Raw genomic sequence first — 127,821 nt, 5'->3', positions numbered from 1 at the left:
GGATCTGTGCCTGCGCCTGCTGTAAGCAGACTACTGAGTTACCATCAAACTTGGACAACTTTCTAAATTGTACCTAGCTTTTCTCGCAACCCCATAAAGAGCAACCTGTCCAATGCCAGCCATGGCATCATCATCCTGATTTATATTCAAAACATCAGAGATTGCTACAAGAACTCATTTGTACCGAAAACAATCCGTGACAGGAACTCTTAAGTTTGTTTAGCTTATATAAGGCGAAAAAATAGGAATCAAAACAGTTCACAGTGTTTTCAAAACACTGTGTATTGATATAGAATTGCTTGTTGCGCATTGCGTAATGTGTGACTAGCAGACGCTTAAATGTGAATTTACGTGAGCATTGAGTAGGGGACTTCATTGACGCATGCAGTAAAAAAAGCTGAATAATTTTTGCCTTATATAAACCAAATAAACGTTACCACCATATTTTAATCAACATTCACGAAACCAGACTGCTTCAAAGCAGCAGTAACTAAGTAATCAAGACTATCAAGAAACCATAGCAAAGGTCACAAAATCTGCCCATTTGACTCCATATTGGAGAGTTGGACAGTATACAACTCACGAGCAGCATAGTACCGTATTCATTCCAATAAGCGCCCATGCCCCAATAAGCGCCCACCCAGGGTATTTTCAATTTGCTAAAGGGTACGTACCATCAATGTTGAAGTGACGGATAGACATCGAAACAGTGAAATAGCTGGAGGACTAGAAATCATGTGTAAACTTGCAATACATTTTATAACATACATAAATTTGTCTTTAATAAACGCCCCTTTTGAAAAAATTAGGTAAACCAGCCGACCAGGTAAAAAATAAGCGCCCACCCAAAATGACTTTGTTAAGCGCCCTGGGTGCTTATTACATGTAGAATGAATATGGTACTCATACAAGATAAAGAGTTTTTGGAGCACATAATTATTATGTACATCTGTCCATCTGTGACTCCTTTCCATTTACTCAAAAATCAAAACAAATGTGTGTAAATATTTCTGAAGAATACAAATATTGCACATATAGTCCAGTGTGCTGTAGTGATTCTTGGTATTGTCTAACAGTATTTCATTTATCTTGTAAACCTAGGAAAATTGTTGAATTTTTGCAAAATTTTCATTATGTAAATACTACTTCTCACTTTAAGTTGTAATTGTTCAAACAAAATCAAAATGCAAGCCACAACCTGACACAAGTAACATACTCCAAAAACTCTCTACTTTGTTCACAAATCTGTCTTGTTGGAATTGAATAGGTCTGCATCAGCTGCGGCACAATATTGACTTTCATATTACCAATACTTAACAACATTATGTTAGAATGTTTTACAAGTTTTCTGAAATGTTATCCAAAAGGTTATTAAAATGTTTTATAGCCTGTGTTTTATACCCTTTATATAAAACTGACATTTAAACGTTTTCTGGGAATGCACTTCAGGATATCTCAAAAAAATAAACTGAGCTCAAAAAGAAACTTATCACTTTTCACAAGGTCACATCCTAAATCCTGTCCATAAAAATGAACCAAAATTACGCACAGGATTACTCTACTCTAAACACCGGTCAGTAGCCAAGCAGTTGTCAACCGACACAACAGCAAAATGCACTGACACGGAACAGCTTCCTGGACCACATTCACAGGCAAATAATTGGCACCCAGCAAAAGAAATCTGTGAGAATGCGTACAAGATCCTTACATTAGAGTAAGTGGAATAGTGTGGAATGGGCTGCTTCTGCTTTTCACACACTTTCTTCAAGAAACAGGTCTAGTTCCACACTATTCCACTTACTCACAGATTTCTTGTGTTGGGTGCCAATTATTGGGCTGTGAATGTGGTCCAGGAAGCTGTTCCATGTCAGTGCATTTTGCTGTTGTGTCAGTTGGACAACTGTTTGGTAACTGACTAGTGTTTAGAGTAGAGTATTGAAGTAATCCTATGTGCAATTTTGGTTCATTTTATGGACAGGATTTTAAGATATGACCTTTTTTTTTTTTAATTTTGAACCCAGTTAATGTGCATTCTGCATTGTCATAGGTCTCATGTGAGTGTTCCCCACAGTGATTGAGTTCCTGCTTGTTGAACTTGTCATAATTACAGTTGCAATGAAGGGAAAGCACAACTTACAGTGAGCAACTAAACTGTAGCAATTTGGTAGTTCAAAGTATCTTGCGATTGGTAGTGAGCTTTGGCAATAAATTGCATTGATCGTTTCATAGCAAGTGTGTAGAAGAAGTCAAATATCACAGATATACTTTTTAGGTCCTGTGGTTCTTGAGTTATGTTGTAAAGAGGGCTGAAACAACAACACTTTTGTAAAATCTACATAACTCCTTAACAATAAATCAAGCAAGTTTTCAAAGTATATGATTTGTAGAATAAATTTTTGCAAAACATCAAAGTGTTATTTTTCAATATTGATTTACATGTAGAAAATGAAAATCATTTTTTTTTTTGCTTTGACCAACAATACCTCGTCTACCCTTAAGGGATCTGATATTAGCGTTTAGCGACATTTTCATGAGAGTACATCAGACATATCGAATTGCATTCTGAATACGAGGGATCGTGAATTTAAAAAAAATCAAAATTATTTGATATCAGAAGGACATTCTTCGTATTCAGAATGCAATTCGATATGTCTGATGTGCTCTCATTCCCACAAAAAATACTGTGAATACCCCACCCCTTAAGAAAACAGAAAACATTCAATCTACAAGTAAATGTATAAAATTTATTCAACATCATTTGTAACATGTTATACCCATTTAAGTACACAATATTTCATACAGAATATAATGTCTATTTAGGTAATATAAACAATGCGACTTTATATAACAAAACATGGGATGGGTAAAAAAATACATTTTACTCTATTCACATACACCATTTTTATAGAGGCATAATGCTACCAATCAAGGCACAGCTACATGTTTGCTACATTAATAATCAGGTTTAAAACTGGTAACGTAGTATACAAATACTATATGGTTATAGAGGGAAATAGACAACTTTTCCCCCAGGTACTGCCTATGGGCCTATTAAGGGGGTACTACACCCCTGCCCAAATTTGTACCTATTTTTGCATTTTTCTTTAAAATTATAGCGCATTGGGGACAAGTAAGATATGTATATTATAGGGGCAAGGACTACAACTACTGCACTGTAAATTTTATTTCAGCACAGACCACAGTTGTGGGGTTACAGTCAAAAATGAGGGAAAACCAATATTTGATAAATAAATCAAGAACTACTTGCTTTGCTTGCTTTGAGTTGCTGAATTTTCAGTACAGTAGTTGTAGTCCTTGCCCCTATAATATACATATCTTACTTGTCACCATGTGCTATAATTTTGAGAAAAATGCAAAAATTGGCATAAAATTGGCCAGGGGTGTAGTACCCCCTTAAGCCAAACCCAGATGTTGTGGGGTGATAGGCCTGTAGTCAGGACCGAGGAAAAAATAGTTGCCTATTTCCCTGATATAAACATGTAGTATTTGTTTTATTACACCAAACTTTGGCTATGGGGATGAGGTTGTCATGTAGATAGGGAAAACTATCACACAGTGAAATGGATCGTGAAATGCGATTGACCAATAAACTGGCATGATTTGCTCATGAATATTTATGAGGTGTAATAATTAAGGTTACATCATCAAAATCATCTTTTGTTTAAGATAAAAGCAGACGACATACTCATGTGGGCCAGGATATGAAATGCTACAAGTAAATACACAGAATTAAATTTATTTGTGCGATGACAAATGTTAGCCTCATCACATTTCAACCATTTAAAATAAATCTGTAACAAAAATATCCTGTTTTGCCAAATGAAACATAGCTAAATAAGTATTTTCTGATCCTAGCATCCTTTTTTGTGACATTTTTCAGTAGATATCCACGAAAAAAGTTTTATTCCCAAAATTTCAGTTGATTCAGATTTTGCATTTGCCAGTTATGCATGATTATGTGTATTACACACATATAGGCCACTGTGTTGAAATTTCGTTCTAGTGTACCAGAATGTAATTCAAATTTGACGATATTATTGCTAAACAAATTAATCTGCAAAAATTATGTACATAATCATTATGTAATCAGAGGTTTCCAGTGGTATAAAAATCTCAATTTTTGAGAAAAGTGGAGGATGAGGCTGTGGATCATGAAATGCCCCTTTAATTATTTACTTAGTTCTAACTGGCAAAAAAAAGTCAAATTTTAATAGTTTTGCAATTTGAGGGAAAATGGGCCAAAAACATGCAGTTTTGCATGATTTCTTACCATTGCAGTCATAAAATTCAAAGACTTGGCACAAGTTTGAACATTCAGATAGAGCTAGCTAAAGGATTAGGATTTAGCTGTGTTTTATTTGGCAAAACAGAATAAATTTTTTAAATCCCAAGAAATTCTGTATTTTTCTGGAATTGGGAATAATTCAGGAAACAATAAACGCTTCTTCAGATTTCCAGCCTCGCTTCCTCTTTTTTACCTTGCTGTCAGCTATTTGAATTCAATATAGTTTCAAACATATAATATACTTAGAAACAATCCAGTTGAATATATTCAATATATTTAAAACAAATTATACTATGATGTACATGTAGCGAAACTTGACACTTGACAGTAATGAAATAATACTTAACAAAGAACTTTGATATACTCTTATAATGGTACAAATGTTTGATCTTTATGCAAAATAAACAATATGAACTAAACTTCAATGAAACATCTATTAACCTTCTAAGACGTGGACTATAAGAGCCTTTGCTTACAGGGCTAACAGAACATCAAACTTCCTGCTCACAACACATAAATGAGGCAATGGCACCATGGTGACCACATTGGATAAGTGAGTGAGGGAAAAATCATAAACATTTCAAATGATCATTCCTCATTAATCATAAACAGGTTTTAAATTCACCTTTACTGCACATCCAAGATGGAAGCTCATGCCATGGTGGCCACCTTGGATGTACAGGGAAGGGAATATTATACAAATATTGACTGCTATAAGGGGCATGGTTAAAATAATAGGCCCGCTGTGATCTCAAAACCATGACTATGCCCGAGGCATAGCTGAGGGGCATAGTCATGGTTTTGAGATCACAGCGGGCCTATTATTTTAACCATGCCCCGAATAAAAAGCAGTCAATATTTGTATTATATACCAAATCTAAAGATTCTTGTCATCTGTTTGGTTAAAAGCATCGATTTTGGGAAGAAAAATTTCAATGCAAACGGCACAGATTACAATCCGAGATTTCCGCATAATTATAGTGCGCAAAAACATTAACGTGTGCGTAATATCATTTTTACGCTGGGAACAAAGCACAAGCAGAACTATTCCCGGGGAATAATTACTTTTGCGGGCATAGTCAAAACTATGCCCGCGCTTTTAACCAATCAGATGGCGGGAATCTTTAGATGAGGTATTATATAATCCCATATATGTGGTGTGATCAAACAAAAATTAGTCTGAACATCGGACATATTCAATTTTCAGTTTCTTACAAGATTGTAAACAACATTTGCAAAGCTACATTTTGCAGAAAAACCCAACTGAATTTGAATTTGGACAACCAGTTCAAAAGATGTGAGGAGTTTCCAAAACAAAATAACAAGAGGAAATACTTCCTTTATTTGGCTATATCTCAAAATCAATATTTCCGACTTCCGACTGATTTTGCTTGATCACATCACATATGGGTTGTGTACAGGATGTGCTAAAGACTTTACAGGAAAGGATCTTTAACAAAGATAAAAAATGTGCAAAATTAATATTCATGTTTTAAGCAAGACAAATCAAAATCACAATAAACATACTGACCATTAACTGTAATGTCCAAGATTACCAACTGGTGCTATTTTCCAATCATCCCGTTAAACATTGAGAAGACAATATAATAACTTATTAAATGGTTTATCAGAATTCATTTTACCACAGGTATGCAAGGGCTGTCAGGCCATCTTACCCGTCTTGCCCACTATCGACAGGTTGTGCATACACTTATCTGGTAATAGGAATCTTGGCAAACTTAATAACATCTATTTTGTATGAAATGAAAAAAGGGGAGCTAAGATAAGCTGGCTGAAGCTGTATTCGAACCAGCAACCTCTGGATTGTGTTGCAAGTACTCTACCATCTGAGCTATCCAGCCTTATGATGGACTGCGATCCCAATTACCAATATCTTTGCTTGTGGGCTGGTCAGAACCATGAAAACATGCTGTTGTGTGGTCAAGGATCATGCCCACAATACAACACAGAAAGCGACAGTATGGGCCGCTATTAAATACTTTTCTTAGCTCCTCTTCTTCATTTAATATTGTACCCGATCACTTCTCTATATCTTTTTATTAAACTAAACTGAATTCCCAGTCAATGTGAAAACAATTTTAGAGAATCTTCTATATTACCACCTGACAATTAATATACAGACAATTCTAAAAACTTTACATTTTGCATATTGTATGTTTACCTAGAGGACCAGCCTCTGACTGACATTAATTTATATGCTAATTTTTACTCCACAATAAAAACTTACTTAACAAAGTTCTTGGTGTACCTTCAGGGACAAATTTTACCAAAAAATCTGTAACCCATCTCAAGTAAGTCCTAGACTACATCATGATTGTATGATGGGTTTGAATACAAGCAGTATATGTGACCAGCTCCAATAAAACCGGGAACAAGTCGCCAGGCATGTTTTCGAGTTATAGGCCTTTAAAGATGACATTTTGGAATTCTAAATTTCATGGTATTTGACTGTGGGACTAAGTGGACTTTAAAATCCTTGAAATTACTTATTAAAAAGAGGTTTATTTAATCAATAAATAACAGTTGAACTATGGTAATCCCTATTCAATCCTGTGTAAGGCAGGACACCAATTGCCCATTACTCAGAATAGCAATTTGGCAAAAATATCAAGGTATCATTTACAAAATTATCCATATCTTGAAAAGTATTGATGCTATTTATATAATGTTGGTATCATTTTAAAGCTTATTTTCTAGTGCTTACATTTTTATTGAAATCATGAAACATCAAAAATGTTCCTGGTTTTGTTAGAGCGGATCACAATCACATTATGATGTTCCTTGTATATGCTACTATGCTACCATAGTGATGGCCAATATTGGTAGAGATTATTACATGTATTTTACACAACTCTATTGTGAAAATTAAATTGATAGTATACTGTTAGCATCTCATGAAGATATGAGTTATGGGAGACATGAGTTGTCTTGAAAAACTGCAGCATAAGTTTCATCCCTTCTTGTTTAAATTACACATACAACTCTAGAAATTAGAGAATTACTGGCCCAAAGGGCTAGTGTCTAAAACATTAAGATACCAACCACCCCCACACACACGCACATAAATCATGTTCTATTCATTACTCACAGAATCCATGTAGCAAATTTTAAGCCGATACATGGATTAATGTTGTACACCTAATCAGCTGAAGGTACACAAAGTGGTCATCTTTAACGTTGGAAAAAGTCAGTTATTGCCAATACATACAGGACATATATTTGATGACACTAAGCTAATCATATAAAATTGTATATATAAACAATTATACACACAACATAATAATACTGTAACATTCACTGCAAGTCAAAGAAATACAAGATGTCCTTAGGGATCACTATTTACACCCAAGGGGGGGGGGCAGAGGATTTATATATTTTCGCACAAAAATTTCGCATCCCCCTCATATCAAAGGAAAAATTTCATGTCCCCCTTGATTCCTCTATTCCTTGTATATAATTTCATGTCCTCCAATATTAAGGTCAAAATTTCATGTCCCCCTCAAATCAATCAAAACAATTTGCATCCCCCTAAAATCCCCCACCCCCAGTGTAAATAGTGATTGCTCCATTAGTTACTTGTATAATCCATTCAAATGAGAAGTGTAGAAAGACAATGAATGTGAATTTGTACTCAATGCTGAACCATTATTATGTAGGCGCGTGAAAAGTCGATTCCAAGTTTATCGTCCCCCGCCCGAATCACTATTTGGACACCAAAAACAACTGCGTCAAATTTTCAAAAATGCCAAAATAATTCATTATTTTCAAAGTATCAGTGTTTTCACCAGTTTTAGCAATTGGAAACATATATTTTTGTTTGTAAAACATATAAATTCATAACTTGGAAGCAAAACCAGGCTCTTTTCTAGTCCCTACCTTTCGTGAAAATTTCTTTGTCGTATTTATTTCCATTTTGCTTTAAATCAACACGCACTTTAGGTCAATAATGAAATCTGATGAAATAATGAAAAATGAAAAAGTCCGCCTCACCAACCTGGAAAAAAAAAGTGATGATAAACTCGGAATTGACTTTCATGGGCCTACATGGTAGACATTGATTGTTTGCCCCTTTGCACATCCCTTGGAATGGATATAGAGTAACAAAGTCACTTTGTAATGAAATTAAATATATATGGAACGACTTGAAAATAAATTTAAACTCTCAATTCACAGACTAAGTAGTAAATGTCCTGGTTAAATCCATACAAAATCAGCTGCCTTTCCTACATACTTCAAAACATTTTCTTCATTATTTACTTGTACATCTTGTATCAAGTATTAATTACCTACTTATCACATTTGATATACTATAAAAATGAACACTTTACATCTTTGTGCTTGACGTCATTTTTTGTTTTGTTCTTTCATTTATATAATTGATATTTTATTCTGAAACCGAAAGAATGGGCTATTCCATTTAAAATCCAAACTCCCCCTGTGGAAGATTTTGGAAATATCTTCCACAGAGGGAGTATGTTTTTCAAATGAAATGAACACATTAGGCAGCTCCATTTCAATTTCATTCACCCTGAATCTTCCACTGAGGGATGGGTGAGTTTCAAATGGAGCTGCTAATGTGTTCATTCCCTTTGAAAATCATACTCCCCCTGTGGAAGATATTTCCAAAATCTTCCACAGGGGGAGTTTGGATTTTAAATGGAATAGCCCAATGTTGGGATTTTTAATGCTGAACTTCACTACTCAAAAAATGATAAGGATCAGACACTGAAAATGCTCATTTCATTTTGTGCTCGTCATGCTAACCAAAATGGTTTTTTTCAGAATCACAGGACTTATACTAGAAATTTCAATATCATGAACACAGCTTTCATCAGCTTTCAACAGCTATACATGATCCGACCGCGATTGTATATCACATATTGCAAACAACAACGCGAACGCACAACCTTGTATACAATACTAACCAATCACAAGTGCGTTGGCATGGTTGACAGTCAGAAGCACATAAGGGGGAAATAATTGTTGGCTGCTTTGACAGAAGTATTTCGGTACTTTTTTTATCACAGTAGCAATTGAATACCTGAGTGGAAGAAGGGCCCAACTCCAATTTTTTACAAAAATGAGTTAGACCCAGCATTTTATTGCCAGCAGACTGTTCTTCCTTGTGTGTGAAAGATGAGCCAAAATCCACTCTCTAAATAATCTTCCACATACACTTAATCATTGTTTTTATGGAAGAAAGGCCCAACTCCACGGAGTTGGGCCCTTCTTCCACAAATAGAAGAATTTTGTTCATCCATGAAATCTGCTTTCAACTACAATAAACTTTCTTGCTAACATATTACATGCTTCTACTTGTACAATTAATGGATAATTTCCAAATTTCTGTAGCTATTTATAACACACCTGCCTACGGAACTGGCACTTGAAGTATATTACTGGAAGAAGGGCCCAACTCCAGCTCGTATTAAGACCTGTACCGTTGCCATGGAAACATCAAATATAATTTCAAATGTATGTAATATTGTATGTTCATGTAGTAAAGATCCCCTGAAGATGAAAACATTCTGTCTATAAAACTTTTCCAAATATATAGTTTTTTCTTTAATATCTCAAAAACAGTTTTGATGGAGTTGGGCCCTTCTTCCACTCAGGTATTCAATTGCACTGCCTTAATTTGGAGGTGGTTCCTGATTGGCTAATTGGATCACATCATGAAATTTCAGCACCTCATTTGCTGATCAAGCCATGTAAAATGTTTGAAATTTGAAATTCGAGTATAGTCCCACCCCCAATTTTGAAAAATGTTGACCTAAAAATGGGGTGGGACTATACTCGAGTCAGTACGGTAATAATATATCATTAAAACTACCCAAAATCAGGATTTTTTTATAGCAACATTGTCAACCAGTGCTCATTTTAAGGGAAAAATTATTCTTTCCAAATATATTTTGATATTGAGATGGTCTGACTGATGAGGCTAACACAAAAGTTTTCTTTGATTTTGCCTAATAATAAGGAAACGCTAAAAAGATCATTAGAATGCTAATGACCCTATGTACATATGAAGCCAATATATTAAATCTAAAAACTGTATTCTTGTGTGTTCTTCAGCCCTTAAGAGTTACTACTGCACATTGCCCTTGTGATAACCATACTGACGTGTCATGTCGTGTCTAATCGTATCGTACGTAGTTTATGCCTATCAGCCAGAATGCATGCTGCTTCATTTGAACCACCGCAGTAATGAGATGATGAGAACACTGTCAGTAACTGACCTTTCTGTTGTACCTGTAAAGATAATGGGAAAAGTAGAGAAAAGAAAATAATGAGATCATTGTTGATAATTTAATGTGTACTTCAAATGGCACTAATAACAGCAATTATTCCAAGTTACTCAAGAACCCATTCTCTGTAATGTGTACTAATTCCTGGCTTGTAAGCATGTCTGTGTTATGTTTTCCACCTGTGTAAATTTATAAGTTTCTGATATGATATTCATTCTTGTTTTTATGATCCATGTCTCTTGAAGCTCTGCATTACACCCACATTAAGCATGTAGGGCAGGTGTACCTTAATCTACTGTTTACAGATATGATACAAGTAATGTCATATAAAAAACATTGCTGGCATTTTCATTATATTTCATACTATGTGTTGAATGCTTGACATGTGTGTGGCTCAATCATAAAGCAGTATTCAGACTTTTTATTGTACATAAAATATTGTATGTAACATATCTACGTTGTTTAATCTATTGCCATTCTATTTCCAGTAATGTTTAAGTTCTAATGAATGTTTGATGACGTAAAATCGATAATATATTTCTACTAGATATTATATGTAACATATTATCGATTTTTAGGTCATCAAACATTCGTTAGAACAAACATTACTGGAAATAGAATGGCAATAGATTAAATAACGAGATATGTTACACACAATATTGTACGTCTAATACTCGGAGTCTGTGGAGCGCTTAATGCACATCTCGAGCTATCTAATGCTCAATATACATCTGTGTTGTGCATGTGCACTGATTTTGGTCACATATTTGCCATAATTATAAGTCAATGAACTCTGAACATTTCATGAAGTACCTCCGCAATACACATGGTTAGAATCTGGCGAATGACATCAAGTTCTCACTAGAACTTCATGAAAGCACAACAGCAAGTGGACCAACCAAGCCAATATTTTCACACAGCTATGATCATCAATATTTTCATCTCACCTGAAAGCCAGCTTGTTGAACTTCATGTGCTCGTACAACATGCGACAAATTGTGGTCTTTGAGAAACCTTTCCAATGCATCACAGCTGAACATGTGAGCTGTGCCTCTCCTCGTGTTGAAGATATAGCCACCATTGTCTATTAATTCTTCTTCTTGTTCTATCGTCAATAAGTCTGATCTGAAGTATAAAACAAGGTGGATGTTTGTTTATTAACTTGGAACTTGATCAATTATACTTTTTTATATCTCTCATACACCAATTCCAGTCAGTTCATTAGTTGATTGCCATTTATCATTTTCATTATCAGCCTCTCCATGTGATAGTTTTTGCCATCACAGTGCTGCACCATAGTATGCTTGCACCAGGTCATCGCTGACCTTTATAGACGCACCAATTTAGTTATAGGGTGGACCCCAAAATGTTGTGTGTGTCACGGCAAAACAAGGTAATATGTTGATGATATATTGATGTCCATTAACCCTCCCACACAACGAATGTTAAGTTTCCCAGCTTTAAGCTGGTACCAATTCACAATTTAGTTCATAATTATATGTCACCTGGGTTAAGTAAACAGGATTAAGTGCCTTGCCCAAGAACAAAACACATTGGCTGTGATGTGCCTTGAACCCTTAACCTTGTGATCATGAGTCTCATCAATTAACCACAAGATATAAGGACCTGATGAGTTTTGTTCTCAGGACCTCTCACGCCCCAAGCAAGTGCTTCCAGCAACCAGCCACTTGGGCGCAGACTAATACACTAGTTTTCAACTGGAAATGAGTACATTTTTGTGCCTTTTTTCATAATCAGACCTCTCTCAGTTATATTAGACTAGATTTCGCGGTTCTCGGGTTAGGTGGTTCTCGTAATAGGCCTAATTACCAAACTACCCGTTACCCATATACCTGCCCTGACCTTTTAAACTACTATGACATAGGCCTACGTCTCTCAGTGATCAAGACACAACATGACATGCACAACTCTATTTTGTAACTGTGACGCTTACTTCGGTACCCATATAAATATGGAAACTCATCGTTCGCCAATTCCAAGCCCCAAGCCCCTACATTGGAGGACCCTGAAAAGGCCGTTACTAAAGTAATGAAATCAATCGGGAGAAATGCGAACGCAATAAGGACTAATATAACGGGTTATAGGCCTTACCATAATGATTATTTTTGTGTTAACCATTCTGGAGGACCCCGGAAATAGTCATGTTCTGCTGCAGTAGGTCTATGCACACGTTCCGTATTTAAATATGTGTTGAAAACAGGCCTATTGGTCCAATGAGATGCACCTGTTACGTCACATGCACACTGTAATGCTTTCCAATGCGCGCACTTCACTGTCGGTACTACGCGCACACGCCCGTTAATATGCCGCAATGGCGCTCTGCGAGCACGCGATAGCTCCACGCACACGCGGACAGACACTCTGCAAATAGTATTATGATAAAACTAAAGTTAACTTATCGAGAAAGTACAAATTTAAACAAAGTTCTCACAACTTAAATTGTGGAGGTTGGTGGCCTGTGATCAGCATCCACTGGTCTTCAATGACGACTGATGTTGGCACTTATATGTTAACTTATTGATAATATCGTACGAAGCTTACTCACTTGACAGGATCACTCCACATTAGCTGCCAGGCTAGTGGACTCTGAGTCTCTGGATCTGTCAATGGTACTGGAATTTTATTGATATCTCTTAGAGTTGTACATCCTGTTTTGGGGTTTGGTATACCTCCATGTGTACAGAATATCTGAAACATAACAAACACATACAGATTTGCTTGGTCACAATAATTGCAACTTCTTGATCTATAACTACATTTTACTATTCAAGTTAAAGATTGCTAATGTGTTCATTCAAAGGGATTATACACAGCAGCATGTAGTTTATATATAACATGGATTTTATGTCTTGTATCTGTAAAGGGCTCTCAGGTATAGGTTGCTATATCAAGGGCTTATTTATTATTACTATTATTGTTTACAACACATTAAGACATATGCACACACACCCCTACATGCGTTTATAGGCATACCGGTACACTGTACAGGGCCGGGAAAACAGAGTCACATTTTTTCTGATTTTCTGCACCCAATCAGGGATGTTGATCCTGTTTTACAAATTATACACAATTTTGTTGGATTTTAACCTATCAAGTGGGGACTGATTTTAATATCAACAATAGAGAACTCACTATCAAATGCATTTTAGGATGTTTGCAGTCAATTGCACATCTTGACCTAACAGGGAAGGTCCCTGGTTGATGTAACGATCATGGTTGAAATGTCAATTTTCATAAACACGTCTGTGTTTGACGGCACACCCACACCCCATGTACAAACACCAACAACTGTGGACTGTGATACACCACTTGCAGTTTCACTATCCAACTGCGGACACAAACATTTAAAATTTCATATACCATACCATGGACTCTTGAAGTTTTCACTATTCAAGTGCTGACTGACCCTGTACTGCCAACTGCCATAGCAGTTTATAATGCACGTCTATGCTGTTTCCAATCTATAGTAGCACTGTCCAGTAAACATAAATGTGTGTTCACTTTACACAGATATTTCTTATGTATTAGTTATCGTTTGCAGGTGTTTATAAACCCACACACATACTTTTCAGGTGCAAATCATGGATGATACATTTTTATGGCATTTCTAGAAAAACGAACATGGACAGCATGTGGTTGGATGGGTCAACAGTTGCTTGTTTTGAAAACATACTTTAGTTCTCTGTGGTGTGCACTCCTAAGCTGCTAAGTCCCTGAGTTATTGTTTAATTGTTTATGGACTGATGTGGGGCCATAGTAATCAGCGACAACCTGTAAAGTGTGCTGAGGCTTGTGGATCAACATCTAGGCATTGTGCCTGTGCGCAGTGCACTAGAAATCAGTGCCTTTTTTTTCTTTCGCTTGGGGTGATTATGCAATATGCATGCACAAACAGACACACACCTCATACATTACATTGTATTGCACTGCATTACATTACATTACATTGCATTGTATTGCATTACATTGCATTGCACTACATTACATTTACCTACCTTGTTATCTACTACTGCAGCTAATGGCATCACATCAAAGCAACTGTTCACAGCCTCCCAAATCTGATGACCTATTGTCTTGCCAAACTTCTTCAAGCATTCACTGGAAAAAAAAGATACAACATCATCGTTACACTAACATTTCAACATCATATAAGAAATATTACACCAAATTATATATGGCCTAACCACACAATGGCACTACTTTCTGACAATATTAGTCATGTCACGGCATACCTCTGTAATACTATTCAGGTTGAGTTTTCCATGTGTTGCACTATGCAGGGTACTATTCATATGGTTATTAATGTAAATTAACAAGATTGCATGCTAGACAAAAACAAAGGGTCCATTTCACTTAACCTGTAACCCTTCGTATCTCAAGTAACCATTCTCAAGGTATGAATACCCTTTTACTAGGCTTAACTTTACAAAGGTCCCTGTAGTAAATCCCCATTACTTATGAAGGGTACCGATCATAAGTCATGTTAGTGAAATGGATTTTATGATGTGTCGTAAGTTACAATTGATTTTCAGACTTACTGAGCTTCATATTAAAAGATGAGTGAAATGGATCATAATTTCATTGTCTAGCACACATTTTGCTATACTTTACATCATGGTTTGGGAACCTTCTGAAGAGTACTCTAAATAGAGCTGCACACCGAAAAATTAACATATAAATATAGTGTGATTTTTATTGCATAAATGAGCAAACTTAAAGCTGAATACTAGAGGTTATATTTCCAACTGAACTTCACACCTTGTAAATAAAAATGTTTTTGCAACAGCTATGCAAATTCCTAGAATAAAAGAACAGCAAAAATAAACATGAAATATAAGACACTCACGCTTCAAAGTGGAACATCTTCTGGACGGAGCGTAACTCATGATTACCACGAATCAGGAAGAATTTCTCTGGAGCTAACAACTTCTGTGACAATAAATAGGCTACAACCTGAAAAAAGACATGATTCATTAGATTGTTGAGTACCTATTAATTTCAATTAAATCACTGTACATTTTTGCGTCTTTCATTTATAATATTTCATTTAATTTCTTTCTTTCTGTTTTTTTTTATCACATTACAAACACATACATTAACATTTTTCTCTTATTACATGTAACAGGTGCAAGCCTGTACATTATGAATTAATGTGTAGTATAATCATGCTTTGGTTATTAACCGAAATCAGTTTCTCAGCTACATATTTGAACATACCGCATAAGTATTACATGAACAGTGGGTACACATTTTTATTAAAAGGTATAGTAACTAAAGCCTCATAATCAACTCCTAGTTGCTGCTGATTAAATTAACTTTGATGTATTGCCTCGCATCATTTCATGTTTTTCCTTTTTTATAAATTTGGATTACTAGAACTGACATAATTATAGGAATGATTAAAAGGTACTAAATAGATTTATTAACATAATGAATGCATTGACAGTAAATTGTTGAAAACCTTTGTCGAGATCTTACTTTACAGCGTACATTGCATATACACTTTATTAAACACACTTGTCTCTTATTAGCTGCTGATGCAATCTGCTGTTGTCGTGTCCCTGATTTACATGTCATACTTGGGTTTTTCCACCTTTTCAGCATCACAAAAGTATGATCTCGTCAAAGGTTTACAGCATTTACTATAAAACCATAGCCACCTCTTCACACATTTCCTTGAAAGTTTTTACTTACCTCTACACCATATTCTCCTCTGTCTACATAATCACCTAGAAACAAAAATGAACATGGTGTGAGTAATGGACCCATCCTCCATAGAGCCTTCTCAAAACACACTAAGTCGCGAAAGTTGCCATGAAGATCACCTGAAATTGAAATATATACAAAAACGGCTATTTTAGAGCACCATACAATGAGCAGTTTAAGAATGCCATTATACTATCGATCATATGAGCCTACTCGGTACGCACAGATATTTGCATAGCGTGTGCAATGTAATGACTATAAGCTGTAGACTTGGACTAAATGTGACAGAGTGTTTGAGAACTGACCAATCACAGTCTTTGAATACAGCTGCTACTAGGCTAGGTCAATGGTAGGTTGAGAATGTGTTATTAAAGTGTGCTTGATAGCTACGATGATCAAGAATTGACTATTTTGATTAAAGACCATTGTAATGCTGTGTGGTCATGTGTTGTCAGCAATCACTCTCATCTCACCCTAGATTGCTATTGACTCCTCAATGCACTCATATGGATATCTCAAGTTCAATTAAAGACCATTGTAATGCTGTGTGGTCATGTGTTGTCAGCAATCACTCTCATCTCACCCTAGATTGCTATTGACTCCTCAATGCACTCATATGGATATCTCAAGTTCAATTAAAGACCATTGTAATGCTGTGTGGTCATGTGTTGTCAGCAATCACTCTCATCTCACCAGTGTTCGATTTACCTGGATTCGCATCGCAAAATGCGAGTCATTTTCTACAAACTGCTACTCAACTACACAGACCAGTAGCAAAAAAATGCGATCCAAAAAAATCGGGGAAAATGCCTACTTGCGACCGTGAACCACGCTGATATACCATCATTTGCAAGTTACCATTTGTCGAAGTCAAAAATGTCTCCATAAATTCCATTTCCAAGAAAATCATCCACAAAAATATGACCCAAAAGTCCCCAAATCGTGATGTTTACGCCATTAAACGAAATACAGTATCCTCCCTTATATGCAAATTTTATGCAAATGACATGTTGTGTCATGGTTGTGTTACATACTTCCATGCAACGCACTGAATGGTCTATTGTTCTATTGTGTCCGATTTGAGCGCTGACATATTGGAAAATGTTGCCAATCAATATTCATGAGAGTGTACATTCAACGTCCAATTTTCAAAATTGGGTGACTTGTGCTTGGCAGGTGTAAAATACATCTGACTGGGCGTTTTAAATACGTAACGCATAAAGGCATTGACATCATCGAATGGCTGCCTATAGTGCTGTTAGCGTTAGGCCTATGTGGGGGCTGTGTTTAGTTTCTATAATAATTATTATAATGCCTACATTTTGTCATTCCTTTTTCTTTTCTCTGTACTGATTCTTTCCTTGAAGTATCACTCCCTCTTCTTATCTCCCTTCCCTTCTCCATCCCCTCTTACATTTTGTCCCCTCTCATTCCTATCATTTTTCTTACCTTACCTTTCTATTTATTTACTTCTATTTATTTATTTCTCTTCATTTCTTCCTCTTTCTCTCTTCCTCCAAACCCCCTCTCGTTCTTCATATCCCTCTTTCACCTCTTCCTCCCTCATCCCTTCCCAAGACCTCTCACAGAAGAGCTGCCCCCCCCTTCAGTACGCCACTGTTTATGACATTCTCCTTCTTAAAATAAAATAAAATGTCAATTTGTGAAACAACTTTTATATAGGCCTATACCGGTATACTTATTATTTGTAACATGTATACGTATAGCTATTACCATTATACAGTACTATAGACATAAATGGCAGCCTTGAATGCTTGATGTGTAATCATTCAGCAAGCGCATTCAATTTATTTAAATGAAGCACCTGAAGTCAGTGGGGTGATCACGAACTGTACTCAGCGGCTAATGTGTGCTTTTTGTGCTTACGGCTACTCAATCACATCCTTGTGTGTTATTATAACAAAAGGTACTTTTTCGTTCCAGACGCCGCTTTCACGCGCTTTCGTTTGATCACTTATTGACAGTAGCCTGCTAGGTAAAGCGTTAATACACTGTCGGGTCAGCTTACCGATTTAATGGCGGAAGCCCTTTGTCCCAAAACAAAAGGTACCTTTCGATGAATAGCTTGTCAGATTTCAAATCGGCACAAGGTTTCAATGCGTTACGTAATCTATTTCTTCTCCATCTATTTAATAGCTCCATGCTTCCATGTATTACCAGATAACAAAAAACATGCATATTCATTTATGACATCATAGAAGTAGCAATGTTTATATGGGTGTATAGTTCAGTGGTGAGACGGAAATATCGTGTGTCCTTGGTGACAATCTTCCAAAACTACACAAGATTTTTAGGATTTCATAGATTCCTCACATTATTTTAATGCTTCAGCTAGTAAATAAGTGAGTTTCCTCTACTCAAAAATGTAGGACTTTTTAGGAAAATTTGCGTTTAGAAAGGGCACATGATAATCAGCTTAGGAAGTTTAGGTGCCGAATTTTGAACCACATTCGGTCTGCAATTGCAATTGCATATAACGTTGCCTGGGACGTTGCCTCTCTACTATGTTAACCGGCGCATTATATGGTAAAGTTTCACATCATCTAGTAAATTTCCTTCCAAATGACAAAATTACCCAGTAATATTAAGCTTAACAAATGTAACAGTTTTCCATGCATGGGTGTGGTATGTGTAAATTATTGTTGCAATTTCAAAACATCAGATCCATGGATGGGAAGGGCAATGATTAACTAGAATAAGGTGGATTTTCCCAGAAGGTGAGGTCTTTCTCTTTTCCAATAGGGGCCTAAAGATGGTATCCATGCAGTGCTTGATTTTTGTCTATTTTTTTAAGCATTGAGTACCGGGATTGAGTAATTTGTGAGAAGACAAGAAATACAAAAAAATCGATAAAATATGGTGAAAACAAACTGCTACTCAAAATTTTGGAATTGCTACTCAAATCTGAAAGTGAGTAGCAATTTTTGCTACACAAAAAAATAGATGAAAATCGAACACTGCATCTCACCCTAGATTGCTATTGACTCCTCAATGCACTCATATGGATATCTCAAGTTCAATTAAAGACCATTGTAATGCTGTGTGGTCATGTGTTGTCAGCAATCACTCTCATCTCACCCTAGATTGCTATTGACTCCTCAATGCACTCATATGGATATCTCAAGTTCAATTAAAGACCATTGTAATGCTGTGTGGTCATGTGTTGTCAGCAATCACTCTCATCTCACCCTAGATTGCCAATGACTCCTCAATGCACTCATATGGATATCTCAAGTTCAATTAAAGACCATTGTAATGCTGTGTGGTCATGTGTTGTCAGGGATCACTCTCATCTCACCCTAGATTGCCAATGACTCCTCAATGCACTCATATGGATATCTCAAGTTCAATTAAAGACCATTGTAATGCTGTGTGGTCATGTGTTGTCAGCAATCACTCTCATCTCACCCTAGATTGCCAATGACTCCTCAATGCACTCATATGGATATCCTAAGTTCAATTAAAGACCATTGTAATGCTGTGTGGTCATGTGTTGTCAGCAATCACTCTCATCTCACCCTAGATTACCATTGACTCCTCAATGCACTCATATGGATATCCTAAGTTCAATTAAAGACCATTGTAATGCTGTGTGGTCATGTGTTGTCAGCAATCACTCTCATCTCACCCTAGATTACCAATGACTCCTCAATGCACTCATATGGATATCCTAAGTTCAATTAAAGACCATTGTAATGCTGTGTGGTCATGTGTTGTCAGCAATCACTCTCATCTCACCCTAGATTACCAATGACTCCTCAATGCACTCATATGGATATCCTAAGTTCAATTAAAGACCATTGTAATGCTGTGTGGTCATGTGTTGTCAGCAATCACTCTCATCTCACCCTACACGGCAGATCCATTAATTAATATGGATAGCGCCCCCCTACGGCGAAGACGCGCCAGGTAAATACTGTGTCCGCACGCTGTACCGTGAGTTCGGCGAGTGCATTGACCCACGCGGTGAACCATGCAGATGCTGATTTTGACCTGCTCCAAAAACGTCTGCTCTTTACGCTCGTTTACAGTAAAACTAGCGACCAATTATTGAAAAGAAGGATATTCTACAGTGTATAAGACAATGTATGACCCCTACGCGAAGTTTGGACGAATTTTGGAACTTCGAAACGTGTGAAAATAAGCTTTTGAAAAGTGCGATTCAATGAACTTTTAATTTCGATCCGCCGTGACCCGTTCCATGCACATGGACTCAGTTACCGACGTGTCGTCTTTCAACACCAATATCTTTATTTATAAAAGTTACCAGGACATCCAGTACCAGAAAAACGTTCAAGACACTTGAATTGTTAAGCTCAAGCAAAATTCATTTGTAGGCCACTCGAATTTATGGCCGAAAAGAGACAAGAAAGTGGAGCTTCTTATCGCTTCAAAACGCCACACATGCACAACAACAACCGTGGAGATGGCCGGGGTCATATCAGTATCAGCCAGCGCAAGTCACACACACGCATAGCCAGTGAATTTGATCATGCCGCAGAACTGAAATTGACCTTTTAGGATTCTGGGAGCTTTACTACAGGAAAATACTGTGGAAATTAATCGGGAAAAAAGGTAAGAAAATATTGTTTTAAATACTGTCTTAATTTTCCATGCTAATGCAATGTTTCATGACTGAAAGCGGTTCATGAACCGAAGGTATTTTCCCCATGCATGTACCGTCTGGATGTCGCGATGTCGGCCACACAAAAATAGCGTGTTGTTTGCAATAACCCAATAATCACGTTCATTCGCCATCCTCGACACTTGATTTTTACAAGCACGTTTAGGTGAATTATATCGTGTGTTTATTGGGTTTTTGAAATTGTTAGTAACAGATTATATCTATAGGGGATTGTTGTCAATTGAGCAAGATAAAAAAAGAGGTCTTTCCTATTTTCAGAAAGTGTATTTTACACTGATAAAAAAAAAATCAAGGTTCAGTGAAAAAACAAGAAAGCTGTACATAACTTTATTTTGGCCATTCCAAATCTGTCTACGTTGATATGCTGAAAGTTTTGCTACATTGGCCACCTGAATTGTTTGCTTTGGTTGGTGTACACATGACATGTTCACTGTATGTGCATTGTGCATACATGTACAGCATTGTTTTATAGTGCAATACATTTTTGCCAACTTCTATTTTCAAAATAAGGTTCAAAGGGAATTTTACTAAAATAAAAAATATGATTACAAATTGTATACAACATTTTTAATCACATTGGAAAAAGAATTCTAAGACAGCTACTCTGTGTATTGCAATAAATTTATAATTTTTATTTAATATATTATTCAATTCAATAACAATAAATATTTTTAAAATAAATATTTTGAATTTCATATATGTGATGCGATCAAGAAAAATCAGTCGGAACTTGGAAATATAGATTTTGAGATATAGCCAAACAAAGGAAATATTCATTTTGTTTCCTCTTTGTTTTTGAAACTCTTTAATTGCTCATAAAAAAATATCGTTTGAACTGGTTGGTCAATTTCAATGCAATTTTCTAGAAAATGCAGCTTTGTAAATGTTTTTTACTATCCTGTACAAAACTGAAAATTGAATCAAGTTCCAACTGATTTTGCTTGATCGCATCATATGTACATGTACATCCATATTTAAAAAAATACCAACAAGTCAGCCTGGGGAAATGCAACCAAGCAAAACAATAAAAAAATGTACATCAGTGAAAATTGAACCAAAATGCTTAGGTTAGGCCCTAAAACAGGCCTATTTAATTGTTATCCTTGTTTTAATACATACAGTCTGTCCACATAGAAGTACAAAATAAATAGACCTCGGAAACTGGAGGTATGAGAATATTTATTTCAGTGCAATGCTTCTTTGGCGGGCCAACTGGTGCGCAATTTGTACTTGCCGAGCGCACCACACTGTTGGGTCGCGTTCATGTGTGACGCAAAGCATCGACCCACGATGCCACAGATTTGGTTTGTAATTCTATGTGGACAAACTGTAGCAAGGTTAGTTTGACAAGGTAAATCTTTTAAAGTGACACTTTGGAGTGTTTATTCAAATTTTTAATTTCATTTCGCTATCATAAAAATAATCTTAATCTGAAAGATATTCAGTGGCGGCGCTGACTGGAGGGATGGGGAAAATGCCCCCCGTCAGAACTCTCCCCCGTTGCCCCAGAAAAAACCTAAAATTATGAAGATGTCCACTTTTCGTGGTAATAATTTTGCGCAAAATTCATTGATTTTGCCCCCCTGAAATTCACTTTGCCCCCCTAATGCCCCTCAAAAAAAATCCTGGTGCCGCCTCTGAAGATATTTAAGTCAAACGATTTCACTAATCACTATGCAGTAAATTCATATTTGGACAAGCACCTTATTGAACCCGTACAAGGTTTCATATTGAGACTAACGATGAATCGGCTAAAAATGTTCAGTTAATTTTGGAATAGCGATGTGTGAAACCAATAATGAGCATTATGGGCTAGATAATAGGGTGGTCTTTAACCAAATTTATTTGGGTTGACTGGTTCAAAATCATTTTCTCCATTTTTTTGGAGGGGGAGGGTGGCACATCATGGTGGTCGACAGGTGTTTTATAGTTTATTTAGACAGGTCAGCACGGTCACCTCCCCCCCAAAAAAAAAAAAAAACAAACAAACATCAGACCATGTGTGCACCCTGCCTTCAAATTAATTATTTACCTTGGAGTGCAAGTGCTGCATTTTGAAAGTTGTGAGCAATTTGAAATGCCCTCCCAGACAATTAACACATAAAGTCACTTACAAATGTGGTATGATAGGTAGGCCCTATCATTTACTATTTTGCACCACACTTAGTTGTATCGACAGGTGAATTTTGCAAATTCCAAGTCTGCGAAAGGGCTTATGTGTGCACCAGTGCACCTCATATTCAGACTAACTCCATCTCATATTCAGACTAACTCCATGTGCCATACCAAATGCTTTTCATGTAGTGTAACACATAATACTGTTTTAAGTTATATACCGTAAAATCCCGTCTATAAGCATACATAGTGTTTTTTATTATTTAAGCTAAATTAATTTGAAGCCAGCGTAAATATACCAATACAATAGATTGGTCTTAAAATAATACTTGTTTGTATATGCTTGGATCCGTAATTTATTTGCTCATATTCCATAATGGCGCCTGGATTAATGTAGTTTTCATCAGAAGCACTCTATATGCTTGTAGACGGGGTTTTACGGTATTAAATTTAAAGGTTGACTCTAGATTTTATCATCATGGAAAGTCATGGACTTCATCAGCAATCTTGAGATAATTTGTAAATGACTTGGCTTAGGGGTGCACCATTCGATTTAGGGGGGGGGGGGGAGTTTTACTCCACCCAACTCTGTATAAAGGTATACATTTAAAAGGTTGAAAAAAAATGTAGTTGCCCAAAGGCGGTGAAAAAAAAATCTTCGGCGGTGGTAAACAAAATGCCCAAGTGCTAGACCCAAACTCCCACCCCCCCCGAGAATCTAACGGTGCTTCCCTATACAATACTCTAGTCACTCCACCTTGTGACTTGACTTGTGACATGGTCACATCATTGATACAATTTGCAATCCTATTACACAGTCTTTCACACTCATTCTTCAACATTAATTTTTCTCTTCTTTCTGTATCTCATTTTAGATTGGATATCAGGGAGAGCTGCTGTCAGCGAGTTTGTCATCACAGTCATCAGATGGCGGAGAGGCTGCTTTTTGAGGTTTGCGCTGGACTGTTCAGATTTGTTCTGCTTTGAGTGAACATTTTCGCCACCCTGCTCATTCATTTTTCCAAGACCGGCCTTCAAGCGTCTCATTTGTGGAATCGCATGATCTTCTAGAAAATGCAGCTTCAGGGAGATTTGACAGTTTGGCAGAATTCTTCGATAAGATTCCATGAACTCACGAACAGCCACTTCTGCAAGACAATTCATATCATACAATGTACATTACTTATTTCAACTTCACCTTCAGACTTCAAAAGAATTAAAGTAAAAAAGGAAATCAATAAAGACCCACACGGATATAGGCTGAAAACAAGCATAACAAACAAACAAACATACAGACAAACAAACAAACCATAAAACCAAAAATAACACAATGTGATTTGCCAAGAATATTGAAGAACATAGTAAACTACATGTAAAACAGTTATTTGACTATTTATACTATTTATACAGGACAACCTGTTTTAAGTTGTGTTATTTCAAGGCATCACATATAACACTATATCATGCATGCTTATTGCACATACAACCCCAACACACACCCCCACCCACACACCCATCAGCTGATGGTAATCATTGAAATATAATAAAAATCAGTTTATTTACACACCAGCCTCATCAATCTCCTCTTCTGTCATATGTCTTCCATGGTTTATCCTGTTGTGAACTTCAGCATACTTAGAAAATAGTTCACTGTATCTTGTTTTGATGTTTTGTGCATCTTTGGTAACAGCTAGTGGCATGTTGTCAGTGCCTAGTTGCTGTAGCATTTCTGAAGGAGTTTCCACCAGATCCATGAAAACGTCATTCTGGATTTAAGGAATAAAAGATGTACAAGTGCAATGTTCAATTATCATCTTGTGGCAGATGTAGATATGAATCATACCATATTGGAATTATACCCTTGGAAATATGTAGCAGAAATCTGTGTCATGTGCTGAAGTATCCGGGTAAAGTATAGGCCATACATGTACAAATACCCAGGAAATTATGGCTCTATGGCTGGTGATATATCCCCAACAAGCAAGCAGTGGTAAGTAGGCATGCATGTTTTTATGTGTTGTTTTGGTTTATTCTGATGACATTTATGTTAAAAAAAAAATTAAAAAAAATATATCCTTTTTGTGGGTTGGACAAAAAAAAATAATCATTAGTATTACCAAATCTGAAAAAAAAAATTTGTGCAACAAAAAATCTGTTACCTTGCAACCTTTCTTGACGTGGTTACCATTGAAAGCTTTGCCATGGTATGCCTGTCTAGAAATCCCATGTTTATCCAGGGTCCTGTCAAGTGCAGCTACAATAGGCCCACTTCTAAACCGAAATTCATTGTTCTCCAGTTGTTCTTCCTGTAATTGTAACGGGCAAAAATATGTAACATTTTGTAAATTTCTGAAAGAGAAAATGTAATTAAAAAATATAGCAAAGCAGAAAATAACAAAGCGGCCTAAAAAATTGTTTGATTGGTGTTTACAACCCAACTGACCCTAAATTTAGGCCTTTTAAAAAAAAATTGGCAAAGAAAAAAAATTGTATTTAATTAAAAAAAGTAAAAAAATTTAAAAAGCCTTTATCAAATGCAATTTGCAGCTTTACAAGTAATTTTTCTTGTTACGCCAATCAAACATTTTTTAGGCCTATAGAATACCATCAAAAAAGCAAACGTACCAGTTCATTAATCTCTTGCCTTACTGTCCCAATGGCTCCCAACATGTTTGCAACATCTTTCTTCTGTCTTTTCTTCTTGATGGAAGCTAAGGGGATATCGTCAAACATGTCCTCCACTTGTTCTTTCTTCTTTTCTATGGTCTCTTTGACACGATCCTTTTCACTGATTCTTCTCATGATGGCTTGGTCAAAATTGCTGTGTTGTTTAGTCGCTATCACATCATCATCATCATCATCATCATCATCATCTATATCCCCAACACGATGCTTATAAATCTTGGAGTCGATGTTGTTAGCGTCAACTTCCAGCATGTCATACATTTTCTTAAATACACCAAGCCCAATGTGTAAGGACGGCACATTGATCTGTCAACAAAGAAAAGGAAGAAGAAAACCATATTTTTTTTCTACAGCGACTGGAAGGGAATTTACAAAGTACCATAGTATTACGTAGTTGTAGAGAACAACAAGGCATTTATAGCCAGAAAGGTGTCCAGGTGTCATTTGGATGCCCTGTTTTCAATTTGGACACTCTAAAATTCTGATTTTAATAATGGAGTGAAAAGGAAGTGGACACCCTGATTTTGTAGAATAAGGTATTTTTGACCATTTTGGACACACCTCTCTGGTTAATGCTTTGTGGAACAATATAGGCCTATTCATGATATTTTACACAGACTCACATCTTGGGGCTCAATTGGGAACATAGGAGGTCTCACAACACTCTTGCTCACTATTTTGGACCTTTCCTTCCTACACCCATCCGCTTGGTATTGCAGATAATTCTGGTTAATACTCTCCAGGGTGCGCAGTGGTGCTGGCTCCCGGTCTTGCAATGGCGTCTGCCAACCAGTCTTGGATTCCTCACAATACGGGCATGCACATACAGCTATAAAATTTAAAAACAGATGAACAAACAAAATGTCTTACGTGACTGCAATGATTATGAAGGGGAAAAAAAGTATAATTTTAATCTATTATTAATTGAAATAGAGAACTATATACCATTTGTGTTATTTTCATTACAATTTTTTATAAAATACACACCATTACAAGAGAGAATGCCATAGACTCTGCATATGAGCTCACAGTCACCGAAAAAAGACAACTTGAATTTGTAGCCTCTGTAAGAAAAAGAAAATAAGACACAGGAAATTCATTTTAAAGCTGTTTCTGGCAAATAGCTATTTAATATAAGATAAGTTGAGAAAAAAACCCAAAAAACCTGTTTTAGGATCCAGACCAGCCCAGCTTTTGTGTCTTGGGATTTCTTTTTCAATTTGCTGAAATCATGTAAAATCAGCTGGTTATTAGGGTTTTTTTTGTCCAAGATCTATTGATTTTTGACGTAAACATATTTTTTATTTTTGCAAATATTATCTTTATTAATTTTTTTTTCAAGCTTTTTGTGATATTAAAAAAATATAAAATAATCATGACCGGCCTTCAAAAGTCTGCCTGCCCATAAAACAGTTTTTTTGTTTTTTTTAATCGCCTAATGTCAATTTCATTTTAATGCTTGTAATTTGATAAACTTTAAAAAAAAAAAAAATATTAACCATACCTCCAGATCATATTCTTCAATTGATCTATTTGTGGCAAGAATTGCTCCATTGTAATGTCCATGTTGGTCATGGAGTCGCCTCCGTTGAATGCAGCAAAGACAATCGTATTTTCCGCTGAATTGGGCTTTGGTATGTTGACTACCTGCAGGAACATTTTCATAGAAGAACCGCCTTTGTCTCCTCCAAGCTATAATGGAAAATATTGAGTTTATCTAGTTGATAGAATTCATTTAAAAATGTAAACAAAAACAAAGAAATTCAAAGTTTTCACATTCAAGTAGAACAGGGGTTCAGTGTCACATCTCACCAATTACCCAAAACACAATATTTTAAAGCTATTTTAATACAAAACATACACACACCTTTATCCATATCTCATTATCTGGGATCATTCCTCCATGAGTGGTGAGATTTCCAAGTCTGAAACAGACAAAACAAAGAATGAAAAATAAATTAAAAATATGTCTTAAAAATAAATAATCTAGTGTGTGTTACAGCAAACAAGACATTTCACAGCTTGTGCTGCTTACATGGCAATGGGTGGCCACCAAGTGTTTTTGTATGTTGTTTGTTATAACAGTTTTTTTTTCCTTGTAGCAATTATTAATTGAGAATTTGGGGATATGAGTATTTTAGTTCATGAAGACATTTGAAACTCAAAAAGGTCAGCAAAGGAAAAAAAAAAAAATTAAATTAATAAAAACAAATAATAAAAACCTAGAAAATGGGGATGGTAAGGGGGAGATTGAATAAGTAATATATGTATATGAAATGGTTTATTTATTTTTGACTATGGGTTGCATGTAAGATTTATTTTAAATTCAAAATTTTTTTTTGGTCAACTGCAGGGATCAAACTTACTTAAGGTGACGCTCTAAAAACTCAACCACAAGTTCAGGCAGGTTCTTTAAATAGACAAAGGGGGTTGGTTTGGTTATATAGCCATCTGAACCATCAGCACTGTCACACGGAAAAACTAGTGGAATCATTCTCCCTTCAATCGGATCATTTAACAACTCATCTCTCCTCCTTCTCATCTGGCGTTCTGATGCCAGATGAACGTCGATTGATTCCATGTACCTATATAAACATTGAAATATTCATGAGCGAGTAATTACATATTGTTACAATAATTATTATGATCATGATGCTGAAAAAAATAGCATTTTAATTACAATTGTATAGTAGGCTCTATAGACCATCTTGCTTTTAATTACTGCGAAATCAAAATTTTAGGATATATTGGTACGGTATAATGTGGTTTTTTTAATTTCCAGAAATCCCAGAATCTAAAATGGTCACTTTCTTTTGCTCAGTTTCATTGACTAAAACCAATACTGGCCAGCAAAAGCTATTGAAGTAATCTGTGCAACAAATTATACTTGAATTATGGCCCACGTGTCACTTGGCGTGCAAGCAGGACTTATGGGAGGAGCTATACAATGAGAGTACATGCATTTGTTTTGATTAGCACTAGTGCATGGTTGGTGTGTCTCTGTTCTCACCATGGTAACAAGCTGAACTTCAAGCATGGGGAGGAGCTACAAAGCGCACTAAGCTAACTGCAGGATGTATTTGTTTTGACAAGCACTCATGTACACATAACACATGCATTCACATGTGCCCAGATGATTTGTTTTGACAAGATCATAATAAAGATCAGCTGATTGCAGAAAGTGAACAAGGTTTTGGTTTGGGATAGGGACTACATAAATACAGTTGGAAATGTTTTCTTCATTATTTTTTTGGTTTTTTTTTTTTTTTTTATTTTTTTTGCATACTCTAGATTCAAATTTAATAGCAAGGTGCCAGGTAATTATTTCTAGTGATAAAATATCATAACAATTTTTATTACTTTTCTTATTAAATGGTTTAAATATTTTCATTTAACAATTGCTCTACTTATTGTAGTCATTGTGTTACATTATATTTTTTTTCAGGACATTTACATGTACATCATCATTACATGTACTATTCAAATCATATGTTACAAATACCTTCTTAAAACATCCATGCCCTCCCATGTTGAATGCATTTGCCGTTGAAGGGCTAGTGTGGAGTCAACATCAAGCCTAGGTTCAAGGGTTTTGGTATCATGCAGTATATGGATTTGTCCCTGTTTTAGAGAAATTGTTTGGCGGAATTCATCAATCTGCTTGGTTCGTTGCTTTTGGTATGCTTTCGTCACTTCTGTCGATGGTTTCCTGGAGTCGGTTATCTTTTGTATTTTTGCTGGCTGAAAGGTGCATAGAAAAAAAAAATTATTTAAAAAAAATATTTAAAGAAATAGCAATTTTATGTTTTACGTTTAGTCTGTGGTGCTACAGTATATTAATTTTTGGTACCGTACCGTACTTAGTTCTTTGCGAAATTTACTTATTGTATAAAATATTATAATTTTCTACATTTTTAGTTTAAAAAAATCTAAATGTGAGTTGACGTACCCTCCCACCAGTTCTTATCATGGCAGTGTTACTTTTCGATGCTTGGATCTTTTTGTGGAGCCATTTGTCTGCCATGCGTTCAACTTCGATGGGTAGTGGCTTGCCTGCTTCATGGTGTGCTGCCATTTTGGATAGAATTGAGGTTGCTTTTTGAAGTGTAGGTGATGTTATATTTCTTTGTAGAGGTCTACTTTGTGATGGCGTTGCTTGGCGGCATTGTTGACATGGACAAACAATGGTACGTGGCTTTGGAGCACAATGATGATCTTGTAAATTTATTAGTTCGGATGTAGCTCCACATAACGAACATGTAACAGTCAGATGAGGCAGTGGTACCAATATATAGTTTGGACTTGATTTGACGTAATTAAATGGAATTTGTTGAGAACATATAGGACAAGGGACATTGATTAATTTGTGATACTGAAAATATTGACTTAGACATGACGAACAAAAATTATGATGACATGGCGATTCGACTGGTTGAGACACAATACATAAACAAAATACACAGGTGAATATTGAAGCCTCTTCACTGCTTCGGCCAATAATATCCATTGAAGGTTGGATTGTAAGTTCTTGTTGTAATGAAATATGCTTAGTAAAAATATTGTCCTCTTCCAATGAGTATGGCAATAACAGAGGCGAACTTGACGTTGGATTATTATCTGTTCTCTCTTGACATGGCCAATTTGCATTCCCCCCCTTTTGTTGTTTTATGAAGTTCCTACACACAGTGCATGTACCTGTTCTGCTGTGGGATAATGATTCCCAGTTTATATGGGGGAGTGCTTTCTGTCTGTTTAAGACTCTGCTGCCTGAGTCTTGATGTCTCAGGGACCTGGCACACCTATGGCAGATATGTGAGGGCTATTTGATGTATCTTTCCACACGTTGACACCCCATATCGCATCAATCTGTTTACGGTAGCTGTCAACTGGGACAGGCACACACTCCCTTTTGTAAGCTTCCTTAGCTTTGAGTAGCCGGCAGCCACATATCCGCACAACTTTGAGACGGCATCGATGTGAAAATCAAAAGATAACATGGTGAACCAAAAATATAAAAATCCTCAAAAAAAATACTGGGGTTTATATTTTAAAATTTAATAAAAATAAGGCTATCGGTTCAACATAAGTAGCAACCAAGACACACTGGGTGGCAGGGTGCACAGCTGCCGATACGCACGCGCGGTTCGTGCCGTGATGTCTGCTGTGCAATTTGTATAGGAAATGCTATGCTGTTTCACGGATATTGCGCGTAAAACATCGAAACTTATACATCAAAAGGGGGCAAATAAAATGACATTTTGAGGTGGCCTATACTTCAATTTGGTATTAAAAGTTGAATTAGTGTCTTTTCTACATCAAAATATCATCGGCTTGTGAGAAGGACCTTTTGGCTTGCAAAAAGTACGATTTATTCGAGGCATACTTTTGAGACCCGATAAATACGCAAAAAAGAGACACACACAGTATAATTAGGGTCGACCTTTGAATTCGTTTATTTTTTTAATCAAACCATTTTCAACTTTACTTAAAACATTATTTCATCTCTTATTCGGTATATATTTAGATTTCTTTGATGTTTATTGATATATGCATTTATTTTCTAAAAATAAAAATATGTTAGTGTCAGTACCGCAGTACGGGTGGATTACGTGCAGTGCTGCGGTTTTGTTTAATATCGCGGTAACACCGCCACCAATATGTCAGTGGAGGAAATAAAATACGCACACACGCACATTTAAACTTCATTATCGCAATTCAATGGGACTGAATCGGCCGTGCCTAGATTACCATTGACGCCTCAATGCACTCATATGGATATCTCAAGTTCAATTAAAGACCATTGTAATGCTGTGTGGTCATGTGTTGTCAGCAATCACTCTCATCTCACCCTAGATTACCAATGACTCCTCAATGCACTCATATGGATATCCTAAGTTCAATTAAAGACCATTGTAATGCTGTGTGGTCATGTGTTGTCAGCAATCACTCTCATCTCACCCTAGATTACCATTGACTCCTCAATGCACTCATATGGATATCTCAAGTTCAATTAAAGACCATTGTAATGCTGTGTGGTCATGTGTTGTCAGCAATCACTCTCATCTCACCCTAGATTACCAATGACTCCTCAATGCACTCATATGGATATCCTAAGTTCAATTAAAGACCATTGTAATGCTGTGTGGTCATGTGTTGTCAGCAATCACTCTCATCTCACCCTAGATTACCAATGACTCCTCAATGCACTCATATGGATATCTCAAGTTCAATTAAAGACCATTGTAATGCTGTGTGGTCATGTGTTGTCAGCAATCACTCTCATTTCACCCTAGATTACCATTGAGCCTCAATGCACTTATCTGGATATCCTAAGTTCAATTAAAGACCATTGTAATGCTGTGTGGTCATGTGTTGTCAGCAATCACTCTCATCTCACCCTAGATTACCATTGACGCCTCAATGCACTTATCTGGATATCCTAAGTTCAATTAAAGACCATTGTAATGCTGTGTGGTTATGTGTTGTCAGGGATCACTCTCATCTCACCCTAGATTGCTATTGACGCCTCAATGCACTTATATGGATATCTCAAGTTCAATTAAAGACCATTGTAATGCTGTGTGGTCATGTGTTGTCAGCAATCACTCTCATCTCACCCTAGATTACCATTGACGCCTCAATGCACTTATCTGGATATCCTAAGTTCAATTAAAGACCATTGTAATGCTGTGTGGTCATGTGTTGTCAGCAATCACTCTCATCTCACCCTAGATTACCATTGACGCCTCAATGCACTTATCTGGATATCCTAAGTTCAATTAAAGACCATTGTAATGCTGTGTGGTCATGTGTTGTCAGCAATCACTCTCATCTCACCCTAGATTACCAATGACTCCTCAATGCACTCATATGGATATCTCAAGTTCAATTAAAGACCATTGTAATGCTGTGTGGTTATGTGTTGTCAGGGATCACTCTCATCTCACCCTAGATTGCTATTGACGCCTCAATGCACTCATATGGATATCCTAAGTTCAATACCAGTCATTGAAACAATTGCTAGAAACTAACTGATGCTTCAACTTCATTCAGCAAGAATGTGTTTATTAAAGAAACCAACAATTAACCTTCTGTACTGTGTTTGTTTGTGTTTCCTGCCCATTAGGGATATTTTTGTGTCTTTTTTCACACCAAAATAGGGACTTCTTGACAACAGGGGTCATCAAACTGTCACAGATAACCCCACTCTCTAAATATGCCAAAGAGGATCTTTTCACAATCAGGCACAACTATGGGGTAAGGCAGAAGTCCCTGTTTATATGGTTAAAAACTTGTGTCCCTGGTTGACACACAGTGCTTTCAGGGGTGTGTAAAGGCAAGTTGCACATACCCTATTCATGAATCCCATACTGCTAAATATACTATGTGACTCTGCTTATTAAATAAATGTTAGTATTTATACAGCGCCTTTCACATGTGAACATGTACCAAAGCGCTTTACATTTATTCCGCCGTTGTTTGAATATGTCAGCTGCCATACGATGCCCAAGGCAGGCTCATGCCGTTTGGCGGAGCACGAGGGACAGTATTCATAACAGCTCCCCATTTCACACCTGGGTGGAGAGGAGTAATCGAGATAAAGTGCCTTACTCAAGGGCACAACACGATGGCGTCGCCGGGGCTCGAACCCGCAACCTTCCGATTATGAGTCGTAGCCCGTTCCGCTCGGCCACCGTGCTCTCTTATTAAGTTTTTGCTTATTGTGACATCTATACTAACTTTGTCATCAGCAATTTATTTATTACAGTGCGAGACTACAACTTATATAAAATGTCACTTTAATCAGTGAACCTGAGATTTGGTTTGTATATTCTATTCAATAGTGTCTGATACATCCCTTGAATGGTGCTTGGAGGGATTTCTGTCTTTACTTTCATTGCTGCCAGCACCTTTACAGGTTGGACTCCCATGATGGCCTCAGTCCAGCAGATCTCTGTCTAAGATTATTAGCAAGCTTTAGCCATCTTGTGGTAATTTATTCCATGGTACATGGGTTGGCAGAACATTTAATACAACTTTTGTTGGCCTACAGAAGCCTTGTAGTACAATGTCATACTGAATAACTTACCTAAAATATATGATGGAGCCATAATCCTAATAAGCCTTGGTTCCTCAGCAAGAATTCTCTTGGCTTCCCTACACAATGCCAGCATACATTTAGCTAGTGAGTGCATATCCACATTGCCCCAGCTGAAGGCATCTTTGGTATGTGTGCCAGTAGTACTTTTCAATGCTCTCTCAAAGTAGCGTAGACCCGTCAACATTTCATTTGGATGAGAACGCTGAGAGGAAAATGGGACAAATGTGCAAATTAAGAACAATTTGATTTGCAAGGAAATATATTTGAAATCATTATTTAAGTAACATCAAAATTACGATCTAAGAACAGCAAATTGTGACTCTATTCACTAAATAATTGCTGACAACACATTCTTGTTAATCCTAGATTTCCAAACGTCATTAACCTCCAAATTTTGTGAACTTGAACAACTGAACTTTTTAAAGCTAGTACTAATGTAACTTAACGATTAGAGATGCCACTCAGTTTCGCTAAAAAAACCTGAAACTGGTGAGGAAAACCTGAAAAAGCATGTGAATGCTGGCCCCCAAATGGACTGAAAATAAATAAAAATGTGGGAATTTAAGCTAGAACCTGAAAAGTGGCATCTCTGAACGAAAAGTCCATCCAAGACTGTAAGATCATGTGTCGCTCATTATGTATTCCTATATTCCTGTCATTTATAATCACACATGTAAGTGGTTCAAAGAGGGTAGCCATGAATATGCCTGGATACGCAGCACAATGACAATGGAAAAAAACCCTAAAAAAAAGTACTGTATATAAAATGTTACACAATCAACAGAATGCATGGCTTTATTGCTGAATTCATTATGCAAGCTTAGCATCTGTTCATGGTTATGTTTAGAGTTGAGAGTTAGGGATATGTTTAGGGGTAGAATTAGGATCAGGTCAAGTGGTAAAGTTAGGGGTTGAGTTTTGGGTGTGTCCTGATTAAGCAATTCTACCAAATGTTTCACCAAAATAATGTCCCTGTATAAAAAGATAAACTTCCAATTCTATTGATGATCCATATGCTTACCTGATTGAATGAATCTACCGATGAAACTCTCTGCATTCTTGTTTTATCCCCATCTAAGACACCACCAACACTTGAAGAAACAGCAGGTGTCCCTACAGGAAAAAAGTTTGAATCATCATTACTCTTACTGAAGGACAGGAAGATTTTGTTGGGTATACTTGTAGAATATAGCTTGGGTTGGGACAAGGATTAGAACACACTATTATGTACAATAATGTTAAGGGTAGACTCGGTATTGTTGGACGAAGCAGCCAAAAAATCAATTATCATTTATCTACATTAATATATTATTCAAAAATAACACTTTGATAGTTTGCAAAAGTTCATTCTACAAATCATATACTTTGAAAACTTGCTTGATTTATTGTTGTTAATGAGTTATGTATGTTTTACAAAAGTGTTGCCATTTCGGCCCTCTTTACAACTCTTTATCTTGTAGAAAGCAAAGAGTTACTTTTAAGGGTATTGTCTCTGATTCTCTTGAAATAAAAGTTGGTGTTCCGCAGGGCAGTATATTGGGCCCATTATTATTTTTGATTTTTATCAATGATATGCCAAATGTAATATCACATGGGAAAATATCTATGTACGCAGACGATACCACTCTGTCTGTCAGTGGTACTGATACTGATATTATTTCTAAAAAGCTCACTGACGATCTTTCTGCAATAAAGGCATGGTTAAATGTAAACAAATTGTTTCTTAATACTGATAAGACAAATGTTATGCTCATTGGTAGTGAGCCTAAGTTACGCAATGATAAATGCTCTGCTTTTTCAGTTTCCATTGATGATTGTCAACTTGTAAGAGTTCATAGTGCCAAATGTCTTGGTGTAAAGATAGATTCTAAATTACTTTGGCACGATCATGTTAATTCAGTCATACAGAAATTATTTTGTAAAATAGGACTCTTGAGACGTCTAAAAACATTTCTTGACGTTCGCACTCTTAATGTTTTATATAAGGCTCTTATCCAACCGCAATTCGACTATCGCAGTGTAGTTTGGTTTGGTCGCTTCAATGAAGATGTACGTAAATTATGTGTTTTACAAAAGCGATGTGCTAGAATAATATTATGCCAACTACCTTACGCCTTCTGATATAATGTTTCCTATATTAGGATGGGAATCACTTCCAAATCGTGCAATGTATTTCAAATCACTGTTAATGTTTAAATGTCTTAACGATATATCACCACAGTACCTTATCAACAGGTTTTCTTATGTACATGAAAAACATAATGTGAACACCAGACAAGCTGCGTCCAATTTATTGGCTCTACCGCCTTGCACAAATGGTTATGACACTGGGTACTTTAAATCATCTTTTTCATACAGTGGGGTTGAGGTTTGGAATAAACTGAGTAATGATGTAAGAAGTTCTATAAATGTGCAGACTTTCAAGCAAAGGTTCAAGTCTTAAAAAAAATTTGAGCATGTACTTGTTAATGATGTATTTCTTTCTACTTTGAAAATTGTATATATTTCTGTATTTTAATTTTGTATCTAATAGTTGTATATTTTATATAAATTGCATGTTGAAAATTGTTGCCTTTTAATGTTATGTAAATGTATTGCAGGGCCCCATGTAAGACCAGCTATCGGCTGAATTGGGCTACCCTGGATAAATATGAATAAAATAAAATAAATAAATAAATAAACATAACTCAAGAACCATAGGACCTATTAATTCTTCTACATACTTGCTATAAAATGACCAATGCAATTTTTTTCTTAAGCTCACTACTATTCGCAAGATACTCTGAACTACCAAATCGCAACAGTTTAAAATAGTTGCTAACCTCAATGCTTTCAGATTACACTTTGTAGCTATGTGATGATCTCTTGGACCAGAGAGGAATTGTTTGTTTGTCCTTTTACACTGATCAACCTTTAACTCGATTGGTTGATTTGGTTCTGACATCAGCTACCATTCCCCTACCTCGGTCTAGGTCTTTCAAACATACCTTGTAAGTCCCATAACGTCCTGACATCAGCCAGCATTCCACTTCTCTTCACCTTCACTGTATGTGTTGCTAACTCATACTTGGACCTTTCATCAATACCTCTGATCTCAGGAGACTTAAATAGGGCTGCAGCATCTCTGTCTGATTCATCTTCATTACTGTTTGTTGCTGTTTTATAAAATACGGAAATGTGTGTTCAATAACATATATTAACAGTTATACTATGGAAGATGATAATCAGAGACAGAATTAAAATGACCGGTTTGCATCTGACATCACCTGTCAATCAAATTCAGAAACGTTTTGTTTACGAGTTGTCGTGTTGATTGAGTTTCTGAATGCGGTGATTAGCCTTATGGTTCATTTTGCACCTTCAAACATACAAACCATCTCAAAAGTTAGGTCTTAATAATAGGAAACTTTCTTTCCTGAAGGCACCATGTCAACGATGCCTAGAAAGTTGCATTTTGCCTTGTACCAAATTTTTGCCATTTTCTGCGATTCCTTTTCTCCAATGAAGGCACCAGATGAATCAACCTCCCTTTTATGCACTACCACCAATCGAGGGTCGAGAGAGTTAAACTGACAGTGATGTCAGATGCAAATGTATTTTAATTCAGTTTCAGATTATAGATTATGACATGAGGTACGAGGTAATTATAACAAAAATACATATACTTTAAACAAAGCACATAGTTTGATTTGACTCTACCAGAAGATACATATATTTGTCGCTGTGACATAAACATATTTTTCTTTTAATCGGCATCAGAGGTTGCAACCAAACTTTAGCTCCTCTTGATTGAGGTTGAGAAAAATACTGAGTGGGAATAAGACTACCAGCAACTCCCACTGGAAAAGCAGTGGACTACTTAAATTATCTCTTCTGATCAACCCTAACAGAGAGGCGAAACCTAAAGATGTGAGTAAAAAATTGGTTTTGTCAAACATAAATGTATTCATCAGCATTCTACAAACCTAAAATGCACCATGCATCATTTTATGAACCACACCCATTGTTATCACCAGGTGGGGTTTAACCTGTCCAGACTCATGAGGAGGGCTGTGTTAAACACCACCCGCACCTACAGTGGAAGGTAACTATGACGATGGGCAGGTAAATGGTAAAAGTGTCTGCCTAACTTGCAAGTAACAATTTAATAGATAAGTCTTTTATTTGCTTGAATTTAGTTGGAATTAGTTAAGTGGGATCATGATTGCTGATGACAGATATTGCTTTGTTTTAATTTAAACAGCACTTCATTCCTGACAGTATCACATACATTTAATTTATAGCAACTTCAGCCATGTCAACATCAAATTTAATAACCGACAGACTACAATACCCTTAAAGCATACATGATACATTACACTGAGTGCTTCAATATTTAATATATTCTTGGTTTGACATTTCTGAATTTTTAATGAAAATGATGTTCATGTTACAGCAACAACTGTATTCATTTGGTATATAACAACCACATATATCATAATACATAGTCTATGTAGGTCATCATGGGACAACAGGGACATATAAAATCTATGTCCACCTTAAAGGTCTCTGCTTCATCACCATATAAACTTGTGCAACATCACTAAGTTATATTGGGTGACAATAGTAAAACTAGGAAGTAATTACAGTAAACATCTCTAAGATAACTGATGTTACCACCACTGTTAATACAACATTTTCACACACTGGAGTACTGCTTCTCAATTCACCCTTTGCACGAATCTGCCATCTTGCTACCAAACCGAGGTTCTCCCTGTAAAAGCATTTTTGTTTCTTGTGCTTTTCTAGCAACGCATCAGAAGATTTTTGCAAAGCATATATGTGGTAATAAAAGCATGTGTTTGACAGGTGTACGCACACATAGCACACACTTTGCAGGTAGAACCTCGTTTTGAGATGACCACACGATTGGCGAATACTACTATATCACAATATTTGAAGATGACATAATGGGCTATTCCAGTTGAAATCCATGCACCCCGTATGGAAGACATGAACTTAATCTACCACATAGGGAGTGTGACTTTCAAATTGAGTCACCCATTCAGGTAACCCCATTTGAAATTCACGCTCCCTATGTGGGAGATTAAGGTGATGTCTTCCATAGGTGATGTATGGATTTCAACTGGAATTGCCCATTTCACACACTGGAGTACATGTACTGCTTCTCAATACTACTAATCACAATGTTTGAAGATAACATAATTAAAGACAGCATGAAAGGAAATGTTCAGACATATAAGATGATTAAATTGGTTCCACATTTTAATCACAAAGTACATGCTCGTGCAAGGGGTGCCACAAAATGACCCTCAACTGGATCAAATATGGTTATAAGGACTTGAAGATGACAACAAGAACCATTTTTTTTACTATTTCCATGACTTTTGCACAAAGAAATTATATTTAGTACCATTTCTGTGACAGTCACCACAATTTTGCCACTCTTATAGATATATTACTAGGTATATTTTCCAATATTTACAGCAACCTTTTTGTGACTTTCAACACAATTATTTTGCTACTCTTATAAATATATTAATATGTATATTTTCCAATATTTGCTGCAAATTTGATGAACATGTGCAATGTTTATACTTTATTCCGAGCGTCCCATTTTACCACAAGTCCTGCAATACAATAGTTCTCCACAAGCACCATGTAACCTAATTTGAAGACCCCTGTTAGCAACTGTTAATGCTTGTCATAATATTAATTACAATGAATATACATGTAGGCCTACATGGTATGAATGGTTAGAAATTTTAGTAGGTTGGGAATCGTAGTATCTTTGCAGTTGCCAGATGAAGTCCAATGAGATTGGATGAAAATTCACAAAATTTGTAAGTTATTCCAGTATTTTATTCATAATTCACCTTCCGTAAGGAGTATCTTTCTTTCTTGTTATGTCTATATGTCTCTCTCATGCTCTTGTGTGTGTGGGGGTGTGGGGTGTTCATATATCTGTATCTTGAGTATATGTAGGTGTGAGCTTATGTGTGCATGGTATGTATGAATGAAACGAAGATGGAAAATTAGTGATGAAATTCTACAGTGCTATAAACATGTAAGTTGTGGCATGAAATTTTACTGAAGTACTATATTAAAATATCATTACAGAATTGAAACAAGTGAAAAGCAAAACAAATGAAGTAAAATGAGGCATTTGTAAAATTAAGATAAGATGGAAGTACTTATTTTGGTTTAAAACTCATCCCCGCAACGAGCGAGAACAGGTGCTTCAGGTAGTTTCATAAAAATTTCTGGCCACATAATTTGCAAAAAACTTTTGAACAAGTAAACTTACAATTGCAACGGATCCTTTGCATTTTATCTACAAATTGCATAAAATGTAATCACACAAGTTTTAACCATGGCAGAGAGCAAGGAAGAAGCATATTTTGTAGAAAGAAAATACTATTTGACAGTTGGTGTTTCTTTAAAGACTATATAGGATTGAGAGTAATATCATTGCCAGACTATGAGGGGAAACCCTATAGCTTGACTAAAGCTGGCCTGTCTTCTCCACAGGTAGGATTACACAGAAGTGAATTATAACACAAGTCACTAGAATAATATGTTTCTTAAACCTGTTCATAGGGTTGCTCCCATTCTGGCAAAGAGAAGTTAACGATTTGCTGGTCTAGATAGCAGATGAATCAATACCATTAACCCCTGTCCTATTGGGCCATTTTTTGTAATACTACAAAGGGGGTTGTATGCTATATTTGTCTAAATTGAACATCATAATACTTTTTTTATTTAGTATCAATGTAGTTATGGGTCTCCTCTATCCAATGATACCAAAATAAATGTAAACATTTCCCACATAATGCCGTTATGGTGTCTTAAAGTTGGGAAAATCAAGTTTTGACTAAAAATTCCACAAACATGCAATATCAACATAAAAAAAATAACCATTTTAACCTAACTACCAATATTTAAGTCTATATCCCTTAGAATAATCTCACAAGAGCAAAAAATAAAATCATCAATCACCCCGACCCCGAGTTGATTTTGATGGCCAGCCCAGTCCCAGGTAAGGTAGTGGGTTAGAATTGTTATCACTAAAAGGAGCGCAAAGGAAGGATCTACGATATTTTAGCTCAAGTCATTTGTTTGCAAACACAAGCGTTTTAGTATGCTGGCTTAAAACCTAGAGTTGACACAACCACACCTTCGTAGTACAAAGGCTAACTTTACTTTAATGAAGGCAAGCAATTCAACACAATAATTTTTTTCTCAATACTTACAATCTAAATCTCCATCAATAGATCCTAGATTAAACTGTAATGTCTTGTGAAAGTGTGATGTCTTCTTTCTCTTGATAGAATGTCTTTGTCTTTGTAATGAGTCCTCGCCAGAATCAGCTGATGATCCTGGACCATTATCATGGCCACTGGAAAAAAAAAGAATATACTGGAAACTTAAACGGTATCTTGAGAAAGTGTGATATCTTCTTATCTTACATACATACGAAATTTTTATTCAATAATGAACAAATACATTTGGGTCACCAAAGCAGCATTATAAATCATTACATGAATAAATTACATAAAACATGATAATGAACAGGAATAGTTGATTGACTTTAATGAGGCTGATGACTGAGGACTATTATCATGTCCAATGAGAAGAAATATGCTTGTCAGAAACTATCACTTTATATACTCTTAGAACCACAAAGCCAATCAGAAAAGTCGAAAGCAAAATATGCAGTTGCAGAGTGCAAAATTGTAACACTCGCATGCAGCTCTGAGTACCAAGAACTCTGTGTTTATGTCTTACAGAACCGATTATTTTTCTCGAAAGTGGGTGCATTGGTATTTGTGACAAAGACATTATATTAAAAAAAACCAGTATTTATAGTATTTTGTTTGTTATAAAAAATAGCAGAAAGTCTTTGTTGTGTATGAAATAGGATAATAAATGAAGATCCCTTGTTGCTCAACAAATTGGGACACAATAATGCACTTGTCCAATGCACTCCCCCTGTGGGCTCGTGCATCGTCCAATTTGGACGCATCAGCATCTCAGTGAGTGTGCATTACCGAGTTCAATTACTCTCTCAACAAGTGATATGCATTAATCTATAAAGAGCAGTACCTTGTGAAAATGGGTTATCTTCTTTCTCAAATGTTATCATGAATTGCCAACCAGAATTGGCAGACAATACTAGACCAATATCACTACCTGTACAAAGAAGTGAAACGGCCACCTCCCTCACAACAATTCTTTTTGAAACTGTGTGGCAAGTGGGGTTTTTAATATAATGTCTTTGTCACAAATTTTCACCAGCATCAGTAGGTGATTTTGAAGCATTAGTGCTGTCACTATAAAGGAAATCAATTTGATACCAAAGTATCACTTGGATATGAGTTCAATAATAACAATTAAAAAAACAGGTAACACAATTTGTGTGTGGTCTGGTGTTTTTTTGTTTTTTTTATGAAATAAAACTAAAATCCTAAAATCTACAGCCGGCTAATTTTTATATTTCAGGGATCGTAAGCAAGATCTGCATATCATTATCAAGACACTAATGTGACCAATTGTTTGTTTAAAAATGTAAATTGTGCACTGCTACAGAAGCTACGTAAAATTGTAGTACCACCTGCAGAAATATTTAACATTTGGGTGGTCCATTTTTCCAAAATTATTGAAAAAATAATATGTAGTATGAATACAATTTTACAAGTTTTAAGCGAACATGTCACTCTCAAATTATGTAAATAATTGATGAGCCATGAGAGTACATCCGAATATTACCATAATAATACTACAGTGTTTGAAATCTGTGCTTGTAGAGCGGAAAGAGTTCTGGCACCATTACCTTTTTTTGTAATGCTAGCATGCCCATCTTTTCCTGAACTCAATTATTTTATCTTGGTCATAGACCTATGGATACACTTACACATGGGAAAGACATACTTGAAAACATCCCTGGTGGCATTTATACATTATTGACATCTGTACAAATATAAGTAGATCTTTATTTTTTCCTATATTTTGATCAGCTCGTAATAAGCGGGAAATGTTACGCTTTTACCACTATGCCGAAAAGTAGACCCATGTTAACAGTGCTATTAGTTGACCTGTCTGGCCTATATTTGTGTGTTAAAGAAAATAGACAAAGTATAGGACTTGAATTAATAATTTGTAATGATTCTGGCGAGATGTCGCAAGAAAATTGTCAAAATAAAATATTTTGATATTAATCCGCAATGTTATAAGGCCTGCTGATTACGACCTGATCAAACTATAGACCCTTTTTGAGTCCTACATACCTCATTTCTAAGTCAGCAGCAGTTACGCTAGGTTGAGACAGTCTAAACAAGGATGATGTTCCTCTAAATTTGAGTTGGCCCACAGCATTGAGGAAATCCATTAGTGCTAAGATAGCTCTAGGTTCTGTACCAAATACTCTATAATGGAGAGAATTGAAAACGAGAATTTAAGTAATTATGGATTAAAAACAAAACAGCTCCAGGTTCTGTACCTTAATGGAGATTCCACTTCTGGAATTTATGCTATATCAGTTTACAAATGTGTCTAAGGGAAGAACCCAAAAGATCAATGATGTGCTATAATAGAACTTTCAATCTTAAGAAAAAATACTTGGAACGCTTGGCACACTCATGACATCTACAACAATGATTTACCCTTCCCTTCTCCCCATTAGTCAATGTTGGAATACATTGGGAAACCGCTGAAGACATCAGCATTTCTTAACATAGCACGGGAAGAGGGGGTGCCAGTTTTCCATTCTTTACACACATTTATTTCCAAGATTGTAGTTCCGTTAGGGAGGGAGGTGGTCAAAATGGAGCGGTTAAAAACAATACCTTTATTCTTTAATTGCAAGTCTGGAGCTAATGGTTTTTAAGGTATTTTCTAAAGCATTTTAGCCACCTTGTGAATAATACCAAAGACAGCTAGATTGTATTCTCCATCATAATATGCAATTTCAAAATCTGCTTGAGGCAGCTAGAGCAAATAAACAACCTTTTCACTCACACAACAATGTAGGACTCGCACATCAATATAGGTCTGTGACCTGATGCTGAAGTGTTCTACTTCTGGCCATAGACATGTGAAACTAAAACCTAGTTTGGCTAAACATGCTCAACAAACATGTTATTTACCTCTTAACTTCCACCTTAAAGCATCAACAAACATGTTTTATATCTACATTTTTATTGATGCTAAGAACCTAATGGCTTTCTGGCTGCTCAATGCATCTATGTAATCACACACAGTGTTTCCTTTACATTTTTAAAGACATTTTTATTATCAAATCATAAAATTCCATACGCTTTTCATTGCAGACTTCTGATGCATTCATTTCACAATGTAATGAGTTACGTAAAAAGATAATGTTTCAAATGCCAATGCTCTCTCAAATAAATAGGATTTAGTATATTTGTATGGCTCTGGGCCTAAACCTTTCCTTCTTTCTCCATGACATTCCTAGGTCTGGTGAAATTTCCAGGTTATTCCAGGTTTGCTTTGTGAACCTCAATCTCAATGGGCTATTCCATTTAAAATCCACACTACCCCTGTGGAAGATTTTGGAAATATCTTCCACAGGGGGAGTATGAATTTCAAGTTTGAATCTTTCTCATAGGATGTATGAAATTCAAATCGAGCTGTTTGTTCCATTTGAAATTCATACTCCACCTGTAGAAGCACGGTGGCCGAGCGGAACGGGCTAGGACTCATAATCGGAAGGTTGCGGGTTCGAGCCCCGGCGACGCCATCGTGTTGTGCCCTTGAGTAAGGCACTTTATCTCGATTACTCCTCTCTACCCAGGTGTGAAATGGGGAGCTGTTATGAATACTGTCCATTGAGCGCCGCCCAAAGGTATGAGCATGCCTTGGGCATTGTATGGCAGCTGACATATTCTAATGACAGCGGAATAAATGTAAAGCGCTTTGGTACATGTTCACATGTGAAAGGCGCTGTATAAATACCAACATTTTAGAAGATATTTCCAAAATCTTACACAGGGGGAATGCAGATTTTAAATCGAATAGCCCAATCCATTTTCTCACAAATTGCAATTTAGCTCAAAATTACAGCAGTGATCGCAATTCAGCAAGTGTTTCTCATACAGTAACCTATCCATGATAGTGGCGCGGCGTGAGTTCGAGCCCCAGCTCTGCCGAACTTAATTTTACTTTTTTTAAATTTCATATTATTATTAGGGAAATGTGGCTGGGAGAATTTATGTATGGCGTACAGAGGAGTGGCTCAAAATATCACTTTGAAGCAGCAAAATAATTTTTCATTTGGCTGCTTTACCAACAATGGTATTGGAAGTAAGCATTCTATGCTTTAAATCTGTAAATGTGTTTAAATTGACATATTTCTTTTGAAATGCTATTTGAAAATTACTTTAAAGGCATTCATCTTCTCCTCAAAGCATGCAGCTAATCAAGAACCCGGTAATAACAATGGCTCTGGCTGAATGCATTTCTTAAAATACTCGCAAACAAACAAAACAGTAAATTCACATTGATTTGTTTTTCCATTCCTGTTATTAAAACAGACATACAATTTTGGTTAAAATCTTAAAGGTTACAACTATATTTACCACAATTGGCATGTGTAGTTTGAAGAAATATCGGAGATTGAAAAAAAAATCAATTTATATTTAATGAGTCCTCTTTATTAAATATTAACGCTTGAAGGTGACCTGTATTTTATGAACCGTAATTACATAAAGCAAACTATGGGAGCAATATTTGATTAAAATCTCTATTCCAACTGACATGTATTAATTACTTATACAACTCACTGAATTTTTAAAGGAAAACACACAAAATGTGATAAAGCTGATAGTAAAATACTCACTTCCTTGAATTAGACTGTATTAGGCCATATTACTATTTCTTGGAAATCTATTTTAGAACATATGTTTAAGCTTTTATGTCATAAGAGTAACCTAAAGTAAATTTAAGCTTAATGTCATAAGGGCAATCATCTAAGTTTAGTGTACACTACCCAGCAAACACAAAACATTTTTAACATTATTCGCAAACTTTTAGAAAAGGTTGTCAGAAAACGTTTAAATGTCAGGTTATATAAAGGATTTTCATGACATTCAAAAACTCTTGTTGAAAACTTACTGCAAAATATTCTAACATAAGCTTATTAAAAGTATTGACAAAAATTTTGCAAAAAAATATTTCACCCTAACATTTTGACAACATTTTAAAAATGTTGCTATAGTGTTCACAACCTTCATATAACCTGACATATAACATACCAACACGAAAACCCGAAATATCACCACTTTAAAACATTTTAAAAACATTTTGCGTGTGCTGGGTACATACACAATTACCAAATCAAACAAATTTAATTAACAGTTGAAATAAGTTTCAATTTCAAGTTTCAGTTTTCCATTCTTTCAATAATTCAATGAATTCTAGCATAACAAAATGCAATTCATATCACATACTTGGCACTATCAAGAGCTTCTGATTCCACAATGTCATCTGTGATGGGTTGGTTCTTCAGCCTTCTAATGTCAGCTACCAGTGCCCTGATGGAGAAAAAAAAGTGAACGAAGATTTTAATAGAGGCAGCATAACCAAATTAGATGAAATTGCATTTCTGAGAAATGTTTGGAGATATACGCCAAATTGGTATCGGTACTGAACAAAGCCCCATGTTTAGTTCTGGAGACCTCATTTTAGGTCCAAAACTCCAGTCCAGAAAATGACATTGTTTAAATCTGGGCAGCACGTACCCCCGACAAACAAATTAGGAACAAAATATTCAGAAACAGGTAATAGGAAGAGGGGTGAGTGTACTGAAATCAGTTTTATACTTTATGCTACCAGCAATACTTGGTGAGAGCTGCTTTCATTAAATCAATTGAGAAATGTTGGGAAGTCAAGTGCATGAGCATGTAATAAACAAGTAGAGTTATAGGCTACACAATTTTAGTGCCAGCTAATTTTAGTAGCTGAGTGTTTGTAAGGAGGAAGATTAAGAGATGAATTTGTCTGCTAAGGGATATTAAGAGATGAATTCGTCCGTGGTGTAGCTGTTCTCCCACCTAATACACACAGCTACACCATGGACGAATTCATCTCTTAATCTCCCTACATGGATGAATTCATATCTTACTGTTCTCTCAGGTAAAACCACAACATCTTGGTTGTAACTTGTATCATTTTCTGTGATTTCAAAGAAATTTTGTGCCGGTCGGTAACCAATATATTTAAGTTCAGTGCCGGTCAGGAAGACTCTGTGCCGTTATCCCCGAGCAGCATGGCTAGAACACTGTAAACGAGTTTAGGTGATATATGTGCCAAATCGGCAATTTGGCATTTTGTTTTAATGCTCCGTAACGTGCAAACAATAACCAGCCAAGTTTCACAGTCAGTGTCCTGGTGTCATCTCATGATTTTTCCCATTGGACAGGTTATAATTATCTTAATAATATATAGCAGAGTAAGTGAAAATTGACAGCATACCTGTACAATAATTTTGTGCCATATAGCAATTTGTTAAGTGGTTAGAACAATGGCTGTGAAGCAGCAGAGTGAATGATCACGGACGTATCAGAGTGTGACATCCAGGTATAATGCTTGGGTAAAGTAATTAAGATCTTTAATATTTACAGGTAGCGGGATTACGTGAAAGGTCAAAAGATGAAACAAAGGGAGGATATCTAACCAGACAGTATAGTATTAACAGTAAAATACTTGCTGAGGGTAGGAAAACAACTGCATAATACTTGCCTAGGGCCCATTTTACACTAATGAAAAATACTTGCGTTGGATACTTTTTGAAAGACCTTGTATGCAGGTGATATGCAACTTGAAATACAAGCACCCCCAGGTATTTGAAGCTCATGGATTTAGAGTGATGAATTTAAGATTGATAGTTGTGTATAAGAGGGAGAGGAGAGAGAGACACACAAACACCCCCACCCCCCCCCCCCACACACACACCCACAAAGTGAGACAAAGTGAAAGAGACAGACAGAGAGAAAATGACAGACAGATAAGATCAAGATTGTGTAGAGTACGCATCCATGTGACATATGTGACCTGTGTTTTGGCAGCTTTCATGGGGGTACTTAACACAAATGACCATACGGGTATGCTCCCCCGGAAAGGCCCCCGTTTTTGGACCGTGTAGCTCCAAAAGCCCCTGAATCCCAAAAATCTAAAATTTGGGTAGGTATTCTTTTGTACAGTAAAAACTTTTTTCGAAATTTTCAAAATTTGGGTCGGTCGGGGAAAGGGAATAGAAACTTCTTTTTTTTTGGCCTCATTACAAAAAGGTTTTTGAACAATGATCATTTAAAGATCAAAAGTAACATAGAGTATAAAGAATGGCATATGCAGGTTCTGCATCAGCTCCAAAATTGAATTGATATTGAATACCATCATATCTAGGGCCAAGGCCAGCTATGACAACCAACCACAATGAAAAGAAATCTATTTAGTCTGTTTATATCTACTCCAAATGTAATTATAATTTTTTCAAATTATGTGTTTGAACATTCTACTATTATCACTGAAATAAATCTTATAATCAAGAAAAAACTATGTTGAAGAAAGCAACCAGATACCTTCTTTACAGTAACAAGAATTTTGAGATTCTTGGCTTGCAATCAAAAAATTTAAATTAAAAAAAAATGATTAAAACAGAATCACCATAGAGTTAAATGGTGAATAAGAGTGAAAACACCAGGGGACGGATCATTCAGGTAGTGACACCTTCAAAAAATGTCATCAGGTGTCGAGGAAGAGGTCCACCAGGTTTCGCTACCATACACCATGCCAGTTCCAGGAAATCATGCTCACAAGTTTTGATTTATGCAAATGCACTACAAAATTAGCATATTTTGTGACAAAAACTTGCACTCACCAGCTCAGACTGGTGGAATGAGAAATCATGCACACAAGTTTTAATTTATGCAAATGAGCTCCCAAATTAGCATATTTTGCAACGAAAACCTAATGGAATTTGAAGACCGCTAATTGCCACCCCTCCAGCAAATCACATTTTTTCCTAGCCCAATTCAAACATTCACTGGATAAAATAAGTACCTCTGTGGGAAGAGGGGTGAACTCATCAAAGTAGGCAGCAAAATTAGGCTACCATGCTTCTTTCTTGCTTCTTCATTTTCTTAATGACAATCAAATTGCTCATCAGAGCTAACATTGCACCTTGCATTGAAATTAATACCTCTCCCACCCCCACCTCCCCCCCCCTCTCTCTCTCTCTCCTGCATTACATTACAAACTCTTCTTTTGTCTACTTCATAAACTTTGTCTTTTACAGTATTATTAGGAATAGGTGAAGGTCCAACTGATGTACTAAACATAGTACCTGAAAAATCACTGTCACATATATTACTTCCAGTATCTTAACCTCCCTGTTCAAATTGCCAACAAGATTACTTGTCAATATTAAAAGAGAAGACAGAATTGAAAGGCATTCTATTCAAACATGACTGCATTCGTTTACGCATGCTTAATTCACATACATTTCATGTTTTGATTACCTTCTCTTTTAAATCATTGCAACCTCCAAACATGTCTTTTTGTTTCTTTTCATTTTCTTTTTTTAATCAGCGTAACCTTCAGAACCAAACCTCAAATACAAATTAGTTTAGTATAGATAGTCTTGTCAAACACAAGAATAATTAAATTCCTTGAAAGATCTAATGCCATTTTTTTTTGCTCATTTTGAAGTTTGTTACTTCAAGTCATGTCACATAGATTGTACAGTAATTATATCAGTCAGCGGAATCATTAATATTTTTGAGTATTAGTACAAAAATCAATTCCAATCTGAAAATTATTTTCTTTTGTTTCTTTTTGATGTTTAAAGTTAGTACATTTTGTTATTGGATAATTCAGAAGATTGTCATACTTAACGAAAAAATTGAACAGTTTTATAACTTGATGAATAGTTATGTCCCCATTGTTTAATAAATAGTTAACATCAACAATTTACTATAAAATTAAGTGTTGAATAAGAAATACAAATTCATCTCAAGTATTTTTTCACAACTTCAACACATATCATTCCTTTATGCCATCCTAGACTATTTTTGCCGACAGTTCACCCTTCATTTCACACCAACCTGTCCGATGTCCTTCACATTTCAAGATATAGCAAATACACAGCATATTGTCTTATCCCAAGTAGCCCCAGGACTCGGCCTGGTGCATCATGTTTGTTACACATCAGTTTTCACAAACAATTTGATCTATTTCCAGCAAGCCTGCAAGCCTTAAATGGATCAGTCTTACATCCAAAGAGTAGACAGAAAGGGCACATGCAAACAATGCTGACTTTAGGATATCATTCATCCAAGTGAATTTTGTCTCATTTCCCTCAAAAAGTACTTTAGTCAAGACTCGCCAACAGCATTATATCAATATCAAATGAAATTTTCAATGTTACACATGTTTGAAAAATTAAGCTGAAACAGACATTTATACAGAAAAAGAAATAGATTAGTTGAATAGATTCATCAGATTTGTTGATTCAATTCAATAGACATTTTTTGTAGTAAGTACAAATTCAATTAATTTTGTCACTCAAACAAAAATACAAAAATGTCTACAGAACTACACATGAAATACTGCAGTTAATTTCATCAAATTTAAAATGAAAGGGACAAAAACAAGCTATTTGAACAGAGAGTAATAGAGAAATGAAAGACAGAAAAAAGACAGACAAACAGATAATACTGTACAGGATGGAGACAGACAGAGAAAGACAAAGAGGAAGAGAATGCTAAGAATTTGATGTCAAAAGCAAAAGACAATGGGGAGAGAAATATGGACCCGAGGCTATTCTAAATATGAATCTCACACTTTCATCTTGCAGTCATTTGGCTAATATTACAGACAGCGCTTGTTCTGAAGACTTTCCAATACCAATCTTGCTAGAACAGATCAGAAACAAGACCACAAGACACATCACACACTAACATCATACATGGTTTCTGAATGATTGCCCTTTTCAGCAATTAGATTTCCACAATTTGCTATTTAAGGAGCGTGGCAACTTGACGTTGCTGGGCAACTAGTACAAAAGCGAATGTTTACACATTGTACTGGTTGGTAGCTCACTTATGAAACCAGGTAATTTTAATAACTGTGTATTCTATTGCATTGTCTTGTAAAATAATTTTTAAAATGGGAAAATGCTTTATTTGACCCATCCTCATAAATTTGGTACACACAAGTAAGTCTTTTTCAGTTTATTTATTCATTCACTCTCTCCTCCACATTCCATCCTCTATGACAAGCTTTTCACAATGCAAAAAAAAATCTTACAAAATATGTGCTTCCTTTCTCTCTCTTTTACCCTTTCAAATTACTCTACCATGTATATCCTCTAACATGCTTTTCACAATGCAAGTCTCTCCTTCTCTCTTTAAAATATGTGCTTCCTTTCTCTTTTGTCTCTCTTTCACCCTAACAAATTCATTTTCCATGTATTTCATTCTTCAGTTTATTTATTCATTCACTCTCTCCTCCACACTTTATTTTATCTAACATTTTTCACAATGCAAGTTTAATATGGGACTGTGAATGACAAAATAAGACCCAGAAAGTGGCACAATTTATTTGAAGCATTAGAAGTACAAATGTAGGTTAAGTTATCAGACACAAGCATGTCATCCATCATAGCTCTTCCATCTGACTTGTTGACATAAAGCTCACACTCCCATCTCCTATAGTTTGTTCTACCTCTGTCTACGACTATTACCATGTTTTCAACAAATCTCAGGTGTATCGCACTCTTTGAACTGCAAGAAATCTTCTCTTGAGTGTAAAATACATATTTTTTCCTTTCTACGTATATGACAAATATTGTATTAAATATTAATCATGTTTTCAAATAAGTGTACTGATTTTAAATTCTGAAATTTTATACAAATTACATCTTTTAAGGGCGTACTACACCCATATATTGGTTTGATTGGTCTAAATAAATATTTTTTCATTTATAGCTAGGCGATATATGCACGGATCATGTGAAATAAAAAAAATATGAAAAAAAGAAGAAAAAAGTGCTTTTAAACAATTGTAGTAAGTCATTTTAGCCCTATATATATTTTGTTTACTGTATCCTAGTTACTCAGATGCGTGTTTCATAACAAACCATGATTTATTCTATTCAGCATGTTCAAGTAGGGTACATGAATAGAATACATTAAATCCTTTGTTATACTCTCTATAGAAAATCTAGTGGTGCATGCAAAATATATAAACACTTACACAATGGATGTATAGTCATTAGTCAATAATATTATAATGTGTTGTTAGGAGAAGAAAAGGCTATTAGGTCACCGTATGTCAGGTTATACAGGGTGTATCAAAATGATTGGTACCGGGCTATGTGACATTTTCAAAAATATATCAAAAATATAAAACTCCTAATTCATATAGTTTTTGTACTATAAATAGAAAGGGGCATATGTTAACTTATTGATCTAATAATCTGAAGATGATTGGTTGATGCATCTGGGAACTATTGTCATTTAAACGAAGATCGACGTAATCATGGTTTTACTTACACAACATAAGATGAATAGGTTCACTGCTTGAACTATTTATTGCATACATGCTCTCACTTCAGTCTACATAACATAAAATTGCTTTACACATGCTTTTAGAAAGATAGTTTCTGAAGTCCCTGCCTTACGACTCTGTCAGTATGAGGTGAAGCCCTATCTTGAATGAACTTAACACCTGGGATGAATCCGTTCTGTAAACTGCCCATATCAAACTGTGAAATATTGCAAGTTATAGCATGTTTGCATGAGATACTCCTTGCGCTTGAAAACTGTCTTCTATCTTCTCTGCACTTCTCCATAGCTTCGTGTCAACCAGCGATTCTTTATTATGAATTCACGCTGAAGTGTGGAATACTGTGGAATACTTTTACCAGGTCTAGCCTAACCTACACTGTCAACAGTCTATAGCCATTCTGCCACACCATCTACTTGATAGTAATCTCAATACTACAATTTAAATTACCGCCCCGGAAGGTGTTGATTCACAAACTTATTTCACCCCACCTAAATTATTCAATAATATTACTCTCAACCAATAAATATTGATTAGAACATTTATATATATTATGAATGAAGAAATAGGCAAGGAAAAATTAAACATTTCCATGATTTTCAACATATCATTCTCACAAGGTATTTGTATAGTAAAATAGAGCTTTGAAAATGGTGCGCTACTGATCCAGCGTTACGATGAAAAGTGTAAAAACACCTACTTTCCTTTAGAATCATGTAACTTCTGAACAAAATGTGCTATCTTTATGATCTAAAATTCTTAGAAAAGATAAAACTACTATAATTACAAATATGTAAACAATTTACCCCAAACTGGTACAAAAAATAGTAAAAAAAATCGGTAAAAAATGAAAAGTTTGCTTACGGAAAACTACCCAATATGGTGGTATAGGTGACAAGAAATACAATTTTTTTCAACATTGCTGTAGTATGGTTGTGGTAACCTGTTACCTGTGGCTTAATTAAGTTTCAGTGAAATAATGTCGCAAGTTAAAAATACAAAATATAGCTCAACATTGAAAATAGAAGCATTTTAACCAGTTCCTTTTTTGATAGTTGTGGAGCACCAAGTTCATGAAGTCATAAAAGAAATCAGGAACCACTTATTCCCATTTTACATATCAACTTTATTTCCCTAACGTGTTAGCAACACATATCCATAGCGCGACAAATGAAGTGAATTTAAACCACCAGTGATGTACCACCTTGTGGCTTATACCTTTAAAAGCATGTAAGCTACGTTGATACCGATGCCACCAATAAAACGAGAAGATTTGCCCCTTCATTTTGCATACCACTTTGTCCAATTTTTTTTTGTAATTTCTTCACAAAATACAAAAAAAAAAAAAATCAATGGGTGTAGTACCCCCTTAATTAATTATTTAATTTGCTCTTGATCCGGTCTCTTTCATTGTTTTATATATCATTTCAATAATTGCTAGGAAGATGAAAAGGGTCCTGATATTAAAGATTCCCAACCAGAATGACATACGGGACAATCAGGGATTACACCCTTCATTTCTTGAAACTCATTGCAATATATGTACTGTATTACTCTCTTTACATGTGACAGGCACCCCTGGATGGAGCACATCAAAGGGGGGGGGGGGGACTTTGCAGTGTGAGCTTTATGCCAAGTCATATGGAAAAGCTATGATGGATGACATGCTTGTGTCTGATAACTTAACCTGCATTTATAAAAAAAAAACATCCCTCCAAAGGCTGGAGTGCGCTCATATGATTCTTTACAGAAATTGTCAATTTCTAGTCACACTTTCTATCTCAAAATTCACTCTCATGAGTTCTATCTTTTGCCTTCTCCTTTTCATCCTCTTCTTCTTTCTTCATCTTCTTTTGCCTTCCACTTCTCTTCTTCTTGTTTATTATCTTCTCCGTATTTCATATTTTCTTAACCAATTTTTGTCCTCCCTATCTTCATCCATATTCTATTTTCTACAAACACTTAAGTAACGTGAGCAACTGGCCTGGCACCATACTTCCCATGCATATCCAAAAGGTCTGATGCAACACTTGTAATATTGCTATCCAGCATACTTTATATTCCTTTTATAATGCGCTTGTATTATTTATTCTGAATTCAGAGATAATACAATATATCGAGAAGACTTCTTCTTTCTCTACTCTTGCCATTCACTTTGTCATACATCCTTTGTGAAACCTTTTTAACTTTATGAAATACATATGGGTATTGCAAAATTTCTCTATATTAGCAGCAACAGATGGTTTGTTGTGAGTGTCAGATGAGGACACATAATTATATATGATACAGCCAACCATGGACATCCACGGTCTGCAGACTGCAAAAGTTGAAAAATGTGTTTGAAAGTAAATCTGGTATAGGTGGAAACAAGGTCGGTATACAGTTAGCTAGGTGTGTCCTTTAGGGTCTACCTAAGTTTAGGTCCATATTTTGCTGGTATTTTTATTGTCCATGGTTGACACATCTTACCAGTGTGTGTTTGTGAGAGAGAGAAAGAGAGAGGGGAAGAGAACAAATAAGACACTAGAAGAAAATGATGACGATGAGAAAAAGTTATATTTTTCATATTGGTGTTCCCAATTTGGCAAGACTTTATGCATAAATACTTTATGCATAAGAAATAGAGCAATAAAAAACACATTAATTCAGGCGATAAGAGACAGCGAGACACCACTTTGATCAAGATAGTACTCAATAAATATGTATATGTGAATAATTAGAAGAGTAGTATGATACAACATGACATGAAATCAGATATAAACTATTCAAAGCCACAGTCAAAAATAAACCTGCACGTATTCCTGAAAATAGAGATTTCCCATTTGTAGAAAAGTTAAATCAAAATTATTTTGTTTGACATATAATCGTCAGTTGAATACGTAAGTGAATAACATAATGATAATAAACCATCTTGCATTCTATTATTGATATGATTTTATAAATCAAGATGCTAACACATTTACACTTTTCACCACAAAACATCAATAACAGATTCAGCAAAATGATTTCCAAGCCATCAGCATTCATGAAAATGAACCCTTATGAAAACAGGACTAAAATGTGACCTGCTCTGACAAATCCAGGAACAAGTCGGATGTTTGACATTTCATGATTTGAATAAAAATGTATGCACTAGAAAATAAGCTTTAAAATGATACCAAAATCATATTAATAGCATCAATACTTTTCAAGATATGGATGATTTTGTAAATGATACCTTTTTTGCCAAATTGCTATTTTGAATAAGGGGCCAAATAGTTTCATGGATTTAGGGATTATCATAGTTCAACTGATCTTTATTGATTAAATACACCTCATTTTAATAAATACTTCCAAGGATTTGAAAGTTCACTTAGTCCCACAGAATTCCAAAATTTCATTTTTTTATGGGTATGTCATCTTTAAAGGCCCATAACTTTTGTTGGAGCTGGTCACAAATATGAAATCCAACATGGTATTACTCTCACCTTGAGATGAGACACGCTATATGTGCTCATGATTATTGAACATCTCCCTAGGGCTATACTTACTTAAACTCTGTGAATTCCATAAGCCCATCATTGTTGACATCATAATACCTAAAGATATATCTACATCTCATCTCGGCTGGTATCCCTCCATGTGGAGTACACGGCTGCATAGCGGCCATACCTAGTAAGAAATCTTTGGCACTCAAGAAGCCTTGCTTTTTGGCATCAAAGGCTCTGAAAAAGAAACAAACAAATTTATGTATCTCATAATTGTTGCAAATACATATTTCAAAAGTGGGAGGAAATGTGATCACATTGATAGAGGAAGCTGGCCCACATTTTAAAATCATCGCCTCTGAATATGCCCAGGTTTTCTTGGCTTCTCCATGGTTGCCTTCAACCACAGAAAATTCAAGATTGAGCTAATATTTTAACACTAAGTATGGCTCAGACTAACAGCTGGTGAAATGTTTTTAATTACTGTCACTAAACTTAAAGTGTTGGTCACACAATTCTTCCAAATGATGCTTTGTAAATGTAGTTTGTAAATAGAGATTTTTGAGGTTAAAAAAAAGATCATAACTGAAGTGTTGATATAGGCAAAAATGGATCCGTAACTAGCGACAAAGCCAAAATGGACCCCTAAATGGCGTCAACACTATATGCTCAAAATCATACCCTTAAATGTTTTTTTATTAACAAGGATGCACAGCACGTTTATATTTGTGTGTCACCCCACCCCGAAAGCTTCTTCTTGTGCATGTTTCAAACATATCCTATCCTTATCCTATTATTTCCCACATAAAAAGAGAAAGTAATCAACTCCCAAGTGCATTTGTCTTTAAAGTGCATCAATCCTGTGGGACATTGCCAAGTGTCCCCCTCCCACTTTTTGTTAAAATTAGCCATTTTTTGTTCTTTTCAGCCACTTTCTGAACAATTAAGAGGAACTGATGCTGCTACTGAAATTGGATTCATTTTGCTCTAACTACAATGCTGGCCATAAGTGTTGGGACGGTTTGATAGGGTAATGTAAATAAGCCCCCCACTCCCCCCGATCAATGTTGAATCCGACTTTTTTGGTCACACGAGCCTTGTGGCACCCAACATTGATTGGTGGGGAAGGTGGAGGGTTGGGGTGTTAGGAAAGTGTTTAGGCTTGACACCAAAGAAACCTCCACTTTATCACGTTAATAATAACGGAAATAAGGTCATACTATAGTGTATGCGCTTTTCCATAAGTGTCCCAACACATTTTGGCCATGGTTGTATTTGAAAAGTTGAAAAAAATCATCTAATTTCAGTTTTTTGCTTATAACTCAAAAAGTAAATATGATATTGACACCAAATTTGGAGCAGTTAGAGATCTTATCATGTGGCTTTACCAAAAAAAATTTGGATGGCTACCTTTGAAATTTAGGGACTGGTCACTTAAAATGTCTTAAAGCAATATTTTGGCCCTGTCTAAGTTCACTATTCGTCACTTTAACTATCAAAAACTTGGGTTTTAAAATGGAAAATTATTGTTTCCACCAATTAAAATGTTACATTACAGCTATAGAAGAAAATAAAAGTTATCACAACATCTCGTGATCAAAAAACAAAAAAAGGAATCGAACCCATGCACACTTGTTTTCCCAATTTACCGCAGTCTACCACAAATGAAGCAACAAATGAAGCAACGGAGTAAATCAACTTGTTAGCATTAATTTCGATTACATACAATAATGGATGAAAAAGTACTGTGTGTTAGCTCAGTTGACACTCTGCTTTTATTTGTGATGTTATTTATGAAAATAAGAATCCTACATATTTTCATTTCAACAGAAAAGTGAGAAATTGGTAATTTTAATAAGAAAGCAAAAAAAAAAAAAAAAAACCCCCCAAAAAAAATTTTAATCGTTAGGAATCGAACTCAGACTTTTTGAACATAAGACAGACGCCTTATCAAGTGAGCTAATAGGTTCAAGTAACATTACGAAGTATTTTGAGCATAAAAGCTATTGCGAAGTTAATAAAAAAGTTTAAACTAACCCGCTGCTTTTAGGACATGAAAATTGTCTTATTGGCTATAGAAGAACGGTATTCCAGGCCTTTTTGAAGAAAATATATTCTAAAAGTGTAAGAAAGTCTGAAACCCACGGTATGCACTCGTAATCTAAATAAAGAGATAGTAGTGATTCTCTTTTATTATAGCCGCATACCGTGACCAAAATCACCTTCCGTGTACAAATGTCAATGATGAATCGAATTATTGAACGGTTCACTGAGGCATTGTATTATCTAAATGACCTATGCCGTGCATTAGGGTTTCAGCTTTGCGCATAATGGTATACGCGAGTTATAAATATGTTTAATAAGGAAATAAATACAATTATTAGGTATTGATGATGCTGTTGCTGTTGCTGATTGATGATGATGATGATGGTGGTGATCATCATCATCATCATCATCATCATCATCATCATCATCATCATCATCATCATCATCATCATCAATCATCATCATTGGATCCAAAAGGTGTGCCTATGCCTGTAATAGACTAGTCGAATTTCTTGGAAAGGCGCATAAGCCATCAAGGTGCATTTTTTGTTTAAAGTGGTATCTATGAAAAGTCAGTTTGGGTATGCTGAGTTCATGAATCACGGATACCAAAAATAATTTATATGCTTTGACCTGCTAATTTGCATCAAACACAAAATGACTACCAAAGTTATCAGAGTTTTAAATATTAATTTGATGATTTTGGCGGTTATTTTGTTTTTATGCAAATTATAATGTCAAAACATTACAATTGTTGATGGTATCCACGTTTGTTGGATTCAGCCTACCCCAATCATGCCAATTGACTTTAAAAAAACACAGAGACCATTTTTAACTTTAAAACAACGCACCTAAGACTTCTATTACTCAGCAGAAAGTCGACTAGTCTAATAGGATATGAAGGTGAATAGTCAATGATGTTTGCTATCTTCTGAAGATGATGAAATTCTGATTTAGAAATTATGTGTAATATTATGATAATTACTTTTTTTATGTGCTATGTTATTTTTTATACATAAGTTTCTTTGAAAGCGCTTTAATAAATTTCGGTCATAAAATGTAATTTAAGCCTACTCCTGCCGACTATGATTATATTTACACGATATACTCGCTGCAAATACCACATAATGCTTTTTGATGCAAACGATGAAAATGATTAAAGTTTGTTTGTTTTTTGTCTAAAAATTACCGTACTGACGCGAGTATAGTCCCACCCCGTTTTTGGGTGAACATTTGTCAAAATTGGGGGTGGGACTATACTCAATTTCAAAAAAAAAAAAAAAAATTTATTTTATTTTTTAATTTTTTTCGTTTTGAGTGTCCTTGGACCTAGATTGCTAGGATCATTCATGGTTGACCTAAAAAAAAATAAATAAATAAAATTTCAAGATGTTTTGTTATTTTTAATATGAAAATTGATAATTTGTATTCATGTCATACTCTATTAATGATTTCAAAATGCATTGAATTTGAATGCATTTTGAAATCATTAATAGAGTATGACATGAATACAAATTATCAATTTTCATATTAAAAATAACAAAACATCTTGAATTTTTTTTTTTTTTTTTTTTTTAGGTCAACCATGAATGATCCTAGCATTTAGGTCTAGGTCCTGGGACACTCCAAAGCCGAAAAAATAAATAACTTTAAAAAAAATTTTAAAAAAAAATCCTTTTTTTTTTAATTTCTGAAATTTTCCGAAAGTTTGGGGTGGGACTTTACTCGAAGGTGGGACTATACTCGCGTCAGTACGGTAGCTTTTTTTTTAATTTTAAGTATTTTTTTCCCAAAATCACTCTTTTAAAAGACTTCAATCAATTCCTGTCAACAAATATCATGTATTTCTGGCGATTAAATCACTACTGTTTCAAAATAAAACATCATTTTAAGCAAAATACGTAGTTGGCATAGGCTAATAATGTTCAGAACGCACTGTAAAATACATGATATTGCGTATAAAACGTGACCGTATCCCTAAATCACATTAGGAAAATGCAATATTTTTTACATAAGTGAAAAGATAAATAGTTTCTCCGTTTTCATGAGGAGATATGGGCCAAAACACACATTTTAAAATTTGATTTTTTGTACCTTAGAGACAATGCTGGCCATAAGTGTTGGGACGGTTTGATAGGGTAATGTAAATAAGCCCCCCACTCCCCCCGATCAATGTTGAATCCGACTTTTTTGGTCACACGAGCCTTGTGGCACCCAACATTGATTGGTGGGGAAGGGGAGGGTTGGTGTGTTAGGAAAGTGTTTAGGCTTGACACCAAAGAAACCTCCACTTTATCACGCTAATAATAACGGAAATAAGGTCATACTATAGTGTACGTTTTCCATAAGTGTCCCAACACATTTTGGCCATGGTTGTAGCATCATCACATATCTCTATATCATTTTATTTGTAAGCACTCAATATACTTCTCTTTCCCAATAGACATTGCATGTATGCATACTGTATGAACATACATGTATGTAATAAGATTAAATAACAGTATAATACATTATTGAAAAACATAAAAAATGACAGTATTCATATCAAAATGATTCTGCTCAATGTCACTTGGCTAAGCAATCAAGTCTCCAAGCTTGTAATAATGTACAACAATATAAATTGTGATATTTTGATATTCTACGGTAAACAATTTTACTACAGGCAAAACTTTAGATCAGGGGTGTGATTGGTGCTTTATGAAAAAAAACCCAAGGCAATGAAATTCCGAAGCGGAGCGAGCGAAGCGAGGGGAGCTCTCGCCTGTTGCGGCCGGGGGTCCAGGGGCCCGCTTAAGGGCCCCTGGTGGGGTCCAGGGGCAACGGCCCGGTGGGGGTTGAGCCAGACGGGTTTTACACACTTGAGCACCACTGGAGATGCAATTTCATGGGGTAAAATGCAAAAAATGAGAAACTGTTAAAATACTTCACTTTATAGTATAAAAACATTTATTATCTGTGAATACATACTTCCAGTATCATATCATTCACATACACATGAGAAATTGCATCACCATTTTTGGACAGTACAGTGTGTCTATAAATCATCCAGTCAGGGTTCTAAGGAATTTTCATTTTAAAATTGGAGATTTTCTCATATCTGGAAACTGAAAATTCCGGAAATGTGACATCTCTGTTAAGCATTTAGCTCTTGGTCCAGGGCCACTCCAAAAGCGACAAAAAAAAAAAAAAAAAAAGGGGAGGGGGTAAAATACTCGATTACGTTTGTACAAAAACATCGGTCTGAAGAATGTGTCATTATTATTATGTCAAAATTTTCAACATTTCATTATTAGTAGATGCAGTAATGGTTCAAATGATTGACAGTCATTTGATGAAATTTCTATTTGGTAAAAACAAGAAGACGCTTTTTATACAAAATTGCAGATTCATACGTAGTGGTAAATAAAATGAAATAAAATAAAATGAAAGTTATTAAATTAAACTTCAGGTTGGTCTTTAGCTGTTTCCAAGAAAGCTAACAACATCGGCTGATGACAAAGAAGTTCCTCGAAAGCGCTCCTGGTAAACGAAATAAACAAGTAGTGTTGAAGTTTAATTTAATAACTTTCAAGAAGATGCTTATTTGATAGGTTGTGTGGTTAGGAAACTGAAGTGGACAGGTGACAGGCAGATACTGTGGACGTAGTCCACTCATACCTATGTAGGGGATATTAGAAGTGCATGTAATAAGCAGTCTGTAATAAGGATGTAAGTAGCTCTTGAAATAAGCCAAACACTTGCTCAGGGCACAATTGTTTTGGTGGAGACGAGGATCGAGGAAAACGCAATGGGGTCATAAATCAGGGAAATCCGGGAGGGAAAATGGAAAACTTGTTCGAGATGATGGTGGTATGATGATGACATTTATCTACATTTTGTTTTTATGGGCATATCACAAATATCTTAAGGGGTACTACACCTCAATCAATTTGTGTTATTTTTGCATTTTTCTCAAAAACTAATAACACAGTGGTAATAAAAGTTATGTATATTATAGGGCAAGAATCCAATTACTACACTGGAATTTCAGTGACCCAAGACAAGTGGTTTGTTATTTATGATAAGAAATAAGGTACCGATAGGATGTACCTCGTTTCCTATGATATATACTGAACCGCTTGTCTTGAAACACTGAAATTTCAGTGTAGTAATTGGATTCCTTGCCCCAATAATATACATAACTTTTATTACCAGCGTGTTATTATTTTTTGAGAAAAATGCAAAAATAGTCACAAATTTACCACAAGGGTGTAGTACCCCTTAAAGGAGTATTTTGTGATCCTAGCATCCTCTTTTTATGACATTTTACAGTACATATCCACGAAAAAAGCATATTCCCAAAATTTCAGTTGATTTTGATTTTGCGTTTGCAAGTTATGCATGATTATGTGTATTACACTGCTCCATAGACAATACGTTGTAATTATTCAAATTTCACGATATCTTTGCTAAACGAATTAATCTGTAAGAAATATTTTGTACATAAACATTATGTAGCCAGAGGTTTCCAGTGATACAAAAGTCTCAACTTTTTTTGAGAAAAGTGGGGGGATGAGGCTGTGGATCACGAAATGCCCTTTTAAATGGACAGCTATATAGATAGATGAATGTTGTATTTGAGATTACTTTCAGTTGTAAGTAGAGCTTTAAATCTTGCCTATCAAACTGTAGCTTCATACAATCTTGATGGATATTGTGGAAGTTTTCAACATGTTCCATGTAATGTATCAGCTGTATATTGCAATGATGGTAAAAAAATTGAACATTAATTGTAAAAAATCAATCTATACCTATGTATGGATGTAAGGACAGGAAGTTCAGTAGCATTGTGGTTACACAATTATCAATTTAAAGCGCTCTCTACAAATCAAATCAAATTTGATTTTCTGATTATCAATTTATAAATTGAAATGTCAGCCTGTCAGGTGGATGACTGGATGTTGATTAATTCTCTCCATGCGGGTGTCGACTGCAGACGACAAGTTTTAAAAAAATCTAAAATTCAACAAATTCGGAATTGTACATTTTCATGACCATATTTGGAATGGGCAAATATCGCAAAACTTGGACTTCTTATGTTGAAGACTATGGCTAGCACACAGAGCATTATAGAGAGATATACTTTAAATGATATGTACATAACACTCGCATTCTCCTCCTTTCTATTTCAGGAAAACACTTAAGTTCATATGAATTGATAGGTGCTTCACGGGAAAACGTAGATATTGATCTTTTGTGAATATTAATTAAGTTTTCGAGTCCAGGTCAACAATTACCATTCTTATGGCTGTAGCATTTTAACCTTAATGTCAGGTCTCCATTTTGGATATTACTTTTATTCACTGCTCTTTTTATTATTTGCATTGACACAGACATTAAAATGAATAAAATAAGTCATTGTAAATGGAATCTTTAAAAGGCTTTATCATGACATATGTGCCAATCTTGCTGGTACCTCAACAATTCTGAATTTAATATCAGTGAGGCTCATAACCCGGGACAAATGATTTGTGCTGAAAAATAGCAATTTGTGAGGGAAAAAAATTGCGAGGAACTTTATAAAACTCTCATATAAAACAGATGAAGAAGGGAAAAAAACATGTCAAAATATGAAATTATACACCGTGTTATGTAGGATATATTTTTCAGCATGATCTATATCCCACAATTTGTGACAATTTTTGACCAGCTTCTGGCACCACCAACAGCAACAACTTCAGGAAAGAAGAAGCAAGGTTGCCAGTCTGATGAAGTGCTGTGTAGCAGCATGAAACTGTAACAAGGTATATCACCAAAAAAAAAGTGGATTTGATAGTATGAATTCCCATCAAACAGGTACATTACTTTGACACTTCAAACAACAAACAAGGCTGACATTTCAATACAGACGAACAAAAAGACTATTTTTGTTCACATGTCATAGTGAATTGCGCATAGAAAGGAAATTTTGCGGGCGTCACCGCGAAAATCGCTGGACCTTGCTCATAACATCAAAGCTTGAAACAATATAGAGGTACTCTCGCTTAAAGGGACCATTGAAAGAAAATATGATTTGGTATCAAAATAAAGCCCATAAAATATAGAATAAATATCTAAAACAATTGAAGAACTAACTATTTTAGAAATAAAAATACAAAGAAAACAACATACTCGATTTACCCCTTCCGACGCTATACATACATCGCGTCATTTATCAAAAATAGAAAATTGGCGCTTTCCGGATGACGCCATTGTGGTTACGCGTTTTGTGTTGTGTTGACATTTTTGCCGGGATAATTTGACAACAGCGATCGCGATCTAAATATCGGATGCAATAATCATGATAATACAACCACTTATATAATTATTTAAAGGTCGAGTAAAAACAAAATACCAGTTGATTGTCCACATGTTTGAAGTGGAGGGCCTTTTTATTTATCATTTATTATTTTTTTACAATGCAAATCGATCATTTATGTAGGCCTATTATTCCCGGACATTATTAGTTGTGTAACTTGTAGAGGAGGATGATAGGATCGAGGCTCTTGTTATTTGATGGTTCTCTGAGAGGATGATTAAAACAAAGCCTGTAAATTGAAATACTTATTGGACAGAAACAAATCTAATCAATTGACTATATTATTAACTTTTGAAACATTAAAGAAGAAAGACTTTTAGCAAGAAAATTTCAGACTCCCTCAAATGGAAATGCCCTACAAAAGGAAGCGGGCGGGACGATCAATTGTTTTTTAAATTTTTTTTACATCATCAAATACCGGTATGCAGCTTCTTATTTTATTTATTCATAAATTCAACCCCCGGTCAACATGACCAAGATATGATTCCGATTACTTTATGTAGGCTCTACAAAAGGCCTACATGACATGTATAAAACCATAAAACTAATTATGAGTATGATAGTGACGATGACGAGGCGAGGGAATACCGCCGAGATTTGCCGCAACACCTAAATTGCAGATGCTGTGCCAGCGCACAGCGCGAGCACCTCTCGTGCCTAGCTGGGCCCCATGGGTATTATTATAGGCCTATGTATTTTATTTTTTCGTAAGACCTACCTTAAAATATTCAAGAGATGATTATTTTCCCAAAACCTGACAATTGGTAAAAAGCCTTTCTTCCATAAGTTATTTCAAAAGTGCTTATTTTCATACCCCAACATGCCAAAGTATAGGCCCTACCGATTTTGCATATTTATTCCCCTATAGGGCCTACCATGTGTATACGGAACACTAGCCAATATTATTTGATGCAGATAAAAGTTAAGATTCCCACGTAACATCGCATGGTTTAAGTAAAGAGTAGTTTGAACAAATTGGGGGTGTTCAACAATGTTTTAATTGACATAAAATTATATTCTGACGTTTCATACAAAAAGTACTTTTGATAAAGTACTCTTCATTATTATTTGAGCCGTTGGCACTGGGGCAGTAGCTGAACGGCAGATATAGATGAAGAACATGACTTGCAAGCTCCTGAGGCTGAAATAAATTACGAGGAGCTCCTACAAACATACATAGGCCTAATAGGCCTTCAAAAAGCCTATGCTACAAAAATAAAAATAACAAACATCAAATGGGTAATATAGGCCTACACTTTTTAAATATTTTAATCCATGGGTGTTTAGGCCCGGGGTAGGCCTAGGCGGCTATGCGAAATTGATGTCAGTCATTTCTAAAAACGAACTATTCCAGCCGGGCGCGCTGTATTTTACAACATTTACCCAATCAGCATAAACTTTGGAACTGTAGGCTTTTATATATAGCAGGAGCAGGAGGAAATTGGAGATCCCGGAGAAAACCTGCGAGAGCGAGCATTGAATCGGGATAAACCAAGTTCACATGAGTCCTTGAGCCGCTGCGTGCGGGATTTGAAGTTGAACCCGGGACCTCAGTGGTGCAAGGTGAGGGAACAACTGCCAACTCGCTCTCCCGAGCCTGGCTTTTGTTTTAACCTGGTCCCATAAGTGTGTCTCTACACAGAGCGACCGTTTAAAGAAACAAACAATCACACTTTAAACATTATCGCAATTCAGCTTCCAAACTTCGGAGTCAGGATCGGCTTGCGTTTTAGGCCCGGCGGTGGTAGGCCTAAACCTAGACCGCACGCCTGGGAGGTACGCTCATTAGGCCTGAAGAAATTAAGTCGCATGGGCTAACCCGAAACATCATGGCCTTCTCTTTCCTATCCTCACCAGATATTTCAGAGGAAATAATTATAAGTAAAGAGTTGCTATAGCAGAATGCCTCAAAACAAATGATACTCTCTTGCAAAAGCCGAGCAGCTAGCACAGCTTTGACTTTGTCAATGCCTAATATTGTGTTTCCCAGTTGTTGGCCAATTTTGCAACTATAGACCTATCATAGTAGGCCTACCAGTTTAGTGTCCGTCTCATGGTCGGCATCTCGCAACAGTCATTGTAGCTTCATAATTTATATTAGGGCCTATAATATCCGTTTTAATATACTTGTTAGGTCTAAAAGGCACAGAAAAGTTCATTGCCGTAAACACGTTCACGCGTTGGTTTAGGACCAAGTGACCAAGTCTGGCCTATGCAGTCTTGCCATGCAGCGGAAAGGATAACCACTTTGACGTCACAGGGGTTGCCATGTGTCTCTGAACATATGAATTGGGCGGAACAACGCAATATTGGGCGCGTTGTCTTTATTTGCTGATTTGTGGTGTAAAATGAAGGAAAATTGCATTTTTCATTTTAGAAATGGATTCTATATGTTATTAGCTTTATTTTGATACCAAATCATATTTTCTTTCAATGGTCCCTTTAAGCATAGGGAGTATTCCAACTGGTGTATCTTTAGTCAATTATTTTATTTTGACTTCATTTTAGGTACATACAAATTTTGCCTATTGTGTACTGAATAAAAGTACCACAAAACAAAAGTGTAATTGTTTGTACTCTTATTAACCTCCCATATACTAACTGTTCACAAACTATAAACTACTAAGCTTATCAAAGGAAGCAGAATTGAAACCAAATAATAAAACAAAACAATGTAAGCTCAATTAATTGGTGAAACTGAGAGCTGAAATAATATCATCTCTGGTATGATTCCATTCTGGATAGCTGTCTCGACAAGGACAGCTACAATAAAACAGCGGCCTACCTATCCTCTTTAACACAATAAACTATAAAAAAATCTGATCTTTCATTCTCCTTCTTTCTTGTTTAGTTTGGAGGATGTTGGTTTATATTCTTCTTCACACAATGCAATATATCCTGTGCTCATATATGAAGTGGGAGGTTGTTAATTTTGCTTTGAGTGGGGTGAGGATTTGCAAAAACTGACAAATAAAAAAAAAAGAATTTTAAATTTGACATGATTTCTGTGCAAACATAAGCTTTACATGCAAAACTTATACTCAAAATGTGATTTTAAAAAGTCAAATTATTAGAGTTTTAAAAAAATCTGCAAATTCACTACCCATTCCTACATATGAGAGCCTAAAATGATGTACTTCTCAGCAGTTGCTCATCCCCATATCCATAAGGCCCCTCCTCGCTGGGAGAAAGAGACATTCAAAAGGTTTATGCAGACGACACACAACAGTGAATTGAGAAGGTGCTGCAGACAATAAAAGCCTAGGGTCGATCACATGGGACCACTTCCCCCATCAACCAGGTGGTGGCCGCATTGCATTCTCTAAATTCAGTAAATTTTCATCACAACCGTGGTACCATTGAATGGGATTATTTTGAAATTTTAAAACGCTTGAAATATCACAAATAAATAGGCCTATGTTGATAAATAATATAAATACTAGCTAAAACCGTTGGGGTTCGATAATGAACCCCACAAAACTAACTGAGTATATTGGAAAATGCCATACGGCCGGGCAGTTTCACAAGTTGCCGGCTCGATCATGTCATCCGCCCCTGCCATACATAAATGTGTTACAATCATATTATCAGTAGCATTTGACAGTTTGAGGTTGTCAGCCCCAGGTTAACAACAAGGCATTTATGTCATCAGCATCGTCGCTGGGACTATTGGATCATAATACAGTGCACAAAATCAAATCCCTGTGTAACTACATTTTGTTATTGTATCATCATGCTCATGTTTCATGGAAATAAAATCATACTCACTGTAAGGGAAGAGGAGCGTGAAATTTGATTCAAATTACCTGTAATGGAAACTGCTAAGTGTGAAATTTGATGTTGTAGAACATGATTGGCATAGCATATTTTGTCATGTGTACATGAAATAAGTAAGCTACTCAGATTGCAACTAATTTTCCAAAGATAACTTGTTATTGAAGCAGAGAATATGGATACAGTATTCAATTATGTTCTGTCATTTCAGTACAACTTGGTGGTTCAGAGCGGAGCGTGACCTAGCGATATTTGTACTCACGCAAATATTGAGACAAATAAAGCTAACACACAAGAGGGTTGTGGGTTCTACATGTATAAACGAGATCCCAAGGCTTGTTGTGAGGGTGTCATTTCTGCCCCATGTGAATGATTTTTCTCAGAAGGGGAAAAACGCATAAAACATTTTTTTGATGTATCATTGGCCTTAACTCAAAAACTGCAAGAGCTATAGAAATATAAATGCATTCATATTGGCTTCCTTGACACATTTCCTATCAGATCAATGCATTAATATTTAGGAAATACACTGCAGATTTTTAGTTAAAGGCTAAAACATATGACTCCTATGTGGGATTCTAATATGCATTTTATTTTAGAAAAGTCCAAAAGCTGATGTTTACTGCAGGTTTTTCAACAGGCACAAGCAAACACATCAATTTACTCAGTGCATCCATTGAACACAATGCATGGTTTTATGATATGAAGTAACTTAATTGCATTCAAATTGAGACAAATTGTATTTAAGTATTGTATCTCTATCTGACCTGTGTTATTGAACTGCGGGATAAATATGTCCTTACAAAACATGTTGATAAGTATAGTAATGCATATTGCTTCATTAGGCTAATGGATATGGACCATTAGTTTCAATCAATTACCTTAAAAATAGGACAAGGCCGATTTCCATTCTTCGTTATTACGTAAAACTTCATATTGCACGGGACAAAGGTATTGTATTGGCTTAAAGATGCTTTAATTATATCTGGCAGGAGTTACAAATCATGTAGAATTTGACACAAATGATCACACTTTTGTAAAAAAAAAAGCTCTCCAAATGAATGAAAAATATGATGAGGGTATACTACACGTAAATATTTCATTACTAAGTTATTATACACTACCCCGGCTAAACTGAAACCATGTTAAAAATCATCAGAAGGACAATAGGGGTTTTACTGCAGAGTTAGGACAGATGCTCCAAAAATATTTTAATGAAAAAGTGCATTCAAAACATTGAAAAATTGCCAAATGTGAACATTTGATGCAAGTGGGCAATTGGAAACTTTTCCATTAACCTTAGACTGGCAGATGAGCTAATTAAAAGTTGACCCAATATGCAAATTGTCTTATGAATACCGTAACCACCCGGGTATAAGCACACCTTCGGTTATAAGCCCACCCCCTATTTTTCTGGGAACAAGGGTACACTCAGGTATAAGCCCAGTACTAAATTTTGGCCAAGTTCTTGAATCAAATCAATGCTTTGCTCTCATATTTAAGAATATAAAAAAATATCAGTTGATAATTAACATTCCACACTTATAATTTTAAGAAATTGACATAGATAATAGAAATTACTGGTACATTGGGCATATACAAATGTGGGTGATTGTTCTTATTTTTAAATTCAAGCACTAGCCCTTCCCTGGTTATAAGCCCACCCCCGGTTATAAGCCCACCCCCATTTTTGAAGTGAAATCTGTCATCTAGGGGTGGGCTTACACCCAAGTGGTTACGGTATATGGAAAAATTATTTTTCAAGTGTGTAACATGAAACTAGATATCCCCCAGATCGAATAGAGTATACACGTAATAATGAAATTTTGATTCCAATACTATGCTTAGTAAGGAGCACATTATCCCTAACAATGGTTTTTATACCACAAAATACCACGATGATAACCACTGCGCATGCATGGATCCCACGTGATGCGATGATGCAATCACTCTGAGTGCTATATGCTCACCGAATCGTTGGCCAGGCCAGCAAAACCCTTGTGGCTACCAGTCAGTGACCGTTTGCCAAGCACACAAGGGGTCTGAGGTTCGAATCTGGGGTTTGCAAGTGACTACTTTGTTCATCTTCTCTCCTTTTTTTGTTTCTTCTGTAACTTCCAATAGCAAAAAGCAGTGTTCAGTGTTAGGGTTAATATGCATAAATATGAATACATAGTGGTAAAAAACAACACTATTCCATGACCATTAGTCTTATCTTACACCTAAGCATCACCCATAATGCCTAACTTTACCTTTAAAAAAAAGGGCTGAATAATCATAACTCATCTGGTACTGGATACATATATTTTATTAGTCTCATAATAAGTTGTGAAAAGAAAAAATATTTGCATTAGGCCTAATAACTGTGTACCATCTATTTTGAGGTCATTGTGGAAAATTGTCCGGATTTGTTTTGGCTACGGTATTTTTCCGAGGGCACTGTAGCGCCCGAGGAAAAATACAGAGGCCCCAAAAAAACCAACAATTTCACACAATGAACTCAAAATAGATGGTGCAAAGTTATTATTGTCATACATTACTGTTATATCTTATATTTTGAATATTATTTTATGCCACAAAATGCTTTTAAATTTAAAAAAAATCAACCAGGTGAACCAGGCGCCGACAACAAGAGCTACCAATCATAGAAGCGCAGCGGCAACGTGTGGCGTGTGTTGCCATAATGCTTAGCGTATACACATACGCGAGCACAGACGTCATTGTATATTTGTAGCACGTATCACCGTGTTACAAGAGTCATTGTAAGTTATTTATGACCGCGCAATAAGTGCGCAGTCAGGCAGTCAATATCTTTTGATTGGATCGGACTTCACATTCATGAGGTTATGAATGTGCAGCATTTATCAAGTGCAATGCACAATGTTTGATACTAATGTTCTATACATTTATACATTGTAATTACTAATGTGCTCAAGGTAAAGCCTTGAACAAAGAGGCAAGTTCATTGTACCCATATTCACAATACATTTTAAATAAGAATGCTTATAAATACACTTTTTATTGAAAACTACAAATCATTACCTGCTCACTTTAATGTCAGAGTACCAAATACTATTTACCTGCACAAACACCTCCAGCAATGCCATTAACAAAATCTGTTTATTTTTAGAAATCAATAACTTGCTACATGGTACAGATGACAAACTGCCTAACATTCAGACATATATTTAATTTACACACACAAAAGCTTCTGCAATTTTTGACAGAAGACAATAATTCATTTTCTTCTATGTCATCAAAACTAAATTTGCATCTCAAATGACAAATGAACATTGAATGTCATTTTTGTGTGAATACGTATGTCTTCAGAATAGTCGGTACTTTCTAAAGATTGCTCAGATTTTATTGATTTGCACTTTCTTTTTGTTTCGCTAAATTATGAATGTGATAGTTGCATCATCGAAAGAGAATATAGAAGTCTAATACATAAACAAGAAAATAAAAAGCTAACATAAGAGTGAAAATGTTGCAAAAGAAGGACCAGGGTGATTCTAAAAGACATTACAAACAAGGTCTTGAGAACAGTAACAAAGTGAAGAAACTCTTGAAAAATCAGATGAAAGACATGGAGACTGAAAATGAGGACTTGAAGTGCCAACTCCATGATGTAATGAAGTGTTATATTTTTATACCAAAGCACCATGCCTCATCTCTGTTGTATATCTCTTATTACTGATATCCATCCTCCTAGTATTAACCGTGTTGTCCTTTTTAAAGACAATTCTTGTTTTCTTCTGAAATCAAATGTAATAACTGGTCACCTTGAACTGACCTACAATGTAACATGCCACATTATACAAAATGTACGCCAGGAAATGATTGAAAGAATAGTCAGGAAATGTACAAATGCCGATGTGGTTTGACAATCATCCACATGGCTAAATTATTGTGTGATAACTGATTCATATCTGAGGATTTACTAGATTTACACATCACACATCACACAGACCATATCAGGTCATTCTATCATTGAACGAAAAGTATTTAATAAGCATATTTGTGTTCAAATAGCTGTGTCCTGAAAGATTGGGTTGTTTGATATCCTACATGTAGCATTAGTTAGTGCCTGGTGGGTTCAGTCTTCACTGACGATGTGTACGCATGATGGTTCCAATTAGGGGTCCTTTTCAATAAATATCCGCGGAATTTTCGAGGAAAAAATTGTTCGCGATTATCCAAATTAGGGGTGTTTTGGAGCAAAATTGTCCTTGAAATGCAAAATAGGGTGTATTTCTAGAACTTTCATCTGCGTTTTACCACTACATTCTCGTTTTTTGTATTTTTACTGTATATATTTTTAGTAGTTGATCAAAAATTGATAGTGTTTTTTTTTGTCCTCATTCCCCGTGAAATAGGGGGCAAAATTCAAAAGCGTCCTTGAAAACTTTTTTTTTACAAAAGTACGATCATTTGTGTCAAAACAATTCTGCATGATTTGTAACTCATATCAGATATAATTAAAGTATGCTTAAGCCAATACAATACCTTGGTCCGGTGCAATATGAAGTTTTATGTAATAATGAAGAATGGACATCTACCTTGAAAATAGGGGTATTTATTTCGGGGAAAATTTCCTCAATTCCTCGTGATAAGGGGGCGAAATGAAAATGCATCCTCAAAATGATAAAAATAGGGGAGGTATTTAAGGGCAAATTTTCCTTGATTTCGCGCAATAGGGGGTAAAATTGCTGCAAATGTCCTTGATTCCCTGTGAAATAGGGGGTCATTTTCAAATCCTGGAACGGTCATACGTCCTACCTTTAAATACATACTAAACCCACCGGGAGTTAGTGCAAACCATCATAATATTATCAATTATACCAACCTGAAATAACTGTTGACTTTCTCCTCATCCAGGCCTTTAGATGTGATAAATTGCCCAAAAAGAACTGCATTCATAGTGATGCTGGGATAACATAACTCCAGGAATTGATGCAGCAGATATTCTTGTTCTGTAAAACACATCAAAATTAAACAAAACAAAACAAATCAATAAATAAACATATCCTGAATGCACAAGATCTATCTTTACCATATTGCTGACTTTTTGTGTGAACCTGCAGCCTTCATTTCATACGACATTTTACACTTAATAATTTCCTGTCTCGTTCACAATTTCCTATGCTTCACCTAATAACTGAAATTACTGCATGATCACTTTTCAGGGAAAGTTTTCAAGAAATAGAATTAACTTTATAAATGTGATTTTTAAATAAAAGAATCTATAAATTGATATTTATTTATTTATTTATTTATTTAAACTTTCTTTACCCAGGGTAGCTCCTTCAATGTCAAACACTGATTTCCAAGGAGGCCCTGCATTTACATTGTGAACAAGAAGCATAATTTTTCTATACAGTAATAAATCAGAAAATACATAAATTATAAATGGCACATGAAATTGAAACAATTGAGAAAACATGAAAATTCAGATTAAAAGACATATTACACTGGTTTTATCAAAAACAACTGCTTAAATTGAGCAATACTCATTGACTTAAAATTACATCTACTATCATTTGGAAGGCTATTCCACAATTTAGTAGCACGTGAATGAAATGTTCTTTTACCTGCATTAATATTATATGGTGGTTCAAAAAGAGCAAAGTTGGTTTGACTCCTGGTTCCTTTAGAGTGCATATCATGCATAAAAGTGAACTGAGAGGAAAGGTAACCAGGGGCCATTCCTTTCAAGCATTTGAAGGTAAGTGTTGCCATATAGTTGAACCACCTATCATTTAATTTATTCCAATGAAGAGTACTCATCATGTCATCAATTGGTGTTCTGATATCAGCGGAAAGAATAATACGAGCAAGCCTATTGTGAAGAATTTGGAGGGAGTTGGAGAGCTCAACAGAACAGTTAGACCAAACAGTATTACAATAATCAAAATTAGGCATAACAATTGCATTGGCAAGCATGATGAGGGTATCTTTTGGAATATAAGGTTTGACACGCTTAATTACACCACATCGCTTAGAAATACAGGAAGACATTGCATTAATATGATCAGACCAAGCCATGGTAGGATCAAATGTTACACCAAGGTACTTAAATACATCAACACGCTCAATAGTATCGTTATTGTAATATAAACTAACATCTGTAAAGTTTTTTAACACCCTGCTAGTGCCGAACACCATGAACTTAGTTTTCTGAATGTTTAATGTAAGATTATTATTCTTGAACCAGTCAACAATTTTGGATAAATTACATTGAAGCTTTGATTGAAGAGTAGAAGAGTCATTAGCAGTACATAGTAACTAGGTGTCATCGGCATACATAGTACATTTACAATCAACACTATTAGAAAGACTATTAACAAATATTATAAAAAGAAGCGGGCCTAAAATAGAGCCTTGAGGAATGCCAATATTAATGTTTTTAAAATCAGATAATGTGGCATTAATGTTAACAGCTTGAGCTCTATTACCAAGATAAGATTCAAACCACTCAAGTGTTGTACCTTTTATACCATAGTTGCTAAGTTTTTCAATTAAAAGAGAATGGTTAACACAATCAAAAGCCTTTTTGAGATCAAGAAATATTGCACCAGTGGCTTGTCCATTATCCATGTTTTTTAAAATGAAATCTTGAACATCATTCAGGGTAGTTGCTGTTGAGTGATTGCTATGGAAACCAGATTGGTTCTCTGACAGAATACCCATAGAAGTTAAATAAGAATATAATTGATTATGAACAGCTCTTTCAATAATTTTGGAAATGAGAGGCAGGACAGAAATAGGCCTGTAATTTCCAACATCCAATTTATCACCTGCCTTAAAAATTGGGGTGACTTTAGCCAACTTCCAGTCTGTTGGATAAACAGATGTATTTAAAGAAAGATTACAAATATATGCTATAGAATGACAAATGTATGGTGCAGCTAGCTTCAACAACTTGACACTAAAATCATCCATACCAGGTGACTTATTGTTTGGAATATCGCAAATATGTTTATATACAAACTCTGGGGTAATATAACTAAACTTAAAAGTACTAGTACATGTATTAAAACTGTTGCTATTAATATTTACATCATCAAAATCTTTAGCAAGTGTAGCCCCTATTGAGGTAAAATAATCATTGAATACATTGGCAGTTTCTTTAAGAGAAGATGTCAATCCGCTATCAGTATCACTCTTCACAGTTGTGATTGTTGAAGAAGATTTTGTAATAATTTCTTAATTGTAGACCAGAGCTTTTTAGAGTTACCTACATTATTAAATTGATATGCCTTAGGTTAAAGAAAAAAAATCACTAATAACATCAAATAATAGATAATTCAAGGTCCATTTCATGCACCAAGTAGAAAGGGAATTTCCCCAAGTTGTCAATTTTATTACACACAGCTTTTTGTTTTTTAGAAGAAAAAAAAATGAAAAGTGGAGTGAAAATGATAAGTTTATACAAGATTACAAATTCTGCCAAATCTCTGATTCAAATATTAGCAGGTTGCTAGGGACACTAATGATAAATACTTACAAATTCAGGAAACCAATAAATGTAACTTCAGCAACAAAAACCAATACCTAATTTAGTGTTATTAATTACTGGAAGGAAAGGTCTGCAACATGTAGACTCTGTAGTTTTATTATGTAACCTGAAGGTCACCAAACTGGACACAGAAAATATCTTTCTTTTTTCAAGCATGTTTCCAAATAATCTTGTCGAAAACAAAAGTTACTGAAATTTTAAAAATTGGGGTCCGATTTCTTTTGTACAGTAACACATTTTTTGAAACATTTTCAGAAATTTGGGTTATTCCTTCATGTAATTTTACACGAAATTAGGGTTAGGGTTAGGGTTAAGGTTAGGGTTAGTTTAGGGTTAGGATTAGGATTAGGACTAGGGTTAGGGTTAGGATTAGGGTTATGATTAGGATTGGGCTTAGGGTTAGGGTTAGCATTAGGGTTAGAGTTAGGATTAGATTACACGAAATAATTACATGAAGGATCGACCGAAATTTGGGTTAGTCAACGACCAACTTGTTTCTTATTTAGGGAGACACTTCTTCTGGAGGAAGAGATTTTTTTATTCTATTTGTTACAATCATGCACATCACCTTTACAAAATGCTTGTGAGCAACTCATTCAAAATCTGCCTTCGTACTTTCCATCAGCACAGACCTCAGGGAAAAAGAAATAGCGGGTCATTTAACCCAACTATGGCGCAATGGAAACAAATGAGGCACTCAAGGAATAGATTTCCAAGTAAATGAGTGTGAGCGCTAATTTAGATTTTCCTAAACAGAATAGTCCAAATAAAAACAACCCTTCTTTCTCAATTCTATAACAGAAGACGTTTGAAACAGATTGTCTGTGATATAATTCTACATCTTTAAGCCAAAAACAAAATGTTTGGTTGCCCTCAGAGACAGACCAAAAAAATTTGAAATCTAGGGTCGTTTTTTTTTAAATCACTTTTTTAGAAGAAACGTTAAATTTGTTAATTTGTTAAATGCATTGCTAAATGTATTTGATAAAAACCAGAAGTTTTCCATTTAAATTCAGTCCAAAAATGCACAATTTTTTACCATAAAATGATCAAGCATTTGTCAATACTAGCCTTTTCAAAATGGAGGGCAAATGGAGGAAAGAGCCAATGAAAAAAAAGAATTGACTACTACTGACCCTCCAAATTTTTGTCTTGGAAGGGCAACCAAACAATTCATATTTTTGGCCTTATTAATAAAAGACAGAAAAAAAAAAAAAAAAAAAAAAAAGAAAAAAGCAATTCACCTTGAATGTTTGGCAAGCAAAAATATTAAATCTATATAATGTCAACATTATACCATCGAGATATCGGGATGATTTATATGCTCTTGTATTGGACTACAGCATAATCAGAACAGGAGAAGTAAGCACTTGAGAGAACTGATGAGTTGCTGTATGTCATGCATGCATTAAGTGCACTTGTTTAGTGTGGGACAGAGCACAAGTGGAAGGTAAATCAAGATAAACACTGTACATACATAAGACTTAAAGGTAACAAATAAAAAGTCTATTCGGGATGGAAAATTGGAAATTGTCTTCGATGGTTTCTAACAGCATCAAGAGAGATGAGATAAATTGCTATTGATAAGAGCTTTTACTGCACTTTTTGTACTAATGTAATCTTTGTCAGAAAATATTAATAAATTGCCTTCAAACCAAGTACTACCACAAATTTTTGAATTTTAGTACCAGAAAAAAGGGCTGGTAATACTAGGCCCCACTTCCTGGAAAAATAAAAGAAAGAAAGAAATAGTTTCATATACTTTTAATTTGGCACAAGTTATAAAAAGTGCAAAACGTGCATTCAATGAAGCGTGAATATAACCACTTAAATAGCAAAAGAACAGTTTACTAACCCAAAGTGTTACAATTAAACAAGACAACAAATAAACACAAATCCCGCCCGGCACATAACCCAACTTTAATAAAACAAAGGAAATGTGCTGGGATGGGATTTGAACCTACAACCTTCCGATCACTAGACGGATGCCTTATCCATTAGGCCACCAGCTCCCACTGATAAATGGTGGTTAAAACTGGGTACTAATCAGTCAAGGTATACAATATACACAAACAGATATTACGCAAATACACAAGTGCAGGAGATCATTATTGATGCTTTATTGTTTCTCCAGCATAATAGAGATAGAAGGTAATGGGGCTACGCATCCTACACAAGAAAATATATGTACATGTATTAAATATATCATATTGTAACAAACCTCTCTCTTCGGCTGACACTTACCTTATTTTCCAACTTTGGCAGCTTGTTATTCCAGTATATCAAATTGTAACAAACTTCTATTGTTTGCGGCTGACACTTAACTTATTTTCAAACTTTGGCAGCCTGTATGTCCATATATAAATCAAATTATAACAACCCTCTATTTGTTTGTGGCTGACACTTACCTTATTTTCCAAGTTGGACAGCCTGTAAGTCAGTATACATCAAATTATAACAAACCTCTATTGTTAATGTTTGCTGCTGACATTTTCCAAGTTTGGCAGCCTGTATGCCATTTTATCAATTTGTATACCAGACCTCTATTGTTTGCAGATACTTACCTTGTTTTCCAAGTTTGGCAGCTTGTAGCAGTAATTTCTGTGGACTACTTTGAGATGTAACATCAGCTATATCTGTCCCATGTAGGCATACTTCATCCAACAATGATAATGGATACACTGGTTTACCTGAAACAAGATGGATGCCATCAAAAATGGATGTAACATTAAGCATTTTCAAGGGGATATTTAAAATATAGGCCTAATCAATTTCATAATATAATCAACAACTGGAAAAAATGTCATGCCAAAAAAAAGTGTAATGAGTAAAAACATTCAAAATTAAGATGGGAAAGAGAAGAAAGAAAGGATACAGAGTCCAACCTATTTTATCTCGATCTCTGCCATCAGGCCCGTAACCACAATTTATTTGGGGTGCTGATTTTGAAAAAGTGGACCTTTTTGGACTGGGTGGATTTTGAAAAAGTGGACTTTTTTTCCAAAATTTGAACCATTTTTGACCAAAAAGGCATAAAATAACCAAATTTGTTTTCGCTCGCTACGCTCATAAATGGGACCTTTTGGATAAAAAAAAGGACTTTTGGGGAGGGGGGGGGGGACATCTTCCCCCAGCCGGGCATGTCTGTCATACTGATCTCTTTTATCTGGATGTGTGATCTTGGGGAAAGCATGTTTTGAATGCTCTGATACCTTAATTTCATGCTTGGAAGCATTTAGAAATATATCGATGTTGCATCCCGGGTGTTGCATAGCACTCAAGTACCATGTTATTACCCAATATTGAGAAATCTTTTGCTGTTCCAATTGAAAACCGTAATATACGAAAGCTATTAAGCTTTGAAAGCTATGAAATATTGCTATTGATATAGCTATGAAAGTGTCTCTTCTGGACACCTTTCTTTAATAATTTCAAATTGTTTTAAAAGCATAACATGCTCAATCTGAGGCTATTGACGGATGTGTAGATTTTGGAACAGTAACCTCAGATTGTGCACTGTCTATTTAGGGGCTGTGCAATAATTATGAGCCCTGGGGGAGGGTAAAATTGAGGGGGGGCAAGAAATTTTTGATGACACCAAAAAGGGGGGGCAAGTGATTTTTGGCACACATTCTTGGGGTGCCTTTTAAATAAAACGCTCTAAAAAGACTTAGGAAAACCGTACAGAAACGCTTAGATATGCAAAATTTTCATGCTTGCAACATGTAGGCCCTATATAGACCATTTTAGGTTTGCAAATTTTTGGTATGTTTGTTCCAAATTTGGCGGCCCCTCCTCAAGTTTTGCATACATCTCCCAGGTACATCTCTTGCATCAATTTTGGTATGAGTAATTACATGTAAGTTAATTTTTTAAACCATTGCTTTTAAAGTCATAATATATTGTTAGTAATGTTAGATGCTTTATAAACATCAGTTCAGTACAGTGAGTACATGTAATCATCTCAGTTCAGTAAATGTCAATAAAATTACCTTGAACAGATGCTTTCAAATACATAAAAGAGTAATGAGTTGCTGACAAAATGAACAGTCTAAAAACAGAGTATTGTTATGAAGGAGCCTCAAGACAGTGACAAGATAATGTCATTTTTAACATTACAGAAAAAACATTGAGTTTACATAAATAGTTAATATTATTTTTAAGATACATAGGCCTATACGGTATGCAAATTTGGAAATTTGTATACTTTTTAATTTTTTACTCCGAAAGTTTATAACAGATTAATTGAGTAGGGCAAAGTACACTATTTAATATTCCATTTTTGGCCCCCACATATTATATGTGGGGCTAATGTTATCATCCAGATGGTTGTTTGTTTCTTTGTTTGTTTCTTTGTTTGGCTGTCCGGGCGGAAGCAAATTCATTAATCCATTGTCCAGCTCCAACGCAATGGCCGATCAACTTCAAACTTGGTACGGTGATAGGATATGGTGGCATCATGTGCTGTATACTTTTGATTCATGTTATTTGCATATTATGAATATTAATGAGCTCATTTGCATATTTGGCCTACATTGTCATTAATCCACTCTGCAGCTTAAACACAATCACCGATCAAATTCAAACTTGGTACAGTGATAGGATATGGTGACTGGCCTGATGATGCCGAATAGTTTTGTGTCATTTTATTTGCATATTTATGAATTTAATGAGTTAATTTGTATATTTTGCATATATTCCCATTAATCCACTCTCCAGCTTTTAAACGCAATCACTGATCAACTTCAAACTTGGTCTTGTGATAGAGTATTAATTATTCTTTATATTTTCCAACCTTTGTTGTGGGGGCCACCTTAATTACGAACCGTGTAATTCCCCCGGGACGTTTCCAGGGTCCCAGCCGGACACTACCTGATTTTCTGATAAAGCAAATTGGAGATATCAATTTCATTTACATAGATTTTTTGTCAATATTTTAGCTTTTATAAACCCAAATGACTTACAAAAGTGCAGACTATCAGAATTGCAAAGAATAGAGTAACATTATGCTGATGGACTGAAAGTGCTTTTTGTTGCTAACATTTTACAGAAACAACATTTGCAGTTTCACATGTATCCCAGCTTCCATTTCAGAATTTTCTGAGCTTATGTAAAATCCTTTTTTTTCTGGGATTTACTGTCATTTTTTAAAATTGTAAATCAACAGGTTTAAGGAATCAGAGAGCAACGTTTGCATAGTATTTTGATGATGATTATTTATGATGAGAGCACATCAGACACACCAAATTTCATTATGAATGTATACAAGAAAATTTATGTCCTTCTGATATCAAATAATTTTTGATTCGCGATATAATACAAATTTTATTTAAAATTGGCATTTTATATTTTTTTGATATTTACCAGTCCTACAATTTTCAGGTCTTTTTTGGATAAAATGTATACATGTAATCTTCAATACAAAATTTTCAAATATTGGATGGCTTTTCCTCCTAGCTACATACACTTAAGTACATATCATTAGATTTTAAAAGTTAACTTCGATGACTGTTAAGGGGGTACTACACCCCTGTGGTAAATTTGTGACTATTTTTGTATTTTTCTCAAAAACTAAAAACACACTGGTAACAAAAGTTTTGTATATTGTTGGGGCAAGGAATCCAATTACTACAATGAAATTTCAGTGACTCAAGTCAAGCGGATCAGTATATATGCTAGGAAATGAGGTACATCCTAGCGGTACCTCATTTCTTATCATAAATAACAAACCGCTTGTCTTAGGTTACTGAAATTCCAGTGTAGTAATTGGATTCCTTGCCCCTATAATATATATACATAACTTTTGTTACCAGTGTGTTATTGGTTTTTGAGAAAAGTCAAAAATAGTCACAAATTTATCGAAGGGTGTAGTACCCCCTTAAATGTCGTAAATATCAATTTTTAATAATTTGCCATAAAATTTGTATTACGGTATATTGCGAATTAAAAAAAAATCATTAATTATTTGATATCACCAGGACATTCCTTGCATTCAGAATGCAATTTGATGTGCCTGATGTGCTCTCAGGTCCCACAAAAAATACTGAGCAAACATTGCTCTATGATTCCTTAAACCCTTTTCATTATTTTACTGGAATTTAAACTAGTTTTATGCATGATTTCAGTAAACAGAAACATAAAAAAGTGGTTTGAAATTTTGACCCTAAAAATCAAAGGTTACACCCTTTGCTATGAAAATGACCATTTAAAAATGAACCACAGGAAATGAACTTAGCATTAAATTCTATTTCACAGACTATTGCCTTGCAACTTTAATAGCCAGAGTTCCTGCTGACTTACAATTAAATTCTTGATCACATAATTGCCTAGACTCTCTACTTGTGTCTATTTCTCATATATGTTCTATCCACAAAAATACCATGAATACTCTATAAATTTGCATAGTGATAGTGGTTGCTGAATGCCAACAGAATTTATTTCTTCATTACATTACACTAGTCTACATTTCTTCTACTGTAAACAATTGACTGTTTCCTAGACTCCATGGAAAATCAAATTAGGTGGGCAAGCATGAGATGTATATTTTCTCTTATTGTGTATGCTTTTTTCTTAGATTTGGGATAAAACCAGTTGACGACCATGGTTGTGTGCCAAACTTGTTAATTGACTACTAGTAACTCAAAAACACGATGCATGGTTAGAAAATCAGAAGGTTTCCTTCAGACAATGCTGTTATACTTGGAATACATACTAAATAAAAAATTGATTGTTACTCGTTCTCAAAAACACGATGCATGGTTAGAAAATCAAAAGGTTTTCTTCAGACAATGCTGTTATACTTGGAATACATACTAAATAAAAAATTGAATGTTACTAGTTCTCAAAAACACGATGCATGGTTAGAAAATCAAAAGGTTTCCTTCAGACAATGCTGTTATACTTGGAATATATAAATACTAAATGAGATTATTTGCTTTTTTTAGTATTCAGGATATCTTAATTAATATATATAGTACCTTTTGTTTTGATCAAAATTAATAGTTTGCAATGCAATATGAGAGACCAAATGGTTCAAAAATGTCTCAAAAAGAGAAAGGTCTCAAAAACATGATGATGCATGATTAGAAACTCAAAAGATTTCCTTCAAGAAAAAGGTCTTTACATGTAGTACTTTTATTCATCAAGTTTTTACAACAAAAGGGTAAACTGCATTTTACATTTAAGCCTGCGGTTACATGTCACACCAAAAAAGCATCACACCACAAAGTAAAAATATACACAACAAAAAGCATCACACCACAAATTAAAAATATACACAACAAAGAGTCTACAGCATGGAGTCTCAAAATTAACACAAAAAAACACACACAAAGGCCAAAGTACATTTTTGATTAATTTGTTCTAACAAAATGGGGCAAAAAATTTGTTTTTTATGATTTCTTTAAAGTACAATGGTTGAATTACTGTACACCAAATCAGTGTTTACATTTAGATTCCAATAAATTTGCCTTTTGATTCCTCGACACTTTTCCTTTCAAAAATGTGTATGTATGTCATGCTTGAATACATGTACCTACATTGTATGTTACAGCAATTTATATAGATGAGTTGACTTCTGACGTCAATGCCTGGCAGTATGCGCAAGCATCATATTTTGTTCAGGGCTAGTGTTTTTAAAACTCCCGCCACATCACAATAAGGCTATTGAACAGTGTAGTGGTTGCATGGGGTTCACTCAAGCATATCGATATACCAGTCCTTTGCCTTTGTTGATAAACATTGAGGTCAACTCATCTATACGACACATTTATTGAGTCACTTAAGGGAATAAGGGGTATGAACGTTTGGACAGTATTTATTGTGGGACATTAGAGCACATCAGACATATCGAATTGCATTCTGAATACAAAGAATGTCATTCTGATATCAAATAATTTTGATTTTTGAAATTAGCAATGTAATACACATTTTATGGCAAATCATTAAAATTGATATTTTTGATATTTAACAGTACTCAAGTAAACTTTATAAATCTGATGATTTATAAAACGTGTATGAAGGTGGGATGAAAAGCCGAAAATGTTGACCTTTCGTATTGAAGATATGGATTTTTCCCCCAAAAACACCAAATAAAATTAGGTCTTTTTGGGAAAAAATCCATATCTTCAATATGAAAGGTCAAAATTTTCAATTGATCGTCGGCTTTTCCTCCCAGCTACATACACTTTAAGAATATATCATTAGATTTATAAAATTTACTTATGGGACTGTTATATATCAAAAATTTGAAAAATATCAACTTTTTGTAATTTGTCATAAAATTTGTATGATATCGTGATTTTCAAAAAATGAAAATTATTTGATATCAAAAAGACATGCTTCGTATTCAGAATGCAATTCGATACGTCTGAGGTGCTCTCATGTTCCATAAAAAATACTGTTGAAACGCTCAAATCGCTCATTCCAGATCCATTAAGCTTTGATTAACCGTACCTTTCTTGATGTGTTGCAGTAACTCAATTGGCTCCACACCCAGCAGCCCATCTTCCCCGTGTAGTTCTTTCAATTCTTCCAATGTAAACCATCTCAACATTCTCTCTTCAACAGTTTTACCACTGTCAAAAACAGGTGAGAAAACATCTTCATCTTTCTCATCCCCAGAAGGTGTCTTTGCTAGGAGTTTTATGTGAAGAGTTTGTGCATCCCATCCTGGGACTGTGACATGAGAGATTGATATGATACTCTCAAGAGTGGCTTCTGTATTGGCATTCTGTTGGTGGAAAAAATACAACAATAAGTTGAATAACCATCTTTGTGCATACATGTACATGTAGATTGCATCATTTATACCTGTTTGACTCTATGAATGACTAAGTATAATGGGGGTCAAAAACATCAAAGTGCTCCGATTTTGCCAAAAGAGGTGTCAAATTGTTCGTTTTGATAAAAGTAAACAATTCAAATAAGGGGAGCGATTGCCGAATAGGGTGCACCTCTAATAAGTACTAGTCTTACTGCCCTACCCAGGCCGCGACAAATTTTATTTTTTAGCTTGCCCGATCGGGCAGGCAATAGTCAAAAACTGGTTGCCCGAAGTTGCCCGAAAATTACCCATATTCCCGGCAACAATTGTTAGCAAAGTCGCATCATGCTGTGCATGTAACTTGTAGTCGTAAGTACGTCGAATTTGGCAGTTTCATTCTTGCGGAAAGCTGATATTTTCTCGGTTAAGTTGATACATAAATGAGTATTCATGAAACCACTATATAAAAATAAACATTTCATATGCATTCAAAACTATTTGTTTCTTGTGGAAAAAATGTGCATTTTATGTGAAATTTTGTCAGTAAAGTCACAGCGATTTACATATTTTGCCAACCACTAACACGTCTCAATCTCGATGTACATGCAAATACATGGTCATTGACGTCATAAAAACTCATTATATATGCACGAAACAGTTTCTATAATTGGCTAAACTATATTTTACAACCAATACGTCACGAACGTCATTTCATTAGCATATATGTCTGGTATGGATATGAGTGCTACATGTACATGTAGCATCGGAAAAATTTGAGGGCCGTTCTACTTGGTTTCGACTGTTTTTTACTTCTGTGAACACGCCAGATTTGACAGAAATACTCCTTTTTGCATCATCAAGCTTTAATTGGTTTTATTTTAGTCTTGCCCGATCGGGCACAGCTCTTCAGAGTTTTAGTTGCCCGACAAAAAATTTGATTGCCCCGGGCTATCGGACAGGCGATTTGTCGCGGCATGGCCCTACCCCACCCCTGAAGTCTAGCAAGTTGCACCCTCTTCAGTACCGGTAATTGTACCAAATAAGGATAGGATTGCACGGTTGCACCATCTACATGTTTCGTTACCAAGGTAACACAGCAAAATAGGTCAAGTACCATTGAGGCCTATTGACCGTGACCTAATTGATGTCAACCAGGTGGTGGCCGCATTGCATTCTCTAAATTCAGTAAATTTTCATCGTCAACCGTGTGGGATGGGATTATTTTGAAATTTTAAAACGCTTGAAATATCACAAACAAATAGGCCTATGTTATTAAATAATAATACAAGCTAAAACCGTTGGGGTTCGATAATGAACCCCACAAAACTAACCAAGTATATTGAAAATGCCATACGGCCGGGCGCTTTCACAAGTTGCCGGCTCGATCATGTCAGCCACCACCTGATGTCAACTACTTAAAGTTTCTCAATAATAGGCGGGAAATGTTACGCTTTTACCACTACGCCGAAAAGTAGACCCACGTTAAGAGTGCTATTAGTTGACCTGTCTGGTCGTTATATTTTGTATGTTAAGGTGGTACTACACCCCTTGATAAATTTGTGACTATTTTTTCATTTTTCTCAACAAATAATTAAATATTAAACACACTGGTACCGTTACAACAAAAGTTGTAGGGGCAAGGAGTGTAGTTATTTTTTGAGAAAAATACAAAATTAGTCACAAAATTTATCAGGGGGTGTAGTACCACCTTAAGTTAAAGACAGTATGTACAGGACTTGAATTAATAATTTGTGATGCTTCTGGCGAGATGTCACAAGGAAATTCTAAAAATAAAATATTTTGATATTAATCTGCGATGTTATATTAAAGGCCCGTCGATTACGAGCTGATGACACACATTCGATGGGTGTACAAAACAAAAGTATATATGGTAAAAGTGCAGCTCAGCTTTGCCCAGTTGTACTTGTAGCAATATTTTGAATGTTTGAGGAGCCATGGCAGCATGGAACCGAGCTTTTCCCCCCCCCCCCCCCAGTACAGGGAACCCATACCATAGTAGCTCTGCACAATGCAGCACCAATACGAAAATGTCATACCGATAAATGTCTGTTTTGCCCGGTTTTAAGTTTGAGTTATTGAACTAGCCCCCCCGAGTTACCGTCCAACACCTCCGAGCTCACACACTACACAGCTCAACTGGATATACATTTTATTATTATACATGCTCGTAATCATAACATACATGACATAAAAATTAACATTACATTTCACGATTAATAAAAAATAAAGCTAAGGCTAAAAAAATCTTTGTAAGCTTACTGAATGCAACTACATGATAACTGATGCATTGGCCATTGTACTCACTTTGAGAGCCAAATTTGCGGTTTCACGAAAGCCAGTGACATCCCCGTCCAACTCCTCTTGAATCAACCACCAACCACGATCCCCTTCCTCTCTAATGAGAAGACATTTCTGATCCGATTCTCGATAAACAAGAACGGAAACACAGCACCTAATTTCACTTACGACACTCGCCATTTCAAACACCAGCGCTGCAGATGCAGAAACTTCGTAATGTTTCTGGATGCGCTGGTTTCTGGCTTCGGCAACTGTTGTTCTCATCCCCCGTGGTCGTGGTTCACGAAAGGGAAACGGTGGCAAGTTGGGGACAAGATCATCAAGAGAGGCATATGAATCCCCCTAATTTGTTTCTTCCCCCTCCCAGTTCCCTCCCCCCACCACTTGGCAAAAACCCCAAATTACAAAAATTTCCACTTTTGTTGATTCCCCCAAAATTCAATTTGCCCCCCCCCCCCCATTCCCTCCCGAAAAAAATCTTGACACCGCCATCGCGCCACTGCCGGGTGGACAGCAGGCCCGTAGGCCTACGCAGGATTGGTTTTTTTTGGGGGGAGGGTGCTGATTTTGAAAAAGTGGACCTTTTTTCCAAGGGGGGCGATTTTGTAAAAGTGGACTTTTCCTCAAAATTTGACCTTTTTTGGCCAAAAAAGCGTAAAAACACCGATTTGTTTGTACGCTCGCATATTTGGGCTCGTCATATTTTGGGACTTTTTGTATAGGCCTACTTTCACTGACTTTTGCATATTTGGGGGGTGCGACCGCCCATCGGTGATGCCCCCGAGGTGGTGCCCCCTCCCAATTATAGTCGGTGTCCCCCATTCTTGAAATATTAGGGCCTACCATTAATTAATTTTTGAATATCGGACTTTCAAATGATTTTCTGCAGAAATGCCAATCGCTATGCCCGGACGGGTCCTTTAGTGCAAACAAACTGGGGGTGGGGGGAGCACTGTGTGCGACTCCCCTAACTGAAAACTTTTCGGCACGGATATAAACCTCAAAATTTCCCCGACTGCATACATTTTTCCCGAACGGTTTCCTTTCATCTTGCGCACAACATTACTAGGCCTACGCAGTAGGGCCTCAGTATGCCTACATCCTAAGGGGAGTTTTAGGATTTTGGCCTACACCACTGAATTTCTCCCCACCAAATCCCTTGGCCTGAGTGCACTCCAGTGGAGTACCGTGGCCGCTCCTACCCGGCGGGGGGGCTGAAGAAAATTCAATTTTGCCGCCCCTTCATCAACAGCCCGAAAAGGTTGACCCAATTTTTTTACAGTGGTTCGAAAAAGTGAAGAGCAAAAAAAAAAAAAAAAAAAAAAAAAAAATATAGGGGCCTAAGCGCTAGCGCCCTAAAGGCAACACATTTTGATGTATAGTACCATTTTTTCACAATTTTCTATGCTTTTTCAAATTTTTTCCGCCCTTCTTTCTTTACTATAAATTCTTTTTGCCACCCCTTCTTCTTCTGCCACCCAGCGTTCGAAATAGGGCCGGTCAGCCGGCCATTGGTCTGTAACTTTTTGGCCTGGCCGGTAACTTTTCTGACTGGCATCTAGTTGCCGGCCCGGCTGGCCGGTAACTTTTTAAGGTCAAGCCCGGCTGGCCTGTAACTTTTTGAGGCATATTTCGAACACTGCTGCCGCCCCTCTTTTTGCCGCCCCTTCTTCTTCCACCGCCCCTTCATTTTGGCCGCCCCCTGCTTTTACCCGGGGGGGCTAGCACCCCCAAAGCCCCCCCATACGCGCATGCACTCTTAAAAGTTATGATGATATGAATCATGTAAGATCGGCGGATAGGGTCTATCATTTCTGGAAAGTCATTTCTTCGGAAGGAGGGGGTCCCAAATATACAGGGGTGGTCATAAACTTTGGAAAAGAAAAATAGGAGGTGGGGGGGGGGTTTTGATGAACAAAATGTATAGGGAGTCACAAGATGACACAGATAGTGTGTTTATTTAAAAAGTAATAATTATGAGCCCCGAGGGTAAAATTTCAAACGGCTTGCCAAAAATCACGTGCCCCCCCTCTCACCCTGCCAAAAATCGCTTGCCCCCCCTCTCGGCCTGCCAAAAATTCTTTGCCCCCCCCCCTTGTGCATGCCAAATTTTTGGGATCTCAATTTACAAACCAGTGATGCGCAAGGAAAATTTGCATATTTAGGCCTAAGCGGTTCCGTACTGTTTTCCTTTATTTAAAAGGCGGCCCATGAATGTGTGCCGAAAAATCGCCTGCCCCCCCCCTCTGGGCTTGCCAAAAATTGCTTCCCCCCCCTTTTGGCTCGCCAAAAATTTCTTGACCCCCCAGTTCTCATAATTATTGCACAGCCCCTTAGGCCCGTAGATTTTTTAATGTCTATGCTGCGCAGGGGGTGTGGCAGCACCCCGGGCGCGAAAATATTTTTTTTGATTTTTTCTGTTTTTCAAAATCAAACACGGAATAAAGCAAAACTCACTGAAAAAATAATATTTTCTGAAAAATCAACTGATTTTACACGTATGCGTTACAAATATGATGTACGAAAAAATTAATCGCACCTCCCCCCCCAAAAAAAACCACATTTACTTCGTTTGTTTCAATAAGATGGTGTGAGAATGTTTTGGAAAAGTCGTTCAAAAGGTCCAAAAAAGTGCATTTATACTTGGTTGGTCACTTTTTACAAAAAACAAAACAAAAATCTGTTCAAAGTGTGCAAGCACAGTTTTTCTTTCGAAAACAGACAATTATGATAAAGATCCACCTTTTGGAAGGTGTGAACTGTGACTGAAAATTGAGGCTTACTACAAGCTGTGGTCATTGATTGCTTACGCGCTATTTTTAGCAATTCACGCATGGGCAAAATAAATAAAGAAGATACAATTTTGGACATCTGAAGGCACTGTTTCCGTGACAAAATTCAAGCATGCCATCCATTACAGGACCGTGTGATGTGTGTTTAGATGAACCTTCAAAGTACCGCTGTCCTATTTGTGGGATATCATAGTAAGTGACCTTGTGTCAACTCATGAACTATCATGATCATCACAACGTCAACGACATGGAATTGAATTTTAAGCTTACCTAAAAAAGGCTTTAAAAAAGCCATATTATAACATATGCTGATGAGCACGTCCTCATTATTTTTCAAAATTCTGTTTTTTACACGATTCATGGATTGTTTAATATGTACTTTAGTAAACTACAATGTAACATACTCTATAAAAATCAAGACTGTGTGCTGTAGTTTTGTCGAAATTCAAGATTTTGAATAAACCGCAGGAACCGTTGTTTTGTTATTACGATGGATGGTGATAGTCAAATGCTTAAGCCTCCAGCATACTTTCCTGCCGCTTGCCGCTACGGCAAGCGGCAGGGCGTTTCAACCAATGACAAGCCTTTATTGTGTCCGTTTGTCTGCAATGCGAGTGCGCCGCGCCGCTCAGCGGCAAGCGGCAGGGTAGTATGAAACAAGCATTGCACAAAGCACATAACACAGTACGTACATGACGTGCGGGCAGTCGTGACATAGCAAAAGAGCCGTCAGGACTCGCAAACTTCAAATAAGTGGCTCGCATTGATTGTCGACATATATGCTGGTATTAAAAAGCGCTTGATTTTCTTTGAGTTGCCTCATCTGTTTGGGCACAAGATGTAACTTTGCTACGGAAAGTGCTATGAAAAAATGGTTTTCAGTTTTGGCTTTGTTTACTCAAGGGCTTTGATTTGATATATAAAATGATGCAGTTTGATGGCAAATTTGAATTCACCTACATGTAGCATACCTATTACAGTGAAAAATGTACTTGTAATTCTATTTCTTATGAAAATGTTTATATATGGCTTTTTAAGTTCCGGGCTGAAGTAGCTGAATAATCTCACCTTTTCCACTCCCTCACGAAGGCTAGAACATTGTAATTGTTGCATTGAAAAATGCAGTTCCTCAACCTCAGGTTGGCCCAAAAACATGATGATGAAAACTTAAGCGTTTAATATCAATTGTTATAAGAAAGTGTGATACGTCAGACTTGAATGGTTCGTCTGCATATCTGCAAGTATATTTAAGTCACCTACTAGTACCCCAGTACTCTCTTACTCGCCATGGTATTTACAAATTCAATAAAGTTATCAAAATCATTGAGAAATTCAGAAATCTTGAGTTTGTTTACTGATGATAGATAGGGTCTATAGGGCGCTTGCACGAAAGGTTAAAAGGTTGATAAAAATGACCTGCATCTACTGCATTGAGAGTCAGTCAAGTGCGGTAGAGGACATCTGTGAATCTTTGGCGCGTTCTTCAAACCCATGCTTTGTAAGGAATATTAGCACTCTGTAGGTGATATTTCATTTTCACGTGCTCCAATATCGTTGTTGTGCCTCAAGGGCTAGTGACCCGTGGCGTACATGAAACCTCCATAGATCACAATAAAGAACACATTCCATTTTGGGATCTGTAAATCATCAAAAGTACGGAAGTTTGTGTCAGATCTAAACAGCGCACCCATATCACCTCCATAGGTGGAGGCTCCTCTAGGCAGGCAATGCACCCCCCACCACCAAATTTGCAAAAGTATACAAAAAGTCCAATAATTTAAGAATTTGCGAGCGTAGCAAGCCAAAATATTTGATTTTTTAAGCTTTTTTGGTCAAAAAAGGTCTAAATTTGGAGAAGAAAATTCACTTTTCACAGAATTGCCCCCCTGGAAAAAAGTCCACAAAATCAGCACCCTCCCCCACAAAAATCCTAGCTACGGGCCTGCCTCTAGGTGCGCTGAGGAAACTGTATCCGGGCAGTGTCAATTCTCTGATGCATACAGGATTTAGCCATGTCTCAACTATGGAGAAACATCCAAAGTTCCACTGCTGGTCAGTTGGTAGTCTGAATAATCAGACCCAGAACAAAATATTATTAATTTCTGACATGATCCTGTACTGGGTCTGAACTGTTTCCATATGAAATCTTGATGGCAAATTCGACAATAGAAGCACATGGTTCTACGTGACAGCTTTTTAATCCCTATTCATGTTACGCGAATCACGGTATTGTGGACCATCCTTCTGATACTCGAGTGTTTGGACAAGCGGAACGGTCTTTTGACTACCTCTCTGTTTGTAAACAAACCAGGAGGTCGAAATCGTCCTCCTCGCCGAATACGAAAGTCAGCGTAATAGTACGGCACTAGTCAGTTGGTACTATTTTATTTTGCTTGTTAGCCCCCTACGAAGAAACAATCTTGCTTTTAAAAACACATACTCTGTGAACATGGTGGTTTTGTTTCGAAATCCGAATAGAACTTAAGCATTCCACTAACATAATTTGACATAGTCAGTGGTATGTTCTGTTACTTGCTTGATTGCTCTATTCTGTTTTAAATGACTCATGGATCCTATACCAAAATTGGCTTAGAAAAAGGGGTCATTGATACCAAAAGGCTGAAAATGCGACCCATGTTTGTGGTACATCCCCGTATGATCATTCATTTATACTGAGGCCCCCGTCCGACATGTCACATAGTCTGATGAATGCAAAAATGTATTCTGCTGAGCAATTTTTATTTGTAAAATATATTTTTGCCATGAATAGCTTTTTTATATAAAAATGCTAATATTATTTTACCCCAAGACAGAGAAACAATTTAAGGAATCACATCAAACCAAAATGTTTGCCACACTCTCAGCCATTGGATACGGTCGAGGTTTATTTGCAAGCATTAATGAAATACACAATTGATTTTAATACAATGTAATATATTATAAATTACAGCTAAAGGCTTCAGCAAGGCAATCATAATATTTATGCAAAAAGCTGGTTACGACAAATACTAAAAGCAAGATACTTTAGAAGCAAAAGCAGAAAAGCTGGATTGTGAATTACCCCAAAAAGCTGGAAGTGAAGTACTTTGTAGCCAATGCAAACAAGCTGGTGTGAATTATGCCAATTGCTGAAAGCGGAAACTTTAGAAGCATTAAAAAGATGATTGTGAAATTACCTCAAATATCTGAAAGTGAGATACTTTGGAAGCAAGAGCAAAATTTATTAGCTGAAGCCTTCAGCATTATTAATTAGAAGATTTAATATTTGATGCAATTGGCTGGAGCATGGAAGAAGAATAGAGCACGAAGTGTGATGGAATTGCAACTCCGTTCGTCGATGTGAGGTCAGCGATCGTCACACTTGCAACATGTGGACGTAGATGGCAGCAGCATTTTTCTTTAATTAGCATAAGTCTCCACAGCACTACGCATATTTTTTTATGTAGCTTTTAGTACTATCGTGGTGGCAGCAGCATTTTTCTTTACTTTTCCAATATGGCGCCGCCCATAAATCAAACACGCTAACATGCACCCATTTTGTGATGACCTCTGAGCATTTCTCTGCAGGGGTAAATCGGATTCTTCATGATGCGCACATTCAGAATCGTTATTACCGTAATACAGAAATATAAAGTCAAGATTAAGCAGTAATTAAAAGTTGAAACCATCGGATGTACTGCTTATACAGGAAATGGGGATGGGGCTACTGACGTTGTTAACTTGTTTGCTAGCTTTTGTTAAGTATATATAATTCTGTTTGTTTTAATAACTAGTCATAATGTGTATGTATTCCTGTCTTCATTGCAGCTGCTCATTAAATTGCTACAAAGGACACAAAGGTAAGGGACTTTGATTTGGAGAGTTTTTTTAATTTTTTGAGAAATTCACTCTTTTATGGGTCAAACATAGCTAAAAACATGAATTTTGGAACAAAATAACGATTTTTTTGATGCAATTAAAAGGTATGTTTTGTTGAGAAAATTTAATTTGATAAATTAGTCATTTTAATCTATTAGGCCTATAATACTATAATAGTTTGAGTGGTCTAAAAGTTAGTATCACTTATCTAACGTTGCTGCTGTGCACATGTACTTTTCAGCCTGTTTTTAGAGAGAAAAAAGCTCATTTATGCATGTTGATTTTATTTTCTAAATTGACCCCTGGTAAGGGACTCGTAATATATGTTACCTGTAAAGGGACTGTGTGAAATCTCGGGGGAAGTGGACACTCTACATAGAGGGGTCTCCTTTGGGCTGTTCAATACCAGCACACTGTTACTGTACTTACTTTGTACCGGTATCTATGATGCCTACCACTTTGTACTTAGAGCTCAAAATATATGGGGCTAAGGAGATAGATTTCCCCAAATTTCACAAATTAACTTGGTGAAAAATGTTGGTCAATGGCAAAATAAATTGTAAATGTAACCATTGGACTCCTCTCATTATGAGACACCTGTAAGTGTCCATTCTCCAGTTCATCAGAAGCAAATACAGACATAACACTCCCGTATGACTGCTCTATGTCTCTATAATTTATATGAAAGATACTACATGTATATGTTTACGGAATTTGATAAACTGTAATATAAAAAATACATAATTCCGCATTTATTTATGCACATAGAACTAATAATGTAAAATGTAGAACCACAGTCAAACAAGGATGAACTTACAAAGTAAGGTCTTATACATCACTTTCACTGTTGGCAGAAACCTGTAAACCAGAAGAAAACCAAGTGTCACAGACAGCTACAACATGTGACAATGCAACAAGAAACACCAGTCACAAGGAACCTGTTGAAAAAGGTAATGAAAATAGGTTCATGTACATTATCTTTGCCACTATAGTAAGGTACCCCGGTATGTGATTAAATTACCAATTAACTGTCAGCAGATCATAGTCACTTCAAGTATACACAATCAATTATTTAACCGAAGTTATCAAAAACTGATTAGCTATTGGTATGTTTTCTTCGTTGCACTTTAATCCCCTAGCCATTTTCCAGTTGAAGGTTCCCACATTGTAGCAATAACCCAAGTTGAGTATGAAATTGTATGAATTGAGGACAATACACAAATTTATTGATCGAGATAAGAGTTTTTGAAATGATGGGCAAGACGAAATTGAGCACAATATAATTAAAACTCATAAGAGGCCAATAAATTTGTGTATTGCCCCCCCCCCCAAAAAAAAACACCATCCAATTTTATCTTTATGAATGGCCTTCCTGAGTATGCAATTGAAGCTACTGTCTAAGTGGTGGAATAGTTGGACAGCCTGGTTATTTGTACAAAGATATAGACCACTTGACATGAGACGTCAATACGTCATTGCCCGGCAGTATGCGCACGAATTATGGCAATTTCCATTGTTCTTTGCCCTGCAGTTTGCTCAGGGCAGGTGCATTTTAAATCGCCCACTACATTTCATATAGAACAAAAAAGCCATTGAACAGTGTAGCAGTTCGTTCAAGCATGATATCGGTAGACCAGTCCCTCGCCTTTGTTGATAAACAATGATGTCAAGTGGTCTATAGGATGCAAGATTCTGAAAACATAATAATGGTTGCTATTGGATTTGAAGACCAAATTTAAATCAAAAGCGTAACATGTACAGAATAATGTTTGATGGATACAAATCATGCTGCCATAAAGTCTTTCTTTTAGCAGTCAAATTAGCTCAATTGATAAAGCGTTCGACTATGGTTTGAGAGGTTGTGGGTTCGAACCCTGGTGGTGGTTTAGTACGCTCTTGTGGTAAAATTGAGATAGCGTGAAATTCCCCATGACAAGGAACTTACTGCTAATTGTCTCGTTGTTACCTGTATGAAATTCGGGGAGCTGATCCTGGTCGCGAAGGTCAATTGTGGAACATCTAGGGTGTGCGCTTTTTTTTCTAGTTTAAACATTCTCCCAAATTTTCATTGTGAATGAGCTGTTATGTGTTTGTTTTAATTCTTATCTATGTGGAATTATTGCAGAGGATGGTGAAATATCAAGTGAAGAGGAAATTGAAAAGGAGGAGTACATGGTAGATGAAGACAGAGTCCCTCTAGAAATATTACAACAATTAGGTATGTAAACCTGACAGCAGTTGGCCTCTAACTTCCCCAAATATCATTAGCCCCCACATATGTGTGGCCCGTGGGGCTTATGTTATCATCCAAATGGGTGGCTGCCTGGCTGTTTGTTTGTTTGGCTGGCTGGCTGACTGGCTGGCTGGCTGGCTGTCCGGGCTGAAGCAAATTCATTAATCCACTGTCCAACTCAAACGCAATAACCAATTAACTTGGTATGGTGATAGGATATGTTGGCCTGATGTGCTGTATAGATTTGTTATTTACACACTTTTGGAAATTGTATTTCAGCACAGATAACAGTTGTGGAGTTACAGTCAAAAATGAGGGAAACCCAATATTTGATCAATAAATCAATAACTACTTGCCTTGAGTTGCTGAATTTTCAGTGCAGTAGTTGTAGTCCTTGCCCCTATAATATACATATCTTACTTGTAACCAATGTGCTATAATTTTTGAGAAAAATGCATGAATGCTTAAAATGGATGTTACTCTATGTTATGCGTAAAGGCTCACTTGGAACATTAAGCCCATAAAATAAATTGGGAAGTTCCAACCGAAATACTGACATTAAAGTGAAGAGTATATTCAAAAAGGGTTTCAAATAATATATTCCCTCCCCCAATGATTGAGAACAAACAAATTATTCATGAACTTTAAAGGGTTCAAATTAGTTCAAAATACAGCAACTCCTTGAATGCCCGGGTGCATGGATATTTTTAAAGACTATGCCCATAATCTTGAATGCTCTGGTGGGTGCATGCTTTGATTATTTTACTCACCAAATAAATAGTGCAAACAAAAATGAATATTGTGTAATAATAAAGAAATGAACAAGTTAACGGGAATACCCAGTGAAACCACAATTAATCACTAAATTGGGTTTTTGACCTGTATTTTGGGTTGCATGGTTTTATGATCATATGTTTTGTTATTGATATAATGTGAACAGTGTTGGACAATAATGACTATTGTATTAATAATATTTCCTCATATAATACTATTATATGAGGAAATAGAAATATGATGGGTATTTCCCCATGAATCACTGCTACTACTGCCATTCACAATTGAATGTGGTTGGTGGACCGTGAAAGTTAGTTTTGCCTCTAACCAACTTTGTTTGTTGTCTGCATTCAGCTTGTCTATAAGGCTGAATTAACACTTCAGTCGCACTAAAGAGGCAATTCAATATTTGATTAATGAACTTGATCATTTCTTTTTTGCTTCAGAAAGAATAATTCATTTTATTGGTCATTGTAAACCACTAAGTTGTTGGTGATGGGAGTTTAATCTGGATTGCTGACATCTGGATCAAATTTGGGTTGATATGGTTTGGTGTTGCCTGTGAAAGTTTACCATGGGTTAATACAATTTGATCTGGATGAATCTGAACCAATGTAGATTCAGAGATTTGTGTGATCACATGACTATTCAAATAATTAGTACTAACAAGAATGACTATTGTGCAATATACGGAAATAAAAAATTTAATGGGAATACCCAGTTAGTAAAGGGCAAGCAGCTTGAGAAGTTTTCTAGACTTTTCTGCCACAGGCGTAAAATCACATTTTGCCTAACAAACCATCATCATATGCGCATACAACTTTGAAGTGACAGGCACTTAAAAGGATGTGTGAAGACTTTCCTACTGAGTCCAGGATTAAAAACAAAAGTAGACATTATTACATCAACTGCATTATTGGAGTTTAACAAAGCAAGTGGAGAAAACCAAAGCTGAATAGTTGTGCCTCTGATGACATTGTACAAATCAACCTAAGCTGGATGAGCAGGCTACAGTGTACTGGATGCATGCCACTGTACATTCGCATTTTGAAGGAGGAGATATTTTCATTGATATTATACAATTCAATGTAAATTCAGAATCATCTTAGGAAGTATTTGACTCAAAACTGCCTCAAACTAATAAACTACTTTAGAGAGCATGACATGCTACTGATGACAACCCTGCAACAGCATTTGTAGTCTCAACAGGGACTGTTCATCTGTCACATATATTGCAGCATATTCAGAAGGCACATCTGGTATCTTCTGGGACTTTGCACTGGTTGTGTGAAATCCATCAATTGTATCGCTTGTTAACCAGAGCACCTGAAAACTTATGCCACACTACTGATCCTTCCCATCAAGTGTCATCAAAGACTAACGGATGGTCATTGCTTAATACAGGCTCCCACTTTCAACACTATAATTATTATCTGACTGTTGGGACACTGTCCAGTTGGAAATAACATCAAAGAGTAATACCACCAAAATACTTGACCCACAAGAGATTGCACTATGTAAATTTTTACTTAATAATGAAGCAGGAGCAACATTACACATGTACTGAATACTGATGCCAGTTCCATAGACCAGCTCCAATGATGGCGCTTTTCAAATCATATCAGTACCTTCTTTTGGCTACACTTTTGGTGATCTATATAGAATTAGCAGCATCAGAAGTGAATGAAACCATGGATCCGTTTCACTCTAGAATCTATGCTGAGACCAACGACACTGTCCAATGTCATCAACACTTCATTCTCCAAGAGAATAATTCCATGACCATTCAGACATATGGAAATGAGACTTGTGACTTCCGTGTGTCATCTTCTAATGACCAAGGAATAACCCTGAATGTTCTTCATTTGTCCTTGTGGTCTATTTATGACTACTTTACTCTGCAAGAATCTGGAGAAGAATGCATCAATAGATCTTATGGCTGGATTGGATCTCTGGTGGGTGAATCATGTGCGTTAGTTCTTAATTGCAGTGCCATCCATGTTAACATGAGAGCTTCATCTATATTGGAAATACAGCAGAGTAGCAAGATATCATCAACAGAAGACATCAAATGGCTTGATTCAGATCATCTACATACCAAAGAGAACATTCAGTTCCGCCCAAACCCATGCGAAAATGTTCACATCTTCGATGAGATTGATCATATCTCATATGATGAAATTCCCTACGCGAGACTACAGGAGTTTAACCCATCTCTTCAGATAACTTTAGTAGGTGATCCAGACTTCAAATCAGAAGAATTGGCTGGATTTGTCCTTGGACTTCCAGATAATGTATCTGTGGCTGCATTCCCGCAATGTCCTGTCGACTGCTTCTGTTACGTGAGCTTCCAAGTGTTTCATATGGACTGTCCTGGTGCACCTGCTGTAAAGAAAACATTATTGGTATATGAACCTCCTGGTTTAGTTCCTGAACAATCAACAGTAATTGATCTCTCTAACAGACATCTTACGCGCATGGAATCCAACAGCTTCTTCAATCTCACGGATACTATTATTGTATTGCTGAGTCAGAATCACATAAGTAGCATTGGAAGAAATGATTTTGCAGGATTAGAGAATATTCATACTTTGGACTTGTCAATCAACCACATCTCAAGTATAGAAGCTGGTTCTTTCTCATATCTGTATACACTGAAACGTTTACTGTTAAATGTAAATAAGTTAACCTATATATCACATAGTTGGTTAGATGGTTTAGTTAACGTACAAGTACTGTATGTAGGTGGAAATAACATAACTGATATAGAATCAGATTTATTTCATGAAATGGAAAGTTTGAAAGTCTTAACATTACCCAATTGCAGCTTATCCCAAGTGACCCTTACTAACAAATTGCTTTTGTTGGATCTTTCATCAAATACCTTACAACGTTTTCCCGATGATCTGTCCACGAATATGACCCATTTATCATTAAATAACAATCGGCTTTCCTTCCTGAACCAAACGGTATTTGATGATAGATCCAGCTTGATATCACTAGTGTTATCACAAAATAACATATCTTTCATACCAAATGATACCTTTATTCATCTTCATGATTTAAAACGCTTAAACCTGTATTCCAATAGATTGATAGAAATTGAAAATGGTTTCTTGAATGGGTTAAGTGATCTGGTATCATTGGATTTGCAAGCCAATTCTCTTGAATCATTACCATCTGGGGTATTCAAAGAGCTTCGTCAGTTGAAGGAGCTTTATTTGTATGGCAACAAACTCAATATGATTGACCCAGATGTTTTCAATGGTCTGACGAGTCTGGAGGTGTTAAATTTGGGTTATAATTCCATTGAATCATTACCATCAGGTACATTCAGAGATCTTCGTCAATTGAAAGAGTTGTATCTGTATGCCAACAAACTCAATGTGATACAAAGTGACTTTTTCAATAGTTTGGCAAAGCTAGAGATATTAGGTCTGCATGAAAATGGCATTGAATCATTACCATCAGGTGTATTCAGAGATCTTAATCAATTGCAAGAGTTGTATCTGTATGCTAACGAACTCGGTGTGATACAAAGTGACCTTTTCGATAGTTTGACGAAGCTACAGAAATTAGATCTTGCTAACAACACCATTGAATCATTACCATCGGGTGTATTCAAATTGAGTTCTTTATCATATCTAAGTTTGGACAATAACATGCTCAAAACATTACCTGCTGCTCTATTCAAAACCCTCATAAGCTTAGCAGAGCTCCGACTCGATGGCAACAGATTGTCTGAAATGCCAAAAGATATTTTCCACCAATTCACAGGAATGCCATTACAGCTTTTAACAATCCGATCAAACAAAATTGCCAAACTATATCCCTATCAATTTTCAAACTTGACTTATTTGACAGTTCTGGACCTTACGGATAATCACTTGAAACAAATTCACAGTAAATCACTGTATGGTTTAACCAAACTGAAATATCTAAACCTTAAGAAAAATAGTCTGACTAAGATAACTAAAACCTCCTTCACAGGTTTGGCTCTCCAAAATGATAGCTATATTGCTGTAGATGACCCAGCTACATGTTGTTTTGCTGAACCATTATATTGGTCACAATGTATCCCACAAAATAAGCCATCTCCTTACCTGACATGTAAGCAGCTTCTTCCCACCACTGTAGTAAAATGTGTTGCATGGATTTTTGGCTTTTGTGCTTTGTTTGCAAACATTGTAGTGTTCATTTGGGGATGCCAAAAGATGAAACCTAAATCAGCAGATGAAAAGCAAGTGAACCAACTCATTTTTATCACCAACTTAGCTCTAGCAGATTTACTTATGGGTGTGTATTTGTTAGTTGTTGCATCTGCTGATCAGTACTATAATGAGTATTTTCCTTCATATGCTAAACATTGGAGAACACATGTGCTTTGTAAATTAGCAGGATTTCTATCAGTCTTATCAAGTGAAGCTTCCTTCTTTTCTAACCCTCATAGTTGTAGAAAGACTTTGGGCATTTCGAAAAATCTTTGCAACACCTAAGTTATTTAGTCAAAAGACACAGATAATACTGTCAACATTTACTTGGGTTATTGCTCTTGCATTAAGTATTGTAAATACGATCATCAATGATGACCAAAATCAATTGCCTGACGTATGTATTGGGTTACCACTGGCTAGAAGAAATGTATATTCAAATAATTATATAAACTTAACAATACCGTATGACTCCGACAGACCAGATGATTATTTTCAGCTACAAACATTTACAGAAATAGGTTCCAAACTAGGAAACTATTTCTCAATTGCACTCTTCCTTGGCTTTAACTTGTTGCTATGCTTGATCATTACAATGTTTTACATACTCTTATTCATATCAATTGGTAAGTCAGGATTCACCTTGCTGAAAACTGCTTTGAAAATGGCCGTAAAGATGTGGGTCCTCGTGTTGACTGTCCTTACATGCTGGGTTCCCATTGCCGTTTTAGGTATTTTAGCACAGATTGGAGTAATGGAGCTTCCCTCTGATAGGTTTCCATGGATTATAACATTTGTTTTGCCAATCAATGCAGTACTCAATCCATTTCTGTATGCTACTGTAGATCGTGTGTCAAATCATTTTGTAGATCGTTTTCGACCAAACTGTTACAACGAAATGGAAACAATGCTGTAGATCGTTTTATTTAAAACAAGAAGACAATGTTAGAATTTGTTAATAAAATAATTAAAACCATAATGTCAAAGTTATTTGAACACATTTTAGAAACAATCTAATTTTGGAGTTTGGACGTCCCAATGTGATAAGGCCATGACAATACAGAAACACTTTGACAGACAGCAAAGATACAATAAACATTGTGCAATGTACTTGACATAAGGAAGTAAATAGGTGTAAAAAGGGATTCCCATGAAATAGAGCCATAGCGTTTTCAGTCAGTCTCTAGGTTACACTTCATTAACCCATCTATAGGTGCGGTGATCATTGAATGAAATCTTAGTAATATCAAAATTAAATATCTATAAGCTGGTGGCTATATTCAACCACTAAACAAAACCAAATTCACACAATGACAATTTTAAACTGAGTGAAATAATCAAAGCATTCCCAGGTCATGTCACTGGGCTTAAAGTGAAATTCATTCTGAACTATGAAATTCATTCTGTAATAACTAACCCTACAAAACATATTGACTGCTTGGAGTGAAAGTCACCTGCATGTGGTGCTTGGTGTACAAACAGGTTAACTGGTAAGGTTAAACCCTCTTGTGGTCCAGGCAGCTTATGCAGTTCGAAAATCCCCTTTTTATGCTCGAAGCAGTAGATATGTGAAAAACTATGGTAAATTAATTCACATGCGATGTGTTTCATTACAATTCTGAGTTACAGTGTAAAATGTGCATGAAGGTCGTATTCATAGGTACCTCAAGTTGGTGCTACATGTATCTCATTTTGATAGCACTAGTCAAACACCTTTTACACTAATCAATAATCCCATTGTTGAAGAAGATAATAAGCTTCTACCTATGTCTATAGAATTCTTAAAACATGTGAAATGTATGCTTGGGAATGTAAAACATACTTCTTGTTATCAGGAACTTCATGTTAAGAGGGTTTTTGTTAACGAGTTGCCACTGTATAACCAACAATTAACAATGAGAGGACAATCCTGAACCTAGTTGACTTGGGGATGATTTGATATGACCGCCAATTATGACCGTTTGATATTTATTACCAGCAATGTGGGAAAAGAGACACATGTAGAACTGAAAAAGGTACCATTTTGTTGAAGGAGCAAAGTTCAACAAACCATAACCTGTTTCTGGATATCGTTTAGAGTCAAATGATATACCATTTTAAAGCTTATAATGATATATATTTTCTAAACACAAAATAAAACAAAATTGACCCAAACAAAGGGTTTATCTCAAAGCGTGTGTGCATTTGTAAAATCATACAATTTGAAAAAAAAAAAGAAATGCAGAAAAAAATTTTATTTAAAAAAAAATAAATTTTTAATAGTTTTCAGAAAAATTAGGCAAAAATCAGATTTTTTTTTCTCAAAATACCATAAAAATACCAAGTCGGGAATAAAAAAAAAAAATCTCATTTCGCATTTGTTTTCAAACCACTCGTGAGCTTTGAGACAAACCTTTTTTTTGGCCTAATAACTTTCAAATTATGCTTTAAGAAATAGTTTCATCTGGTCTTAAAAGGTGAAATGTTTATGTTGCTTGTGAGCATATTTTTGTATGTATATAATAATTAATATGAATATGACACATGATCTAGAGCAGGGGTGTAAACACCCCCTATAAACACCCCCTTTGGCTTAGAAGGGAGATGCGAGGGGAGGGGAGAGGCAGATTTCTAATGAACAAAATGTGACTTCTTATTGTTAGTTATGGTCTTATTCCTTTCTAGAAGAGAGAAAAATATAACACCATGCCATTTTTTTTTGTATTTTGATTTGCTAAAACTTCAAAGCTTCCAAGCATTGCCCCTCAACCCCACTGTAATATGTAGGAAGTTTTCATTTTAAATCTAAGTTATGATCAATGTTGAGAAAATGTGTACATATGTGCTATGTTGAATAAACAAAATACACCTTTGAAGTATAGTAACAGATGCTTATCTATATTGTGTAACATTATTTGTCCACATTCCACTCTTCCTGAACATAGTTCAGACCAGACAAGACGCATTCATCTGTACATTTATCAGGATATGAGACCCAATCTGGTCTAAAATAGATTCTTTGAGCCTGGTAGGGTCAAACAGTGTCACATACCGTAAAACCCCGCATACAAGCATATATAGTGTTTTTTTATAAAAGCTTAATTAATTCGAAGCAAGCGTTAATATACCAATACAATTGATCGGTCTTAAAATAATACTTGTTTGTATATGCTTGGATCCGTAATTTATTTGCTCAAACGCCATAATGGCGACTGGATTAATGTAGCTTTCATCATTCATTTCATTTCATTCGGCTGCGAAGCAGGCGACTACAAAGTTTCTCCATGTACTACGATCTGAAGCCAAAGTGGCAATGGTATCTGGCAGTAGAAAGTTGTCGAAATCCCCAACAGTTTTTTGCACATAAGACAAGTAGGATGTTCTTTGCCTTCCAGGTCTTCTTTTACCATGTAATGGGGTGTAGAGAGCATATCTTCTGCATGGTTCATCTTCCTGCATCCTCAGGATATGTCCCAGGAATCTTAGTTGTCGTGATCTGACAGAGTTGATAAGAGGCACAGTGTTGGTGATAGTATAGACCCTTTCATTACTAACATGGTCAGTGCGCTTGATGTTCAGCATTATCCTGTAACATGATGTACCAAAAGCGTTGATCTTATTTTCCATGTCAGTAGATATCACCCAGGACTCGCAGCCATAGAGCAATACTGTAACACAAGTGGTGTGAAACAGTTTGACTGTTGTTGCAACAGTGATTGTTGGACTTCTCCACAGGTGCTCCAGTTTCCAAAATGCATACCAAGCAAGCGCCTTCCGTCGGGAGAGGTCACTGGTGTTAGAGCCCATCATGGAACCAAGATATTTGAAATCAGTGACATACTTGATGGGTTCTCCGTATACTTGGAGTGGTGGCTGAGGATTGCAGTTGATGGTCATGTACTCAGTCTTGGGAACACTGATGACGAGACCCAGGCTTTCTGCTGCAGCCGCTGTTCTGGTCAGCTGTGCCTGTGCCCGCGGGATGGAAGATTCAAGTAAGGCAATATCATCAGCGAAATCCAAGTCGTTCAAAACCTTGGCAGGATAACGCCTGGAGCGACGCGGGTGTGTTTCAACACCACTGTTAGTCCCCTCGGTAGCCATCGTCATCAAATAGTCGATGAGAACAATGAATAGGAATGGGTCTAGAACATCCCCCTGCAATACTCCAGTAGTCACCATGAAGGGATCCGAGATGTTGCCATCTACCAATACGGCACTTTGCGAATTTGTATACAGTACACGTATTGCCCTTACGATGCTCTCTGGGATACCATAGTGCCGCAAAACAGAAAACATCATCTTTCTGTTGATTGAATCAAAGGCTTTCTTGAAGTCAATGAATGTTATAGTTAGTGGAAGTTGGTAACTATGGAAAGCCTCCATGATTCTACGGAGGATATGCATTTGCTGTGCACAGCTTCTGCCTGGTCTAAATCCGGCCTGGTTACTTCTTATTACAGGATCAACATGGTCCCTAATTCTATTCAGTAGGATCCTATTATACACCTTAGCTGCAACTGACATCAGTGTGATTCCTCTATAGTTGTTCATGAGGCTGAGGTCTCCTTTCTTTGGAAGGGGAACAATAACATTGGTAATCCACTGTTCCGGTGGCGTAAGCTTATATACTTGTAGACAGGGTTTTACGGTATGTGACACAATCTGATCAAATCAAGGATGCTTTGAAACACTTCAGAACACTCTGGAACACCTGGGAACAGCCCAGAATACTTCTGAACAACCCAGAACACCCAGGTATACCTTGGAACAACCCAGTACATTTTGGAACACCCCAAAACACTTTGGAACTCCCTGGAATCCTTTGAAATTCTTCTCCAGTTTTGAAAAGGGTACAGAGGGGTGGGGGCAATTTATTTTTCAAATTTGCATGATTGGTAACCTTCTTGGAACTACAGATGAGAAGGGCATATTGGTTTGACTCTCTGATCCGAACAGAAACTCAAAGCCTATTTAACTGACCTGACCTGGACTGACCCAATCAAATTTGTCCCCAACCTGGTGGTGTCCAGTCTTTTCAATCCTGAGATCCTGACACTTCCCAGACTGGAGCAGCATCAAGACCATCTTGGCAAGTTGATTTGGTGCGGGATGAGAATGTGGTACATGTAGTCATACTCATAATCATGCATGCCCGTGTGCATGCAGGCCATGGATGTAACTTTGAACTGAGACAAAAGTACGTACCTAAATTTTTGTCTCGGACTTTGAAATTCAATCTTTTGAGTGTTTGATGCCAATTGAATATTTAAATATCATTGTTTTATTCTATGATTTATAACTAAGCACTGAAATAACCTCACCCATAACTTGACTCCCTGATCCGAACCAGAGCTAAATAGCCTCCCTGGCCTAGTCCAGTTCGGTATGAGCCAGGCCTTTACTTGGGAACATGGTCTGCCAATAAGTGGATAACAAAAAGGCGATAAGTCCACCAGAATTGTCTTCAATCCACTAGTAGTGTAGACAAAGCTGGAAATTATTAACCCTAACAGTAAATGCTACAAGGATGACCACTGCGCATCCATGCATCCCATGTGATGCAATGACACCATCTAAGTCCTATATATGTGCGGAATCACTGGCCAGGCCACCAAAACCCCCATGGATACCAATTGGTGAGTGTGTGCTTAGCACCAGAGGGGTCTAAGGTTTGAAGTAACCGGGGATACCAAGTGACTTCTTTGTTCATCTTCTCTCTTTTTTGTTTCTTCTTTAACTTTGGATAGCAAAAACCATGGGCAGTGTTTGGATTCATATGTTAATTGAGGATGCTTGTTCTAAAAGGGGTTAAGTCACAAATCATGAAAATGGAGTTAGTAAAATAATGGATATAACCACCCCCTTGCATTAAAACCACATGAACATAACAAGCTTCTTTGCCATTTTTCTCAAAATACACTCAATGTGACTTGACCCCCTTTTAGAACTAACATCAATTGAATGTAAACTTTTAAAATATAAAGATTTGATACATTGAAAAATGCAAATCACAATATATCTTATCATTTTTGCAGGCAAATCAGAAGAATTGAAAAGTTTGCTACACAACCCCCATCTACGACAGGTGCTGTCCCATTTGGACCAAACTGATAATAAGGAAAAGGCCATAGCTGATGCAATGCAGGAGCCTCTTTTTACTGAATTTGCAGATCAGTGCCTAAAGATAGCGAGGAAAGAACTTGAAGAATGATTCATTTTCTCCAACTTTGTAATATATGACCATAAAAGGCCAAGTTGTCGGCTGCATGTAAGTACATGGAGGTTGAAATTGCAATCATTTGAAAAGTGATATATAAACTTGACCAAATGCTTCATCAAAGATTGTGAAAACTTGTGGATATTTTCCTTGGTGTCAACTGTCAAAACTCTTGATTGAGTTCCACTAGATGCATTCAAGTGGGTCATTGCATTTTGTACTAAATGCTTTGCATCTGATGAAAACTAATAAACCTATTTATAGTATGTGTGAAGTAGCAAAGCAGAAAACTGAAAGCAAGGATGATTTTGTAGCCTGAAAACTGAAAGAGAAGACGATTATGTAGCATGGCTTTGCTAATTCCAGCCTGATTGGAGGTAGCCGAGCTAAAACGCCATCAACAGCTGGAAGGGACCAATTATACCTGGTTTCACGTTGAGTTTGGTCATGACATAGATGCCCAATTTATTCATGGCACAGTTGTATTGCATGCGCTAACCTTATTTCACAGAGCATACACACATGCGTACAAGTGTGGTTTGTCACACACTTGCAGCACAACCACGTAAAGACACTGACGTCACTACCAAACTCAAGGTGACATCATATAAAGTATATCTATTGTTGGGCAGTGGCATGCGCAGCACATTGAAAGTGGGGGCCAGGGGTGAAATTAAGTGGGAGACGGGAGCAGTTTGGCCCCCAGAAACTCTGAAATGGCCCCTGGTTCCATCTCAATTTTAGTTGACCAGGGGACACTTTTCTCACAAAACTGGCCCCCTGGATAGTGAACCAAAAATATCAAATTACAAGCAAATAGTGCTTATTTAACTCATCCAGCACATCTTTATTTTTATTGGCCCCTTGGTAATTGGAAATGGCCAAAGTGACCCCTGGTTCAAGCTCTCTTATTTTCACCCTTGGTGGGGGGGGCAGGTTGTTCAGTTCCCCCGAATGGAGTCTGATTAGGAGTGTAAGGTGCGGGCGAAATCAGTCATTTCAGGGGAAATGACTGATTTCCCCCGAATGACCAACAAAAGTGGGGGGGGGGGCGTGTCCCCCCTTTGTGCACGCCACTGTTGTTGGGTGCCATATCACATCATACCATGTCAAATGTGATAAAGTACACAACCGTAGGTATTATCTGTATTGCATGAACAACTGTGTAATCTCAAATTTAAGTTTTATGAATATACACACAGCTTACTTGTAATATATAATTTACATTTACTGTTATCATGGTAATAGTACAATATGATAACATTCTTGATTGGTAACTCCAATGTAGTAATACAAAAATGAACTTTAATGGCTCTTATTCACAATATTGAATCAAAATATAGATACAAATCCAGGGTATAAAATATTTTAAAGGATGACTCCGGCAATCACAACATTGTGCCTTGATAGAAAATTAATTATCTAGCACGAATCACGTGGTTTTATTTGAAACAAACTCATAGTGACCATAAAAACGAATAAAAACACACGTCTCTCAACACACGATATTCAAAATTCCCGGGCGCAGAAATTGTCCAGTGCAATGACGTCCCAGTAATACAATGAAGGTTGACGACAATTGAACACAAATAACCATTACGTCATTGCACTTAGACAAATTCGGCGCGGGAATTTTGAATATCGCGTGTTGAGAGCCGACTGTTTTTATTTGTTTTTACGGTCAATACGAGTTTGTTTTAAATAAAACCATGTGATTCGTGCTTGATAATTATTTCTCTAACATATAAGACATAATGTTATGATTGCCGGAGACCCCCTTTAATGATATTCACACACTTTTTTGAAAACTTGCTGTAAAACATTCTAACATAATCTTATTTATTCTAGTGTTGATAAAATATTTTGCAAAAATATTTGCCAAAAAATATTTGACAACATTTTCAAAACTTGTACTGTTTTTTATAAAATGCTGTAAACCATTTTCTTGACATGGATTTAATCTGACAAATTAAAACTTTTTATATGTTTATAATGTTTTAAAAACATGTCTGGGTTTACTGAGAATGGCAGAAATGAAAATATTAAATTAAAAACATTAAATAATCCTACACCTACAATGTTATAATTTAATGTTTTTTTGTTGTTGTTTGAGAAAGCTCCTAGGGACGATATGAATTTCTGCTTGCATGTAAAATCAAGGATTCTGGAGTAATAATATACTATAGGATAAGCCACACGTTTGCGCAAATGAAGTCAGTCACACAATGATGCGTTCAGGCATGCACTGTATAAGAGGTTGACTTGTGGAAGAGGTAATGCATGTTTACGTCATCGTTTCAAAAATATTAAATTGTGAACAACAACGAACAATTGGCAGTTTCTTTCCATTACTATCATATTGTGAAAAACCAAGTAGCTGAGGAGTTAGCTCAATATCCTAGGAAAATATTATTACCGATGCCCCAATGTCAACTTTGGCTAAATAAGCTGTATTTTTGCCGGAAAGGGTCCGAATAATTGGCAGTCGCAGTGTGCCATCTTGGAAAAATTTAGCAACTGTCAATCAAACTACCGTTAACTACGGGATAAGTCTGTTTCACTATTGAAGTAGTACGCACATCGTTGTCGTGCATGTGTACGTAAATTTTAGGCTAAGCGACTAGTAAGGGTTACTAGGGTACCAAACTCCTTAGCAACTGTCAATCAAACTGCCGTGAAGTGACATCAATTTTTATACAGGGATTGAATACGAGTGTCACAGCCCTTGTAAAATCATGAGGGGTAGAAGGGGTTGGTGGAGGATCATCTAGCTGTAGTTGGATCCTGCACATGATGATGGAGGTTCAAGTTTAGTAAAGTCACTTGGTGGGTGCTAATAGGGGCATGGATGGTTAATTGAATGGATATGGTACATTACATTATATATGGTTACTACCAATCATTATACAAATGCTACCTTTCATATATTTTTATGTCCCATTTCTGACAAAACCAGTCAACCCTGGTTGAGGATATGTTTACTACCATACAAAGGCCTCATTGCACTGTTGTATAGATTTTTACAAAGTTGATAATAATACTAATAATAGACCTCTCACGAAGTGACTCTTTTAGCAGGGGTAGACATAAGAGCAATAATCAGGTGGCCTTTGGGCCAGCTGGGAAGGTTTCCCCAACAGCAAATCTACTGGCCCAGAATCTACTGGCCTAGATTCTACTTCATGGAACATAACATGATGCAAATAGTTATTGCTAGATCGCTTGTTTTCTCTTCCAGGAATGAGGTGTCCCGACAGTGATACATAGCAATTTAAATATACACACATAGTTTTAGCTTTCTCAGTGTAAAACCTTTAAAGCTTGGCTGGTAACCTCTTTTGTTTGTCAAATCTTTTTAAGCTGAACATCTGTAAGTCATAGCTTTGTGGTAATCCCATAGCCAGCTCACAGAGGATTTTCCCAATAACAGGTGCTAACTTGAATCCATGACCTGCAAAAATAGGACAAAAATGAAATTTTCTGTTCATTAGCTACTGAGATTTTGACAGAAACACTCATGGTATGATATCCAGACCAGCTGAGGTAGAAAGTCTACCAATGGCAGACTATGCAGATTCAATAGAAATATGTAGAATTTGCCCCCCCCAGCTCGAAATACTGGGACAAATTACCCACAATTTGCAATGTGCCTCTTCCTTTTGTTAGGCCTCAATTATCCTTATTGTTGCCCATTTTAGCATTAAATTTGGAAATATTTATGTGCATTTGTCCTGGTAATTTTTGGTAGCCAATCAGAGGAACAATTTTGCAACTGCCCCTCCTCCCTGGAAATTTTGCATGGTATGCCACTGAAAGGCTTGCTTAACAAGCACTAGAATTATTGACAACATAAGAACCACTCAAGAGTGAGCAATACATGTAGATGCAAATAGGAAAGTTCTCATGTCTGCAATAAAAATTAATGTGAAGGTGTATATTTTTGAAGTATATTCTTCAGTTCCTTACCTGAAAAGCCACATCCAAAAACAATATTAGGATACACTGGATGCTTATCCAATATGAAGTGTTCATCAGGTGTTTTCTGTGAACAAACACAACAAAAAATTAAACTCTCTGCAATTTCCTCGTCCACCCATTATTCAAAATTCTATTACCCCCACAGCCCATTATTCAAAATCGCGCACTGTGATTTGTTGAAACGCGTCACCTGAAAGACCATTAATTAGCAATAAAGTGGCCAGGGCAACGCACTTTATGTTCTTCTCGCATCACAGCGCACTGCAAAGCGTGATGCAGTATATTAGCGTCGTTACGCATTCTACGCAAAGCATCACGTTTGGTTACGCGGTCTGCAATACTCGCTATCACTTACGCTTTGGCTACGCGTAGGCGCTCCACCTTGAGTTAAAGAACTTGAAATATTTAGGCAAAAAATGTGATATTTTCTCTTTAAATTGCACCATTTTGTGGTAATAGAATAGAAATAAAGGGCGCAGCATTATCCTTTACACGCAAATAATGTGTCCTCGGCAGTAAAACATTTAAATAATGGGTTCGGCTGCGCCTCACCCATTATTTACGTTTTTACTGCCTCGGACACATTATTTTGTCCCATTAAGGATAATGCATTACCCTTTATTTCTTAATTAACACAGTACTGTGAATTGTCCAATGTGCATCCTATGGCGGCACATTATTTGCAATAATGTGCTGCAATATTGCATCTGAAACATGACACAGGTTCTATCTACGCTTCAAATTTTCCCACAATACCCGACAAACAGGACTTTGTATACCCAGCCAACACAAAACGTTTTCAACATCATTTGCAAAAGGTTAGAAAAGGTTGACAGAAAACGTTTAAATGTTGGGTTATATAAAGGACATATAAAGGGCATAAAACATTTTCATAACGTTCAAAAACATTTGTTAATAACCTAATGCAAATATTCTAACATAATATTATTGAAGTGTTAACAAAATATTTGGCAAAAAATGTTTGCAAAAACATTTTACAATAACATTTTTAAAACATTTTAAAAATATTGTTGTAGTGTGTTTTAATACAAAACTTTTTGAAACGTTTTTCATGGCCTTTACATAACCCAACATTTTGTTATTTAAACGTTTTTATAAAACCAAACCCCAAAATATAACATGTTTAAAACGAAAAACATTTTTGTATTTGCTGGGATGTGACTGTCCTTTTTTGTTGTTGTTGGCTCAAGCTGGTTGTCAATAAATTCATGCAATATAATACATTTAAGTTGGCTATTTCGAGCCCTGCACCTCTCCTAAATAGCCTGCCATGTTGTGAGTTAATAATTTATATTCTGGTCCTACAAGGATACATGTCTATCATGTGTGGATCGAAGCAATGCAACAGTCTAACCCTTACTAATTCCCTCCCATTCTCAATTTAATATACCATATTCATTCCAATAAGCTCCCAGGGCGCTTACAAAGTCATTTTGGTGGGGCGCTTATTTTTTACCTCGTTTACCTAATTTTTTCGTAAGAGGCGTTTATTAGAGACAAATTTACGTATGTTATAAAAGGGTACTGAGACGTTCTAATAGATTTTCTGATGCAGAAAATGTATTACAAGTTTACGCAGGACTTGTAGTTCTGCAGCTATTTCACTGTATCGATATCTATCTGTAACTTCAACATGAATGGTACCCTTTAGCAAATTGAAAATACCCTGGGTGGGCGCTTATTGGGGCATGGGCGCTTATTGGAATGAATACGGTAGTTTTAAATACTGTACATACTGTATACATGCATTGTTCTATTATAGCAGGCTCATCCTCCAGGCCGGGAAAGTGATCTCGGACATACTTCTGCATTATCCTGATGTCCCATTGCACACCTTGGGCAAATTTGTCTCGTTCATCTGGGGGTACTGCTTCATTACCAGTATAATAGCCCATCTAGTTAAATATGTTAACAAAAAGAATTATTAGACTAGTGGTAGAGCGGTGGGTCCCACTGAACACACATAATTGCGCCCGATGGATGAGGTCTGAAATCATATCCATAAATTTTTTCAATTACTAACATGGTATAATTCACTTGTTTGAAGTGTGCATGTGATCAATTAGCTTGAATCAAAGCATTTCTTCACTCCATTATTTTGTACAAGCAACCTAGATTTAGCCATTCATCCGTGGACCGTGGTAAGCATACTTAGATAAGATAGCATGCAAATTTCAGCAATTTTTAAACATTTTAATAGAGTGGGCGACTATACTAGAAATTTTATTTGAATGAACACAGCTTTCAACAAGATCCAACCACCATCATTTATCGCATATTTCATACTACAACACAAATGCGCGACCTTCGATATAATTGAATACCTGAGTGGAAGAAGGGCCCAACTCCATCAAAACTGTTTTTGGGATATTAAGAAAAAACGTAATATTTGGAAAAGTTTTATAGGCAGAATATTTTCATCTTCAGGGGACCTTTAATACATGAACATATTCAATATTCATACATTCAAAATTATAGATGATGTTTCCATGGCAACGGTACAGGTCTTAATATGAGCTGGAGTTGGGCCCTTCTTCCACTAATATACTGCAAGTGCCAGTTCCGTAAGCAGATGTGTTATAAATAACTACAGAAATTTGGTAATTATCCATTAATTGCACAAGTAGAAGCATGTAATATGTTAGCAAGAAACAACATTCCTCTTCAACCCAATATTTGTGGAAGAAGGGCCCAACTCCATGGAGTTGTGCCTTTCTTCCATGAAAACCATGATTAAACTATTTAGAGAGTGGATTTTGGTTCATCTTTCACACACAAGGAAGAACAATTCGCTGGCAATAAAATGCTGGGTCTAACTCATTTTTGTAAAATTGGAGTTGGTCCCTTTTTCCACTCAGGTATTCAATTTATAGAGGATTAAATACGAAAATTACCTTATACATTCCAGGATATTCATGAGCAGGTAATCCATACACAACCGCCAAATGACCTGGCCATTTGTGATTTGGTATGATGTAGCGATTATTGCAAGCCAATTCAGCAAATATAGGAAACTCTGGAAAAGTTCCTGGTTGTTTCTCTTTGAAGTAACACACATTCATGCGCCATGTCTAGCATAAATAGAAAGAGTTGTACAGTATCAGCAAACATTGTTTAGTACTGTTAAAAATATAAAACATTTCTTCAAGTAGGATGGTTTCTTTATGGCTGTAAGAGCAGGAGCGGTGCCAACTGCAAGTGCTCTTACGAGCTAGCAGCACTGTGAAAAAATGCTACTATATTGAAAGGTGTGCTTGTAGCAACAAGGACACCGTGAGTGCACCGTCTAATTTATTATAGCTAATCTCAGAACTGTTGGTAATTTCAGTGGCGGCACCATGAATTTTTTTCAGGGGGCATTGAGGGAGAAAAGTGAATTTCGGGGGCAAATCAAAAATTTTGCACAAAATTACCGCAAAAAGGTGAAATTTTGGGTTTTACTGGGGGCAATAGGGGTGCAAGAGTTCTGACTGGGGGGGCATATGCCCCCCACCCCCACCCCGGTGGTGCCGCCACTGGGTAATTTATCTATTCTCACTAAAGTATGGTACAAAATCTGTTATCACTAGGCTAATGCTACAAAAAATGTACTATAATTGAAAGATGTACTCTTACAGCAGGTGCAACTGGGGTATGAACTATTACACAGTGTCATATACCTCCTTGGTGTATATTTATAAGCAAGAAGAACATAGTATAATGTCTAATATTTGAGTCTTTATGACATAATCAGTTGTTGTTTTTATCTCTAGATATACCTTTAGTGGTGGATTTAATCCCAGAGGTTTCATTACTTGTCCAGCCCATGGGCCTACAGTCAATATGACACTCTTGGCTCTATACTCTCCTTTGTTGGTTCTCACTCTCACCATATTACCAGGGATGATTTCTCGCATTTGTTCTTCACTGTGTATCTTGCCACCAAAGTGGATGAATCGATTCTGTTAATGCATGCAATAATAAGCAGTAAGTGTAAAATTAAATAGAAACTTAAAACTAAACTAGAAATGAGGTTTCCTGTGGGGGTGGGGGAATACTCAAGTTTGGTTTGGGTAGGTGATCTGACAGTTGACCCATGTTTATACCAACTTTCCAAGAAAATTAGACCTGATAGGGCTAGATTTTTTTACCAAATTTAATATAATTTCGCACAAAATTTTAAAACAAATTAATAAAAAAAGGAGCCATTGTTATGTCAGAGACCCATTTTGAGACCCATATTTGTGGCATATTGTCATTTGCCCCCCAGATGAGGACTTCATGAGTTGAAAATAAGTATATTTGAGTCGGGTATGGATAAGGAGGAATTAAATTAGGGGTAAACCCCAAAATGATTTGGTTTGTATTTATTAATTAATTGAATTACAAAGTATGACTTAAAGGGGTATTTTGTGATCCTAGCATCCTCTTTTTGTGACATATCCATGAAAAAGCTTATTCCTAAAATTTTGGTTGATTCCGATTTTGCGTTTTCTAATTATGCATGATATGCAGTATGCTAAACAAATTAATCTGCAAGAAATATTTTGTACATAAAGATGTAACCAAAGGTTTCCAGTGGTATAAAAATCTCAACCTTTTTGGAGAAAAGTGGGGGATGAGGCTGTGGATCACAAAATACCCTTGTATTATAATCATTGTCAGTGTCCCAAATTGAGCTTTGCCCCCTGGTAGCTCCCTAGTCAGAACAAAAATCACTGAAAATCACACTATTTTGAGAAAAATGCCCCCCCACCCTGTTGCTGCAAATGATTATTAATTGTCAACCTGAAACAAAATATAGAACAAAGAAAAAAACAGCTACCTGCAAAGATGTCAAGCACTTATTTGCCATCAGTACACCTGCCTTGTGCTCAAGAAAAACCTTATGATCATTACTATACTGCACTCCTGAATAGAGCTTGTTGAGGTCTTCACCATTCAGTTGTGTCACTTGTAAGCCAAGATCTTTAACAGTCTGCAATCTTGCCTCAAATGATCCCTGGCTAGGCTCTTGAAGTATCAGCAATCCTGTTTGTCTGCATGGAGGTGTGTGAGGAAACAGTAATTCAAATTGGACCTATAAAGCTCATACTCATAATTTCTTGCCTATTGACCGTTTTCCCTCTATCCCATAATGCACTATTCCAGGGGGGTATGACGTAGTTCATCAACCTCATAGATTGTGTGCATCCGATCATGATCCGATGGTCTTTGCCAGGCCTTTGCAATTATTTTGTCTTAATATGGGCATACTGATTCCATATATGCGGATTATCGTAAAGGCCATCGATGTTACTGATTATGCAATTATTATTGAATACACGAGTGATGCAGTTACGGAGCGATGCAGAACATCTGTGTAAGAGATTTTGTTTACATTTTATTTTCATCTCTGATAAAAAAAGTGAAAAACGGACGACAAAATATCACTGTGTGTCCCGTCATTAGTTTTTCACCATTAGGTCTATAAAATGTATACAAAGTTAGGTTTCAATAACAGGAAACTTTTTTGGGCGACGACACCATGTCAATAAGGCATAGAAATGTTGTTTTTGCCCCGAAAGCCTATTAGTGATCGCCGCTATTATCATGATTATCGGGGATTCCTTTTTTTGTGATGAAGGCACCAGCCGAAATGTCCGTATTCAGAATGTAATGAACATAACTCTGTACTCCCGGGAGATGATGTATTTTATGACACTCATACCCCCCTGGAATAGTGCATGATGGGAAAGAGGGAAAAAGGTCTATAGTAAATGATCCCCTTTAAAAGGGAAGGGGATGTGCAACCAGAAACTTGAGTACTACATGTACTAGCCTGTGTTTTGTTTTTGCACAGGTCTTTTGGTCAGAGATTTATACCAGAAAAGAGAATCATTGGGTGAGACACCATTCATTAAGTTCATTCATTCATTCATTCATATTTTATATGAGACTAATGGGTTTCAACAGTGGCATGAAATTTCTATTTTGGCACATTTTTTTATTTGAAAAAAAGCCAAAAGATTGCTAAATTGTGTAAAATGCTATTTTCTTTTCTGAAAACAAACCAGGATCTTTTGTGAGAGATTACCAACAATAATTGTTCAGAATTATCTACCAATGGGATGCATTGGGTAACAGCAAAACAAAAACCAGGGTTATAGGGAGTTAACAAAAACAGGCTATAAATGTGGGCCTGTTACCCATTTTCAGTACCCCCAATCAGTGGAGGCACCAGGAATTTTTTTCCGGGGCATGGGGGGGCCAAAGTGAATTTCAGGTTTTGACTCAGAAGTAGGGGACAAGAAGAATATTTGGGGGGAAATGTCCCCCTTTCCCCCCCTAGTGCCGCCACTGCCCCCAATATGACATTCCTTACCTGTAGAGTGTAGTGTTGGTTTCTTGTTCTAAATGATACCACATTGGGAAAGCCTCTCTCATCATGTCTGCATAAATTTTGTCATGATAAGCATAACGAGCAGCTCTTGAATGTCCATGACTGCTGCCTCTTGAGTGTGGCAAAGGAAACTGCAACAGGTAAGAAAATACCAGAAGATGTCAAATTATATCACATATCGAGGTTAGAGCCAAAAGGCCATAAGTATAATGACATGTAATGATACAGACGTTTTTGTACTTGGGGCCTTCTGGCTCTTAAAACTTTCATGCATATAGTTTTGCACTTAGGGCTTTACATTTTCACTGATAACAGTATCTGTGGCTATAACTTGCTTATGGTATACAATTGTATTTGTAAGGTGCCCAGTGTTGCAAGGATTATTTTGGTACCTGACAGTGCAAAAACACCATTTTGAGATACAGGTATTTTTGTACTTAGCAGTGGATCCGGAACCGGGGACCTGCCCCAATAACTTTAGTGGCTATAGAAAAGTACCATTGGGCCCCTAATAACTTGGGCCAGGCACCATTGCCCCCCCCCCCCCCATATTTAAAATTGGATATTCTATTTTGGGGGCTTTGGGGGTGCCAGCCCCTGGGGTAAAAGTAGGGGGCGGCAAACGAATGGAATATAGGGTCTTTGAGTGACAGAGATGCTGAAAAAAGGCATCTTGACAGCCCTTCATACGTATCACCTCCAAAGTGGGAGTACCCCCAGGCTTATTTAGGGGGAGGAGATTGAGTCCTGCCACCCCCCCCAAAAATAAACCACTTCCATCCAGGGTGACCTTTCTTTTAAAATTTCATTTTGGGTTGAAATTGTCATTGTTGGGTCAATGAAAATAGAAAAAAGAAATTGGGAGGGGGTGGTGGTTGGAGCCTCATTTAAGGGGGTGGAGGATTATTTAGGGGGAGGGGGTAACCAAATGGACTAGCCTTATATTAGCGTCCAGCTCGCATTGGTACTGCATGGTAGTACTATCAGTTTGAAACGACTCTCAGTGACGTAGCCAAGACTTTTTCAGTGAGGGCAAGGTGGGCAAGGCAAATTGCAACATAATTTGACAAAAATGGGCCTAAATATCAAGGTGGCCAGCATCCCACAGGGGGCAGCTTTCTTGGCAACACCATTCATGTACGACGCGACGCGGTGTAGGCCTACTTAGGGGCTGTGCAATAATTATGAGCCATGGGGGAGGGTAAAATTGGGGGCAAGAAATTTTTGGTGAGCCGAAAGGGGAGGGGGCAAGCAATATTTGGCAAGCCGAGGGGGGGGGGCAAGTGATTTTTGGCACACATTCTTGGGGCCTTTAAAATAAAAGCGCTCTAAAAGGCTTAGGAAAACTGTAATGAAACGCTTAAATATGCAAATGCTCGCAAACATGTATATAGACCATTTAAGGTTTGCAAATTGGGATCCCAAAAATTTGGCATGTTCAAGGGGGGAGAGCAAAGATTTTTTGGCGGGCTGGGGGGGGGGGACAAGCGATTTTTGGCGGGCCGAGATGGGGGGGGCAAGCGATTTTTTTTTTTTTGGCGAGCCGTTTGGAATTTGGGGCTTATAATTATTGCACAGCCCCTTACACAGCGTCAACACCCTATGTTATAAATATTTTTTCATACAGGTCCATACTCCGTTGGTGAAATCAATATTCTATTATTGACATAGATAAAGAAAGTTTACATATGCATTGTGATATACACGTGTGATCGAATATTATAATATAAGCACCTGGATTTTAGGTGAATGGGCTATTTGTGTTCCTTTATATAATTTCAAATCTCAAAATTAAATATATCACAATTTTAACTTACGATTTAAAAATTGTTACGCCAAAAATGCAGTAAAAATGTATCCAGAGCAAACAGCAATGGCCGCCAATTAAGTGTAGGCCTATTTAATTTCAAGTTAGTGTATTTAAAAACAAAACCTGGGTTTACCTGAAAACAAATCGAATTTCCTTGTAATAGCATGGGATACTAGAGCATGCGCAAATCGTATATAACGTGTAGAATAGAACTTGGCGGTATCTCATATGATAGTCGTACTATGCTTAGCCTGAGTCGCTCGGCCTATCTCGAACAAAATCGCCATGCGTAGCTATTGAAAAACGAGAGGATTCGCCGTACTGTACTATCACGGCAATTTTTGACACGAAGATATATAGGGATGATGACGCTGTGCCTTATTAGCATATAAATCCTCCTCCCGGATCCTCCTGCTTATAATGGCTTACCTGTTCCAAGAGAAGTGTTTTGTATTTCCTCTTCGCAAGCTGATAAGCTGTTGCACAACCTTCGATGCCAGCACCTACAACTAGACAATCGTAGTCCCCCATGCCCGTACCAGATGACGCCATGGCTGGAATTTAGTCTATAAATATGGCCGGTTGGGCCTAAATAAATAAATGCAATCATTAAATCAACTCGGAACTTGGAATGTTATGATTATGATTGACCCCAATCAGTAATCGCCCCAATTTGCCGTAATGGGCGCTTTTACTTTTGATAACTTTTGACCAGAATCAGCTGATCAGTCAATGTAAACAACACAGATCAGGTGTCTGATCATGTGATCAATTCGTATTGGAAGCCAGTATGCATGGGTCACGATCACGGGTCACGTTCGGGCATGAGAATTGTCAGTTTAAAAACTGAATTCAGTTTTTTAATAAGTCAAAATTTCCGCAACTTTATTTAATTTCAGCCTGTTTTTGGTACTTTTTGCCCAATTTCACGCGCATTTTCAGTTTTTTTAGGAAAGTGCAGTCTCGTGTATCAGTAGCGTAGCCAGCGGGGGGCAGGTGGGGCAGAGTGCCCCCCCCTGACAAAAAATGAAAGAAAAAGTGCCCCTCTGACAAAAAAATGAGAGAGAAAATCAGGAGGGCAAAGGAAAAGAAAAAGGGCAAGGAGCCCCTTGTAAAATACAAAAAGTGTAAAATACAAAATTTTCCGCGCTACGCGCGCAAATTGTAACAATAAAGCCCTTTTTAGCCGGATAATGGGCGAAAATAGTGTAAAATACCATTTTTTTTCGCGCTACGTGCGCACATTATCCCAATAAGGCCCTTTTCGGGAAGCTTGAAGACATACAGTCTCTATGTATTGTCTGATGCAACTGCAATTTTTTTCGTCTGTGCCCCCAAAATTTTATTTTGCCCCCCCTGACCAAGAAAGCTGGCTACGCCCCTGTCGTGTATGATATAGTTTAGTGCATGGAGGTAGAAAATAAAACAAGTTTTACCAAATCATTAATGAATTATTAATAATTAAATAAATGTAACAAACAAATATCAATCAACACGAACATAATTGTTTATATTGATAGGCCTATAATGTCTATATTGAATTTTAATAGTAGACTAAAATAATTATTAAACAAAACAAGTTTACCAAGTTAATAATTAAATAAATGTAACAAACGAATAAATATAAATCAACACGAACATAATTGTTTATATTGATAGGCCTATAAGGTCTATATTGAATTTTAATAGTAGACATTTAATCAATAATTAACCGGTATTAAACAAAACAAGTTTACCAAGTTAATAATTAAATAAATGTAACAAACGAATAAATATGAATCAACACGAACATAATTGTCTATATTGATTTTTAGTAGGACAATAAAATAATAATTATAAAAAAATAAAGTTTTACCAAATCATTAACGAATTGTTAATTGAATAAATGTACACACAAATAACCTATAAATCAACAAGAACATAATTATTTAATTGTTTTTAGTAGAACAATAAAATAATAATTACAAACTTAGCACGTTTTATAATAATTAGTAGTATAGGCTTAATAATTTTTTTATGAAAAGTTTTTTAATGATGATTTTGGCAACAAAAGTACAAATTACGATAAAATACAATTGACAACATGACACTGCGTGTCACATAAATTTACAATCGAAAGTTATAATCGTGTTGCTTTCATATGTAGGCCTACATGTACTAAATTTTAAAAGTTAAATATATCAAGAAAGTATGAACGTGAAACCTTTAACTTACGTCACAACTGGCGCAAGAAAAAGCCTCGTAACTAATAGGACGTCAGAATTTCATCGTGTTTTCGCACAATCACATACGTTGTTGAAACTTTAATAACAGTTTACAATTAGGCCCATGCTTCGGCAAGCAATCGAAAATGGCGACTTTATTTCTTCTAGGCCTTCTTACTGTAATCGAATTTAGCCTTCAATTTGTTTGTAGGCTATTATTGTATTTCTTCTAGACCTAATACCGTACACGAGCTTAGCCTTGTACTTTCTTTAGCCTTGTTGTGAGTTCATCGTAAATAAAGATCCTTGGTGAGAGCGTATAATAAAAAATTCCTTTAAAAAGGAATGGGGCGCCCAATGGGAGTTTGATGTGATGTGCTGAAATCCGGGGGGGGGGGGGGGCACTCCCACTTTGGAGGTGACGCGATATGTAGGGCTGTTAAGACCCCCTCTTCACCATCGCTGTCACCCAAAGACCCCATTACCAGCACATGCTGTGTCACCCAAAGACCAAGTTCCTTTAGATCTGTCACCCGAGACCTATAGACCCATATATTTCCATCTGAACAGCAATGCCAGCCTCGTCTATCACTGATTTTGTTAATTCTTTTGAAATAACAAAGCCATTTGAAGTCATAGAACTAGAAATTCAATTTTCGAGGCTTCTTTAGGCTCTCACACAAAGATCACATTTTGGTCTCACCGAATGCCAAAAATCATGCTCTCACCCTTGCAATGACCCTTGCTCTCACCGGATGCCCCTTTATTACTGCACAGCCCTACACCTATAATAGATAGGCCTACATCCACTAATTCTGTGGCCTACATATATATCCATTTCATATTGAAGTGCCACCCGGGGCTAATATGTAACCGTTTGGATACAATTTTTTTCTTTAAAACAATAATATAACATTAGCCTAGTAAGCAAAGGAAAATTAAAGGAGTATTCCGTGATCCTAGCATCCTCTTTTTATGACATTTTTCAGTACATATCCACGAAAAAAGCCTATTCCCAAAATTTCAGTTGATTCCGATTTTGCGTTCGCGAGTTATGCATGATTATGTGTATTACACTGCTCCATAGACAATGCGTTGCAAAACGAATTAATCTGCAAGAAATATTTTGTACATAAACATTATGTAGCCAGAGGTTTCCAGTGATATAAAAATCTCAACTTTTTTTGAGAAAAGTGGGGGATGAGGATGTGGATCACGAAATGCCCCTTTAAGCAATGTAAAGCATATTTATTGCAACCGTACTGCATTGGGATAAAAGCGGTTGGTTTCAAATAAAAAGGAATATCAGGTTACCATTTCGGTTACTATTGTTAGGAAATCATGTTGTGGGGGGGGGGGGGTTGGAGCAGAATTATTTGATTTAGAATATATGTAATATCATATTTAATTCTTAAGAATTGTTTTCCAAGTGGACATATGATAACTGTCATCACGTCAGTTGTAATACCTGACAATATTACATGCCTGGTTATTGATTTAACGGAAAGTCGCCGCGGATATCAGGTTTTAAGAGCATTTGAACTTGTTTAACATGTTTAAGCGACACACAAAGTCACAGCGTATTGGGTGTTTTTTTATTAACCTAATAATTTTGTATTTCAAACAAAAATGACAAGCTTCTACGCACGGGATTTGTTTAAAGGTAAATGTTTTAAATAACATAACAAATGTCAATTGCAACAACCGCGCTAGATTTTCCAGGGATAAGAGACCATCCATAAATAAAACATTAAAATAATAAAAATAAATAAACGAGTTATATAAATAGGCCTAGTATAAAGAAATAAAAATAAACATTACAATTGATAATAGGCCTAAGTATAAAATAAATAATAAATACAAAAAATGTCTAAATTTATTAAAATAAATAAATTAATAAGTACAAAATATCTTAATTTTATTTATATGTATGTGTGCCGTGTGTGAGAGCATGCTGCCCATACGTCATCGACATGCAGAAAACATAATTCAATCGATTGCTAACAGGAAGTGAGTGTGTTGCATTAATATTCATGAGTAGTATTATAATAACAGTAGACGTATCGGCAGGCTTGATTCGCTTGTCATTTTTGTGTCAGTTCCTGCAGAACTGACACCTTTAGTACAGGTTTGACGATCACGTGACAAATCGAATCTGTGACGTCAATATTAATATCGATATCAATTTAAGGCTGTTCTAGTTAAATTACATTCCCATTGGCATTTTGGCTGTTCCATTTAATTTACATACTCAACACTTCCCTGTGCACTTAGTCCATGAATTGATCCTGATTTGCATTGTCGTATAGACTTATATTTTTGTACACAACAGGGATGGTACTATTGTTTTAACTAAATGAAGCATACTTTTGCTTTTATCTTTCTTTGTCCTTTATTAATTATAAATTAGGTGATTTAATTAATATAATTCTTTGTTTCAGCGACCCAGGGGTAAACAGACAAACAAAAACATAGGTCAAAATCCTTCAATTTCTGTGAAAATTGAACAAAAAGTACCCAAATCCCTACATTTTATATCTCCCTGTGTTATAGACAAATTGTATACGTCACATTTAAAATCATTTAAAATGACTTATAAATTGCCTTATGCTATAATTGATGCTATAATGGGGTCTTATACATTTGTATTGTGTGAACTTTGTTTTTAAATGCCTTTGGCTTCCAGGTTAGTTTCTCGGAGCTGGTGAGGTGTATCTGGGTGTAACTTGGTAGGGTGGTGGTAAGTGGCTGCCCTAAGACTTGATGCATTGTTTGGCGCAAAATATGCAAATTAAGTAGCTAATTTGCATATTTAACTTAAAAATGGTTATTTTTGGGTTTTTTTGCCATTTCGAAGAACTGGTGAGGCGTATAGGGATATAACTTGATGAGGTTGTGGTAAGCGGCAGTTTCACGGAGCTGGTGAGGTGTATTTGGGGTATAATTTGGTAGGGTGGTGGTAAGTGGCTGCCCTAAGACTTGATGCAATTTTTGGCGCAAATTAGGTAGCTAATTTGCATATTTAACTTAAAAATTGTTTTTGGGTGTTGTTTTTTTGCCATTTCGAAGAACTGGTGAGGCGTATAGGGATGTAACTTGATGAGGTTGTGGTAAGCGGCAGTCGTAAGATCCGATGCCATGTTGCAAGATATGCAAATTAGTCACCACATTTGCCTATTTTTTTATTTGTCGAATTGCTTTTGGCCATTTTTCGGAACCATTTTTAACATTACATTCAAATAATAATTACATTGTAAATTGGAACTGACACCAATTTTTTTCAGGAATATCTTGTTTAAAATAAGAAACCATGTTTATCGATGGAATTCCTGGCTCCTTATTTGACAAAGCAGCTTTTTTGGATCAATGCTGCATCAAATCATACCGCTCCTCACCTGGATTTCAAACGTTATGTCCTGTTCCCGGGTTCTGTTAAAAATACGTGTTTTATCCGAGACAAATGTTCCAGTTGCACTCTGAGGATCTCTGCGAAATGGTATTGTGTATAAAGGGCTGTGTTATAATTATCAGCCCCGGGGAGTAAAATTTCCAAACGGTCTGCCAAAAATTACTTGGCCCCCCCCCGGCCTGCCAAAAATTGCTTGCCCCTAACTATTTTCCTATTAGCATTTTTAGAGCGGTTTATTCAAAGGCATATCAATTTATAAGCGCTCTTTAGCAAAGTCATAGGTCATTGAATTTACAAAACAGGCGAAAATAGTAACTTTTGCACAAGGGGCAGTCTTCAGTGAACGACTCTTTTCAGAGCCATCAGTAGGCAAGGGGCGGTCTACATGTCTTATTCTTAGGTACTTTGTCCTGAAGAAGTCAGAGCTACTCCTGACGAAAGCATGACAGTTCTAAACTTGTCCGACGGCGAACCCGCTAAAAACCCACTAATTGTTATGAATTCCCGTCGTAAAAGCATATCCCACAATTTTTGCACAAGATTTGCAATTTAAAGAGAATTGGCCATTGCTCATTCTAATGACGTCAATGTATGGACAATATAAGTGTGCTTTTTCATTTAATGTAATAAAATTTGAAAAATATTGTAAGAAACACTTGAGGTTTTGACTTTTAAAACCTACATTTTGGTCAAAAAGGGTGCTTGGATAGGTAGTTGACCTAATGACGAAAAGTGTTTTTAGGGGGAAGTGATAAAAAAAATCTGATTGGATGAAGGGAACACTTGAGGTTTCGACAAAAACCAATTACAGAGGCCCATTTTTCAGCTAGAAGCTCCACAGCTCATACGATGCTATGCACTCAATCGTGTAGTGTAATCAAAGACTGTGTGGAGACAATTCACTGCTTGCTGTTCTCTGCTTGGAAGCTCTTGGACGAAAATGTGTGCTCAGGTGTATCGAGGTGGAAACTCTGCGTAGATGGTTTATAAGAGAATCGTTTTTGTATAGAAACCTTTCCATATGTACCTCTTGTACGTATGCCGGAAATCGATTGCCCCTCCCCCTTCCCAAAACGTCCCCCCTCACTTTACCCTCACCCAGGGCTCGTAATTACATCCCTAAATGTCAGTGGCTTAGCGTGAATCATTCGATTGGGAGCACCGAGATCGATTGGGAGATTTTTCACAAATGTTCACTTCGATTGGGGTGTAATACACCCGGTGTATGCTCCCCATGCCCCTATGACGCAACGACACAATTCCCCGGGGAAAACTCATTCACGAGTAGTACTCATCTTCAGTGTCCCATTTTAACCCGAGACGGGGCACATTGGTCATGTTGGTTTAGTAAAATGGTCACATATCACCAAAAATACACAATGTGGCATTAGTAAGCTTTGCTAAAGTTGCAGTTTGTTGGCTTGATAATAGGTCTAAAACATGAAAAAGGTCTGTCTCAGAAACATTCGGTCAGAAAGCTATATAGGGGACCTATATGCTATGCAGTGTTTTTGTTTTGTGTGTGGGGATGGGTCTGTTTTTCAATGACTATGTCTATGCGATTTGTTTACCCAAAATGTTATATTGACAAGATCAAGAACCTAAAAAGATCCTAGCTGTCATGCGCGGTGGAAGGTTGAAGCATTGTAAAATTAGAGATTCATTCGTTAGCGTGGTATAAATCTGTTTAATTCTAGATGTACCCGTTCCATGAGTTGTTACTGGAATAAAAGAACACTTGTGAAACTTGAGTGAAAGTCACGAAAGTTAAAAATATATATTTTTAATGCCAATATTAACAGGAACAATTTGATGTATCATTTGTGTAAATTGGATGTTGCTAAAATTCGACCTCGTTTGATCTTTGGTGGTTACCCTATCTCCTATATGTCGTATTATATAGAAGTAATTTGATGGATGCCTACATCAGGGGGACTGCATATAAAGAAATCGGACCCATTTTGAATTTTTGACCCCAGACTCCCCTCACACGACCCGGTAGACCTTGGGGTGGCCGAACAATATTTGCAAAAAGAGTCCATTATCTCCCGCCCCGGTTCCCGCCACTTCAAAACTACCAGTAACTCAGTTTTGTCAAATGTGAAAGTATTATAATTCTACGATCCTCAATCTAGAAAGTTCAGTCTCCTGCACCAAAATATGGGGAAGAAATGTATACGTTCTTAGCCTAGAAGTTGGTATCTTCGCTGCCAGTATTAATTTACTGATTGTCACCCTCAACATCAAAGGCGACATTTGTACATGATGCATCCAATTCGGCATGAGGAGGAATGATAATTTCGTCTTCCCCACGGGTCACGGGTTAACGTCGCCGTTACATATGTTGTAAGAGTCATGTTTTGCCTCGTGATCCGATTCTTCATGTATTGTTTTTAGACCTATTTGATTGTTGTTGGATTCTTCTTCATTTCCAGTCATTAATGCATGTTCTACAGCGTCGTGTAAAGTGACAAACATTTGATCGAGACGGATTTGATCCATAGAGTTCATTGCATCGGAATTCTTGAGTGTGTTTCGTATCCTGCCTATGGTGAGGAAAATGAAAAGAAATAAACGAAAAATTTAAGAATGTATTTTCTTTTTCTGACACAAGGATTTCTACATAGTACCTAGACGATAGCTAACCAACACATTAAAAGAGATCTTATTAATCATGTTAATAAACTATTAAACCGGGCCAAGGGCGTGCCACAAAATATGTGGATTTCGGCTGCTGTTGCCTCCGGAAATACCGTATGCTGTTTAGGGTAGCTCTTGGCCAGAGCCCTCGGTGTACCCTTTAAGAAGATCCAGTGATCCACGAGTAAAATAAGCAAGTGACTAGTAAAGAAAATGTATGAGTAAAACATGATATCACTACCAGTACTAAGCATGCTAAGGCAAAACTACATTTAGTCACCAACACATCTGTGCTCAGAAGTAACAGACCACTGCACTATCCACTTGCCGAAGGCAAGGCACGCGAGCGAAGCGAGCCAGTGGCTCACCAACATCACAACAGGGCCACACTGCAGGAAAGACCACTGATGACCCCACTGATGACCCCACCCCACTAACCGCGAAAGTCCACTAACCTACGGCCGGTCTTTACTAGTGTGTCAGAGGGGATATGGCATGGTTTTTCAGTTTTTCTTCTATTGGGTGGAAAATAGGTCGGCTTTGGAGCAAAGCTAGTTTAGGGCTGATCATCCGCTCAGTTGTTGCCAGACCCGGACTAAAATAAGTCTGGCAAACTTATTAGCTCTTATTACGCAAACTGCAAACAAATAT

The 127,821-nt window shown here is 36.4% G+C and overlaps 5 protein-coding genes across 7 annotated transcripts; 2 read left to right on the top strand and 3 right to left on the bottom strand.

Annotated features, from left to right (window-relative positions):
* Positions 1–9,953: 9,953 nt before the first annotated feature.
* On the bottom strand, positions 9,954–86,963 carry LOC140152723 (uncharacterized). Of its 2 annotated transcripts, XM_072175195.1 has the most exons (18): positions 86,687–86,963; positions 84,052–84,328; positions 78,162–78,287; positions 72,925–73,051; positions 55,985–56,158; positions 46,337–46,420; positions 43,157–43,294; positions 41,123–41,268; positions 40,177–40,203; positions 36,857–37,024; positions 34,891–34,982; positions 33,858–34,071; positions 16,291–16,421; positions 15,443–15,549; positions 14,592–14,694; positions 13,142–13,284; positions 11,523–11,700; positions 9,954–10,579 (listed from the first exon to the last, which is right to left on the bottom strand). In XM_072175195.1, the coding sequence occupies exons 1-18, from the start codon at positions 86,942–86,944 to the stop codon at positions 10,454–10,456; spliced, it is 2,619 nt and encodes an 872-aa protein (XP_072031296.1). In that variant the 5' UTR covers positions 86,945–86,963; the 3' UTR covers positions 9,954–10,453. The 2 variants fall into 2 exon arrangements, with proteins under 2 accessions (XP_072031296.1, XP_072031305.1); XM_072175204.1 differs by lacking the exon at positions 40,177–40,203.
* LOC140168466 (uncharacterized) lies at positions 23,813–29,843 on the bottom strand. Its single transcript, XM_072191867.1, has 11 exons — positions 29,718–29,843; positions 29,271–29,509; positions 28,135–28,353; positions 27,636–27,693; positions 27,273–27,460; positions 26,756–26,832; positions 26,392–26,597; positions 25,709–26,074; positions 25,243–25,389; positions 24,651–24,849; positions 23,813–24,231 (listed from the first exon to the last, which is right to left on the bottom strand). The coding sequence occupies exons 1-11, from the start codon at positions 29,841–29,843 to the stop codon at positions 23,912–23,914; spliced, it is 2,145 nt and encodes a 714-aa protein (XP_072047968.1). The 3' UTR covers positions 23,813–23,911.
* Positions 86,964–89,501: 2,538 nt separating the features above from the next.
* LOC140162755 (zinc finger HIT domain-containing protein 3-like) lies at positions 89,502–106,741 on the top strand. Its single transcript, XM_072186050.1, has 5 exons — positions 89,502–89,664; positions 93,280–93,311; positions 94,185–94,280; positions 95,456–95,548; positions 106,566–106,741. The coding sequence occupies exons 1-5, from the start codon at positions 89,585–89,587 to the stop codon at positions 106,739–106,741; spliced, it is 477 nt and encodes a 158-aa protein (XP_072042151.1). The 5' UTR covers positions 89,502–89,584.
* On the top strand, positions 97,062–102,044 carry LOC140152701 (uncharacterized). The gene has a single exon (XM_072175164.1). It carries the CDS (start codon positions 97,936–97,938, stop codon positions 100,831–100,833), a length of 2,898 nt encoding a protein of 965 aa, XP_072031265.1. The 5' UTR covers positions 97,062–97,935; the 3' UTR covers positions 100,834–102,044.
* A 1,927-nt stretch (positions 106,742–108,668) lies between the features above and the next one.
* LOC140152709 (peroxisomal sarcosine oxidase-like) lies at positions 108,669–121,248 on the bottom strand. 2 transcript variants are annotated; one of them, XM_072175182.1, is made up of 9 exons: positions 121,132–121,248; positions 119,347–119,505; positions 117,090–117,238; positions 115,551–115,764; positions 114,505–114,687; positions 113,641–113,817; positions 112,483–112,641; positions 110,714–110,789; positions 108,669–110,198 (listed from the first exon to the last, which is right to left on the bottom strand). In XM_072175182.1, the coding sequence occupies exons 2-9, from the start codon at positions 119,467–119,469 to the stop codon at positions 110,062–110,064; spliced, it is 1,218 nt and encodes a 405-aa protein (XP_072031283.1). In that variant the 5' UTR covers positions 119,470–119,505; positions 121,132–121,248; the 3' UTR covers positions 108,669–110,061. The 2 variants fall into 2 exon arrangements, with proteins under 2 accessions (XP_072031283.1, XP_072031275.1); XM_072175174.1 differs by lacking the exon at positions 121,132–121,248 and having other exon boundaries at positions 119,347–119,668.
* Between the last annotated feature and the right edge of the window lie 6,573 nt (positions 121,249–127,821).

The sequence above is a fragment of the Amphiura filiformis genome, chromosome 1 (assembly GCF_039555335.1).
Source record: "Amphiura filiformis chromosome 1, Afil_fr2py, whole genome shotgun sequence".
Lineage (NCBI taxonomy): Eukaryota > Metazoa > Echinodermata > Ophiuroidea > Amphilepidida > Amphiuridae > Amphiura > Amphiura filiformis.
This window is presented reverse-complemented; position numbering and strand designations above follow the sequence as displayed.

Bases quoted from the DNA above. Each gene is read 5' to 3' on its own strand.
- LOC140168466 (XM_072191867.1), bottom strand. From the start codon at position 29,843: ATGGCAGCACACCATGAAGCAGGCAAGCCACTACCCATCGAAGTTGAA. The intron at 27,461-27,635 runs GTGTGTGTATGT...TTTCCATTATAG, and splicing joins ATAATGAGATATGGATAAAG to CTTGGAGGAGACAAAGGCGG. The intron at 26,598-26,755 runs GTGTGTATTTTA...TAAATTTTATAG, and splicing joins TGGCATTCTCTCTTGTAATG to CTGTATGTGCATGCCCGTAT.
- LOC140152723 (XM_072175195.1), bottom strand. From the start codon at position 86,944: ATGAGAACAACAGTTGCCGAAGCCAGAAACCAGCGCATCCAGAAACAT. The intron at 37,025-40,176 runs GTAAGTTTACTT...TTTATAAAACAG, and splicing joins GCAAAGGATCCGTTGCAATT to CAACAAACAGTAATGAAGAT. The intron at 10,580-11,522 runs GTGAGATGAAAA...TTATCTTTACAG, and splicing joins TTCAACAAGCTGGCTTTCAG to GTACAACAGAAAGGTCAGTT.
- LOC140162755 (XM_072186050.1), top strand. From the start codon at position 89,585: ATGCCATCCATTACAGGACCGTGTGATGTGTGTTTAGATGAACCTTCA. The intron at 89,665-93,279 runs GTAAGTGACCTT...TCTTCATTGCAG, and splicing joins CCTATTTGTGGGATATCATA to CTGCTCATTAAATTGCTACA. The intron at 95,549-106,565 runs GTATGTAAACCT...TCATTTTTGCAG, and splicing joins AGAAATATTACAACAATTAG to GCAAATCAGAAGAATTGAAA.
- LOC140152701 (XM_072175164.1), top strand. From the start codon at position 97,936: ATGATGGCGCTTTTCAAATCATATCAGTACCTTCTTTTGGCTACACTT.
- LOC140152709 (XM_072175182.1), bottom strand. From the start codon at position 119,469: ATGGCGTCATCTGGTACGGGCATGGGGGACTACGATTGTCTAGTTGTA. The intron at 115,765-117,089 runs GTAAGGAATGTC...ACCTCCATGCAG, and splicing joins ACCAACACTACACTCTACAG to ACAAACAGGATTGCTGATAC. The intron at 110,199-110,713 runs GTAAGGAACTGA...CTATTTTTGCAG, and splicing joins TTTTGGATGTGGCTTTTCAG to GTCATGGATTCAAGTTAGCA.